General features: G+C 38.3%; 3 protein-coding genes across 5 annotated transcripts; 2 read left to right on the top strand and 1 right to left on the bottom strand.

Annotated features, from left to right (window-relative positions):
* Positions 1-31,608: 31,608 nt before the first annotated feature.
* Positions 31,609-34,253, top strand: LOC127454331 (cbp/p300-interacting transactivator 3-like). The gene is made up of 2 exons (XM_051721452.1): positions 31,609-31,794; positions 32,811-34,253. Exon 2 carries the CDS (start codon positions 32,826-32,828, stop codon positions 33,564-33,566), a length of 741 nt encoding a protein of 246 aa, XP_051577412.1. The 5' UTR covers positions 31,609-31,794; positions 32,811-32,825; the 3' UTR covers positions 33,567-34,253.
* A 23,787-nt stretch (positions 34,254-58,040) lies between these two features.
* Positions 58,041-85,707, bottom strand: LOC127453990 (polycomb protein SCMH1-like). 3 transcript variants are annotated; one of them, XM_051720868.1, is made up of 15 exons: positions 85,625-85,707; positions 79,726-79,772; positions 76,566-76,636; positions 76,225-76,459; positions 74,724-74,812; positions 74,319-74,565; positions 67,964-68,208; positions 67,219-67,377; positions 66,968-67,094; positions 66,652-66,852; positions 61,017-61,184; positions 60,763-60,894; positions 60,467-60,607; positions 60,104-60,246; positions 58,041-58,772 (listed from the first exon to the last, which is right to left on the bottom strand). In XM_051720868.1, the coding sequence occupies exons 2-15, from the start codon at positions 79,748-79,750 to the stop codon at positions 58,650-58,652; spliced, it is 2,106 nt and encodes a 701-aa protein (XP_051576828.1). In that variant the 5' UTR covers positions 79,751-79,772; positions 85,625-85,707; the 3' UTR covers positions 58,041-58,649. The 3 variants fall into 3 exon arrangements, with proteins under 3 accessions (XP_051576828.1, XP_051576829.1, XP_051576830.1); XM_051720869.1 differs by lacking the exon at positions 85,625-85,707 and adding an exon at positions 84,993-85,513; XM_051720870.1 differs by lacking the exons at positions 76,225-76,459; positions 76,566-76,636; positions 79,726-79,772; positions 85,625-85,707 and adding an exon at positions 75,583-75,627.
* Positions 85,708-87,124: 1,417 nt separating this feature from the next.
* On the top strand, positions 87,125-125,108 carry LOC127453980 (mitogen-activated protein kinase kinase kinase 5-like). Its single transcript, XM_051720853.1, has 28 exons — positions 87,125-87,536; positions 87,632-87,771; positions 89,721-89,908; positions 91,350-91,518; positions 92,051-92,157; positions 92,254-92,424; positions 92,621-92,733; positions 93,463-93,622; positions 94,308-94,458; positions 94,597-94,701; positions 95,258-95,307; positions 96,543-96,638; positions 105,847-105,937; positions 108,143-108,276; positions 110,476-110,603; positions 111,719-111,855; positions 111,957-112,062; positions 112,173-112,330; positions 112,683-112,878; positions 114,231-114,393; positions 114,547-114,715; positions 114,854-115,036; positions 115,247-115,352; positions 116,445-116,688; positions 117,152-117,270; positions 120,414-120,502; positions 121,213-121,289; positions 124,538-125,108. Exons 1-28 carry the CDS (start codon positions 87,209-87,211, stop codon positions 124,632-124,634), a joined length of 3,975 nt encoding a protein of 1,324 aa, XP_051576813.1. The 5' UTR covers positions 87,125-87,208; the 3' UTR covers positions 124,635-125,108.
* Positions 125,109-144,179: the final 19,071 nt, after the last annotated feature.

Below are 144,179 nucleotides of genomic sequence, written 5' to 3'. Positions count from 1 at the left end.
TGGCTCGTATGACTTGAGGCGCTGCTGACTCCAGAGGAGGAGACGGTGGGCGAGTTGTGACATGCAACAGGAACCTAGACCGCCTTGAAGGTTGATGTACGCTACCGTCGCTGTGTTGTCTGTCCTGTGAGACCTGCTCTAGGGGAACCCCTGCCCGTAGAAATGCAAGGTCGGTCCAAGGACTGAAGAGGTGGCGACAGATCGGCGTGATGGTCACGCGATGTGTCCCGCGGCACCATGAAGCCAGTGCTAAAGTGGTCTCATATGCATCAACCCGAGCAGTGTGGCTGCCGCTGAGGATGCCATATGCCCCAGGAGCCTCTGAAAAATTTTCAGTGGAACTGCTGTCCTCCGTCTGAACACCTTCAGACAGTTCAGCACCGACTGCATGCTCTCGTTCGTGAGGCACGCTGTCATCGAGACTGAGTCCAACTCCAAACCGAGAAAAGAGATGCTTTGAACCAGGGAGAGCTTGCTCTTTTCCCAGTTGACCCGAAGCCCCAGTCGGCTGAGGTGCCAGAGCACGAGGTCCCTGTTTGCGCACAGCAACTCTCGAGAGTGAGCTAGGATTAGTCAGTCACGCCCACGTTCGCATCCTCAAGAGGGGACCTTGTTCTGGTATGCCTGGCCTTTGAAGGCAAACCGCAGGAAGGGTCTGTGTCGAGGTAAGACCAAGACGTGGCAGTACACGTCCTTCAGGCCTACCGCCGCGAACCAATCTTGATGCCGGATGCTCGTTAGAGTGTGTTTTTGCGTCAGCATCTTGAGCAGGAGTCTGTACAAAGCCCGGTTCAGTACTCGCAGGTCCAGGATTGGTCGCAACCCACCGCCTTTCTTTGGTACGATGAAGTAAGGGCTGTAGAACCCTTTCTTCATCTCGGCTGGAGGGGCAGGCTCTATTGCGCCCTTGCGCAGAAGGGTAGTGATCTCCACACGCAAGGTAGCAGCATTCTCACCCTTCACCGAGGTGAAGCGGACGGCACTGAACCTGGGTGGGCGCCTGGCAAACTGAAGCCATCGCGACGGGTTGGAAAGCGCGAGCCATGCGCCCAAACTCCAGGCGAGGAGGACCAAGGGAATGATCACGTCAGACGTACCGGCGGGTGGGACCTCGCTACGCGGTGGAGCTTGAGGTGCCATGTCGAGGGGACTCGAGATTGGCGTGATGGTCACGCGATATGTCCCGTGGCAGTGCTGAGTCCAGGGACATCGAAGCACTTACCTGGCTCCTGCCGCCCACCATAAGATTGGCCGAGGAGGGGGGAGGAGGAATCTCGTCCCCATAGTCCACTGGAACCAATCCCGTGTGGGCGTGTTTGTGCCACATCTGGGCGCACAGTGTTGGGGGGTCCACCGCTGGAGTGCCATATCTGCCAAAATGGGACGGTGGACATGACGATGGCTGTGTGCACCGGATATGTGACCCAGGAGATAAGGGAACCATTCTTTTGTCAGGCTTTTGGGTGCCGCATCCTCCTGGGCATGCAGCGACAAAAGATTCTCCTCCCGGCCCTCCACCGGGGGATGGAGTGGTCTGTCGACCAGCCCCAGAGAAGTGAGTCTCCTCGCCCCTGGGTCACCCGTCTCGGGTGCACTTCGAAGCCTTCCTGGGGTTCTTAGTGGCCGGCCCCAAGACGGGTGGCATCTGCTTCCTGCGGAGCCGGGCCACGGGGGCGGGCTGCGGCGGAGCTGGTGTTGTTGCTGCAGGAGGATGCCCTTGGCGACAAGCAGACAGGGTGTGGTGTCTTAAGCCGCGCCGGGGCAGGATATGTTATAAGGCCTCCGTCTGCTTCTTCACTGCCGAGAACTGCTGGGTAAAGTCCTCGACGGCGTCGCCAAACAGGCCAACCTGGGAAATGGGGGCGTCAAGGAACTTTGCCTTGTCAGCCTCTCCCATCTCGACCAAGTTGAGCCAAAGGTGGTGCTCATGGACCACCAGGGTGGACATCACCTTCCCGAGAGACCGTGCCGTGACCGTTAATGCCTGGAGAGTGAGGTCGGTCACCGAGTGCAGTTCCTGCATCAATCCCGGGTCAGAACTACCCTCGTGTAGTTCTTTTAGCTCCTTGGCTTGGTGTACTTGCACGAGAGCCATGGCATGCAGGGCAGAGGTGGCTTGTCTAGCGGCACCACAGGCCACAGTCATCACGGACGACGTAAACCTACAGGCCCTGGACGGGAGCTTCGGGCACCTGCGCCAGGTGGTGGCGCTCTGCGGACAAAAGTGCACCGCGAGCGCCTTATCCACCTGGGGGATCACCGAATACCTCCTGGCCGCTCCACCATCGAGGGTAGTGTGAGTGGGGGAGCTGAAAGACCGGAACCGGGCAGTAAAAGGTGCCTCCCACGATCTTGTCAGCTCCTCATGCACTTCCAGGAAGAAAGGAATAGGGGTGGGGTGTGGCCATGGGCGGCGCCCTGAGCCCAGGAACTGATCGTCAAACAGTGAGGGTTCAGGGGAGAGTGGAGGGTTCGACTCTAGCCCGACGCTTGCAGCCAACCGGGAAAGTATGTCCATCATTTCCGTGTCAGTGTGAGACAGGGCGACCGTTCCTGAAGGAGGAAGCCCAGCCGAAGCCTCTGCGTCAGACTGGATGAGCCTGCTCTCCGATGCTGCGCTCAATAACTCAGTCTTCCGGAGCTCCGAACGAGAAGTCGAACTCGCGCTGAGACGAGCCGGCAGTCTCGTGCGAGAGCCCAATCGGGGCAAGCGAGCGTGCTGGGGAATGGGAGGTCCGTGGGGGGATACCCGGCGGAAGTGGTCCCATTGATGTCCCCAAATCGCCACCAGTGCTAACCGACGCGGCCTCAAACCCGTAGGTAGAAGGACTGGTACGGGGAGCCTCTGGGGTGGCTTGCTTTCGTAAGAACGTTGCCATGGTCATGTTCTCGCAATGAGGACATGACTCATCCACGAACGATGTCTCGGTGTGGGCAGTGCCCAGACACGTAAGACAGCGACCGTGGCCTTCAGAAGTGGAGAGATAACGACCACAACCAGGAATAACACACAAACGGAAAGGCATCTTTAAAAAGACGTTCTGTGTGTGCCGCACTTTTTGTGAATGAAAATATACTCTTTTAGAATATACTCTCTTATTTTTGCTCTGCCGAAGCGCCTATAGGGGTGTTCTCTGCACTCCACGGGTGCAGAGGGGGAGAAGCCGCTGAAATGCACCGTAAATCCAGCAGTTTTGAGGTGTGTCTTTGGAGGGAATTGAATTCAGTGCACTGAATACAACCGCTCGGCTCCGAAGAGAAAATCTGAATGAGTGGTTGCATACCAGCTCCTTTTATACCCGTATGTCCGGGGGAGTGGCATGCAAATTCCACTCACCAATTCTCATTGGCCTTTTTTCAAAAAAGCAGAGGTGTTTGGGGCTCCCAAGTGTGACCCCTAGTGTCACTACATCGACACAACGTCGAGTGAGTGACAGATAGGGAACTAAAAACAAAGTTTATTAGTGTGGATGTCGCACAGTTCCAGAATGCATTGCGATTAAATGGCAGCCAGGGTTCACAGAAAATAATTAAATTGATTAAAACATTTTATATGTTATTCAATACAGAAAAGTACAGATACAGAAAAGTAATTCAAAATAGAAAAGTAAAAACAGTTCAGTTTCATTGTAAATGAACTATTTTCACCAAATTCTTATTTGTATTTTGTGCTTCTTTGTGTATTGTGTCACTAGCTTAGCAACAAGCTAATGTAAAATGCTATCTGTAAGTTGGCAGAGTCAATACAGAAGAGTACAGATACAGAAAAATAATTCAATACAGAAAATTAAAAACAGTTCAATTTAATAGTGAAATGAACTATTTTCACCTAATTTTAGTATGTTTTTTTTTTTGCTTTTTAGCTTATTGTGTCGCTAGCTTAGAAACAAGCTAACATCCAACTCAAGTGACATTTCAAGTGAGTGGCGCATGTGGTTCATGTAGTTTCTGCCTATTTAGAGTGTTCCAAATTAGTCACTAATAATACAACTTATACAAGCCTAGGATGCTGGTCTTAGCTGTTTTAAGCTGGTCTTCCAGCGTGGCCAAGCTGGTCTTCAGTTGGTCTCCCAACCTGGCAAAAAAGGTCTTCAGCTGGTTTAACTGGTCTCCCAGTTGAAAAGTTATATAGGGCCCGAACCCCCTATAAAACCAGCAAACAAGACTAGCAAACATCAGCATCTTTAGTTAAAGTTGTTGTTGTTGTTGTTTCAGCAGGGATGTGGTCACTTATGGCCCTGAGTGCGAATAAGAAGATAATTTGCTAGTTTGGCCAGTTTGTGCTTTTTATAAAACAGAGTAACCCATAACCATTAGCTTATTCTAAGACATCTTCTGTTTGCCCTTCAGTGTGTTCTGTTGCACACTGTTCTCCACCCTCCTGTTACTCCACAGTACTGGAAGTGAAACCCTGCTGCTGGCATCATCTCCCCCACAGTTTCCTAGCAAAGGATGACAACAGAAGCGTGGGCGAGTGGAATAACAGGATACAAACTTTGCACTTGTGGGCAGTGGACAGGGCCAACTCAACATCCAGCGTGAACATTGGCTCACATTCAAATGAAATTCTGGTTTTCTTGCAGTACAAGCATTTGGATGTTTTTGGAATCATATGTACAGTCACACTGAGTAAATGTGGACGGTTTGATTTTTTTCTGGTGTGTTGGTCAGGTCTCTTGTCAGGTCAAAGTGATATTTTGTTTGTTGAGGGGATCGGTGTTTGGTGTGTTTATGTTGCTTTTCAAAATAACAGGGATTTCTTAATACGTATGTGACAGTGTGTAGGAGTGTGAGTGAGTGTGTGTGTGCTTGTTTTTCACAAAGCTCAAGGTCTTTGATTATTTTGAAGCTGTCTGATGATAACTGCTGTGACATCATCAGAGCAGATAAAAATGGTCTGCAAACCACCTGTATGACATCATCATGAGATCTTAATAAAGAAAACCATTACAAAGAATATAGTGTTATGTCAGGCACAAAAGCCATATTATTATTTCAAATAATCTTCTAAAATAGGCATATTTAAAGGTTATGTTTATTTATTTGCAGGGTGTGTGTAACAAAGTATCTGTTTGTGACCACACACTTTTTCAGCAGTCTTAGTACCAGAAGTTTTTTTTTTTTTTTTTTTTAATTAATTTTCTCTGTAGGTATTTCAAACAAATAATTTAATGAAGAAAAACTACAACTTAAACCAAAACCAACTAGCTCAGAGATCAAGCACGACATTACAGCAATTGATTAGAAGCAAAAGGTGTTTGAAAGTTGGAAAAAAGACAAAGGTACAATAATGTGTACTTTTCACAGTTTAATGTCAGAAACATCATTCATGCAGGTACGCAAGCGCAGGCCCTAACAATTCTCCATCGTACTGCCAATGCGTGGCCTGGTTGAGCATAATAACCTGCAATGTTGTGGTGGTAATAAACTTCAGTACTCAAGGGGGCGATAGAGTTACCTTCAAAAGTTTGTGCCATAAAACAGGATGCCTTATTATTCAGATAAGTTACTAGAAATATATTGCCTTTAACCCTTAAAAGCATACCTCGGGTCATTAGTGACGCGGGACCTCCCCTTTACCTTATCTGTTTTTTGGAGTTATGCTCCCACCTCTAGTATTTCTCAACCTTTCTTATAAATAGTCTTGTGTAGCTAGAACGTCTGCATTCGCATACATGTGTTGAGTTTGTTTTAGCCTCACAGGTATACAAGTTAAACTCAATCGACAGTATTTGTGGTCATTTCGACACTTCCCTCCTTTTCTTTAAAAAAGCAAAAATCAATGTTACAGTGAGGCACATACAATGGAAGTGAATTGGGCCAATTTTTGAAGGCTTTAAAGGCAGAAACGTGAAGCTTATAATTTTATAAAACTTACACTGATTCTTGTGTTAAAAGTTGTTTTACAGCGTTAAGGCCTTTTCACATAGAAGGCAGTGCGATAATGAGAGATGAATCACAGACGAATGGCCCATTCACAATAAAAGCAAGATGAGGCCTTGTACAGTAAGTGCTGAAACCAAGGGCGTAGATTTGTCTTGAAAATGGGGGGGGGGGGGGTATGGGGGTTTGCAGCGTGAAGCATTTAAATGTTTCCATTGATCATGGTATAAATACTGGGGGGGTTGTACTTGTTTGTTTTGAATATTGGGGGGATTACCTCCCCCCACCAATCCCCGCGGAATCAGCTTTCAGATGGTCTGCCCTCCGCCCATCACTGATGAGAAGAACGACAAGTTAAATTGTACACAACCATGAAATCATGGCATGAAAGACAACTTCTCTAGTGAGCCAATCAAAAAACAAACAAACAAACAAACAAACTAAAATTATTCCTGTACAAGCTGCAGCAATGATGACGAGTTTGTTGTTGAATTGCTCAATAAAAAAGATAACATTCAAGCCACTTTCACAAACTATTTCAATTCATCTGCAATGCAGGTACACTGAACTTGTAAAGGATTCACCACAGTCTGAGGGCCAATTAGAAAAAATCAAGTGTAGAAATAATATTAACTTTAAAACAAATGTTATCAATTGGAACGATACTGAAAAAATGTCTTTGACATGCAAATCTAAGCGTTATGTACATTTGTTTAAAATCATTGCGTAAAGCACACACATTATGACTGTTGAAAGAAATGTTATCAATTACAACAATATTGATAATATCTTATTGCCACCCATGTACATCTAATTGTGCTATGTATATTTGTTTAAAATCACTGAGTAATACACACATAATGACTGTTAAAACACATGCTGTCAGTTGGAACAATACTGATTATATCGCCATGTACATTTACCTGAGTTATTTAAATTTGTTCAAAAACCTTCATGTTCATGTTACGAATGACATGTGACATCCAAGAGTGTATAAAGCAAGCAATTAAACACTAATCCCAACCAACAAAACCCATCTTCAGTCTGACCCATTATTAGACACTTTAATACTGTTAACAATAGCACAGCAATAACGATTACATCATTCTGTGGAGAAGCCACCACGTTTTTGATATACAAAGGTATTTTGCTACAAAGACATACAGTATATACAGAGTAAACTGGAAGTCACAGTAATAGTATTAATATTATGAATATTTGGCGAAGAAACTCATTTAAGGTCAGAAAAATTTTTAAATTAAAAAAAGTGATATAAAGCAGAGATGCCACAATATATATTTTATTGTGAAGAGAACTTACGTAAGATTAAATGCAAAGGCAAAAATGCAGGAATACAGAGTACATTATGAAGACAATCTATGAAAGATCAGAACGTTTTTTTAAACAGGATGCAAGGCAGTGATGCAGCAATTACATGTTAAGAGAACCCATATGAGAAAAGATGTTTCAGTTTTTTAAAAATTTCATGCAAATAAAATGCACGTACTCACTGATGGTACAGGATTCCTCGAGTTACTTTTTTTTTAGCATTTAAAGTCGGTGGTCAACACAGCTTTCTGTGCTTTAGCGCCACCAGTTGCGCTGGTCTTGGTAACTGCAGCAGATACTGACACGTGATCTAAAGCTCATATTTTATTGGTCAGGGCATTTTATCACTGGGCGGAATAAAAAATCTAAACACTCACCGTAAAAAAAAATGCTTTGTCGGCAGGCGAATGTTCGCTCCAGGTGTGAATGGCTCCACGTTTGGTTAAAAAAGGCCTTTACATCGCCATGGTAAATAAGTTGTAAAATTGGATATAACTTTATACAGAAAAGCCTACTTTTTAAATAGGCTAAAAAGGTGTGTTTTTTACTTGTACTGGTACAGACTACTGAAATGTTGGTATCATGACAACTCTAATTGTAACAATGACTTTTCTAATTGGTGAATATCACTTAAGGATTATGGGTAGTATAGTACTTCACTGGGAATTAAGCAATTAAAAAAAATGGCTTCAACAGAAGCATATTGCTTAACATCCCTTAAATCAACTTCTCCATTCTTCTATGGAGAAAATATATGCAATTCGTACTTCTGGAACCCTAGTGTTGTGCTTTATAAAATTCTCAGGAAATACAATAACATTCTAGATTGTACACAAGCCTCCACAAAGAAGATCACACTTGTGTTCAATACATGGTCTCAGGTTGAGTTACAGCAGGGTTTTTTTTTGTTTGCTTTTTTTTTTTGGCACAAGTAAATGTATCTCATGAGGTGTTGTGTGTCTGTGTTTGTGTCTGTGTGTTTTGGCCTGCATGCACGTACGTGTACGCAGACTGACTGGCTCGCTGACATGTGCTCTTGCTCTAAAGACTATGTTTGTGTCCTGGATTTAGTTATACCAGAGGAACCAGGCCCTTGACATGGCCATAACAGATTTATATGCAGACTGATTTTAGGACTTGTGTGTGTGCATTGCACTGCCACCCCTCTGTCTGCTCATCCTGACATCTGTGAGTCAATTAGCTGTCTAAAGAGAAAACATCCCCCCTCTCCACCTTGTACATGCACAAACACACGCACACACAAACACACGTACACACATCAGGGGCAAGCTGCACAGCCTGCCTGCCCCTGAGAGTCAGTGTCTATGAGGTGGGGCTGGTGGGGGGAGGGGTGTGTATTGGTGGGGGAGGGAAATAGGGTTGGGTGTCAAGAATGTGGCTCTTGGCTTGTTCTTTTGTGTGTGTGTGTGTGTGTGTGTGTGTGTGTGTGTGTGTGTGTGTGTGTGTGTGTGTGTGGGCGGGTTTGAGTGGTTTACGAGGACTTTTTTTTAGGTTACAAACTGGTAATTACAGGGTATATTATGCTATAAATGTGGTTTATGAGGACATCTCTAGTGTCCCCATAAATCAAATCGCTTAAAAAAAATACTAAACAATTTTTTTTTTTGGAAAATGTAAAAATGCGGAAGGTTTTTTTGTGAGGGTTAGGTTTAGGGGTAGGGTTAAGGGGTAGAATCTATAGTTTGTACAGTATAAAAATCATTATGTCTATGGAGAGTCCTCGTAAGGATAGTCACACCAACATGTGTGTGTGTGTGTGTGTCTGTGTGTGTCTGTGTGTATCTGTGTTTTGTTGAAACAGTACAGGGATCTCACACTCAATTTGTTAAGACTAAAACTCAGTTTTACAAAATGAGAGAGGATGCCCAAAGTAAAATTCGGTCACTTAGAGGTCAGTCTCTCATAGCTCAGGAGACTTAATGGAGTCCTCAGTTATGTTTCTTTTAAGTCCCAACTTTGTCTCAGATATTTCTCCTAAAATTACTTGATAGTATAGCTCAGATAATTTGGTTTTATTAACAGCCTATTTAATAAAAAATGTTTAAGATCATATTCAAATCTTTAACTTTTGATTGCAGACTTTGGTGTCTTGCCAAATCTGAGCACAGTTTGGGAAACTAAAAAAAAAAAATCAACTCAAATCACTTTTATTGTCACACAACCATATGCAAGTGCAACAGTGGGTGAAAGTCTTGTGTGCAGTTCCGAGCAACATAGCAGTCATGACAGTGATGAGACATATACCAGTTTGCAATTAACATCAGATTTACACAACACAATTTACATATCTAATATACACATAATTACACAACACAATAATAATATACAATGTACAGTATACAGTACACACAATATAGAATACACATACACATAATATGGAATACACGTACAATAAAAATAGTATATAAAGTATATAAAAAATATACAGTAGGTTGTATTGTACTGTATTGACATTCAGGCTGTCAGTTTGACTGACAATCAAACTGAATGTAAGCGCAGCGTAGTTCTAGAGGGAAGACTAGCAGCTGTACATCATCGCACCATTAGCTAGGTAACTCCTAGCCAATCACAATCTATCACATTGCTGTTTCAGTGTGCTAACATGGCAACCTCCACCACCACACCACCACCAGTTGAGTCCCATCCTGCACGGGGGTAGGTTCCTCACCCCTGCCTCCTATCTCCGGCAGAATATGATGGTTCTAAGTACAACTTCTTCGGACCGCCAGACAGGGCTAACGCCAAAGAGAGACATTACATTTCTGTTTTATATTCATCAAATAAATGTCATTTTAAATCTCAATCAAGTCTGCGAGTCTTCCTGATAGAATTGACCTTACACACACAATCTTACACGATTATGCTTAATAAGTAGACAACGTTTCAGGTCATGTAAACACATTAAGCAGCTTTCCTTTATCAGGGTAAAATGGTAAATATAGACCATTAGTATTGTTCCAACTGACAACATTTGTTTTAACAGTGATTATTTCAGTGCATTACGCAGTGATTTAAAACAAATGTACATAGCACAAATATATACAGTATGCATGGCAGTGACATATAATTAGCATTGTTACAATTAATAACATGTTTTAACCGTTACACTCGGTTCTTTCTAATCACCCCTCAGACTGTGTATACATGATAATACTGAAAGTGAACTTGTCCAGCAGGTGAACTGAAATAGTTTGTGAAGTGTCTCGAATGTTTTCTTTCTTGTTGAGCAAATCCACAACAAACTCATCATCGGCGTAACGGCGATCATTCGCCTCACTTTTAATGTAAAGGGCGATTCATCTGCGATTCGTTTCGCGTTATTGCGTCACCTCTGGTTTGCAATGGCCTTTACCCACGTTCCTACCGGCTTATCCAATGTGCACATGTGTTTTGCGTATGCCTGTTTACGCTTTGACGTCAAAAGCAGAGAATAACTTGATGATTTCAAATCTCACATAAAAACAGTTTTTGAATAAGTTGATTTTTGATAATTATCAGCATACTGAAGTGCATGTAAACACACTCATTGTTGAAATATCTTCTGAAACTCTAGAGGAGACATATGTTGGATAACTGGGTTCTTTTTCTCAGGAGAAACAACTCGAAAGCAGCAAAAGTCTCAACTGTATCTGCTTTTCATCTCATTGTTGTCAAAACTGAGATTTTAAAGAGATCTCATTTGTAATTTTCCTATCTTTGTTCTGTCTTATGGGTGTGTAAAGACCAGAACGAAGCAATTATACCAAAACACACACACTCACAAACAAACTTCAGCTCACACATGCTTACGAAAACACACGTGTGTATCTTTCTCTCGCAGCTCAGCGTGTGGTTTCCGGTGTATCTGCTCAGCTTGTGTGTGGTGCGTCCCACATTCCCTGTTCCTCCCCAGATGCCTTCCACATCCTTAGGCTCTTCTATGGAAATATGCCTCAGTCTCCACGCTAATTATTAAAGAAGCACCACCTCATTAACTGGGCTATGGGATCATAAAAGATTTATGTGGCATTCTTAGCGTCAGTTTCTCTCTCTCTCTCTCTCTCTCTATCTCTCTCTCTCTCTCTCTCTCCCACCTCGTCTTGTCTCTAGAGGATTCACACACAAGATACTTATCTGTTATCCATACAGGTCCCTCGTTCTTGCTCTCGCTCTCTCAGTTTATTCAGGCTGCCAGCCATATTGCTTTGTGGCTATATGCCAGGTCCCTTCAGATCAGAGGTTGGAGGAAAGATTGTGAAATAATTATTAACTATTACTTGTAGTCAGGGTTGGGAGGGTTACTTTTGAAATGTATTCCACTACAGATTACAGAATACATGCTGTAAAATGTAATTTGTAACGTATTCCGTTAGATTACTCAAAGTAAGTAACGTATTCTAAATACTTTGGATTATTTCTTCAGCACTGGTGGATTTTTTTCACTTGTTTTGACTAAAAAACTCTGCCAGTACAGTAAGACAAAATATATAAAAATAGCATTTTAGCTTAGCGTAAAGTTGACAATTTACGCAAGTTTTATTTCTATTTCTTCTGCTCCGACTTCAAACTTACTTCTCTGTCTGCTCGTATGAATGTAACACATCATAAGAAAGTGTTTCGCCACTGTTCAAATGCACTTTGGATCGCATCATTTATATGTATAAATGTTTTCCATCTGAAAGGACTAAATATTAAATGAAACAAATGACAATAAAATTACTTATATTTTGTATTTTAAATACCTAATCCAATTACATGTATTCCGTTACTCCCGAACCCTGCTTGTAGTAAAACAGAAAAGAAAAGCAAAAGACAAAATGCCATATAAATATATCTTAAACAATGGTCAATGAGTATTGTGTATTTAAAATGTGGTGTGTGGAATTTTTTGGATGTTACAGTAATATACCTACTCCAGACAACTGTAAGTAAGCAATTTGTTGGTTTCCCCCAAAAGTGTTATTACTGTGGCTCTGTGGCACTTTCGAAACATTGCTGTTTGAGCAGCCCGAACAGCCCAACACAGCAATTTTGGCTCAACCAATGGCACAAGTTTTGGGTGGGACTATTTGTCCAATCTGTCCAATGAATGTTTAGAAAACCTGCTTGATAACAAGATTTTTGCAAATCCGTTTGGTGCTGCTAGTGGCACTGAAAATTACACACTTCACCTTTAAATCACATAGAAATAATACCTGTTACTAAAAGGCTCTGTTTTCACACAGCAATGTTTTATAAAGAAAAATTTTCTCATCTAGTGTCAAATAAGACTAATTTAAAGTACTGTGGTAACACAATGGGTACTGTAGATAATAGTGTTTTCAAATGTCAACAAGCAATGCCTGAAGTAAAATGTCACCATTCTGCACTATTACATCCCATATGCAAATACCCTCTTTAACAGCTCAAAAATTCAGCAATAAAAATCCTGGGAAAATACTCACAGTTCAAGAATGCCCGAGTGACACAAAAGATTGGAGAACATCCAATATTTAAAGATCAAATTCAGCACTTTAGCATAGAAGACCAGTTTTTTGTTGTCTTTAAATATATTTAAAAATAAATATGAATAAACATGACACTGACAGATTGCAACATTACTGAATATATACTGTGGGAGTTCCCAGTAAATCACTGCTTTATTTCTGGTAACGTACCATTTAAAAAGTTCCAAGGTGTCACTAAATTACTTTCCATTTATTGTAATTATGATTCCCTTTTCTGACACACTCCAAGTCTAGTTTCAGTTTCCAATAGTTTTTGATCATGTGACACTTCAAATGCATTCCCATAACAATTTTTCCCATCACTCTTTAACACACAATTTAGCCTAATTATTACAAATATTATATGTGAAGTCAACCTTCTTCATCTACTCAGCATATTTAAAGGTGTTTACTGATAAATGACTGGAAGTATAAGGTCTATTTTTTCCCAATCGTTTAAATTTTTGTCGTTTTATTCTAAAAGGTTACTGCTGAAATTTCAAGAATCATATTTTCACACCTCAAGCCCAAAGCATCAGGGCTGTAACCACCCAAATTTAATGAATTCTGTCTAAGAAAAAACACTTATTGTAATTTCAAAAATATGAATAACCCATGATATTTCGCTTTCAAATCATGTTCAAGTTCAAGTAAAGAACACTTTACGTCAGTCGTGTTTCGGCACTGCACTTCTGGCAGAATCTCATGATTTGAGCTGACCTGGACATCGCCTGTGTGATCATGACTGGGAGATATTCAGAGCCGGAGCCATAATGTGCTATTTTCATGTTGATATTATAACAATTAAACATTTCAAACTAAAATCTTACTTGCTTTGATGAAGATAAATAACACTCCTATTTACATATTTTGAATGAAAGAATTTTTCACTTATAGTGCTTTTCTGACACTACACTTAAAGCGCTTTTACATAGAGAACAGGGGATGCAATCATCTCCAGTTATCAGTATATTTTAATATAATTATTTGAGTGTTTTATCTACTATTAATGTTTGTATTGTAATACACGTCAATTTAAGAGGTGAAACTCTTGATATGACTGGTACGAGTTCAGTGGAAGAGTTTATTATTTTTATATTATATTGTACAGCCTCAGTTGATAATGCAAGTGAACCGTAATCCTACAGTAGTACGTCAATGCACACAATAACACAGTAAATTAAAAACATAAAACTAGGATTCAGTAATGATGAGGATAAAATATACTTTATTAAACATGAAAATAATATGCTTAAACGTCCAATATAACAGTTACAATAAGTAAATTTCAGAAGTCATAAATATTAGTAAACGTCACAGTAAATTCCTCTGACAACGTAGATACATCACGATCGGTAAACACACAAGTAATGCTCAATTAACATATCATAAAAGCATGACAAGCAATATTAGCTTCAACAACCATACCAGACAGCATATGTAAGCATTAAAGCAGGTAAAGAACTTAGCCAAATGGATAACAGATATACATCCATCCAGACTGCAGTGATGCTGTCCTAAACTGTGTGACTGACTGAACTGAACAGCGTACATGAGACAGTCTGTACTTCTTTCCTGTGTTTACGGACATAACGTAATGGCGCAAGGATACACGACATAAGCCAGCGATTTCGTGCCAAATCCGACCCTACAGCTGTAGTGAATCGGGGTAAGGAGATTGTTTTGAACACTGATTGTTTATGTACTTAATCAATAATGACAATTTGTTCATTTTTAACCAAAAAATCTTACATAGTGCAGCTTTAAACTTCTGATACTTATAACAGAATCTTAATATCCAGTAGCCCCGATGCTTTGCTCCAGGCTTGCTGCAGAGCTCTTGGATATTTTGAAATAAAGCCCAACCTATTGTGACAGCACAGTGGCGTGCCATTGATCTCCTGTTTTGATTTCTGCCCCGTTTCCACAGAATGAGAGCTGATGGATAGCCCTGTCTCCAGAACCCATAAATAATCAACACTTCCATTACCTAGGCATGGAGAACAGGGGAGAAACTGTGATTTAACAGTGGAAAGGGAATCTCAAGACCATTTAGGAGCTTATTGAAGTGTATTTCAGAACAGGTGCTTGTACCATATACAGTGTAATTCTAATACAATTCTAGGTAATGAATAGTCACTTACTTTTATGTGTTTTGCTTTTATACAGTGCTTTTGATTCAAGGTCTTCATTTGATCATGTCGTGTGTTCCCTGGGAATTGAACCCACAACCTTAGTGTTGCTAGTGCCACACTCTACCAGTTGAGCTACAATCTAACTTTAGTAGTGTGAATCTCTATGAAACTGTATAAATATTTTATTAGATAGTGTTTTGATCCATTTCCTGTGTTAGTTTCAAAATGTCATGGACCTCGGGGATGAATTCAGTGATAACACCTGTATTTTCATCTATAGGGCTGCTTTAAACAGGATGTGGTACACACTAAAAGGGGTTTTGAGAAGTTGAATCTGCTTTCGGTCCTTGCAACGAGAAATTTCCACCATTTCTGCTGTGCAAAAGGAAAGACTCTTCCTCAGAGGCTGTGTGTCCACCCACTGTCCTCTCCCATGTCCCTGATTCACCATGTCCAGTGGCCTCCCTGTGACTGGCCGTTCTGTTCACCAAGAGGAAGCACTGCATGTATTTATAGACTTTTCTCGTATGAAAATTCTGAACAATAACAAGCCCCCACCCCCACAGCCACTTCACCACCAAAACACAAAAAAGAGGGGGTGCAAGAGACTGTAGAGAGAATCAGATTTTAGTTTCACTGTTCAATGATGACAAGAAAGTAAAACTGAGAGCAATGCACTCTGATTACAATTTGCAAGGGGATTTGAGAGCTAACATGGAATTGGGTGATTTCAGTGTGACAGTAATCTGGGGAAAAAATGAATGAAAATTGACTGATAACCTTCTAAGCTTTATTAACAAACTGAGATGAGTTACAAATTTCAACAAAAGGATACTGTATACAGTCTCAGAAAAAAAAAAAAAAAACATTAAAGTCTCCATGAAATGAAAACTGACCTTATTTACTTTCTTAATGCATGTTCCTGGTCTTATGGTAAATGATTCATTGGTAAGCATTGCTTACTTTTTGTAAGCCAAATGAAATGACTTTTCTTTTTTGCTGTTGTGATTTAGGTTAAACAGCTATTTCGTTTTAGCAAAACCTCCATTCTAGATGGGCTAAACTGTGGTATGGAATGCCCACTTTTCATGACCCAATCCATTCCTGCTCTAGGTTCTCACAGAATGTCCTGTTTTACTTGAAAATACATCACATTACAGAAATAAAATGTCTTACAGTTACAGTTTTTCATATTGACTTTAAGGCCAGAAACATACTCTATGCAAACACATGTTCTTGCGTTATTGTGGAAGTATCAAGCCTTGGTACTCAGGGGGCTATAAAGTTACCTTCAAATGTATGTGCCATTAAAGCATATGTGTTATTCAAGTTGATAGGTATGAACACATTCATAAAATCTAATTTGTTCAGCTAGATTTCACTTCAAACTATTGCTCCGCCATGACAGTAGTTGATCTGAAAGAGAGAACTGACTATAGAAGTAGACAGTTTACACCAATTCTCAATAGAGTGCACCCTGTGGCAGTGCTGAGAATGCGACACTACCGTTGCGTTATGAATTATGCTCGGACACATTTTGAAATGCAACAAGCTTACGTAGCTGGAAGCGTCTATTGATGCCTTCAAATGAACCTGGGAAACTCATCTGAGGAGGGCCTTTGTTATTATGACATGTCACACATTTAAGACAGAAACAAAATACAGAAGAAGCCAAACTATTGCATATACAAATCACTTTCTGTTGTACTAATAGATAATCATAAGCAAATACACTTGCATCACTTTTAAATGACGTATAGCGTTTATTAATGCATGGTACAATGTCTAACAAATTATTAAAGAAATATTCTGGGTTCAATACAAGTTTAGCTCTGTGGACAGCATTTGTGGCATAATGTTGATTACCACAAAAATGTATTTTGGCTTGCCCCTCCTTTTATTTAAAAAAGCAAAAATGCCTCTGGGTTCCAGTGAGGCATTTACAATGGAAGTAAATGGGGCCAAACCATAAATGTTAAAATACTCACTGTTTCAAAAGTATAGCCATAAGACATAAACAATATGTGTGTTAACATGATTTTAGTGTGATAAAATTGCTTACTAACCTTTTCTGTGTAAAGTTATAGCCAATTTTACAACTTCGTTGCCATGAAGATGTAGTCAACAAACCCTAAAACCCTAAAATGACTGTAAAAATTAGGATTTAAACAACTATACAGCTTAAATTATACATGAGTTTTAACAGACAAAAGAATGTAAGTGCTTTTATAAAATCATAAGCTTTACATTTCTGCCTTTAAACCCGCCAAAAATTGGCCCCATTCACTTCCACTGGAAGTGCCTCACTGTAACCTCGATTTTTGCTTTTTTAAATGAAAAGGAGGGATGAGACAACATTATTTTTGTAGTAATCAACATTATGCCACAAATGCTGTCGAATGAGCTTAACTTGTATTGAACACAAAATATTCTTTTAAGGCTTAACAAACCGTGAAGGGTGCGTCATTAGCTTTATGTTAGTTGATCTTTGCACAATCATAGCTTTCCATCATCTTAACGACACGCCCCTTTTACCATCACAACTTGGCAACAAGGGTATCACCTATTCTAGATATCTGACTTTCCAACTAGTAAATACGAATTCACTCTGTCATTTATGTGCTCGGGACTCATAAATACGATATTTCTGTGAAGACTCTGCCTGAAGGCTGCATATGTTTAATAACATTTAAAGGAAAAAACACATTTTTAGCTGTAACCATGATAACTGAAAAGTTCACTTGTGTCAACACATATGCCCTCGCGCTTTTCATACCACATTCCTCTCTGTCTAGGCTAGTATTCTTGGATATATCGGCCCATTAATCAGTGTTGATGACCATCTGGTTGTTGTACATTCAAGGCAGTGGCCATTCACAATACCTTCTGTCTAATCCCACACTACTGTAAATACAGTGAGAGTCATACAGTAGACACTGAATTACACGTCCCTGCAAAAACAACCACACACACTCTACACAGGACATGGATTCATACAGGTCTCACAGCTGTGCTAGTCAGCTGCACTGGGAAAAGATCATGCAAAAACAGTGCACACATTGCAACTGAAACAGATTGTTTTGCGTTAACAAAACTGGGTCTGCAGGTGTTGAAAACCACTAGAACTATGGTGCACGAATGCATTGGTATCTGTTTGTTCAAGGCACTGGCATGTAGTTTACAGATTTACAGCCAAATGTTAAGTAAATTAAACATCACTGTTTAAGCGGTCAACAAACTAGCAGATGGTTCTACCATCTTGATCTTCCAAGAACATCTTTTCCTTAATTATATATGAATTCTCTTACAGACAGTTTGGTGATTATGGGCAGCCCGCTAAGCTTTATAAGGTGGTGCCTTTGATGGTTCTAGAACTTTTGAATTGAACACCTTCAATGGCCTGAGTCATAAGTAGGTGGTAACACTCTTTGTTTGTTAAGTGTGTGTTAAGTCTTGGTGCTTCAGTAGAAGTTGATCTGTAAAGACAAAGTATTATGGATATGTAGGTTCTTGGGGGATGGGATGGGCGTGTGGGGGTTGGGTGAAGATTCTCTGAAGCCCAGCAGGTGTGTTTCTGTTTTGGTGAAACAGTAGAATGTCCCTCTCCTGCTGTCATATATTCAGTAATTGGGAAATTTAAACTATTCCCTACAATTGTATTATTATGAGGGAAGCCAATCACAAGATAATAGGTTGCTTTTGTTATACAGTCATCATAGATTACAACACATCTTGTGCAAGACCCATGTAAAAATACACTGTAAAAATACATTTGTTCATATGTGTCAATGCCCTTTACTGTAACATGTACTCCACAAGGTTTTTGCATTAAATTTAAAGACAGTTGTTTCATAGACAGTAGTAGACAGAGAAATAAACCCATACAGAAATCTGATATATTGCAAACAGTGTTGGGTGTAATGAATTACTAAGTAATTAATTACTGTAATTAAATTACTTTTTCATTGAAAAAAGTAAAGTAAGGGATTACTCTTAATTTTTCAGTAATTTAATTACAGTTACTTCTGATGTAATTGTGTTAAATATTGTATAGACTATAGAACAATTCTATATAAAACAATAGTGAATTTAAAATCGAAATTTAACGTCTAATGTTAAAATGTATGTTTTCTAATTGAATGCAGCCCCCTTAAATTCTTTGGCAAATTCATGAATAATTCATTTGATTTTATATGATTTATTTGAAAGAATTAAAAGAACAGTTTCATGTCCTGGTATTTTTCATCTGGTCGAGGTTGATAAGGGTTTTAGAAAGTAATTAGTAATGAGTAATGCAATGACTTTTCAGACAGAGTAATTAGTACAGTAATCTAATTACACTGTAGACTACGTAATTAGTAGTTAGTAATTAATTACATTTCGGGCAGCCCATTTAAAGCTACACTATGTAAGATTTTTTTGTTAGAAATGAACAAAATTTCATTAATGAGCAAGTACACAAACAATCCTTCTTCCAAACCATGTTTTTGCCTTACCCCGATTCACTATGGTAAGCTTATTATAATTATTTATATTTGAGAGCAGTTGGGACGGGTTTGGTGGGAAATTGCAAACTTCCATCATTCGTCCGTACGTGTTTACGCCATGTCCTTAACGAAAAGATGATCCAGTTATTCCAGCGCATTTATATGTGCGGTGATTGGTGTGGTAGTAGTTTGAAGCTGAAAGCTTGTAGCCACAACAAATGAGTGGCATTGACCATGGCTCAATCAAAAAGTCAACCCTCTGGGGAATCACCTGTTTTTAAAGTAAAGAAACCTCGAACTGAGAAGAGTCTGCAAGCAAAAAGGGAAAGTGACAAAGCACGGAATAAAACACAAAACAACATTGGATTGCCTTATCAGAGGTGGCGACAACTCCGAGATCTTAAAGGATTTAAAACCAACACAGAGATGGAGTTTTTCTCGCTGGACATATGTTATTGAACGGATAGTGAGCCTGGTAGCTCTCTTAGTGCAGTAGTTCATTAGACAGCGTTAGCCATAATAATGGGACATTTTATTATTGATTGTGAAACTGCACCTGCTTTTAATTTCATTTTCGAGGAAGGAAGGACAATTGAAAAAATGTAACTTTTATGCTGGTAACAATGCCAATCCCTAAACTAGTTACTACCTTGGTCTATTTGCCTGCTAGCTAAGTTATAATAGTTTTATGCTTCAACCGCTAGAGGGGCAAAAGTTACATAGTGCAGCTTTAATGTGTTTATTTGGTGCGATAAATTATCTAATAAAATATGTTTTAATAAATACAGGCCCCCGGACCATAATTAGGAAAGAAAAATTAACCTTTATGTTTTTACGAGTCTCAGTCAGCAGGAGAGAGTAAGTGTAACTCTAGCTGAACATATCGCAGCTGTACAGACAACAAACCACTCTCACTGGCAGCAGACAGTACAAGATCAGGAGGCGTTCTTGCATTCAAACACAGCTGGATGGAGCGCAAATCCAAATGCAGAGTTTTGGATATATGTTTTCCTAAGTTTCAAACTAAGTTTAACTTAACACAGCGTCCTAAAATCACTGTGTTTGCGACGCAACCAAAGTGAGACTCCCCCAAGTGTCCGTCTGACACATCCTACCTGCAAAATGGTTTGCTGTGGACTCTAGGCCAGTGATTGAATGATAGGCTTATGTTCAGTGATACTGTATGTAAATAAACAATATATTGCTTTTATTGCCTTTTAAAACCCCTTTTTTTATTGCCTAATCAATGCTTTGCTCGTCTGCCACAAAAACATATTTTAATTATCTGATTTATAATATTTGTTATATCATATTTTTAATTATTTAAATATAATTATGTATAATTATTTTATCTTTATTATTATTTTGGGGGGGGGGGGGGCTTTCTCTACAAATATAGAGATGCGATTAATTTGATTAATCAGCACATCGTGTAATTAATTCAATTAAAAATAATTGATTACCAGCTCTAGTAAAATTATAGTTCATAAATTTGACCATTTATGTACCTATTCTAATTCCACTAGCATTTGGAAAAATATTTTACATATATATATATATATATATATATATATATATATATATATACTATAAAAAATGAAGAAAAAAAATTCATTGATGTGTTTTACATATACTGCCATTAGAGCTGTAGAAATTAATGTGTTAACTATTAATTTAAAATGTTTAACGCGTTTATTTTTCTTAATTGCGATTAACACATTTACCAATTTCCATATTAGAATCCGACATATAATACATATGAAAGAGTAAAACAAATAATAGAAAAAAAAGAAAAAATTATCCAAAGGTATAGCAAATCAAAATAGACATAAAGTTGCAGTGTACATGAAACGAGAGGACCAAAACATTACAATTGTGTGACAGTCTTACAACACTACGCACAGCAAAATCATATTGAAATGTAGAAAGCCCAAAATATAATGCTTATCATAATTCTGTAATGCAGTTCTGACTGTCACAACTCAATGTGTCATATATTTACAAGTGTACTTGTTAGACAGCCAGTTTTCAAACCCTATTATCTCTGACCCAATGTGACCCTGTTGACATGCCTTCTCGCATAATGATATTACTCATAGTTTGTAGAACATTTATGCTTACATTCCAAAACACTGATGAAAAACAAGATCCCAGCCCTTACTAAGAAATCTTACAAACACATAATGATGATAACACAGCACTGGACCAATATCCAGCTGCTCAACACTTGAGAGCTAGAGAGAGAGAGACAGAGCAAGGGGTCATTTTGGAGCTAAATAAACAAGGTAGAGGGATAAGTGTTTCAGTAACTGGTTTGAAGGGGGTAGGTGGAATGGAGCCTGATCTGCTCGGGGCAAATCAGGACAAAGTGTCTGTCTGAGTGACAAAACCACACTTGCTAAGAAATACACCGTTAGCTCTCATGTTCTGTTGAGATTAACTTTACTGTTTTATGCCTGTGGTCCTAGAGACCCCAGTAGCACTTTTGAAATTAACCTGTCCCATAAAATGATTTAATAGTGTTCCTCTGACCTAGTCAAAACCTATTAGGCAAATAATATTAAAGCTTTAACTGTAATGTTGTTTCTGTTTGGGGTCAATTTGACCCCAGCAAAAACACATTATACAAAAATATAATAAAATAAATGACGATAAAATATTGGCCAGAGCATATCTCTACAGTGTATACACCAGCCAGAGAATCTTATGATGTAAAAATATTCAAAACATCATTAATGTTTTATTGCGGGAGTTTCTGAGACCCTAAGTAATGCATAATTTTTAATGGTGGGTGTTTAAAGCATGATATTAAGTTGAAATTTAGTTTATAACCAGTTCACATAAAATTAGTCATGAAGTATCAACCTGACACTTAAAGGAATAGTTAGATGTTAGTCTCTGTCACAATTCATTTTCATTATTTTGTTTCTATACAATGAAAATCGATGGTGACTGAGGCTGTCAGCCCCTAACATTCTGCCTAAATATCTCTTTTTGTGTTCCATGGAAGAGCGAAAGTCATACAACTTATGCTGAGTGTGTATAAATTAACAGAATTTTAATTTTTGGTGAACTATCCCTTTAAATGTAAGTCTGTTTTTCAATGAGGGTTCAGCAGCTGTATAAAAAAAAAAGTAACTATCACGTTTTTGTGAATGTGTTAATGGGAGTGAGAGTTGTCTGATAAACAATGCCATAATGGAGAAAAACAGAATCAAATCTTTAATTTGCATGTACAATCTTATAGACACAGTCATAATATCAACTGTATAGAGCTGTTCAGCCGTGATGTCAATTTGTAGGCAAAGCCAGAAGTCTAATTCGCCATGGGTTCCCTGGATTTTCCAACGGGTTTTTATAATAGTGTTTTTCAACTTATGAGTAAAATAAGGTCTGTGTTAAACATTACTTGACGACATGTGTACGTTTTGTTCTACATCATACATCACACACTTTCATACCTCAAATGTGAATTTTAAAGCCAATGTGAGTTTTTTTAAAGTATGCAATTCAATATGGCTTCAAAATTCACGTTTGAGGTATGAAAGTGTGTAATTTATGTTGTAGAACAAAACATCCACGTTTCATCAAGTTATGTTTACCACAGACCTTATTTTACCAATAAGTTGAAAACCCAAATTATAAAAACCCCTAAGATCCTGAGGGAACCCATGGCAAATTTCTCTGCCAGGTTTTGGACTACAACCTGAACAGCTCTATAGAGTCTTTTTTGAGTTCTAGGCAAGCAGCTTTTGGTGGCCCCTCCTCCAGCTTCTTGCTTCTTTGCTAATCAGATGTGGGGGAGGATGAGCCCGCGGCAGGCCACACACACACTGTACAAACATACCAGCAAACTAGGTGTCCAAGCTGAGTGCTAAACCACAACTGTAAGACAAGTCTTTAGAGCTGTGGCAATACTCACGTGCATGTGTAGTTATTTAGGCTTAATCATATGTTTGAATTGTTTGTGTGTCAATAGACATTAATCCTCCATGTCTACACCTACACCCTTGCAGAACTGTGACATTGTAGGTAAATTAGCAACTCCCAGTGCTGGAGTTCTCAATGGACAGTGCATCTGCCCTGAGGAGCAGATGAGGGCTGTTGCACAGGTAATTGTGAAAGTGTGGTGCAATTAACTGCACAGAAATATCGATACTAGTCAGAATAGCTACTATTGGAGCATTAGATCTCCCAGCTCTAAAAATATATTTTAAAAAAACTGAGACCATGTGGATATTACACTATAGTTTAGAGAAAGTCTTTCCTTTCTGTTGTTTATTCCAAATAGTTTTTTTGCTGTCTTCAAATGCTATGCTTGGGATCAATGCCTTTTACACGCACCGATAATCAGAAAATTTTCAGATATATATCTGCATTTTTAAGATATAAATAAGGCTAATTGTTGCACAATAGTCTTTGTCTCTTCAAACATATTTCTTAACACAACTTTGGTAAAGTGTATGCGGCAGGATTTTTAAAAGGGGGTCACACACTGGATGCATCTGGTGGACGACATGGCACATTCTAAAATAAGAAACAATTATTTTCTATGAAATCTATTCGAGGCTTATACAAAGAAATTGCATGAAAATGATGCCACTTCTAATCGATTAGTTCACTCTTGAAGAACTACAAAAACCTTTGTAACTTTTGTGGGTGTGGTGACTAGATTCACAACTTTGGACTGCACCCTGCACCACATCGACGTGTCCTTTAGTATTAAGTACTGTAAATGTTATATCACCCCTTGTGGTCTCCCAAAGATATTATGGTGGACTACTTTAAACTGAAGATCAACTGACAGTGAATTGGAAAGCACACAAATTAGGCTTCTAATGGAAATGTTGGCTAATGCTAATATATCGATGCCTCAAAAATGTTCGAGAAAATAACATGCCGATCAATAATCGATATATCGATATTTTATGACATTCCTATCAAATGCTAACCTTTTTTTTATATTGCTATGTGACACATAAGAGACCAGGTTAGCAGCTTTTAGCCACAATGCCCCAAAGATTTAGAACATTCTACCAATTTAAAATTAGACAGGCTCCAAGCATCCACATTTTTAAAAAGCATTTAAGATATATTTCTTGAAATTAGCATTTGTTTGATATATATGTGTAAATGTTTTACTTGTTTATATACTTTTGTGTAAATTAAGTTTTGAATATTTATAATTATTGTATTGCTTTTTAATGTAATATTTATTTTAATGTAGTGTTATAATAATTTAATTTATTTAAATGCAGTCACTTTCTTTGACTATTTCTGATATGTGAAGCACTTTGAGTTTGAATGTATGTTTTATGAAAATGTGCTTGATGTATGAAAGGTGCTAAACAAATCAAATGTATTATTATTAGGGGTTCAAGCCCAAAGGGCTGAAACCCTATTGTATTTGTAAGGATTATTATTATTATTATTCTGCCCTAAAACTGATTGTGCAGACCAAACTGTAATAAGCATGGACTCGCCCCAGTCGGCCAAAGGTGGGCTTTTTAACATTTTGGGCCATAACTCTTGAACAATAAGGCCTAGGAACAAAATTATTTGTCCTTTGATTCCTTGTGTCAGGGCAAATCTTTTGGAATACCATCAAATTTTTGCTCCACTCTTTAGTTTTCCCTAAAACAAACTAGTCATAGGCCGTTCGCTCGATCGGAACCAAACCAGTGCAGAAAGATTCAGCAGAGTCCCAATATGAAAAGTTATCAAAGGAATTCTGAACTTTCGATTCATCATCAAACGGTAAGCCAAAATCTACATAAAGGTTCTAACTCATGAACAGAATGAGATATTATCACCATATTTTGGTACACATATGTCATTCTGAGTACACACACAAAAATTGCCTCTGCCTCATGGTGGCACTATATTAATTAAAAATATAAACATGTGGGGCCTGGGTAGCTCAGTGAGTAAGGACGCTGACTACCAAGGCCTATTTGTCTCTTGGCCCAAGCGGTAGTTGCAAAATTGTAAAATAAATTGGCCCCCAGGAGGTGCTATCATGTTTTTCATGTGTATAAATTGTTGTAGATGCCACTGTGTTTCACTCAGACACACGTTATTCATACCGTATGGTATATTACCTTATTCTGAACAACTTTGCCACAAGAAGCATTGGTGTGAATCAAATCGTTTGTTAAATATGTAAGATTATTAAAAAAAATACCTTTTTAAAACTAGTCCTAGGCTGTTCGCCCAATCGGAACCAAACCAGTGAAGGGAGATTGTCTAGAGTCCTAATATCAATAATTATCAAAAAAGTTTTAACTTTCGATTCATCATCGCAATGGTACGCCAAAACATTTAAAGTGGGCATGGCCACATTCACTTAAATGGTTATAATGCTTGAACAGAATGAGATATTATCACCAAATTTTGGACATTTATGTAGGACGTCAATCTGAGGACACATGAAAAAAAAAAAACAATTGGGGGCGCTAAAACAGTCATAAAATGCCATATGTCTGTGCTACCTAACATGATGGTTCTGAAAAATTAAGGCACTTTATCATTGTTTTAGGTGCTAATGGTTTAATATAATACTTAATATTGGTTGCATATGTACTGAAAGGACCTTAATAGCTATATTTATTATTATTATTATTATTATTATTATTATTATTACATGTGTTTGGAACAACATGAGGGTGAGTAAATATAACATATTTTTTATTTTTAGGGTGAATCCCTCTAACTATATAAATATATCTATCTGTCTATCTATCTATCTATACTGTATCTGTATATGTATATATATATATAAAGTATGTACACTAGCAGCCAAATGTTTGGAATAATGTAGAGATTTTGCTGTTTCAGAAGGAAATTGGTACTTTAATTCACCAAAGTGGCATTCAACTGATCACAAAGTATAGTCAGGACATTACTGATGTAAAAAAACAGCACTATCACTATTTGAAAAAAGTAATTTTTGATCAAATCTAGACAGGCCCCATTTCCAGCAGCCATCACTCCAACACCTTATCCTTGAGTAATCATGCTAAATTGCTAATTTGGTACTAGAAAATCACTTGCCATTATATCAGACACAGCTGAAAGATATTTGGTTCGTTAAATTAAGCTTAACATTGTCTTTGCGTTTGTTTTTGAGTTGCCATAGTATGCAATAGACTGGCATGTCTTAAGGTCAATATTAGGTCAAAAATGGCAAAAAAAAAAAAAAAAAAAGAAACAGCTTTCTCTAGAAACTCATCAATCAATCATTGTTTTGAGGAATGAAGGCTATACAATGCTTGAAATTGCCAAAAAATTGAAGATTTCATACAAAGGTGTACACTACCATTTTCAAAGACAAAGGACAACTGGCTCTAACAAGGACAGAAAGAGATGTGGAAGGCCAGATGTATAACTAAACAAGAGGATAAGTACAGCAGAGTCTCTAGTTTGAGAAATAGATGCCTCACATGTCCTCAGCTGACAGCTTCATTGAATTCTACCCGCTCAACACCAGTTTCATGTACAACAGTTAAGAGAAGACTCAGGGGTGCAGGCCTTATGGGAAGAATTGCAAAGAAAAAGCCACTTTTGAAACAGAAAAACAAAAAGAAAAGGTTAGAGTGGGCAAAGAAACACAGACATTGGACAACAGATAATTGGAAAAGAGTGTTATGGATTTTAACCCCATTGAGCTTTTGTGGGATCAGCCAGACTGTAAGTTGCGTGAGAAGTGCCCGACATGACAGCCACATCTGTGGCAAGTGCTACAGCAAGCGTGGGATGAAATGTCACCTGAGTATCTGGACAAACTGACAGCTAGATTGCCAAGGATCTACAGAGCTGTCATTGCTGCACGTGGAGGCTTTTTTGATGAGAACACTTTGAAGTAGTTCAAATTGTAATAGTAATTTTCACATTATTAATGTCCTGATTATACATTGTGATCAGCTGAATGCCACTTTGGTGAATAATAGTACCAATTACTTTCCATAAGAGCAAAATCTGTACATTATTCCAAACTTTTGGCTGCCAGTGTATACTGTATATACATATATTATGTTCATCATTTTGTAAGTCGCTTTGGATAAAATCGTCTGCTAAATGACTAAATGTAACTATACTGTATATTGTTAAAAGGATAGTTCCTTTTCTGTATCAAGGTTCTGCTGACTGAAATGTTTTATACCAACATAAAACAAATGAAAACTACAAACTTTATTAAAAAAAGGTAACTTTTTGTAAAAGTTTGTAGTTTAATTGGTTTTGTTGGTATAAAACATATTTCAGGCAACAGAACCCTGATACAGAAAAGTTTTGCACATGGAGGTTTGTTTGTGGACATGGTAAGGCCATATGCCCCATGCTCACTTCTCACTTGATGAGTGATATACCCATGATAACATATACGCATTTTAAAAAAAAAGGAAACACAATGTGCGCTGCCATTGTATACCAAGATTCAAGTATACTAATATTCGTAAATGTAATTCAGCCTGCAAAAATACCCATGTTAACTCACGAACATTAGCATGGAAGAACAATAAAGATCTTGCTGCCCAGTTCTGTACAATCTGTAGTTTTAGACTAGTTTGGAACGTTCAGGGGAAAAATCACTTGCTTATCATGATTATGACTTATCTTTGCCCTATCATGTGAAATTGACTTATGTGCCAAATTTCCTAACACAACTAAATTAGTCTTTAACACTAGAATGTCTGGCTGCTGAAGGTGCTAACAGATTATCATACAAATTAAACCCAAGGTCTTGGTAATACCACGAAACAACGACTGTGGAATTGAGATGTTAATTTGTGGAGAGATAATGCACTTTAGAGGTGCGAGGCTCTGCTTTGGCCAGTGTTGACCTCTGGGTAAACAGAAAGCCATTATGGCAAAACAGAGGATGTTGATTCCCTGTTCACAAAAACAGACAAGCCCAGTGTTGTTGTGTTCGGGCAAGTGATCACGGGCCCTGTCTTTGGGTCTTACTGTTACACTAGCTTGATGAAGACCATTAGATTTCACAAAATAACCTCAGGTGATTGGTGGGAATCATAGTTTACCCACCATTTACCTTTAGTGTTGTTGCACTATGATCTGGAACTGACAATAAATTCCACATGCAGTGCAGGCTTGCATACTCACCACCACCCAGCCGGTGGCCCAGAATAGCACTGGCATTCCATTCCCCTCCCCTTCTCTCTCACCCAGCAAAGACACGGCACAGCAGAGCGCCGGGTCACATGGACTGCCACTGAGCCGCTAGATCACACACACTCACACTAATGTCTAAGCACTCACACCAACCAAAACAAAAACATCTAATGGAGAACAACACTTACAACTGGATAAATTGATAAACATTTAGATTATTATTAAGATTATTAGCAAATAAGACAAAAGCAGTAAGACTTGCAATGCAAACAGCTTTTTTTTTTATTTATTTTTTTAGAATTTACATTTTTGTTGATCTAGCTAGATTCAGATTTAATCTGTCTGTCTGTCTCTCTGTCTGTCTGTCTATCTATCTATCTGCTTGCGATCTGATTTAAGGGGTATTATTGACTTTAGTCAATTTAGTTTTTTAAAAACATACATCAACAATTCTGGAATGATTTTCCTGTTCACGTTAAATCAGAAAAACAACCCAAAAGTGTGGACTGAAATTGCCCAGTGTTTGACAGAAATCCGCTAGGGGTTTTTATGCACACTGATATTACAGTTTTTCTGAATTGCTAAAACACTAAACCCCAATCTCTGAACCCAACTTATTTGTCGAATCAAACACTCTTTTGGGAAAACCTTAAACCATATTAGCCTACTTAGACACAATTTGTAGAACTCAGTATTTGTTTTTTTTTTTTTTTTTTTTTTTAAACTCTAAGCATATTCTCATACTTTAAAGCTAATTTTGCATGGAGATGCATTTGTGATGTAAAATGATAAACACAGGATGCAAAAGTTAAACACAATTTCAACACCTTTGCCATCATTTAAATATAACGACTCAAAATGTTTAGCACTTGTTTCTAAAGATGAAACCAATTAGTGAATGGCATATAAGCCAGTGCAAGTGGCAAGGACAAGTTGAATGTTGAAGCCAACAATGGATGGCAACTATCAACGAGGCAGAGGAGAAAGACTCAGAGATGGTGGACGAGGAGGAAGGGTACATGTAAGAGGTGGTGGCCGAGGTGGAAGAGGACAAGGAATTTTAAGAGCACCAATTTCTGATTAAAATCATGCCTCCGTCATTGATCATGTCATTGTTCATGAGATGACGATGAGGGAAGCTGGACAACGGGTTCAACCAAATCTGAGCAGGTTCTCAGTGCCCACCATAGTGAGGACTTTCAGACAACATAACAGGTCCAGTCCAGTAATTGGGTTCTTGGTCCTTGAATATTTACTGTATGCAAACATTTCAGTACAGTACATCACTTTTCCAATAGTAAAGCGACTGGAGAACAACCTGTATCATCTATGTATTGAAGTAAAGTCCATTACTGTACTATCTTCACAGTACTGTATGTCTATATTATTCCATCTTTGCTTTTTGTAGAACTAAGACTGCCTCGAGGAGGTGGCAGACGTTCTATGTTTATGCTACAGCAAGAGGCTGAATTTGTTGATATGGTCCTTCAAAATAATGCCATCCATCTTAGAGAAATACGAGACCAAGTGATCAAAGATGATGCCAGTTTTGAAGGTATCAACAGCGAGAGCCTCTCCACTACTGACTGTATCTTGCAGAGGAACAGGGTACACAGGGTACGCATGAAACAAGTGTACCAGGTACCCTTTGAGCGCAACTCTGAAAGGGTGAAAGAACTATGCTTTCTGTATGTGCAAGTAAGTGTACATTCCAACTGAGTTTTGGTTCTTACAGTACCTTACTACATACAGTACTGTAAATCTGTCAAACGTCTGCACTATAATGTAGTACTGTAAAGCAGGGCTGCATACAGGTACAAAGAACAGAAGAGGTCTGTCATTCTGTAGCACTCATACTGTTACTGTAAACCTACAAAAACTTTTGTATATACTTACAGAGAATATTTGACCTGGATTCAAAAGAAAGGCCCCATGAGTATATTTATATTGATGAGGCTGGATTCAATCTGACAAAAATGCGAGGTAGGAACATAATTGGCCAGTGGGCCATTGTGGAAGTCCCTGGTCAGCGTGGAGGCAATGTGACCCTCTGTGCGGCCATCAGTAACTGAGGGGAGTCATGCCACCTTGGGGCCTTATAACACTCAACACCTCCTCACATTCCTGGGTGGTCTTCGGGATCTCCTGCTTGACCGTGAGCTCCAGGATCATGGCCAGGCAGAGCATCTAGTCTATGTGGTTGTTTGGGACAATGCGAGCTTTCACCGTGGTACACAGGTCCGGGAGTGGTTCAACATCAACGTTTCTCGAATGTTTTCCTTCCACCCTACTGCTTTTTTAAATCCAGTCAAAGAGTTCTTCTCAACATGGAGATGGAAGGTCTATGACCGGAACCCCTACACCAGGGAAAATCTTCAGCAGGCCATGGAAATGGCCTGTGGTGATATAGGTGTGGAGTCCTGTCAGGGTTGGATTCGGCACACCAGAGTATTTGGCACACCAGAGGATTCTTCCCCCGTTGCTTGGAATGGAAGAATGTGGCATGTGACGTTGACAAAGTCCTCTGGCCTGACCCGTGATGGCGTGATGCTGAGGCACAGTAAAATCCCAAATTTTGTTACACAATATGTGTACTGCACTGCATTGTAGTCTGCTTTTCATTCATTCATTTTTCTTTTTCCTTAGGCCTTTTGCAGTACTGAATTTTTTTTTTTCATACGTGCTATATTCTGAATGTGCACTACTGTAGTTGCCACTTGCTGTATACAATGCTGTAAATATTTATTGTGAAAACAATAAAATGTGTCTCATATTTGTTTTTATGCACTTGGCAATTTAGAATGCAAAACACAAATGACCTTATGCACAATAAATCATTATTTCTGTACAATGGTCTGAACACAGCGTTTTAATTTTTTGGTGTAGTGTCTAATGGTTGCTCAGTAGTGTTAACAATTTGACTGGCTGTGTTTATGATCCGAGAGCATTTTTTGGTTTTGGCCAAAAGTGTCAGGGATTTTGTGAATGTAGTTTGAAGATTTGGTTTTGTGTTTATGGTTGTGAGGAAATGGATGAACGTTTCAAGAAATGTGTCTTAGCAATTGTGAAAAACTGTAAGAAGCAGGGCCAATGGCAACAAAGGATAGCTAGTGAACGATAGCTCCACCTCTCTTTTCTCATGTATATAAACTCGCAGTTGACCCAGAAAATACACACATTCGTTTGAAGATTTCGAGCAGCGTTTCTTTTGTGCGGTGACCCCGCTGGAGTATGAAGCGTCATCTCTCGGAATATAAATTCTAATTCTTCAGAGGTTTTGCCCAAATAAAGCTCATTTGTCCTGCTGCGGCGGAGTCATTGAGCTGTGTTAGTACTGGACACGGGGTAAGAAGATTTTATGAATGCTTTTGAGAAACTCAGTGGATGTGTCTCAAACCGTAGTGCGCTGCCTATCTAGACAGCATTTTGGGGCTTCACAAGCCCATGTTGCATTGTTGGACATCGAAGGCGATTGCGGCATTTTGGACTTGGAAAGCGCCTGTGAATCCCCAAAAAATGCTTTCTAAGTAGGCAGCTCGCTTGGCTTTGAGACGCAGCCTGTGTTTTAGGGCTCGGGGTGGCAGATCCATTGTTTGTTTCTCTGCACGGTGACTTTGTCTAGAAATCGTGCATTCTTTCATTTTCAGTGTTTTTAAGTAGAGACTTATAAAATTAACTAAATGCACTTTATTTATTTTTGCCTTGATTGCAATTGAGTTTTTTAATTCATGTGCATATTCTGTTATCTTCATAGTTGGTTAGATAATGGTCTAGTATTTCAACTGTATTTAATACTTGATATATTTTAGTTGGAAATATATTGGGGTATGGCAGTATGTGTGAGGTGTGAGACACAATAATAATACTTAACCTTACAAAATGTTGTTTGGATGTACATCATTGAATCTGAAGAGGTTGTAGTGGGTTGAGCAGGCAGTCAGGTTGGCTGGGACAGGGCTGGAGGGTATAAACACTCCTCATGTCTGTCTAGTTAGGGCAGAAATTGGTAATTTGTTAGTTCCTGGTTTACCACCTAAACACTGAATGTTCAAACAGCTGGGTAGATTTATTTATTTATATATATATATTTTTTTTTAAGCCATCAATTTTGTAGCTGTGTTATCATTGAGCAAGGTTACTCTGTAGTTTGAGTTAACAAGACTACTTTGTTCACACTTCATATCTTCTGTGTTTATATTCTATTGACTTCTTTAAAAAAATAAATAAACTCCACTTCAACTCTATGTACTTGATTGGTTGAGAGTGAAACAACCCACTTTATATGCATGTCTTGACTTACATTTCCTTTGCTGTTACCTTCAGTCCAATTCTACATCTAACCTAATTTCTCCTTTGAAAAGGTGAAGGAAGATTATATGGCAGAGCACATGATGATGCCCATGAACCACGGCCAGGGAAACGGGGGTCTGCATGGCTACCGGATGGGCATGAACGGAGGTCTGCAGGCAGGCCCCCAGCAGCATGCGCCCCAGCCTGGCCTCAGAGCGATGCCCAATGGACAGATGATGCACTATGGCACAGGGCCCCAGGGAAACATGGAGGCCACCATGCGCCAGCGGACCAACATGGTGGGACCTATGAATGGACAGATAAGTGGACAAATGGGTCACCATCAAATGCAGTCGGCTAACATGATGTACAACAACCAGGGTCAGCCACAACAACATCACGTTCAGCAACACCAACAGCACCATCACATGCACCAAGTGCAACAGCAACAACCTCCACCCCAGCAACAGTACATGAGCGGGGGTCTCACGTCCCAGCAGCTTATGGCTAGCATGCACCTTCAGAAACTCAACACTCCATACCATGGACATCCGTTGGCACACATGAACGGCAACCACATGGGAAACGGGGGGCAGTTCCGCATGAATCAGGCTCAGTTGACCAACATGCAGCATATGGCAGGACCTGCTCTAAGTCTCAATGGCATGGATGCAGATTTGGTCGACGAAGATGTTTTGACTGCACTGGTCATGGAACTTGGACTGGACAGGGTGCAGGAACTTCCTGAACTCTTCTTGGGACAGAACGAGTTTGACTTTATCTCTGACTTTGTGAGCAAACAGCAGCCAAGTACTGTTAGCTGCTGAGACTGGAACATATGGATGCTTTGGAGGCGAAATGGGCAACAAGAGAGTGAAGTTACTCGCTTGTGGTTTATTTTTGTGAAGGCTGTCACCAAGAGAAGAGGTGAACAGTGAGAGGTTTGTTCACAGCAAGGGGTGATCAAACTCCTGTCAGGACTACAGTTCTGATTCTAGCTGGAACATTGAGCAGTTCCGTGGATGAATGTAACAACATTTCAGAACCGTGATAGCAGTGCAATGTAAAGACACTGAACCCCTATTTGTCTTCAGTGCAGTTTTACATTTAAAAACGTATTTATTTATTGCTTTATCAGATGTATTAACATAGATCAAACAAGCAGCAATTACATAAAATAAAGTGGTTTATGGCCAAGTTATGTTTTAGAATGGGATTACTATATCTCTTGTGTTCTGGTTACTGATAGTGTAGACCCAGAACTTTAAGTCCATCCAAAGGCTGTGTGACCCAAAACTGCAAGTCTGTTTTGTTGGATGGCATTTACCAAGTTCTAGTATCCCAATGGCTGCTTGCATACTATAGTGGTAAATGCCTGTCTCATTACAACTGTGTGTCTAAGCTTTAGAATTGCCTTAAATCAAGTTGCTTTTATTTATTTGTCTATTTTTTTCCCCCATGTGAGTTGTTAATAAAGATGGCCAGGTTTTAACTCTGGTCTAATTTTTTATCAATCTCTGATCATATTTGTGGAAATGGAAAAAGATCTCATGAAAATTGTGACCGTCAACATTTTTGCAAAATGATATTGCGTGGTTAATTATACGTATTGCAGCAGTTCCAAGGTGAATGCCCACTAGGTGGGGCTAAAAGCGAGTTAAATGTCCTCCCAAACAATTTTTTTTTTCTTAGGATAATGTTATGGCGTTTTAAATAGACAAAGGATAGTGTCATAAAAAGCAAATGTGAGATGGAAAAACAAAATTGCTGACGTAACCACTTCATTTTGTGGTGCTTCTATGATTCTGGCTTGAGGATCGACTTGCACGCTCTTCAGGACTCGAACCATGATCCTTTCAACGCAAGTGCAACGCTCTGTTGAGCTACCGTGCAATTTAATTGCATTTTGAACAAGCTTTTAAATGTAGCTGGTTATGTAATGCAAAGGTTTAAATGTATTGCAACTCACGCATTACAGTAAATGAGTTTAGATGCAGTGTGTGAGGAACGGGCAAAAAGTGTTTGAACCGATAATCTGCCGTATTACTGGTGATATTTGTAAAGGTGTGAAGTCTTTGTTTTAGCACCTGTAGTGTTAATTTCACCATGAAACCGTAGCGATTGCCTACATGAACGAGCCATGCAAAAATGCAGTTTTAGGAATGTTATTCTTTGAGAAGGTAGAGAAGCCTTTTAAGAAACTTATTTTTTGTCACACATTATACATTTGAACACAAACAGTGAAATTCTTTTCATATATCCCAGCTAAACTGGGGTCAGAGGTACTGTAAAAAGCAAGAGAAAATGATTCCTCAAATATTCCCAACTTCTCCGAATGCAAATAATAGCACTTAGGAATTCACAAAAGATTATGTACAGAATTCCTCCACTGTAATTTCCATGAAATATTTAGTATTAACCTTCATTAAAAATGAAATATGGATAAGCTGCTATGATGGAAAAAAGGACACTGTCTCCCATAAAAAGCTGTTGTCGATGGACTCCGCAAAGAAACCAAGTTCTGAGTATCTGTTAAAACTTGCACCTAAGGTTCCATGTAAGACCTTTCTTGGTAATAAAAAAAAAAATGTTGTTCCCAGTTTTGATTGCATTTATTAGGTATTGGGTATATAACATGCCACCCTGCAGACCTTTTGCATAGATACGAATGTAATAAAGGTGTGTGTACAGGGGAGGTAATGGAAACTATCCAGGTTAATCTGTGCTTACCTTGACGTTACAAGGGTTTACGTGAACCCTGAGCCTGCAGTTTTTGTCCTGGGAACTGAGGACAAAGTGTTGTCCATTTACAGACATGCTGTGGTGAGGGGGGTTCTTGGGTAGGGGGAAGGGTGAAGATTGCAGTGACGTGCCATTAACGCTCCACTGTCACTTCCTGTTCCTCCTCAGTGGAGGAAGGGCTCAAAAGAAGTCAGTTGAGGTTACTCAGTGACACACTTTTGGTGTTTGAGTCCTATCTGATTCCAGAGCTCTCTAAACAATCAAAATAAACCTAATTATAATATATAGTACTATCTGTAAATATCAGAGGATGTTCCGGTACCAGGAATGCACTAGATGGCACCATCAGTGTACTTAAATGTTGGTGCCACCAGTGTATTTTAAAAAACCACCCTGTTTTTAGTCTCTGACTGTTTTTGAGTTGGCACTGTTGTCCTTTTCAGCAATTAGGAGATTTTGATAGGCCATCCAGGGTTCCCACGGTTGTGGAAATGTTTGGAGATGTTTGCACACTAACAAGTGTAACCTTTGAAATGTATTAAAAGATTATTACCTGACATAGAAATGGGAATCCAGTAATCTTTTAAAGAAATAAATAAAAATGATAAAATCTGTATCCAGTAGACATGAGCAAAAGGAAAGGTCATGGAAAAGCTCTGGAAATTCATTAGTCAAAAAGTCTGGGAACGCTGGCTATCACTATATATCTTGATGTGAACCCTTGGTGGCAGTCCTGGCCCTTTGACCAGCAAAATGTGAAGCTTAATGTTGTGTTTGTGGTCAAATTGGAGGTGTGGTTACACTAAAGAAGTAAGGATTCAACAATATCTTAACACCTTTATTGATTGATTATTCTGACTCAAGATCTTTCAAGGAAACAGCAGGGTTTTCTGTGTTTGTAAATTCAGTTTATTTTGAGCAATAAAAGGTATTTTTAAATTAAATGTGCAGATGATGTACTGTTGCATGGGTTCTACATCCATGCTGTTGATTAGATGTAAACAAGTCAAGACAGCTCAAAAGAGAAGTGTGTTGCACACAGTTGAATTCTCTGGGGAATTCAACTGTTTTCTTGTACTTGGCAATTTAAAACTCTCAAATAGCAGATAAATATAGGTGTGTATAACAGGGAGAGGATAGGAGTGTGGTTACTAAGTTAATGAAATGTTCAACTATTGTGTGGAAAAGAACAGTATGCCATGTAATATCTCTGGGTGTCCTCGACCAGACCTAAGATAGCTGATCCATTGGCCGTGTGGTAGATAGGAACTGGGTGTGACCAATTATTACTTTCAGTCTGAATGTGTTGCACAGAGAACAAAGCAATGGAACTATTATATTTTCAAGTAAAAAAATAAACATTTAATTTAATTAATATATAAAACTTATTTAATTAAATATGATTAATATACTTGAGAAGCAAAATTGAATAAGATAAGATTGTTTTCATAGAGTATGTCTTGAATTAAGTTTTAATCTTGAGTTAAGTTACTTAGCTCATTGGCAAATTCTTGTGTATTTTTTTTTTTTTTTTTTTTGTTGCTTACTAAATTTTGTTAGATTTGTGCTTAATCGAGAGTAAATTTGCCAATTGTGTAATTTAAATTACTTAATTCAAGATATTCTTTTCTAATTCAAGAGTTGATATATTGTGCAATTCTTCTCAAGTAGCCTGAATTTACCTTGTTTAATGAATGAGACTTTAATGAATGATAAATACTTAATAATAATTGTTTTTTTGCAGTGTATAAGTCTTTGTTAGTATTTTAGATTTACTAACTGCATTATTTTTGCATTAAGTTTTTCTCTTTGCAGAACTCTTGGTGTAAATCCTCCGAGGAACCAGACTAGACATATGCTTAAAAGGGTGTGACAGAAGACATTTACTGTTGACTGTTTTTTGCTGTCTCTCTTTCAGAGGCCACCCACAATAATCTCTAAACACACACACACCTACTGTTCTCTCTGTGTGTGCTTTCTGAATTGTCAATCTGAACAACCTTAGGATCACTAGAATGAGCAAATTACTAGGTTAAGAAAATTCTTGTTTAAAAAGTACAAAAACTGTTGTCTGGGAAATTCTGTGTGGGGTTTTACCTAGGAGTCCTGAAGTATCCCTGACACCACCCCTCTTACTGCATATCATACACTGAGCAATTTCTCTATCTCAAACAGCTTCCTGACAACAGTTTGTGGCTGATGTGTTTACTAATTCAAGTTCATTTCAAGAAATGAATATTACTCATTCAAAGTTATATATTTGATCTACTGTAAGAACATTTAATGAACCAGTGTAGTGAGTTGATGTTTTAAATGGTATGTAGTATCTGACTAAATACAATATTAAGAATTAATTTAATAGGTAAAACAAATCAAAATAAACTTACTAGTTGTTTTGTCAAATGACTAAATGTCCAGTGAACAAAAAAGTACCACAAAAGTGTTCCATACAACAAGCTATGTTTTAAATCTTCTGAAGCCATACAAGAGTTTTGTGTGAGGAAAAGACCAGAATGTAAGTTGTTATTGACTGAAAATATTCCCTTTCACTGTAGCTCTCAAATCTCATTTGCGCATATGCACAATCAAACATGGCGCATCAAGATGTGAACTCCAGGTTTGATATCAATAGCCGTGTTTCCATTACCGGGCCTAATGAGGGTGTGTTAGTGCGTTCCAGGACCAGTTCGTTCCCACTTTCACTTCCGGGTCTTCATCGTGCCTTCTCAGTGCTTTCTCAGGGCCAAAGGCCAATGGACTTTGGCCCGCCATTACCCTTGGGCCAAACAAGGCCAACTGGGGATTGAGGTGGGGTGAATGTCAAAGGAGGAGTTTCGGCAAACTTGCTAGGTTGTGTATCCAGCACACAATTGTACAGGTTCGGGAAAATAAAAAAATGTCAGATACAGTATAAAAATACGTATAAAACACGCGTAAGGACAAAGCAATGCTCAAAGAAAGAATTTCCATGGTTCAAGATCATGGATGGTGTGCTGGGACATCATCCCGCTGTTAATGGAGAGACAACTCGGGACACCATGGCAGATACAGTCGGTGAGTTGTCAACGCTTATCTTGCTAGCTAGCTAATGTTCACAAATGATTAACATTTGTAAACTCAGTCTGAGCTTCCCTCTTGCTTGTGAAAAGGGTGGGGTGTGTGATGATGGCACTAGGGCACCCTGTTAAGGGCGGTTTTAGGGCATCGCTGCAGGTCTGTTGACCCGATGGTGGGAACACAGATTGATTTTGGTCTTGCGGCTTGAGGTCCAAGGCTACTGGCCCCGGCTGGCCAGTTGATAGCCCTGGCTCACACTGGCCTGATAGTGGAAAAGTAGCTAATGAAGTTAAACGTCTTTGGTTCTTGCATTTCTCTTGACTGATTGCGAAGTGACGTGCCTGAATGTTTTGAATTGTCCAAAAGCGTGACTGAGATTTGAGAGGGGAAATTTCAGTGATTAAAGATTTAAATTTCAGTCGGGTCTTCACACAAAGCTATTGTAAGGCTTTTAGAAGATTTGAAATATAGCCTAGTGCAAAAGTCGAAAAATTAGGAGAACTTTAAAGTTTCTCTAAGCATCAGGGCTGTAAAGCCCTTTTTGGGATCTTTATTTTAAAAATGATACTCTTCCAAAAAGGTGCTCTTGGGTGCACATGGTATTTTTAAAGTAGACTACACAGCTGGTGATCTTAGAATCCTATGGAAAAACATTTCTTTAAAACCTTGATATGAACATAAAGAGCAGGCATGGAGGAAAAATTGTGGGTTTAAATGTTACCATTTGAAGCTTCAGATTACCATATTAGAGAGAGAAATACAGGATGAGAAAGAAATCATGCATATTCAGGCATGGGTGGGGCATGCATCAACATGTTTTCCCTTCTGATGTTTTTCAAATAAAAACATGATTTGTCTGATTTGAAGGGGTTTTGCCCCCTGCTGACCTTTCATGCATGAACATATGCAAGAAACTGATTGTGATGGACTGCACTTCCTGCTCTTATCGCCTGACTGTCAACAACCCTATTTGGACCACTGGATGAGCTTTAGCTAGACCTTACATTAGCCCTGCACAAACATGGCTACTTAGAGCTAGATTTTTCATACTTCAGTTCTTAAACTTTTCAGCCCGAGTGCCACCTTTGATAAAATCAGAACCTCTAAGTATCATCCAGTAACCTAAATACTGGGTTTCCCTAAATACTGGGTTTCTGGGTCAAAAGCAGGTTACTCTTTAAGCCCAACTTCAGGAAATTGAGTATCTAGATGCTGGTCACATACTTTGAGAGCAAACAGAATTATTTCTCACCTTTGGTGTTGATTAACGAGGACTATGGCCAAATCCACACTAATCCGTTACTAATTTTGATACATTTATGCCTCTCACTACACTCCCACAGCATTTTCTTCAACTGACAAAGGAACGTTTCGAAAACGCTCTCCATTACTTCATACTTTGGAAAACGACGACGTTTTCTAACGAGAATGTTTTGTAAACTGAAGACACCATTCAAATGTTGATGAGTGGTGTAGGCATAGCGAAATCAATATGTTTTCAAATAAAATGTAAAATTAGTGTGGATGTGGCCATAGGATACTTGGGAAACTATGACATTAGGAATCTGAAAAAAAAATTTCTAACAAAAATAGATTAGTGTGGATGTGGCCTAAAATTGTGGTGCGCAGACACACACAGCTTGAGAACACTCGAAAGCAGCTCGCATTGCCGAATAAACACATGGGCTATGCATTAGTCTCAGGCCACATTCACACTAATCCGTTTATGTTTAAAAACTCAGTTTTCAGTTTCCTAATGTCATAGTTTTCCAAGTATCCCAAGGCCACATCCAAACGAATACGTTTTTATTTGAAAACGCATTGATTTCGCTACGCTTATGTCTCTCATCCACACTGGAATGGTGTCTTCATATTCGAAAAAGCTCTCTATCGCCACATACATTGGAAAATAAAAACTGATTAGTTTAGATGTGGCCAAAAATTATGGTGCACAGACTCAAGGAACTTGAGAAAACTGTTCAACATCTTATCTATTCTCATCTTGAATTGACGAGTAAATAAGTGCATATATGTACAGTATATGCATTCAGTTTCCTAACATCATTTTCCAAAGTATTGTATTCCTAATTGTTAAATATCCTGAGGCCATGTCCACACTTATACATTTTCCTTTGAAAATGCATTGATTTCGGTACGTTTGCACTTCTCATGCACACTGGATCAGCATTTTCATCAACTGCAAATGGAGACTTTTGAAAATACTAATATATTATGACATACTTTATAAAACGCTGACATTAGGAAATGGATTAGTGTGGACCTGACCTGATGCACAAAGATACAGTATATTAACGCTTTAATGCATACCTGGGGTCTTTAGTGACCCGGAACCTCATTACACCCCCTCTACCTCATCCATTTTTTGGAGTTAGGCCCACACCTCTTTAGTTTTCCTCAACCTTTCTCTTCTGAATAATGTAACAAAAATAAATAAATAAATGGCAAAATTGCAAAAAAAGAAATAAAAAAATGTCAATGTCTTGAAGAGTTGACTCTATCTGGGCATTTTGTAGACCCATTTGTGATAGATATACTGTACGTGCCGGGTCTCTAAAAACCTGAGTATGCAATAATGTTTGGCAAAACACCCATACAGTTAAGCGTTAAACTGTTAAATAGATCATAATTTAGAACTATAACATAGGGGAAAAAAAGTTAAAATGTATATTTTATAATTAAGTATGGTACATTTCCAGAGTCATTTGCATGCATCCGTATACCACAGTTTGAGAACCACTGACTTAGAACTACTGGTGGGTTCACCCTTACTACAGGTGCATCTCGATAAATTAGAATGTCGTGGAAAAGTTCATTTATTTCAGTAATTCAACTCAAATTATGAAACTCGTGTATTAAATAAATTCAATGCACACAGATTGAAATAGTTTAAGTCTTTGGTTCTTTTAATTGTGATGATTTTGGCTCACATTTAACAAAAACCCACCAATTCACTATCTCAAAAAATTAGAATACATAAGACCAATAAAAAAAAAAAAACATTTTTAGTGAATTGTTGGCCTTCTGGAAAGTATGTTCATTTACTGTATATGTACTCAATACTTGGTAGGGGCTCCTTTTGCTTTAATTACTGCCTCAATTCGGCGTGGCATGGAGGTGATCAGTTTGTGGCAATGCTGAGGTGGTATGGAAGCCCAGGTTTCTTTGACAGTGGCCTTCAGCTCATCTGCATTTTTTGGTCTCTCGTTTCTCATTTTCCTCTTGACAATACCCCATAGATTCTCTATGGGGTTCAGGTCTGGTGAGTTTGCTGGCCAGTCAAGCACACCAACACCATGGTCATTTAACCAACTTTTGGTGCTTTTGGCAGTGTGGGCAGGTGCCAAATCCTGCTGGAAAATGAAATCAGCATCTTTAAAAAGCTGGTCAGCAGAAGGAAGCATGAAGTGCTCCAAAATTTCTTGGTAAATGGGTGCAGTGACTTTGGTTTTCAAAAAACATAATGGACCAACACCAGCAGATGACATTGCACCCCATCACAGGCTGTGGAAACTTAACACTGGACTTCAAGCAACTTGGGCTATGAGCTTCTCCACCCTTCCTCCAGACTCTAGGACCTCGGTTTCCAAATGAAATACAAAACTTGCTCTCATCTGAAAAGAGGACTTTGGAACACTGGGCAACAGTCCAGTTCTTCTTCTCCTTAGCCCAGGTAAGACACCTCTGACATTGTCTGTGGTTCAGGAGTGGCTTAACAAGAGGAATACGACAACTGTAGCCAAATTCCTTGACACATCTGTGTGTGGTGGCTCTTGATGCCTTGACCCCAGCCTCAGTCCATTCCGTGTGAAGTTCACCCAAATTCTTGAATCGATTTTGCTTGACAATCCTCATAAGGCTGCGGTTCTCTCGGTTGGTTGTGCATCTTTTTCTTCCACACTTTTTCCTTCCACTCAACTTTCTGTTAACATGCTTGGATACAGCACTCTGTGAACAGCCAGCTTCTTTGGCAATGAATGTTTGTGGCTTACCCTCCTTGTGAAGGGTGTCAATGATTGTCTTCTGGACAACTGTCAGATCAGCAGTCTTCCCCATGATTGTGTAGCCTAGTGAACCAAACTGAGAGACCATTTTGAAGGCTCAGGAAACCTTTGCAGGTGTTTTGAGTTGATTAGCTGATTGGCATGTCACCATATTCTAATTTTTTGAGATAGTGAATTGGTGGGTTTTTGTTAAATGTGAGCCAAAATCATCACAATTAAAAGAACCAAAGACTTAAACTACTTCAGTCTGTGTGCATTGAATTTATTTAATACACGAGTTTCACAATTTGAGTTGAATTACTGAAATAAATGAACTTTTCCACGACATTCTAATTTATTGAGATGCACCTGTATATTCATGTCTTGACCTCTCATAGCTCTTCTTACATATCAAGATTTTTCACATCTTTATTATATTGAATGAAGCAAATGATGCCACACATATTTAGGCAGGCCATTGCACAGAGTGTTTGACAGCTAAAATTGCCAGAGAATTCTCTTTAGTGATCTCCCTGTGTACTGTGCCTATCCTACCCTCCCCTTCCACTGTTTAGTGCCTTGGGCTTTTGAAGTTAAGGGCACTGTGTAAATTATTCATTTTCCTGTGTGAAGCTTGCCTCTCAGCCAGGCCAGCTTGAACAAGCCAAGGTAGGAGTGGCACTGTTTGTTGTTTGTTCAATGTGTGTGTGTGTGCGCACGTGTATGTGTTTCTGTGGGGGCGGCTTTAAGCTCTAGCTCTTGTGTTAATCTTACAGACGGGCAATGCAACTTCAAATATCAGTCAGCACTGAGAGTGTTTAAAAAGCCCCTGAAATCTGCCCTGTGTTGATGTATTTCCTACTGAAACCAAACGTTTGGGCAGGGCATATCGAAGGGCCTGTCCTTCTTTCTTTTTTAAAAAAAAATAAAAATAGCCAATAAGCTTTAGTATTTAGGGGTGACACTTGACTGCATACACAACTACCACAAACACCTTGAAGAAACTAAGAATAAAATGAGGGTCAGGGTCAATGTCATCATCCAGAAGCTTGCTGGAACATCTTGAGGGTGCGATGCTCACGTGCTTGAACATCAGTGTTAGCTATAGTCCACTCTACAGTGGAATATTGCGCACCAGTATTGTGCAGTATTCCCCACATGAACCTCATACACACCAGGGATCAATACTGCCCTCCATATTGTGAACGGCACACCATGGTTGCCAGTACTTGCCAAACTCCACAAACTCTTCCACTATCCGCGAATACATCAATATCCTGGCAAACCTGGACCTGTCAATCCACCAGGACCTTGCAACCGCACCACAACCCTGACTGAAGTCCAGAAAACCATCCTGGATGCAAACCCCGTCCTTGATAACCAGAGATGTCTTGAATCATTGTTCCGTGCCAATGTCCAGAATAAGAACCTGATCCTGGATCCAACGAAAGAAATACCTGTTTTTTCCCTACCTTGACAGTCATAGACTACAATAAACCAGGCCCAAACATACTGTGATGGGGAGTCACGTGACGCCATGCAAGGAGCAGACGTGTAAACAGTGAGCTCTGCGCACTTTGCTAGTTTTGAATTATTTTTGTGTCATAATCCGGTGAGATTCGATACATCCTGCTACATATATGTTCTTTGAAATCAGCATGGCAAAGAAGTCAAAATCCTTGGGCTCTGGAGATATAAAAAGACATTTACGTGCTCAAGCTGAAACCTCTGATGGGCCTGCAGACCAGGGACTCGGTTTGGACGGTGCGGCGGGAGAAATCCAGTGTCAACTGTCCAACATGTCTGTAATGCTGACGAAAGTTGTTGCCGACATAGAGGATCTTGCTGTAATATGTCGAACGATTACGGCGATGGAAACAAAATTAGAAACAGAACACAGTTACAAGAGTGTCAGATGTCGAGAAACAGAACGATTATCTGGAGTCATCAGAGAGAGAATTAGCCGCTAATCCACTAATGACCCAGACAGATTTGGAATGCGTTTTTGACATTTTTTTAGATTTGGAGAACCGAAGTAGGCGAAATAACGTACAAATTGTTGGAATTCCTGAGCATGAGGAAGGCAGAGATATGGTGAAATTCCTAGATTAGCTTTTGCCAAGTCTGCTCAACATAACAGGCCATAAACTGGAAATCGAGCGAGCTCACAGAGTCCCGGCTCGCAGATCCGCCGAGGAAGACAGGCCCCGATCAATTCTGGCCAAATTTCTGAGATCATCCAATAAAGATATTGTGTTGCGCGAGGCGAGGAGCAAAGGAAAGCTTTCTTGGAAGAATCACAACATATTCTTATTCCCGGACTTTGCAAATTCGACAAGAGAGAAACGTGATCGATTCAAGGAATGCAAGAAACACTTACATCAATGGAAGATCGCCTTTGCTCTGATGTTCCCTGCCAAGCTGAGGACAGATACTAAGGATGGCCGCAAAGTATTTACATGTCCCAAGCAAGCCTTGTCTTTCATAGAAACCATTTGGTGTTTCTCATGTGAGTGGATTGACTCGCTGTACTTAATCTTGGCTGTCTGAGGAAGCTGAGCGCCATTTTTGTTTCATTTTGTGCTGGTTCCGCCTAGCGGCTGGAGTTTGTTTTGTGGAATAACATTCCTTCAAGAAACTTTTGCATTGACGGAAGATCGCTTTTACACTGAAGTTCCTGTCCAGATTGAGAATGGATCCTAAGTATGGCCGCAAAATATCTAAATGACTACAAGCGATGTCTGTTATAAAATCAATGGACTGAGGAAGTCATGGTGTGTTTCTTATGTAGCCTCTGAGTGAAATAGACTTACACAATACACTCTTGACCGTCCGAGGAACCGGGATGTCTGTTTTGTTTCTTTTTGTGCTGGTTCCGCCTAGCGGCTAGAGTTTGTTTTGTGGAATAACACTCCTTCGGGACAGTTGTGGATGAATCTGCACGTTCTTTGTGCTTATGCCTCCTATTGGCTGGAGTTTGTTTTGTGGATTATTTTTCTAGGACATTGGGAGGATTACGACATCTGCTGCACTCATGACCAGCCGGCTCACTGAACATTCATTTGTCTGTCTGAGGAAACTGTATGGCTTTATATATATATATATACATTTTTATTTTATTTTTATTTTAAAAAAATGTGTGCTGGTTCTGTTAGAGTCTAGAGCCTGTTTTGTGGAGGAACACACCTTCGAGACAGTTCTGTGAATGAATCTACACATTCTTTGTGCTTATGCCTCCTATTGGCTGGAGTTTGTTTTATAGATTATTTTCTGTTATGTAATTTTGCCTCACAAAATTTGTACAGAAGCACCGGACTTGAGCAATCCGACGGCAAAGTTGTCGCGGGGGCTCTTGTAGGCGTACATGGAGTCTTTGAGTTTAGAGGGACTGACGCCAGTTGGTGCTGTCATGCGCAGGGTTAATGCTCACGTTTTTCTTTTTTCTGTTTGTTTGGTTCTGAGGGAAATTCGGGGTTTGATTGTTGCACTATGGGGAATGTGGTCTCTATAATCTTGTTTTGACACAATCTATATTTTATAATATGTCAAAATGCCAAATGTTAATATGAGTGTATTATCTCTCTCCATGTGGAATGTGAATGGGTTGGGGCACCCCATAAAAAGAAGGAAGGTTATTTCTTTTCTTAAGCGTTTCATCAAGAAACGCATCTTTCCCTGCAGGAAGCTGAAAAATTTGGGAAGATATGGGGTGGACATGTTTTCTTTAGTGTTGGTTCAAGTAAGAGCAGGGGGGGTCATTATATTGATAAATAAACATCTACAATTCAAATGTCTCAAACAGATTAAAGATAAATTAGGAAGAGTCATTATTGTTTTGCAGAAATTCAGGGGCAAGGGTTGATTTTGGCTAATATTTACGCAACTAACGCTGATGATCAGGGCTTTTTTATAGATCTTAAAGGGATGTTGCAAGCCGCTGGCACCCCTCATGATATAATACTGGGAGGAGGCTTTAATCTTTTGATGGACTCAATCCTTGATCATAGTGAAGCAAAAGTGTGTAAGCCCCCTAGAGCAACAGTGACGCTTCACAAGATGTGTAAAAATCTTGGTCTTACAGATATTTGGAGACATTTGATCCCATCTGGTAGGGACTATACATTTTTTTTCATCAGACCATAAGATTTATTCTAGAATATATATATTTTTTATATCTAAGTCCCTCATTTAATCTGTTGTGGATTGCTCAATTGGAAACATTTTAGTCTCAGATCATGCCCTGGTGAGTTTAGAGGTGTTGCCACAGATGGAGAAAAATAAATAATATAGTTGGCGCTTTAATGTATCCCTTTTGCAAAGTCCTGAATTTCATCAAATGTTAAAGGCTGAAATCAATATTTATATGGAGACCAACTGGTCCTCAGTATCCTCTGTGTGCGTGGCTTGGGAGGCACTTAAGGTGGTTCTTAGGGGCCGGATCATACAGTATGCCTCATTCATCAAAAAATCCAGGGCACGAGAACTCGTGGAGTTGGAAGGGAATATTAAAAGTTCCGAGGCAGAGCTGAAGCGCCGAATGTTGTCCGAAGGCCTCAGAGAATTGACCCGATTGAAATACAGATATAATACTATTTTGTCACGAAAGGTGGAGTCTTGACTATTCAGGGCAAGACAGTCACACTTTGAGTTGGGGGACAAAGCAGGGAAGCTTTTGGCTAGATATATAAAACAGAGAGAGTCTTTTTCTACCATTCCCTCAGTGAAATCTGCTGGTGGTGAAATATTTACCTCAGCCAATGATATTAATAATGCTTTTAAAGAATTATATCTTGATCTCTATAGTTCCACGTCTTCGTCTACTGATGAAGATATTAGAAACTTTGTGGAACCATTAGAACTCTCTAAATTGACGATGGAGCAAAAAAATTATCTTGATTCTGAGATAACCTTGGAGGAGCTTGATGAGGTAATTAAGGCCCTGCCTACAGGCAAGGCTCCGGGGCCAGATGGCTTTGCCGGCGAGTTTTTTAGATCTTATGCTACAGAACTGGCTCCATTTTTGTTAGAAGTTTATACAGAATCATTAAAGAATGGAAAGCTTCTGCCAACCATGACACAAGCCCGGATCAGTCTGATTCTTAAAAAAGACAAAGATCCAAGCGAGTGTAAGAGTTACCGTCCAATTTCCCTGATCCAGCTAGATGTTAAAATATTGTCAAAATTTTTGGATAACCAACTACGTAAAGTTATGACATCTCTTATACATATAGACCAGGTGGGGTTTATTCGGGGCTGCAGCTCTTCTGATAACATTAGGCGTCTCATCAATATTATGTGGTCAGTGGCGTATGATCAGACTCCGTTCGCTGCCATCTCACTTGACGGCGAAAAGGTGTTTGATATGGTAGAATGGGATGAAATTTTTAAGATTTTGGAAATATATGGGTTCGGGAATACTTTTATTGGATGGATTAAGTTACTTTATAGACACTTGGTGGTGGCGGTACAAACGAATGGATTACTTTCAGATTACTTTACTCTGGATAGGGGCACCCGGCAGGGTTGCCCTCTTTCCCCATTATTGTTCTGTCTTGCCCTGGAAACATTAGCAGCCGCGATAAGAAGGGAAGATGATTTTCCATGGGCGAGGTTTGTGGTGCATAAATATTTGCTTTACGCAGATGATATTTTATTATTTTTCTCCGACCCCACTAGATCTATGCTTTGCCTCCATAGAATTTTCATTCCTTTTCTAAGTTCTCGGGATACAGAGTTAATTGGTCTAAATCCGAAGCTTTAGCTCTGACAGCGTACTGCCCAGTAATGGCTTTTCAGCCGGGCACCTTCCAGTGGCCCAAACAGGGCATTAAGTATTTGGGCATTTTATTCCCAGCAAATTTGTCTGATTTAGTCAGAGTTAATTTTGATCCCTTAATAAAAAGGTTTTCGAGCGATGTGGGCAGGTGGGCTTCATTACATCTATCTATGATTGGGAAGGTTAATATAATTAATATGAATTGTATTCGAAAATGTAACTACCTGTTACAGTCTCTCCCTGTAGATGTCTCTCTTATTTCAAGCAATTTGATAGCATAGCAAAGTCCTTCATTTGGAATGGTAAGCGTCCTAGGTTACATTTCAATAAGTTTCATAGGCCGATTGACAAAGGTGGGTTAGGCCTACCCCAGATTTTTTTTATTAATATGCATTCGGTCTCAGACATTTGGCTCATTGGTCGCTTCCACCTGAGAGAGCCCCTCCCTGGTTTTGTATTGAAAAGGAAGTTCTTGCCCCTATCTCGCCACTGCAAAGCCCTTCTATCAAACTAATTGGAGAAGTTAAGTCAAACCCCGTTATCTCGTATTTGCACTCGATATGGACAAAAGTGTCCGCAGTGTTTAACTCGGATATTTATTTAAACGTTGCCTCGAGCATATGGCTGGACCCTAAACTATGTATTAATAAGTCCCCTTTCTGCTGGTCAGAGTGGATTGTGAGGGGGGTTAATACACTCGGTGACCTATATGAGAGTGGAGTATTGAGATCATTTGAAAATTTGATTCAACATTTTGGGATTCCCAGATCTCAATTATATAGGTATTTACAGCTGCACCACCTGCTCTGAATTTTTTTTTTTTTTTAGGAGTAGCACCCCCCCCCCCCCCCCAAACCTTTGGTTGAAGGTGCAAAGTTTTGTATGTGATGTGTTGAGCACTCAAATCTCGTTCTGCCCTAGACTCAGTATTTTGGGAGATGGGGAGGTCATAAATTTGGAGGATAAGTACATAAAAAATTGGTTTTTGACCAGTGTGATGATTGGTAGGCAGATTATTTTAAGGGGATGTAAGTCAGATGGAGCACCCTCGTTCCCAGAGTGGTGTGCGGAGATGGGGAGGGTGGCTGCTTTTGAGGAGGGGTCGAGCTGAAGGATGGAAGTTAGGAATTCTTTCAATAAGATATGGGGCAATTATTTAGTGTTTTTGGGGTACTCTCGAGGAGGGGCGGTGGAGAGAGCAATTTAGAGTTTAGTTTTTAATTATACTTGATTATTGTATTTCCTTTTTTGTTGTTTTAGTTTTGTGGGGTTTTTCTGTGTTTGTGTGTGTGTGTGTGTGTCTATATTCTATTGACCACAGGGGTGTTAAGGGTGGTCAGGGTGGGGTGTGAGATTGGTAGGGGGAGGGGTTAGAGTGGGGGTTTAATGTTATAAGTGATTGATTCATTATATGTATATGTTGAGTTTTTTTCTTTGTGTTAACTTATGAATCAATAAAAATGATAATTAAAAAAAAAATAAATAAAACTGTGATTGTGGTGAGGTGCAAACCATGAGCCACATCACAGATGACTGCCCTGTTCAAGCCTGCCCTGGAGGTGCTGCCGAAATTCACACGCTGCTCCCATATGCTATGGAACGGATCTCAAACCTCAAACTCCAATTGTAATCAGCCCGCCGCTTTTCCAACTGCAATACAAAAGAAGAAGAAGCTTCAGTGGCATCACAGCCACGAACCATGAATATCTACTTGCTGCTCAGTTTTAGTAGGAGGGATATTCTCATTCTAGAGAGCATTTGATTAGACAAAAATCTGTGTAGTACAAGATGACTCATCAGTATTTTTGTCCCAGAACAGGGAGACTGTTCATTTTAAAAGTGTATGTCTGCTAAAAGGGAATTTCATGAAGTTTCGAAGTAGGCTTACATGTAGATGAGGGATTCAGGGAAATTACAATATTAATGATAATATTAAATTATATTTAGTTTTGGAACGAATTTTTTATTTTTTTGGTTTTGTGTCGATGAAGGGGTACTTTACACCTTACTAATGGTGCTGTGGGGGTATGACAAAAAAGGTTAGGAAACGCACACAGACTAAAAGCCACCAAACTCTCATTTTGATTTTATGGGGTCTTTAACACTTGAGCGCTGGGCTCTAACATAAGGGACCTATGGGCAGATGGATGTTACTGAATGTAAGAGATCCAGGCAAGGTCATCCAAGTGTGTGCTCTGAATATCTCCAGAGTACCATGGCAGAATCTCAAGTACACTCTTTTGGCAGGTTGAGAAGGAGCAGATTGAGAAAGCCATGTGGGTTTGATATTGCCCGCTAGAGATTACTGTCACGCTGACAAGTGACGTACAGGCCTGCAACATTTCCCAAATATCAGTGGGCAGGGTAGAGGGTTTCTCAGATGTGATGCATAACAGCACTACTGATCAATGAAACTGTAAAAAAATATTCAGTCAGGGCTAAAAAGTGGTCAAATCCATATCACAGATGGTAGAAACTAAACCAACACCATCTGGTACACAAGAGTCTGCAGGCGCTCTAAACATTCAGAATATTCTAGGAGCCTGACAGACACATTTTTATATTTGTAGCATGTCTGGCTGAGAAAGCACCTGTCTACTCTTCTGATTGGATACCACTGAGTTGCTGGATGCTCTTGAATTCTAAATTTACTTGCTATGATCTCAAATACTGAAAATAACAACTGGATGCTGTTTCTTGACACATCTTCACAGTCTTGTTTCTGTTGAGCAGAAATACACTGCTCAAAAAAATTAAGGGAACACTTAAATCACACATCGGATCTCGATGAACAAAATTTATTGAAGATCAAAATCTTTACTGTACATTGTGTAATTCGTTGAGAACAAAATGATGTAACAACGGTCAATGGAAACCAAAATCACCAACCGATTGAGGGCTGGATTCAAACTCGCACCGAATATCAAAGTAAACAATTGAAATCACAGGCTGTTCCAACTTGCGTGAATTTCATCACGGTAACTCATAATGTGACTCAGTAGTGTGTATGGACCCCATGTGCCTGTATGCACTCCCGACAACGTCTGGGCATGCTCCTGATGAGACGGCAGATGGTATCCTAGGGGATCTCCTCCCAGACCTGGATCAGGGCATCAGTGAGCTCCTTGACAGTATGTGGCGCTACTTGGCAGCGTCGGATGCACCAATACATAACGTCCCAAAGGTTCTCAATTGGATTCAGGTCTGGGGAACGTGAGGGCCAGTCAATGGCATCAATGCCTTCGTCATCCAGGAACTGTCTACACATGCTGGCCACATGAGGCCAGGCATCGTCCTGTACAAGGAGGAACCCAGGGCCCACTGCACCAGCGTAAGGTCTGACGATGTGTCTGAGGATTTCATCTCAGTACCTAACAGTAGTCAGGGTATCATTGGCTAGCACATGGAGGTCTGTGCGACCCTCCAAGGATATGCCTCCCCAGACCATCACTGACCCACCGCCAAACCGGTCATGCTGGATGATGTTGCAGGCAGCATAACATTCACCACGGCATCTCCAGACTCTTTCACGTCTGTCACATGTGCTCAGTGTGAACCTGCTCTCATCTGTGAAGAGAACAGGGCGCCAATGGCAGACCTGCCAATTCTGGTGTTCTCTGTCGAATGCCAATCGAGCTGCACGGTGCTGGGCTGTGAGCACAGGTCCCACTAGAGGATGGGCCCTCATACCACCCTCATGGAGTCTGTTTCTGACAGTTTGGCACACCAGTAGCCCGCTGGAGGTCATTTTGTAGGGCTCTGGCAGTGCTCCTCCTGTTCCTCCTTGCACAAAGGAGCAGATACCGGTCCTGCTGCTGGGTTGACACCCATCTACGGCCCTGTCCAGCTCTCCTCGTGTAACGGCCCATCTCTTGGTATCTCCTCCATGCTCTTGAGACTGTATTGGGAGACACAGCAAACTTTCTTGCGACGGCACGTATGGATGTGCCATCCTGGAGGAGCTGGACTACCTGTGCAACCTGAATGGGCTGCAGGTACCGCCCCATGCTACCAGTAGTGACAAGGACACTAGCAAAATGCAAAACTAGAGAAGAATCAATCAGGAAGGATAAGGAGAGAGCAATTGTCTGTGGCCACCACCTGCAAAACCATTCCCTTTTTGGGGGTTGACTTGCTTTTGCCTCTCCAGTGCACCTGTTGTCACTTTCATTTGCACCAAAACAGGTAACATTGATTCACAATCGCTTAGGCTTCCTAACTGGACAGATTGATATCCCTTAAGTTTAATTGACTTGGTGTTATACTGTGATGATTACGTGTTCCCTTAATTTTTTTGAGCAGTGTATTAGGTGCTAATGGAATGTTCTGGGTTCTTGGACCTCTATTGACAGCATCGGTGACATGCTGTCAATTACCACAGAAAATAACTTCGCCTCATCCCTTAGTTCAAATGAAAATCTGGTTTACAGTAAGTCCAAGGGGCAAGGCATTGTACCGGCATAAATGTTAAACTACTGTCTAAAATATGTCCACAACACTTGTAACATTATACAGTTTAACATGACATTTGTATGATAAAATAATAAAGTTATATCCAATCTTTCAACTCTTGTCAAGACCATGTAAAGCCCATAAACCCAGTAACTTTCACATTATATAAACAAGCAAACTCCACCCAGAGCAATTACGTCAGTAGGGCACTGCTAAAGGGATGATTTAGACTATTTTACAGCTCAAATAAGAAAAAATTTTCTAATCAAGAATTAAAATAAGTGCTTTAAAGGGATAGTTCACCCAAAATGAAAATCCTCTTATCATTTACTCACCCTTATGCCATCCCAGATGTATTAGTTTCTCTCTACAAACAAAGATTTTTAGAAGAATATCTCAGCCCTGTAGGTCCACACAATGCAAGTGAATGTGGACCGGAACTCCAAAAGCTCCAAAAAGAAGATAACGTCAGCATAAAAGTAATCGATACAAGTGGTTTAATCAATGTCTTCTGAAGCGATCCAGTTGGTTTTGGGTGTGAACAGAGCAAAATATAACGTATTTTTCACATCTTGTCATTGCAGTCTCTAGGTACGATCATGATTTCAGGCTCGATTACACTTCCTAGTGCTTGATACATGTGCAGAGCTAGATGGCGCTATAGGAAGTGTAATTGAGCTTGAAATCATGATTGTGACTTCATCTCCTTTTTGAAGCTTTTGGAGTTCTGGTCACCATTCACTTGCATTGTATGGACCTACAGAGCTGATATTTTTTTCTAAGAATCTTTGTTTGCATTCATCATAAGAAAGAAAGTAATATACATCTGGGACAGCATGAGGGTGAGTAAATGAGAAAATTTTCAATTTTGGGTGAAAAATCCCTTTAACAAAAATACAACCTTAAAGGGATAGTTCACCCAAAAATTATGATTCTCTCATAATTTACTCACCCTCATGTCGTCTCAAACTCTTATATGACTCTTTCTTCTGTGGAACACAAACAAAGATATTTTGAAAGATGTATGAGATGTTTTTGTCCATACAGTGTAAGTAAATGGGCTACAAAAAGGACATAAAGGCAGCATAAAACTTGAGTGGTTTAATCCATGTCTTCTTAAGTGATACAATTGCTTTGAGCTATAAACAGACCAAAAGTCCTTATTCCATGTTACATTTTTGCTTTCAAACCTTCTGGAATGACTTGCCTCATAGACTTCTATTGTAAGTGCATTCCTAGTACGTAGTAATCGACGACATAACACTGATGCTGTAAATAAAGCTTAACCTGTATTGAACATTTGTTTAAGATATTCCTGGAACAAGAAATCAGAATAGACCATGCAAAAACACTTCAACAATATATGGTGAATATGTGGTGTTTGATTGCAGCTTCATTGCATATCTTGTTTGAAATAAGATCTTGATGACAGTTAAAATCTACATTGCACAACTTGAGTAAAACCACTGGGTTTTTTGGGGGGGTACAGATCACTACAGCATATTTAATCAGAAAGTGATACACCGACATTCTCTGTGCTGTTAAAATATTTGATGCAAACAGGTTCAGTCTGAGTAAGATCTATACCGGTTGTATTTATTCAGACAGTAAACTGAAACTCCAAAATGTATCAATAGAGAGTTGGTTCAGCCAGAATGATAGAGAGGGGTTTTCCACACTACAACACACCACAAAGGAGTTTGTAAGTCACATGACTCAGTTATTCACACTGTATTGATATAACGTACTGTGCTCATTAACTGTCTTTGACTGAGGGATTTGGTCAGCGTGTTGCACCCTCAAAGGCGCCTTCCTGTTTTTTGAGAATGTGGTAAGATTTACAGTATGTGACATCTCCTCAGTTCTGCTCAATACTTGCATCCATGTCAGTCAGTGAAAACCACCACAAGTACACTTTTGACTCCCCTGTACCAACACTTTCACTATGTGTTTTGGTGCATACAAAGACTGTAGTACTAAACACAACAACTGTTGTATTCATTTTGCTTAGCTATTCAAGGGCATCGATGGCTTTTGAGCAAATCTTACAATCGCAGAGTTTAAAACTAAAAATTTTGTGTATTATATATAATCTCTTCAAGACTATTAAAGGAATCATTTACCCTAAAATGAAAATTCTCTCATCTTTTCCTCACCCTCATGCCATCCCAGATGTATATGACTTTCTTCAACACAAAGATTTTTAGAAACTATAAATTCTCCTCACTGGCCAATAAGTGGCGATATGCAAGAAGAATTTGAATCATCACAAACAAAAGAAGAAAGTTTGAAAGTGGAAAATTATAGTAAAAAATGACTTACTGATCAACTCATATCGCTTTTGAAGATATGGATTTAACCACTGGAGTCCTCTGGATTACTTTTATGCTGCCTTTCTGTGCTTTTTTGGGCTTTAAAGTTCTGGCCACCATTCACTTGCACTGAATGGACCAACAGAGCTGAGATTTTTTCTGAAAATCTTCATTTGTGTTCAGCAGAAGAAAGTCATACACATCTAGTATCGCATGAGGGTGAGTAAATGATGAGAGCATTTTCATTTTTGGGTGAACTATCCCTTTGAGAAAACAGACCTCGGAACTAGCAAAACAGTAGTAGTTCTGTATAAAACTTGTCCTGGTCCATATGCTTTTCAGCAAGAAAACGCGAAGAATATAACAAAAGCAGCAAAAGGTTGTGGTGCCTCCTTGTGGTTGATAAAGGTAGCGAGGTAAACAACAAAGCCAAAAGAAATCGCACAGTGCAGGTTTGATACGACACGAATAATAGGGTGCAAAATAGGGTGCAAAATTCAGTTTTTTCCTTTAAATTTTTTTAGTTCTTTTTCAACAAAGCATCAGTGAAATTAGGTGCTTGAACTTCAATAAATAAATAAATACTGTAAATTTGTTTGTCAGCTTCAGGAGGTCAAACAAAACATAAGTGCTGTTTTATTTTACATGAAGTTTACCATTTTTGCCACCCTGTTCCTAAAATTTGGGACATGTGTGTAGGGTAGGGCCACCTTGGCCCAGTAAAATTCCTGGACACCTAAACAATCACAGAAAACCGTGTTGCTGGCTTGAGTCTTGAGTTTATGGTTCACATGAACCAGTGTTGCAGTACTCGAGACCCGAGTCCGAGTCAAGGACCATATTTTCATGGACTCTTGAGCAATTTGACTCGGTCTTGACTCGAACTTGAACAAGTGTGGACTCGGACCTAACCCCGAGTCCAGTCGAATCCCTTTTCAAAAAAAAAAATATACAGTGAAAAGCTTCGACTTAAAAGCTTCGATCATTTTTGACAGATACTATCGGAGATCTTGACGTAATGTCCAGCATTTCAATCTGCTGAGTACAATCAGAACTAGTGATGCTAAGTTCATAAATAAATAATTCTATTGAGTCGGTTCTATTCAGCGAATTGGCCAAACAGGTTAGCAAAAAGCTCTGAATCGATTGGCTATTCAGTCGGTTTCGTTCGTTCGTTCGTTCGTTCGATTTAGTGGATTTTACCTCCAGTCAAAAAAAAAAAAAAAAAAAAAAAAAAAAAGACCTGCTTTTTTGAGAGGTAAATTTGAGAAACTTACATTGGTGCTGTGTCTTGTTAATAAGGGGCTGTTCACACCAAACGCGTTGTTCTGTGCACCCATGCTGTTTTTCAGTTGTTTTTCTATGTAAACATGCCTTCTTTGAAACGTATCGCTGTGTTTTTGGCGTCTCGTGCAGGAGCATCACAAATTTGTTCAAGTTAAAGTCAAATTAAAAAGAATATCAATTGTTAAAAACGTGTCTCGAGACACCTGTGTTATACTATTTTCCCTGGTAGCACACGTACATCACCCAGACGTCTATTTGATGTGTGTTTACACCTGGAAAACGTCTATTTTATGTTATTTGCTCATCTGCAATACCTCTATAAAACGTTTGTCAATAAGACATTCCGCAAATGAGACATTTAGGATTTAGAATGATTGTAAATCTGATCTTTTAAAGATGTTTAGCATATGTTAGATGCTTTCCAGTTGAAAAGATCTCGGAGATGTACATGTGCTATCTGGGTTCGTTGCACTGCCTTGGTCTCTCGTCTTTTAGAAATGCTTTAGCCATTAGTTACATGAATGCTTCACATACTGAAGAAAATTTAAAAACCCTTCTCTCATTGTCATCAGAATTGAATGATTTCTGAAGAAAGAAAAAAAAAAAAAAAAAGAAGGAAAAAAAACGGTTTCTGTGCTTAACACGAAAAGAAATCTAGCAGGAACAAGCAAGCAGAAATGCTTACTTGACTTACAATGAATGAACTGTAGTGCAACTGAGGAAATTGTTAACTAATTGAATGGAAACCTTTATATCACTTTGTGAGTAAACATTGTAATATTTAATACATTATTGTTTGTTTTTTAGGCCCATTTTAGTTATTGTACATTTATACTGTATTTTGTAAAGCAGAAATGTTAAAATAATAAATGAGTTTGATTATATATATGTGCCTATAGTTCTTTAAACTATTTAATACATTGATAAGAACTCTTGTCTTAGACTCAGACTTTACTGGTGAACGAAAAGACACAAATATGTCCGTTTTCTCATTGAAAATAGGTACATTTCAAAATATCACTGTCCTGGTCACAAAAGCAAAGTTTGTGGGGAATAATAGCCATTTTCTATACTTTTGAGGCATAAGCAATTAGGAAATAACACTTACTACCCAGGAACAAAAATTGTGTTACATAGTGTTATCAGTTATCGATACCAGTGTAGAAATTCACTTTTCACAGTCTGCCATGATTAATTTAATCCGTAAGGGAAAGTGTCCAATTACAGGTTGGTTACTGCAATTACGTGAGTAGTATTCAGCTTGTTACATGATCCTAACATAGCAGCCCCCATGAGGGGACCCTCTCCCTGTACAATAAAATAGCTTTTATAAGGCTACTTATATCAATGGACTCTTCATCTTTTGTGAATGCTCATGATTTTATTAATATTTCAAAATTATAATTGATTTAATTAGGAGTTACATTTTAAGTGCATTATAAGTTGAATTAAATGTGTTTAAAACTACATAATGCTATGTAAATCTTATGTTAGATTGTATAGAATTTAGTTTAAAATTGCCATATATCCAATTATCACAATCCCCCACAAAATAAATACAAATGAAGTATAAATTCTGTATCATCTAATCTGACAATATATATAATCTGTGTATAATCTGATAATAATATGATTTAATATAAACATCTAAAAGAAACACAAGAAAAATTCCAGAAGACTTCATATTATTTATTTGAAGCTTACAGAGTATAATGCTCTCAACGTATGCAATCTACCTTGTATAAAAACTCCAAAAGTACAAACAACAATGAAGACAGACAATGTAAACATCAACGAGATATAAAAGACAGGCAGAGTGTGTAATGGCAACAATTCTGTTATGCGTTACGTGTATAAAGTATGGAGGATGAGTTATGGTCTATGAGTGAGGTGTCCGTCCGGAGTGATCACCGGCTTGGAGGGCAAGATCTAGTGTTTACCTGAATTTAATTGAAGAAAATGAGCTTCATATAAAAAAAAATCATACAAAATGCTGAAATGTGGGCTGAAAAAATATACAATAAAATTAAACATACATCATAAAAAACAAGGCCTAAAATGGCCTGTATACTGTCCACTGTACCGTTTCAGTCAAGTCCGTGGCAGGGCTAATATAACTTAGTATAATGCAAGGACAACCGAGAGGATATCAGTCATAAAAAAACAGGTGTGATAGTGATCAAATTAATCAAAAACTTATCACATTACAACTGGGTGCATCTTGAAATGTGCTGGAAGAAGAGGTTGCGGGTCAAAGAGAGACTGATTTAAGTGCCATAGTGCTCAACGGCCCTGTTTCAGTTTGTCAATGTGGAAGGTGAGTTTGAGGGCGGGCCCCAGTTTTAGGCCCATATATTTCATCATGACGTCACTACGGAGCAGAAGTAGAGCTTTTCCATCAATCTCCTGCAACAGAAGAGCCCCACCCCAAAAGGAAATGTTAACACCAGCAGCAAATCACATTTTATACATTTACATGAGGATACTCTACTGCTAGGTGACTTGTTGTGGCTGCCATTGTAGACCGCAGCTTTAAGGGCAAACTTAAACCTCTTGAGACCAGAGCGTGACTGCTGTGTGCATTATCCATTTCCCTTTTTGATTTGTAACTAGTAGCACCAGATAAACATGCAAGAAAAAAAAATCTACAGCAAATATTTTCCAAAAAATTAATGGCAACATATGTGGACAGCGGGACTAAGTTGTAAAATTTTAAATAATACCAAACCATAGAAAGTCAGATTTTTTTTAATCAAATTGAACTTTTGGTCGGATTTTAGGACTTAGTTGCATGCAGAGCTATAGGATGCTCCCTTGCTCCCTATGTAGTGAATTACTTAACCTTCAGTGTGCTGTCTATCTGCACAGGTCTCAGAACAGTTAGAAATGCACCTTATTTTCATCCTAACTCCATATAAAGCCTCTGAAAGCAACATTTTTCAGCTTTTGGATGAACCCATTGATTCTCAGTGTGATAATGCACAGTAAATATACAGTAGGATTTCTAAGGAAAAGTGCTTAAGTACACATTAGTGTACATTATGTTTAGCAGCATTGCGTTTTGCAATAAATAGCTAAAAAAAAAAAAAAAGGCATATCGGATGAAACTAGAGACTTTTATCTTTTGACTCAAGCAGTTTTCAATTAAGTTTCTCCCAAAGACTAACTCCGCTGTGATCGGCGTCATGTTGTTTTGTCCCATGACTCCGTACATCAAAAGTTTAAGCCTTTACTGACAGCCAAGACTCTTCTGAACTGAGATCAGTCTGTTTAAATGAATTCAAATTATGCGTTGTTTATAGCGGAGCCAAAATACAACATCCACACATGTGTACGCAGTGTCGCACGAGGTTAACTCAAACGTGAATATCAACAATTTGCAATCTCCAGCTCTCTAATTTTTTTTGTCATAGAATGTGGAGGGTTGTTATGGAGCACAATCTACAAGTGATTAAAGGGGTAGTTCACCCAAAAAAGACATCCTCAATCAATTTGTTTGGAGAAAAGATGAAATGAAAGTGAATGGTGCCTGGAGCTATTAGTTCCTAACATTCAGCCTAACATCTCTTTTGTTCCATAGAAGAAAGAAAGAAAATCATATGGGTTTGGAGGGTGAGTAAATGATGACAGAATTTTCATTTTAGGGTAAACTATCCCTTTAATCACCTATTTCTGCATGTTGATTGTAGTTATTTTTTCTGCCTCTAACTGTTCCTCACTCTCTACCCTCAACTTACGTGTTTGCGGAAGAGGTCTGCGTGTGGTACGAGCTGAGGGTCAATGTCTCTGATGAACTGCATGACGTCCTCTACCGTCCACAGGTTGGGGTCCTGTCCACTGGGCTTCTGACTTTCTCTCGAGCTCAGAAAACGCTCTGATCCTGGTAAGAAGGGTTTTCAGTATAAAATCAATATCTTCTGATGAATCCTGTTTGGATAAGTGATCTTCAAGGTTCATCAGTTGTTCACATTATTGCATTTAGGCCTTGAATGTATAAGGTATCAGAATGATTAAGTACAATCCATTAGGTATGAGAAGTATGTTTTAGTGTGCAAGTGATGTTTGACACTGGGTTTGTGCTGGAATGTTTGTGTGTGTACCTGTGGAGCCCAGACGATGAAGTTGTCCCGGCGAGCTGCTACTCCGAGAGAGGGCACGCATTGTCAAGCTGTGTCCAGGAGACAAATGTGCTTTCTCTAAGACCTCTGAGCTACTGACCCCGTTCTCCATCAGAAATGGCTCTGAACATCCACAAAGATCACAAACACAGCACCACTTTAACACTTACAAAAGGGTAAATGGTAAATGTACAACACAGAGTTTCCACTGGATGTAAATATCCACAACTCAGTGATGCTGTTCAATGCTGGTTAAGCTGTAGAACAATGTGCAATACCTTCTGAAGACAGACGATGGGTTTTGGCTATTTTGTGTGGTACCGGGTTGCTGTTGTAGGTGTTGTGCTGGAGGAATCTTGTAGTTTCTCGACCAGGTCCAGAACAAAGACTTTCTGTAAAGTTTCTCCTCTCTACCCACACAAGGAAAACACACATAAGACCTTCTTTCTTCTGTGCGCTACACAACCTTAGTGTTAAGAAGCCTCAATAGAAATTAATGACAGCAGATGTGTTTGCGTGCATGAGCGCTAACCTGTGTATGTTCGAGTGTCATAGTGAACTCCTCCAAGAGGGACGGGCTGACTACCGAACAGTGGGTCACAGTGCAGGTTGTGGCAGAGTTTCTCCAGAAAGCGCAACATGTACGTCACACTGTTCACTGCAGGCAGTGTAAGAGTGTGGTGCTGTTGCTCAAAGTAGGCTGTGGAGTAAATAGGAAAGGTTCAGGTTTAGCTCAGTCTTAAAACCTTGTGAGCTGCATTCATAGACAGCTTTTTAGGTGCGCTACTGCCACGAAGGTTGTTCAAGATAGGCAAGTTAATGCTGCCTCATAAGATGCTTGTTTTTGCCAAATTCTAAGGCAGCAGTGATGTATCTTTTGCGGAGATGGAAATACCACCATGTATTGTGACAAGCTTGGTAAAAAAATGAATCCAAGGTGGCGAAAGAAGTGAGAGAGATGTTGATTATAAACATATTTAAAATTCATTTAATACGGAAATGTATCAATAAAAATTGTTTAAAATAATTTAAATAGTATATAAATATATATATATATATATATATATATATACACACACACACACACACACACACACACCACTGTAAAAAATTAAGAGACCACTGCAAAATTATCAGTTTCTCTGGACTTATTATTTATAGGTACAGTTGAAGCAGAAGTTTACATACACTTAGGTTGAAGTCATTAAAACTCATTTTTTTAACCACTTCTCCGATTTCATATTAGCAAACTATAGTTTTGGCAAGTCGTTTAGTACATCTACTTAAGTAATTGTTCCCAACAATTTTTACAGACTGTTTGATTGATTCACATTTAATTGACTATCACAATTCCAGTGGGTCAGAAGTTTATATACATTAAGTTAACTGTGCCTTTAAGCAGATTGGAAAATTCCAGAAAATGATGTCAAGCCTTTAGACAATTAGCTTCTGATAGGAGGTGTAGTCAATTTGGAGGTGTACCTGTGGATGTATTTTAAAGCCTACTTTCAAACTCAGTGCCTCTTTGCTTGACATCATGGGAAAATCAAAAGAAATCAGCCAAATCCTCAGAAAAAAAATTGTGGATCTCCATAAGTCTGGTTCATCCTTGGGAGCAATTTCCAAATGCCTGAAGGTAACACGTTCATCTGTACAAACAATAGTACGCAAGTATAAACACCATGGGACCATGCAGCTATCATAACGCTCAGGAAGGAGACATTCTGTCTCCTAGAGATGAACGTAGTTTGGTGCGAAAAGTGCAAATTAATTCCAGAACAACAGCAAAGGACCATGTGAAGATGCTGGAGGAAACAGGTTGACAAGTATCTATATCCACAGTAAAACGAGTCCTATATCGACCTAACCTGAAATGCTGCTCTGCAAGGAAAAAGCCACTGCTCCAAAACTGAGGGGTGGCAACATCATGTTGTGGGGGTGCTTTGCTGCAGGTGGGACTGGCGCACTTCACAAAATAGATGGCATCATGAGAAAGGAATATTATGTGGATATATTCAAGCAACATCTCAAGACATTAGCCAGGAAGTTAAAGCTCGGTCGCAAATAGGTCTTCCAAATGGACAATGACCCCAAAGCATACTTCCAAAGTTGTGGCAAAATGGCTTAAGGACAACAAAGTCAAGGTATTGGAGTGGCCATCACAAAGCCCTGACCTCAATCCAATAGAAAATGTGTGGGCAGAACTGAAAGTGTGTGTGCGAGCAAGGAGGCCTACAAACCTGACTCAGTTACACCAGTCCTGTCTGGAGGAATGGGCCAAAATTCTAGCAACTTATTGTGAGAAGCTTGTGGAAGGCTACCCAAAAAGTCTGACCCAAGTTAAACTATTTAAAGGCAATGCTACCAAATACTAACAAAGCGTATGTAAACTTTTGACCCACTGGGAATGTGATAAGAAATAAAAGCTGAAATAAATTATTCTCTCTACTATTTCACATTCTTAAATTAAAGCAGTGATCCTAACTGACCTAAGACAGGGAATGTTTTCTACGATTAAATGTCAGGAATTGTGAAAAACTGAGTTTAAATGTATTTGGCTAAGGTGTATGTAAACTTCTGACTTCAACTGTATGTGTTTGAGTAAAATTATCATTTTTGTTTTATTCTATAAATTACTGATAAAAGTTCTCCCAAATTCCAAATAAATATATTGTCATTTAGAGTATTTATTTGCAGAAAATGACAACTGGTCAAAATAACAAAAAAGATGCAGTTTTCAGGCCTCGAATAATGCAAGAAAACAAGTTCATATTCAACACTAATGTTTTAACTTAGGAAAAGTTCAGAAATCAATATTTGGTGGAATAACCCTGATTTTCAGTCACAGCTTTCATACGTCTTATGCCACTCCTGGCGCAAAAATTCAAGCAGCTGGGATTTGTTTGATAGCTTGTGGCCATCCATCTTCCTCTTGATAACATTTCAGAGGTTTTCAATGGGGTTAAGTCTGGAGATTGGGCTGGCCATGACAGAGTCTTGATCCGGTGGTCCTCCATCCACACCTTCATTGACCTGGCTGTGTGGCATGGAGCATTGTCCTGCTGGAAAAACCAATCCTCAGAGTTGGGGAACATTGTCAGAGCAGAAGGAAGTAAGTTTTCTTCCAGGATAACCTTGTACGTGATTTGATTCATGCATCCTTCACAAAGACGAATCTGCCCGATTCCAGTCTTACTGAAGCAACCCCAGATCATCACCTATCCTCCACCAAATTTCACAGTGGATGCGAGACACTGTGGCTTGAAGGCCTCTCCAGATCTCCGTCTAACCATCAGAAGACCAGGTGGAGGATCGTGATGATTTGGGGGTGCTTCAGCAAGGCTGGAATTGGGCAGATTCGTCTTTGCATCTTTTTGTTATTTTGACCAGTTGTCATTTTCTGCAAATTAATGCTCTACGTGACGATATTTTTATCTGGAATTTGGAAGAAATGTTGTCAGTACTTTATAGAATAAATTTTTTTTTTTTTTCATTTTACTCAAACACATACCTATAAATAGTAAATCCATAGAAACTGATTCTGTAGAGCTGTATATATAGAGATAGAGATAGAGAGAGAGAGAGAGAATTTTGCTTATGTTGTCTGTACTGAAAATCAGTTGAGTCAAGTCTCTGTATGTGCTTCACCTCTACATATTATACATATCAGTCACTTAAGTAGGGCCCAATGAAATCAGTTTTTTTTCCCCAAATTCCATTTTAAATATAATGTAATTAATATATTATTATTACTACTTGCAGTTCGCTTTATAGGTTAATGTGTGCTTATTAAACCGCAAAAGGGTATGATTTAATTATTTAAATATATGGTCTGCGTGACCTATCTACGTGCTTCACAGTGAATAAAGTGCTCTGCTCTTTGTCATTAATACACACACACAGCACATGTGATGTTAATAATGCGGTTAGTGTTTAAGCAGTGGATTCTCACAATCATTTACTGTTGAAGCCCACAGATCAATTGTTTAATTAAATCTCTGCCTTTTGTGGTTTAATCTTCACACTAGGATATATCACTAATTATCATTATTATCATGATAATAATATATAATTAATTGTGCATTTATATATTAATTTCCTCCCAAATATGTCAAGTTCCGTAACATTCAGTTTTCATCAGTCGATTCCAAGATTCTGTCTGTGTTTTCCACAACGCTGTAATCATACGGCCATAACAGATGTATGTATGTACTGCTGAAGTCAGAAGTTTACATACACCTTAGTCAAATACTTTTAAACTCAGTTTTTCACAATTCCTGACATTTAATCATAGAAAACATTCCCTGTCTTAGGTCAGTTGGGATCACTATTTTAAGAATGTGAAATGTCAGAATAATAGTAGAGAGAATGATTTATTTCAGCTTTTATTTCTTTCATCACATTCCCAGTGGGTCAGAATTTACATACAATTTGTTAGTATTTGGTAGCATTGCCTTTAAATTGTTTAACTTGGGTCAAACGGTTTGGGTATCCTTTCACAAGCTTCTCACAATAAGTTGCTGGAATTTTGGCCCATTCCTCCAGACAGAACTGGTGTAACTGAGTCAGGTTTGTAGGCCTCCTTGCTCGCACAAGCTTTTTCAGTTCTGCACACAAATTTTCTTTCAGATTGAGGTCAGGGCTTTGTGATGGCCACTCCAATACCTTGACTTTGTCGTCCTTAAGCCATCTTGCCACAACTTTTGAGGTATGCTTGGGGTCATTGTCAATTTGGAAGACCCTTTTGTGACCAAGCTTTTACTTCCTGGCTGATGTCTTGAGATTTTCCTTCAATATATCCACATAATTTCCCTTCCTCATGATGCCATCTATTTTGTGAAGTGCTCAAGTCCCTCCTGCAGCAAAGCACCCCCACAACATGATGCTGCCTCCCCCATGCTTCACGGTTGGGATGGTGTTCTTCGACTTGCAAGCCTCACCCTTTTTCCTCTAAACATCACGACGGTCATTATGGCCAAAAAGTTCAATTTTTGTTTCATCAAACCAGAGGAAATTTCTCCAAAAAGTAAGATCTTTGTCCCCATGTACACTTACAAACTATTGTAATTTAATTAATTTAATTAAATTAAATTAAAATTAAATTAATATAATTAAAATTATTGTCTGGCTTTTTTATGGCAGTTTTGGAGCATTGGCTTCTTCCTTGCTGAGCAGCCTTTCAGGTTATATCGATATAGGACTAGTTTTACTGTGGATATAGATACTTGTCTACCTGTTTCCTCCAGCATCTTCAAAAGGTCCTTTGCTGTCATTCTGGGATTGATTTGCACTTTATGCACCAAACTACGTTCATTTCTAGGATTCCTTCCTGAGCGGTATGTTGGCTGCATGGTCCCATAGTGTTTATACTTGTGTACTATTGTTTGTACAGATGAATGTGGTACCTTCAGGCATTTGGAAATTGCTCCTAAGGATGAACCAAACTTGTGGAGGTCCACAATTTTTTTTCTGAGTTCTTGGCTGTTTTCTTTTTATTTTCCCATGATGTCAAGCAAAGAGGCACTGAGTTTGAAGGTAGGCCTTAAAATACATCCACAGGTACACCAATTCAGTACACCTCCAATCAGAATCTAATTGTCTAAAGGCTTGACATAATTTTCTAGAATTTTCCAAGCTGCTTAAAGGCACAGTTAACTTAATGTATGTAAACCTCTGACCCACTGGAATTGTGATATAGTCAATTAAAAGTGAAACAATCTCTCTGTAAACAACTGTTGGTAAAATTACTTGTGTCATGCACAAAGTAGATGTCCCAAGCGACTTGCCAAAACTATAGTTTGCTAATATTAAATCTGTGGAGTGGTTAAAAAATTAGTTTTAATGACTTCAGCCTAAGTGTATGTAAACTTCTGACTTAAACTGTATGTATGATAGAAATTAACTTTTCTATTAAAGGATAATATTTGCCCCCTGGAATTGATTTTTCAGAGGCTTTTTTTTTTTTTACACTTTATGAGGATATTCTTTTCTAACCATATAAAAACATAGCATACCATCTATTTATGTAAAATCCTTCAAACCATACTAAACTAGATATGCCTCGAGCAGAATATAATTAAATATTTGTGTCTATTTCCATGGCATACTTGCCCCGTGCCCTGGTTCATTTTGGACCCTGTTGTATGATCATGTCTGTGTGTGCTGACCTGATATGAGCTCTCCTCCATGTCCTGGTTTAAGGCAGGAGAAGACAGTGCTCTGGTTATATGCACAGTCAAAACAGGCCTGAACACACTGCTGCAACACTGAGGAAGCTCGACCTGGCCCAAAGTGATCCGGCAAAGACTGAATTCGCCGTGCATCCAGGTGTGGACCCACTTTCCCATACTTGTTCAGGTACACACATACTGAGACACCCAAATAATTGCGAAGTTAGGGAAAATGCTACATAAGGACTGAAATGTTTATTTCAAAGTGCAGTGGGTTGAATTGTTTTAGCTCTCACTAAGACACTTGCAGTACCTGTAGGAGCCTGTAAGGCAGCACTGGGAATTGTAGCATTGTCCAACGGAACTGAGCTGGTGTCTGGCTCTGGAGTGCTACTGCTAGGGGAGGTGGGCATAGGGTTGGGCACCAATCTGGGCTTTCTCTATATACAAATACACACAGTCAGGATAAATTTGTTTAAATAACACTGCATCATTGCCTTTTGGTTATCCAACGATGGTTTCCATTGATTTCCAACATTAATCTACTAAAGTTGTAAGTCACACCTTGCTGCCAGGTTTGGGGCCTCTCTTTTTGGGAATTTTGATAGGTTCTGTCTGGTTCTGCTGCACTTTCTGGGCCCAGTTTGCTGGCAGTTTGCCTTTGGGTCTACCAGGACCTGCAGTCGCCCCTTCTAGCCACGCTGCCCTCTTGGCCCAGCCCAGCTGAAAGACAACATAAAAGTACAACATAAACACATATAAGTCTTGTAGGATAGTCTATAGACCTTATTGCCAGTAGCGCCATCTTTGATTTTTGACAGGAATTAAAATAACGCTGTGAGGTATAGACCGTCTCTTCAAATGTAGCACAGTGCATGTAGCTATCAAAAAGCTCCTCACATCTCATTTTTCACAACTCATGTTGTCTGGAGTTTTTTGTCAACTGAAATTTCTTGGAAAGATATTTTTTCAATGTTTTGTCAGCAGAACAGTCCAAAAACACTTCAAACAACTGTACAACCTATTGAAAAGACTATCCTTCAAAGCCTTTTTGTCATTCCCATCAAAAATGGCTCTGCTGTGAATAAGGTCAATAATATGTTAACGACAGTTATTTTCAGCAGTTATCACCCTTTTTACATTTCTGAAAATGTACTTAAATACTTGATATTATTATTAATTGCCTGAAAACTCTTAGCATACATTTTGTTGTGGTATCGCAATTGGTACCAGGAGTCGTGAAATTGTACTCGTACTGCTATTGACTACTGAAGTTTTGGTATTGTGACAACCCTAGATACCGATATACCTTGCTTCCTGGTTTGGGGCCACGTTTCTTGGGGATTTTAATAGTTTCCAGTTCCTTTTCAGGCTGGTCTGTCTGGGGACCAATTGTTTCTTTCTCTCCCCAGGACCCAGTTAGTTCGGTTTTCTTGCGGCCAGGCTTACGTTTCTTCTTCGGTGGAGGTCTGCCTGGTGTAGGGGGCATACCTAACCCCTCTATACTACTGTCCGGCAGGGCAACAAGTGCACCTAGCATCTTCGGTAACCCAGCTGCAAAAGTTATAAAGATGACTGATTAATGTAGTAGCTGATATATGTATGTGAATGTGAACAGGAAGTGTCAACAATACAGCACTTTATAGGGATAGTTCTATCATAATTTACTTGCATGATTTTCTTCTGTGGAACACAAAAGGAGATGTTGGGAAGAATGTTAACCTCAGTCACCAATCCCTTTCATTGTATGATAAAAAGGTACAAATTAAGTGAATAGTGACTGACGCTAATATTCTGCATAAAATCTCCTTTTGTGTTCCAAGGTTTTGGAACAACATATGGGTGAGTAAATGATAGATGATGAAAACATTTCCATTTTGGGTGAAATATCCTTGTAAGTGAGATACATATCAATCTGGACAATATACCACAACTTGCTGCAACAAACATGAAAGCAGAAGACAGAGAGAGGGAGTCTTTTTTGCAGAGTTGTGCTGACCCAGTTTCTTTGAGCCATGTTAACAAAGAGACAAGTTGTGTTAAACATTTTTGGTGCCGGTGTCCTCGAAAGTGCAAAGAGAAACTGAGCGAAAGAGAGAAAGAGAGCACACGACAGGAAAAGAAGAGGAAGAGAGATATTTTAAGAAAGAGATCCTTAAGAACAGAAAAATCAAGATAGAATGAGAAGTTTACAAACATCAACAACAGCACCAAACCTCTATCAAAAGTATGTGTTAAAGAAAAAAAAAAACATTTTTTTTTTTTTACATCTGATTCAAGATGTGAGTAAACATACACTAGAGAATGACATTCAACTGAAACCTAACAACACACACATAGACACAAACTTATGAGCCCTACACACCTGTAAATGAGGCCAGGATTGCAGTTTGTACAAATCCAGTTGAGAAAAGTAAGGCTACACTACCTCACTGAAAAAGGGTCTGTTCTCGATCTTGCAGTGTCAATTTGTGGCATCTATTTCTCAAGCTCAATTCACTTCCTTCCTGCCCCTTAGTTTCAATGTACACTCTAAAGCCTTGCAAAGTCTGCTGATAGTGAGATAATGAACAGAGATGGTCCTTCTAGAACTATTAACCCTGAAAGTATTTCATGTGCAAATGTGGTGGAGTTTATCCTGGATCTATCACAGACTGATATGTTTTAAATAGCGATCAGACTTTGCTTGCAAGACTTTTAAACAAACTTAGAAAATAAAAGTCAAATACACATTCTACAAGATTTGAAGTATTACAGTATGTGTAGACATATTCCTTATTTTCTTCAAATATACACATATTCACAATCAACACACTACAGTAATTTGCTTACCCCCAGTTTCAGTGTGCTAAGAACTAGTGTGTCTTCTTAGAGGCATGATAAGTTTTCTCTCTTTCTTCTAACCCTCATCTCTCATCATACACTTATGGTCACACCATCCCTTCAAAGTGAGGCCTGCTATTGGGCACAGGGTTTGCAGCTATGCCAGATGGGCAACCCCACCCAACCAACCCCTTGTAAACCAAAACTGAGAAAAAATCTTGTCTTATCCCTGCTTTTCTCTCTATCAAATGCATTTTTAAAAACACAAGCTTAGTTTGTTTTATCCGCCAGTCGTCGATTTCTCGAACCAGGCTATTCTTGGCTCTTCTTTTTTTTTCTCTTTCTTTCTCCACTTCTGTGGTGTCTAGTTACTTTTACATTCATTCATTCATGTAAGCTTTTCTATTTCCCACTGAATTCAACTTACCTGGTTCATGTGTTTGTCTATGAACACCATGTATACATTTTGATATGTACACTCACTGAGCACTTTATTAGGAACACCTGTACAACTACTTATTCATGCGATGATCTAATCAACCAATCGTGTGGCAATGCATAAAATCATGATTTTTGGTGCCAGACGGGCTGGTTTGAATATTTCAGTAACTGCTGATCTCTTGGGATTTTCAGGCACAACAGTCTCTAAAGTATTACTCAAAATGGTGCCAAAAACAAAAAACATCCAGTGAGTGGCAGTTCTGCAGACAGAAACACCTTGTTGTGGAGAGAGGTCAACGAAGAATGGCCAGACTGGTTCGAGCTGACAGAAAGGCTATGGTAACTCAGATAACCACTCTGTACAATTGTAGTGAGCAGAATATCATCTCAGAATGCTATTCTGAGATGCGGGTTGGCGTTGTTTTGGCAGCACGAGGGGGATCTACACAATATTAGGCAAGTGGTTTTAATGTTGTGGCTGATCAGTGTTTATCTTATAGGGCGGCAACTAATGATTATTTTGATAATCGATTATTCTAATGATTATTAAAACGATTATTTGGTGATTACTGCAACAATTAATTATTAGCTTTTAACCCATTATTCAGCTTGTGCCATGACTTAAAAGGTTGTATTAAATGTGCTTACTAACAATAAAGAGGACAAAATCATCTTTTAAAAACACCTCTAAGTGACATTCACTGAATTAAAGGGAAAAAAAATTTGTATTAAGTTTAATTCAGTAAAGAAATTCACTGCAAAAAATCATATTGTTATCAAGTGCTTTTGTCTTGTTTTCAAGATCTATTCTCTAAAAGCAAGTCTAAATATCTTATATGCTGCTTCTCAGGTGAATGCATCTTTTAAAGGATTTTTAGATATTTTAAAATATTTGTATTTTTTATATTATATTCAACATTCTCAGATAACAATTTTTTCTTCTGTAGTATAGCTAGTAAAGAAAATGTACGTTGTTTTAAAGGAGTTTTAGATATTTATATTGGAAAACAAGCCAAAACAAAAACAAATCAAAAACATATTTTGTTGCAGTGTATTATGGGGTGGACTACCCTCGCTCACCTTTCTGTTCATTTCAATCCATCTTTAACTCACAAAAAAATAAACTCTCTACTTACTAAAGCTGTGTATTGCCAATTTTCTTCACGATAAGAAATGCTCAGTGATATATATATTATGATTCAATAAGTCAAGAGCCATCACGTTATAATCTAGCCGCAGCAAGTACACGCTCAAAGGATGAGCGTCCCTGCGCCAGAGTGTGCCTCAGCCAGAAGCAGTTTCAATCTCTCCCCCTTAGACACTTCGCACAACTCATAGAAGAGGCGCTGACCGCAAAGAGAAATGCCCGTTTCGGAGTTTGTGTTTATTTACATGACCTGCTTCCTTATTTTTTGAACTTTAATAAAGCTATAATGCATTAAATATAAGTGCATTTAAGATGTAACACCAGGGTGTTTCCTTTAAAGATGCTCGACATGCAAGTTTTGCTTCAGTGGAGCCGCAGCTCCAGCTCCACTTATTCCACAACGAGAGTGCTTCTGTATTTAATTATTTTGTATTTTTGCATTATATTTCCATCATACTTTGCGATCTACATCACCTGAAGCTGTTTGGAAAGTTTAGAGTGCATCTGGACTGTGAGCTGTGTAATTCTTCCTATTCTCAATCAGGCGCAAACTGCAGTGCTGCTTTCGCGCGTCATCATTAGAGTTTAATGTGATCTCATGTTATGTTAAATGAGATCAAACGACTATTCGACAACGAAAATTTTGGTAGACAATTTATTATTATTCGTTTCAGCCCTAATATCTTATATACAGCTGAAGTCAGAAGTTTACATACACCTTAGCCAAATACATTTAAACTCAGTTTTTCACAATTCCTGACATTTAATCATTTAAAACATTTCCTGTCTTAGGTCAGTTAGGATCACTATTTTATTTTAAGAATGTGAAATGCCACAATAATAATAAAAATTTATTTCAGCTTTTATTTCTTTCATCACATTCCCAGTGAGTCAGACGTTTACATACACTTTGTTAGTATTTGGTAGCATTGCCTTTAAATTGTTTAACTTGGGTCTAACGTTTTGGGTAGCCTTCCACAAGCTTCTCATAATAAGTTGATGGAATGTTGGCCCATTCCTCCAGACAGAACTGGTGTACCTGAGTCAGGTTTGTAGGCCTCCTTGCTCGCTCACGCTTTTTCAGTTCTGCCCACAAATTTTCTATCAGATTGAGGTCAGGGCTTTGTGATGGCCACTCCAATACCTTGACTTTGTTGTCCTTAAGCCATCTTGCCACAACTTTGGAGGTATACTTGTGGTCATTGTCCATTTGGATGACCCATTTGCGACCGAGCTTTAACTTCCTGGCTGATGTCTTGAGATGTTGCTTGAATATATCCACATAATTTTCCTTCCTCATGATGCCATCTATTTTGTTAAGTGCACCAGTCCCTCCTGCAGCAAAGCACCCCCACAGCATGATGCTGCCACCCTCATGCTTCACGGTTGGGATGGTGTTCTTCGGCTTGCAAGCCTCACCCTTTTTCCTCCAAACATAACAATGGTCATTATGGCCAAACAGTTCAATTTTTGTTTCATCAGACCAGAGGACATTTCTCCATAAAGTAAGATGTTTGTCCCCATGTGTACTTGCAAACTGTAGTCTGGCTTTTTTATGGCAGTTTTGGAGCAGTGGCTTCTTCCTTGCTGAGCAGCATTTCAGGTTATGTTGATATAGGACTAGTTTTACTGTGGATATAGATACTTGTCTAACTGTTTCCTCCAGCATCTTCACAAGGTCCTTTGCTGTTGTTTTGGGATTAATTTACACTTTTCGCACCAAACTACGTTCATCTCTAGGAGACAGAATGCGTCTGCTTCCTGAGCGGTATGATGGCTGCGTGGTTCCACAGTGTTTATACTTGCATACTATTGTTTGTACAAAAGAACATGTACCTTCAGGCATTTGGAAATTGCTCCCAAGTATGAACCAGATTGTGGAGGTCCACAATTTTTTTTCTGAGGTCTTGGCTGATTTCTTTTGATTTTCCCATGATGTCAAGCAAAGAGGCACTGAGTTTGGAGGTCTTAAAATACATCCACAGGTACACCTCCAATTCAGTACACCTCATATCAGAAATTAATTGGATAATTGCCTAAAGATCATTTTCTGGAATTTTCCAAGCTGCTTAAAGACACAGTTAACTTAGTGTATGTAAAATTTTGACCCACTGGAATTGTGATATAAAATGAAACAATCTGTCTGCAAACAATTGTTGGAAAAATTACTTGTGTCATGCACAAATTAGATGTCCTCAACGACTTGCCAAAACAATAGTTTGCTAATATGAAATCTGTGGAGTGGTTAAAAAATGAGTTTTAAAGACTTCAACGTAAGTGTATGTAAACTTCTGACTTCAACTGTATGTAAACTTTCTTATAAGTTGCTCTGGTAGAAAATTATAGCTAAAAATATAAATCTGGATCATGTAAATTAAATAAAAGTGCTTTACCATAACATCACTGATTCAACTCATTAACACCCCTCTCATTAAGGAGATAAAAAGAAAGGGGGGGGGTTAGGACCTCCGTCGGTGGTTGAGTGTGCGTAACCTCAATTTCTTTTTCGCTATAATTAGGGGGAAAACAATTTAAAGAGCACCTATTATGGTTTTTCAAATATTACCTTTCATGTAGTGTGTTATATAGCTGTTTGTGAATGTAAAAAAGTCTGCAAAGTTTCAAAAATCAAAGTGCACATCAAATGGAGTCATATGAGATTTGCATATCATCACAGGAACATTTACTGAACCACTAATTGAAATATGAATGAAATCTGTCATCTATACAGGCAGAAAAGTCTGATCTTTAAACCAAACTGTAATTACATGCAGTGCAGTATAGCCTACCTTTCCAAGTTCTTCAAATATTCCACAATATGCATAATATATCGTAATTTGGAAAGAAAAGAACAACAATGACCTTATTTTGCTTATACAGACGAGTGCAATTATGAACAATGAGGCAGAAATCCGAACTAAACTTTCTTAAAGTGCGCATTTGTGTCTTTAGTCACACGCCCCGCATCTTTTGTCAGTAATCTGAGATGGCCTCTGTAACACATTGGGTATTATTATAATCATTATAATTATTATTAAATTTCGTAATCGATGCATCAAAGTTTTAGCATAATGCTGATGCATTTTTACACCCCTACATACTATTAATAAAATAAGTCATTTAATTTAGGGGGGCAGCTTGGAGGGGCACCTCAGCGAAAGGGCAGGGGCTCGAGCCCCTAGAGCCACCCCCTCTGCACGTGCCTGCTTATCAGAATGAGAAAGAAACTGAATTCATACTGAGTGATCTGCACCTTTAGTGCCTGGCGGCTGCAGGTTGTCTCCGGTGAGCGCACACCAGCCCACAGGGAAGATGTCTCTGGAATCATAGCGGCAGTAGTAATCGAAGGCACCCCGCCAGCCATCAAAGGTGACCAGCACCTCCACACCTCGCAATGCTCCCACTGTGGCAGGACAGATGAAATGAGGGTTCTTCCTGTCCACCGCCTCCAGCTTCATTCCCACCTGAAAATCGTTCTGCTCTGGGGCAGGCGGCTCCTGCTAGTGGGCCAGAGAGATGGAGGGAATACTGTTTTTAGCATGGTTTGTTATATGACTATTACCTACATAGAAGATGAAAAGAGAGACTTTCATTCATTTAAGATAAGTCTGCCTGAACACTGCTGTGTGTGTGTTTGTTTGCTGTTCCTGACAGGTACCTTGTGAAAGATTCGAGCTGGGGCCATTTCTGCTCCATTGAGTGTTTTTAATAAGAACATGGGCCAGGAAGACGCATTCAGACGAAACCCTAAAAAAACATTAACAGTCAATTATCACTCAAAGTCTAAGAAAATACATGTTTAGGGCGGGAAAAAAGTTGTTCATTAATTTACTATTGTTGCAAGATGAGACAGCATTCTGAGAAAATCTATTTGTGCTGGTCCAGTAACAAGAGTCCCTGTATCACTTTCTATTACACGCAGAGTTAAAGCTGTTTTGTACTGTTTAAAAAATGCCTGATCATCTCAAAATTATAAACAATTTAGACTGTCTTTTAATTTAAGATATTTTGTGTCCATAATAGCTTGTGTTTGTAGATTGTTACTAAATGAATACTTTTGTTCCATTTAGTCATAGTAGTTACAGTGTAACTACTATTAAGTGTATATTTTAGGTGCTGTGCCTGGTCACTTTTTTTTCAGCTATTAACCAATTTTAAATCATCTGAGCTTTTTTGCAATTCACTTAAATAGTCCAGATGTGTGACTTAATGATTTTTTAAAGGAATATTCTGGGTTCAATACAAGTTAAGCTCAAACGACAGCATTTCTAGCATAATGTTGATCACCACAAAAATTAATTTTGGCTCGTCCCTCCTTTTCTTAAAAAATTAGCAAAAATCTGGGTTACAGTGAGGCACTTACTATTGTAGTGAATGGAAAAACAATCTGTAAATGTTCAAATAAAAGCATAGCCACAATAAATTGACTTAACTTGTATTGAACCCAGAATATTCCTTTAAGTACAAATAGTATGCAAGTTCAAATTAATTCAATTAATTTGATGACATGAATGGACCTTCTTCACAGCAGCGCCATCTTTGATTTTTGACAGGAATGACAATGAGGCTGTGAGGGATAGACGTACTGTCTCTTCAATGGGTTGTACTGCAGTTTAAAGTGTTTTTGGACCATTCTGCGGAAAAAAAACATATTTTCAAGAACATTTAGTAGACCAAAAACTCAGATGAAAATCAGATGTGATCTAGGTGCTTATTACAGCTTTATACTGTGAGTACATAGAAGAGATGTAAGTCTGTCCCTCACAGCCTCATTGTCATTCCCATTAAAAATCAAAGATGGCGCTAGTGTGAATAAGGCCTATACTACATCATAATAATTAAAAAAGTACAAAAATGCTCTTTAAAATATTTTTTGATGAAGTACAGCACGTCACACTGCTGTGACTGCTTGTCATGTTAGTTTCTCTAGAGCAAACTATATAGTACTATATCATTATCATACAGTAAGAACAGGAGGGCTTTTACATCACATAAAGCAGAAGATGGTGACATCTAGAGGACAGTAACATACCTCCCTGGCAAGTGACAATAGTTATTCAACAACCACTGAAAAGTAATTAGTATACAATTAGCATACAAGCTATTGCATCTAAATCACTGATCTTTACTAGAATAGAGGTTTTAATACATTTCATCACCTAGTGGTGGCTGTAGCATTCCACCGTTCTTCTCGCAATTCCCAATAGGTTGTATTTCAGAGGAGTCCACCAGGCGCCAGAAATCATTCTTGTTGTCGCTGCCATCCAGTCGCAGGCGGAGGCGAGAGCCGGTCAGGCCTACCACGGTGGCGATGCAGGTAGATGTAGTGTTTCTAGGATCCTGAGCTTCTAGCTTCATCCCCGCCTTAAACTCGTTCACTGGAGGGTTAGTACTCTGAGGAGAGGTAGAGGTCCTAGACAAACTTCTTATATCTTTTAGCATTGTAGTGGAATTAGCTATGCCATTTATAATTAGTGCCTTCAGCACTGAGAAGACTCACCTGTCTGAAGCAGTGAGCAGGGGCAGCCATTGCTCCTGTCTCTTTCAGGTACTTATCCCAGCTGAAAAGTCCTTAAAAATAGGTCACCAAGTCAGCATCAAATGACTTTTCAAACTAGGGATGGCACTGATCCGATACCTGGATCGGTATTGGCTTCGATACTGACGTTTTTAGACGGGTATCGGTCCGACAAGCCCGATCCAAATCCGATACTGTGTGTTATCATGTTCGTTAACGTCAAGCTCCAAATATGACATAAAAGAACCATAAAAACACCATTAAAGTAGTCCATATGATTCGTGAATTTTATTCAAAGCCACTTGAGCGATAGCTCTGTGAATCACAAAAGCCTGTGTTTAATAAGTCAATATATAAAATGCACATGCAGCGCCACACTCGCGGCTATTTTTAGCGTTCAAGTGGTGCGCAATATTTGAGCGCTACTCACGAACAACATCTCAGAAGTAGATGCTCAATAGTTCGGTTCACTTATAATATGCATTTAGAACGGCACCAGAGGTGCATTTTACCAGAATTTGAATGAGAAGTGAATTAAACTATTATGAACTTGCCAACAAACAGACACATACAGGACTTTCTGGAGAGTTCAGTGTCAAAATAAAATCCAGAGGGTTTTAAAGTTAAAGATGCAAGACTGAGAAATATTACTGTTGTATTTAAAATGCTAAAATAACCATAAAACCGTACTGTGATGGCACACGAGAGGCACGACCACCGCAAGCTTGTTTGATCCGTCTACTATCTTTCCACTCAATAGCTACTGGGAGAGGAAAACAATTTGAGATCACAAATCAGCATGACCATCTTTAAGTTAAAGGAACAGTTTACCTAAAAATAAAAATGATCTCATCATTCACTCACACTTATGCCATCCCAGATGTGTATGACTTTCTTTCTTCAGCAGAACACAAATGAAGATTTTCAGGAGAATTTCTCAGCACTTTTGCTCCATACAATGCAAGTGAATGTTTGACAACATTTTGAAAGTCCAAAAATCACATTAGTCAGCATAAAAGTAATCCAAATGACTCAAGTGGTTAAATCAATGTCTTCAGAAGCAATATGATAGGTGTGGGTGAGAAACAGATTTTTACTATAAATTCTCCTCCTTGCTTTAACTTAACTTTCACATTCTTCTTGTGTTTTTGGTGATTCACATTCTTCATTCATACGCCCCCTACTGGGCAGGAAGAATAGTTTCTAGCAAAAATAGACTTACGTATGGATCTGTTCCTCACCCACACCTATCATATCACTTCTGAAGATATGGATTTAACCACTAGAGTTTTATGGATTACTTTTATGCTGCCTTTATGTCCTTTTTGGAACGTCAACATTTTGGCACCCATTCACTTGTATTGTATGGACCAACAGAGCTGAACAATTCTTCAAAAAATCTTAATTTGTGTTCTGCATAAGAAAGAAAGTCATACACATCTGGGATGTCATGAGGAAATGATGAGAAAATGTTCATTTTTGAGTGAACTATTCCTTTAATAATGCTGCCTCTTGATGACAGTTATATCTCACATTATAGTATTATTACACTCTCACTGAATCTGGACACAAGCTACAGTATACAGTTAGTTCCTCACATCTCTTGCGGCTCTTATATGTTCATATACTGTATACTGTATGTATTAGGGCTGTGCCACGGTGGTCGACTAATCAACTAGTCATACAACAACTGACTAGTCGATTAGTGGGGTCGACTACTAATATTAATATTTTGGTGGTGGTGGCTTTAATCAGAGATGCAATTCTCATATTAACTGAGAGATGCAACTTCTTGGAGAAAGTTTTTGTGTTATTATAGCTTGCTGTGATTAAACGTGATTAATAGTCAGCACATTAAAACCCTCTACAAGAACTTTCGTTTCTTTAATGCTTTAAAGGTGCACTCACTAACTTTTTCTTTGTGTCATCTTGAACGTACACTGACACCTAGCGGCTTGGATGCAGCATCTTTCAAAATTAATAGTTTTCAGTTTCAGATGCCATTGTAGAAATCTAGTATGCACAGTTAGCCTTGATTACTTTAATCAATGAGTAAAAGTGTCAAATAACTGGACGGTTACTGAGATTTAGCGAGTAGTATTTGACTGTTCATGTGATTCTAACATGGCAGCCCCCATATGCGGACCCTCTCCATGTAGAATAAAACAGTTTTTACAAGGTAACTGATATGACTGGAGTCTTCATTTCAATGTGAGTCGTCATGATTTCCTACATATAATGCAAAATTACAATTCATGTCTTTAGGAGTTAAACTTTTTCAATGAGGAAAAACTACTGAGTGCACCTTTAAGTTTAGTCCATTTATGCACTGCTGCTGTTACAGCCATCAAAGTGCTGCATCAACAACACATTCCAAAACGATCACTGTCGGACATTTAATCCTGCTGTGAGTAATGTTCCCATATTTGAGGTGCTTTGTAGAGATTGAATACTTGTGCTGGTTATGTATGAAACTGCTTAGATAAATAGTTGCCATAAAATAAGTTTAAACTGCTTGATGTCGTGACTCGTGAACTAGATGTATATCCGCAATATCTTGTAGTTCTGCGCTTTTAAGTGCACAGCGAGGACTGCCTTGAGACGCCTAAGCTCTCTGTTTACATTGAAGCGCGTTATTCTGTGTTCAGGATGCGCATAAGTTGTTTTTATTTTTTACTATGATAGTTTTGTGCAATAGGATGTTATAGTTATTTAGCCTATTTATTTGTTGCATAACCGTTAGTTACCATGTTGATGTGCTGTGCTTAGCGTCCATATAGCCTTCTGAAACGTGTCTGATAAGGGTCACTTGATCATAACAGAGCCTATATTATACATTATTATCTTTAACACTGACTAGTCTTTCAAACAGCCGCTGACTAGCCGATTATGAAAATGTTTCGTTTTGCACTTCCCTAGTATGTATACTGTATGTATGCATATAAAGATGGAAACAATTGATTTATAACGAAAGCAGACTACAGACAAGTGGACCAAACTAGTGAAAATCAATGCATTGAAGATGGAATTGCATCAGTATGACAGCATGAAACTGCCCCTATTGATTGCAGTCTTGTTTCATTGTCTGTAGCAGTTTGTCAGTTCATCACAAATCAGTGCATTAAGTATAAAAATCTCTTACCTTTCTGTGGTACAGGTTTCTTCATTATCACACTTTTTCCAACCTCTCTATGGAATACAAACACAAAAGATTTCAAATCAAGAGTTCAGACAATAACAATTTATCATCTATCTATCTGTCCATCTGTCTGTCCATCCATCCACCCATCCATCTATCCCAGGTTAAACTTGACTTCCATTGGAGATTCTAAGTAGTGCCCGACCGATATATCGGTCGGCCGATAATATCCGATATTAGTCTTTCACCAATATAACGTATCGGCGTACATGTTTACCGATATGCGGCGATATGAAAACGTTTTTTCTGAAAATATAATGCAGATAACAATGCTTTAGAATTGGTGTCATAACGTAGTTTGTCCAGCAGAGCGCACTCCGACTCCATTGTTTACAGAGCTGAACTGACGGTGGCTCTGCAGACAGGGCAGAGTTCAGCGATGCGAAGTTGAGAGGTCTCTTCTCTGTAAATTGCCAACTAGTTTGTGAAATACACAGGGTTGAGAGGGTTACTTTTGAAATGCATTCCACTACAGATTACCGAATACATGCTGTAAAATGTCATTTGTAACCTATTCCGTTAGACAACTCAAGGTCAGTAACGTATTCTAAATACTTTGGATTAATTCTTCAGCACTGGTAGATTTTTTCACTTGTTTTGACTATAAAAACTCTGCCAGTATAATAAGACAAAATAAACATGTTAAAAAAAACATTCTATGAAAAACCTAAAATCTTATGCAGTGTTGATTCTAAAACAAGATAAATCAAATTGATATTGTTTTAAGGATTTTTAGACGTGCATGTAAAATGGCTAGAAATAGCATTTTAGTTTAGCGTAAAGCTGACAATTTACATAAGGTTTATTTCTATTTCTTCTGCTCCAAACTTTCTTCTCTGTCTGCTCATATGAATATAACACATCATAAGAAAGTGTTTCACCGCTGTTCAAATGCACTTTGGATCGCATCATTTATATGTATAAATGTTTTCCATCTGAAAGGACTAAATATTAAATGAAACAAATGACAATAAAATGCAAAGTATTCTCTTCAGTTATCAAAATACTTTTTGAATGTAACTGTATTCTAATTACCAATGATTTAAATTGTAACTGTAGTGGAATACAGTTTACTTATATTTGGTATTTTAAATACGTAATGCCATTACAAGTATTTTGTTACTCCCCAACCCTGGAAATACATACTGGAAAGTTAATAAACAATGACCCCATCATTTTATATAACTAATATAACGTTAACCCTGTCCCTGACAACCATGTCAGTCATGTTTATCACATCTGTTTGCTATGTTAGCCAGCTTTAGTTTGTCAGTGCAGTCAGTAAAGTAGCAGATTGAAAGGTAAACATCAGAGCATCTATTGCAGCTCATCAGACAACGGTGCGGTAGTGGATTGTGTGTGGTGAGTGCAGATTTCATGCTACATTGTTACCTAGTTGGTGAGACGCAATGCTGGTCCATCATTATGGATGTAGTCATTATGACTCTCCGTGACAACGAGCTTAAAGTTAACTAGCAAATCACGTAGCTACTTTCATTGTTGTCAGCTGAGTGGAAGCTAATGTGTAAACATGTATTCACCAAACTGTTTTGTTCAGGATTCACAGTTTGGTACCCCCTTCAACCAAACAATTCCAGACATTGCATTCATAAAATGTAATATTTAAAAGTCTGGTTTTCCAGACATTAAAATAGGCTACGTAATAAAAGTAGATTTAATAAATAGTATATATGCCCTGTGTAAATATTAATATATAGGATCTGTATCTAAAATAAATGAGGGGTGATAAATACTAATACAACAGGCTGGGAAAATAGACATTTCTTCATTTTTATATCATATATATATATATTTTGAATGTGTTGAAACTTGACACCGGGAGACGCACCCTAAAAACGGCACCGTCAGATCGGTTTCATACTGAAGAGCCGTTTAAAAGTACGTTTTTTTCTCTCTCTCGTAAATGTAAATAAGTGTAAATGCCAACACCATCATATATGTCGAAAGGACTGATGCCTGTCAACCAAAACATGAGCTCACTGATGTCATTAAGTGAGTCTGTTTTTTATTCCATCAGTTGCTCCTGATCGGAGGTTTCTGTATATATTTAGTTTATATGTAGGGTTACGTCCTATATAAATGTAATGGTACAACGGTCAAATATTTAGTAGTGCATAAATTTTGACTTTGTGCCCATTTAGGCCACAACTAGGCTGGTGCAACCGGCCCCTGATGTTTTAGCTAATTATTTTATTTGTATTTATTCTTTATTTTAATGGTCAGCCATTGACTGATACTAAACATACAGTACTGATGTTTATTTAGCTATTTATTCTATTTGAATGTATTCTTTATTTAATGGTCAGCAATTGACTGATACTAAACAGTACTGATGTTTATTTAGCTATTTATTGTATTTTTATTTATTCTTTATTTAAATGCCCAGCATTTGACAGATACTAAACATACAGTACTGATGTTTTAGTTATTTATTTTATTTGAATTTATTCTTTATTTTAATGGTCAGCAATTGACTGATACTAAACAGTACTGATGTTTATTTTATATATTTATTGTATTTGAATTTATTATTTATTTTGATGGTCAGCAATTGACTGATACTAAACATACAGTATTGATTTTTATTTAGCTATTAATTTAATTTTTTATTCTTTATTTAAATGGTCAGCAATTGACTTATACTAAACATACAGAACTGATGTTTATTAAGCTATTTATTGTATTTTTATTTATTCTTTATTTTCTCAGTTCATTTCTAGAATTTGTTGACTGTATAATAATAATGTCAAATATTCTTTGATAAAAATATTTAAGAAAGCAGCCTTCTGAGTTCCTTTGCATAGTCATATCGGTGCAAAATCGGTACGCAATCCACATAGAAAAGGTCTGTTTTCATTCCAGCTCAAAAATTAACTATATTGGCCACCATATCGGTAATCGGTAAATTCCCCCCCCTCTAAAATCAGTATCGTATCTGTCTCAAAAATCCCATATCGGTCGGACTCTAATTCTAAGTCTCCTGTCTTCTCTAAAGCTCTGTTTTAGGTGGTTTGAACTGTTCCCAAGCAGAGTTAATGGGTATACTAGTCAGCTGTCACTGTTCTCTCATTCTACACATGCTAAACCGTTATTCATCATGAACCACTGCCAGCAATATTCCTCAATGGACAAAACCCATTAGCTCTCTGTGCTAGAACAGAACTAACCAAAGAAGTTTTTGAATTTTGAATTTCTGAATTACTTTGGTGTAATGTTTCTTACACCAAATGAATTCTTTGTCAATTTCCTGCCTAGAATGATCCAAGGGGAGTCAGATGCTTAACAAACAGTAGTGACCCAAGAGGTCAATGTAAAGTGATTAACAAAAAGCTATGAGGTGGGGCGCTTAACACACCTATAATTTTCTTGGACAATCAGAGTTGTTTATGTAGCTAAAGAACATAAACAACATAATTATGGCAAAAAAACAAACAAAAAAAACAACATAAATACTATCTCGTAAAGCCATGCATATTGCTACAGGCAGGAAATCACTGTTATGAGATGTGTTTATCAGGGTTGCCAACTCTCACGCATTTGGCGTGAGACACGCTTTCAGGCTCTGTCTCATGCTCTCACTCTACCCAAGTAAATCTCACGTCAAAAAATAAATAAATAAAAAATAACAAGAAAACGTAATTCAATATCAAATAAATAAAACATAGCAACAAATCTTCAATTTGGATTTTTCCATCAGCACGAGACTTGAATTTTCATGGCGTCGGAGCAAATTTACCACTGCAATGCACACCAGCGTGCCCCAGAGACAGGATATCCAGAGCTCTGGGCTAGGGCAGAGCGCACGACTAAACGCACTGGATATCTCAGTGCCCGGACACCACAAAACGAATGCACTTAATATGAATTCTACAGAGAATCATCTGATTTAAATCGGTGAGGAAGAAATAAGACCTCTCAAACTGCTAGACAAGTCCCGACATTATAAACAGCACTGATAAGGTAAAGAGGAGACAACACAATGCATCAACATCAATTATAAGGCTTTTAAAAATGCATATCATCACCCTTACTAAAATGTATCGTGTTTTTTCTGTAGTAACACAGTGACAAAAAGTTATAGTTTCATATGAAATCTAATAGGAGGAATCAGTTTAAATAAATGTTTATATTATTTTATTTTAAGTGCTTTATGTATGTGTTTAGGCTATTAGTTTTTTCCATATCAAATACTAGTTTATTTTTTTTAGAAAGCCAAGCTACATTGACCTAAATAAAATAATGATGAGGAGCCATCCATTGTGGTTATGGCCTTATTGTTAGGCTACCAATGACAATTAAACAGTGGAAAAACTATGACAGGCTAAACATTCAAGGGCAGGTACAAACTGAAGAATTAAGGGGTTTAAAATCTGGACCTCCATGAATTTTGGACAAATTATAGGCAAAGTTTTCCTCCTGTTCTAACAAACTGGCACTGTTTATCTTCAGATATTTTTAAGATATGACTTACTATAAATTACTATGAGCCTGATGAAAGGAAAACAATATTTCAAAAGGACACACATTTTTTTTGCTGGAAGCACAGTCCCAGCTCAGTAAAGTAGCTCACCCTTACTGTAGGTAGTACCATCAGAACATTATAACTAGCCCTATAAAAAGAAGGTCTTGTTTAAATTAAGTTAATTTACTTTGATTTCCCATAGCAATTTGAAGTCAAACTATTGTAAAATTCAAAAAGTTCCAGATTTGCAATGTAAACATGAAATGCAGTTTAGTAATTATGTTCATTAGTAATTGCAATTATGTAACCAACCAACTTTGAGCTTGTGGTTGAGCTTGGTCCCTCAGCCACCACTGAAGATCATTTTTGGACCCAGGAAAAACCCTGGTTGTGACATAGTGAATGGGTGTTTTGAAATTGTTTTGAAGGTTTGGATCAGGTCTTGTTGTGGTGTTAGACATTAAGATAGAAGGCCTACTGGTATCATGTCCAGGGACACATTAAGATGCCACGGGCACGGGGCCCCCTGGGCTTGAACGTCGATTTGCCTGTTCATTAATGCGGCCCTGGCCATGACATCAAAATCTCACTCCAGCCTGGTATCCAAAGTTGGCAACCCTGGTTTATAATAAATCAGAGCTATTTTATTCACGCACTGATCAGTTCAAACATTCCCTCCGTAATGCCTAAACGCAATAAAAATGAACAAATCTAATTGCACGCATACCTAAATCCCGTATAGCTGCGTTGAAAGATGGCTTCTTTTCCCAGTTTATCCAGCTCTGTGTTCAAAGGCAGGGCGCCTTTGAGCGCCAAACACACAGTCCCTCCCTCTCAATAAATGACAGCACAGCAGCAGCCCCCTTACACTGGGACAGTACACTATTCCAACTCTATAACTCCGACAAAGTCTTATTTTTTATTCTTTTGTAGATCTTAAATCAGGCGAATCCACGTATAGCTCACTTACATGCATCTAAACTAAGAAACTTTTTAAAAACAGCAAACAAAACATATTAGAGTCGCTATTTCATATCCATAATAAACAAACATGCTGCTATGCTACTTAGCATCCTGACATGTTTCATATTACACAGTGGTAATTTTTACATCTCTGCAGGTTATAATGCGCTCAGTCCAAAAATACAGAGTAAAATATACTTATTTCATTCAGTGTTACTGTAAGGCAACATTTTATCTCCAATGCATGTACAGTACGCATTAGCTAAATGCTAATGTAAAGCAACTCTATTAGTTACTTTGTGTGCGTTTTCATTCAAATGTATAAATACTACAGTTATAAAGTGAGGAGGTAACTGCATCGCGATTATTACGGACGGAAGGAAGGGGACTATTTACCTTGCGCGGAAAGGTTTTTGTGTAATTTCCCAAATGTGAGGGTTAGTGTTTATCCGCCATGTTTTTAGTGTGAGTGTAGTCTTGTGTGTGTCAGTAGCAGCGCGTGGAGAGGGGAGGGGCTGCACGCGACTGCACTGAACAATAAAGACCATTACCAAATGGGTCAAAAAGGCAAAAGCGATTTGTTTATCTGTCTGTCTGTTATGCCGTTTGTAAGGTTGTTTGTTTACCACAAGGTAACTGGAACAAAAAAGCAACTCTGGTCGGTAGATTGATGCCAAATGGGCGTATTTTCATAATCTCTTTTTTTTTTTTTTTTTTTTAGAGAGAGAGAAATGGGGCATTTTTTGTTTTCATTATCAAAATATGATTTGATTATTTTTATACTATTTTCGTTTTATAATCTCACTGTGACTAGATGAGTGACTAGATGTATATCAGTAATGTAATGGGGTGGGAGGAGAGCAAACGGAGGCGTGTTTTTATCAAAGTTTTTTTTTTAAGTGGTACGTTTTTAAAGGGATATTCCGGGTTCAATACAATTTAAGATGAATCTACAGCATTTCTTTTTTTTTTTTTTTTTTTTTTTTTTTTTTTTTACATAATATTGATGACCGGAAAAAAATTATTTAGGCTTGCCCTTCCTTTTATTTAAAAAAAAAAAATAGAAAAAAAAGAAGAAGAAGCACACACTGGGTTTGAGTGAGGCACTTACAATGGAAGTGAATGGGGCCAATCTGTAAAATTAAAATACTCACTGTTTCAAAAGTAAAGCCACAAGACATAAACAATATGCATCTTAACATGATTTTAGTGCGATAAAATCGCTTACTAACCTCTTCTATGTAAAGTTATAGCCAGTTTTACAACTTTGTTGCCATGACTGCTCAAATAATTCATGAGTTGTAACAGAAGAATTAATGTAAGTGCTTTTATAAAATTATAAGATTCAAATTTCTGTCTTTAAACCCTCCATAATCTGGCTCCATTAACTTGAAAGTGCCTCACTGCTACGTCCATTTATGCTTTTTTTAAAGAAAAGGAGGGATGAGTCGAAATTATTTTTTGTGGTAATCATTATTATGCAACAAATGCTTACGATTGAGCTTAATTTGTATTGATCCCGGAATATTCCTTAAATGTAATTTACATTGCACAGCTCAAAAGAGTTTAAAAACAACAGGTAGACAGACAGAGATAGATAGATAGATTTTGTGAAAATTAAAAAAAATATATATAAATATATATTAAGTTGTTTCAACACCATAAAATTAATAAAATAAAAAATACAAAAGAAACATTGAGGCTTTTAGAAATACGCGCTTGTTTTTTATTTTTATTTATTTATTTATTTATTTATACGCGCTTGTAATTGTAGGCTTGTTGCAGGCAGAGGTCGCACAGCTGTAGAGAATGACATGTAAAAAGGGCGGGGCGCGGGAGGAGGGCATTTCTGAAGGGATCCTCCTCAGACTCTTACCTGGAAAAACTACAGGAATACTTTCACGCCATAGTGAAGGCATGTCGTATGAGCGCATCGAGGATGAGTTTTTATTAAGCTAGACACTATTTTCTACCTACACAATGTATACGACTGAACGCAGGCGCATGAGCCTGCACGATACCAAGAGAAGGGATCCCGTGCGAGTTTCAGCTGGAAGTTTATGGCAGGATCCTCTGGCTCTCGAAGTCGGCGCCAATAAAGTCATAATATCCCCGCGGAGTCGGACCAGAGCTTTATCTGTGGTGTATATTGCCGTTGAGGACGGGTCTATGCCCCAAAAAGAGCAGAGTCTTTCGCTGACATGTCTTCAAGAAGCCTGCGCTGACGCGCACGCAGAGCTGAAGAGCATTTCGCTTGAGCGCATTGCTCTGGGCACTACCGAGATCCTGGACACTTTTTACAACGCAGGCAAGTTCTGACACGCTTATATCTAGCATTTTCAGGACCATTTTCTTGTTTTAATTGTGTATTTGTAAGCTTGTTGGATTAACCCCTCGTTTCAGATGTTGCAGTGGTGGAGATGAGTATTTCTATATGTCAGCCATCTCTCTTTTATCACCTGGGTGTCAGAGAGAGTTTCAGTATGACCAATAATGTCATCCTATATTGTAATAAGCAAGAAGATGATCTTGAAATTGTGAAGGTAAGACACTGCACACTTCATTCTGTCATTTACTCACCGTCACTTCGTTTCAAACACTTATGACTTTCTATGTAGAACATAAAATATGTTGTTAGGAAGAATAATTTAGTACTGACAGCCTCGGTCAACATTAACTTACAGTGGCAAGAAAAAGTATGTGAACCCTTTGGAATTACCTGCATTTATGTATAAATTTGTCTTAAAATCTAGTTTGATCTTCATCTAAGTTACAATAATGAACAAACACAATCAGTTTTAACTAATAAAACTTTTTGTTCTTGTACATATTAAATTATTCTGTTCTGATTGTATTGTTCTTGTACATATTAAATACATAATTCAAACATTCACAGTGTAGGTTGGGAAAAAGTATGTGAACCCCTAGGCTAATGACGTCAACAAAAGTTAATTAGAGTCAGGAGTTAGCAAACCTGGCATCCAGTTAATGAAACGAGATTGGAGGTGTGGGTTAAATATACCTTGACTTATAAAAAACATTCAAACATTTTTAGTTTGCTATTTACAAGAAGCATCTGCTGACGTGGACCATGCCTTGCAGAAAAGAGAACTCAAAAGAACTATGATCAAGAATTGGAAAGGGTTACAAAGTTATTTTGAAGAGCTTAGATATTCATCTTTCCACAGTTAGACAAATTGTCAGTAAATGGAGACAATTTAGTACTATAGCTACTCTCCCTGTAAGTGGCAGTCCAGCCACGATGACTGAAAGGGCACACCGCAGAATGCTCAATGAGGTAAAAAAAGAACCCTAGAGTGACAGCTAAAGACTTAAAGGAATCATTGGAACTGGTTAACACCACTGTCCATGAGTCTACTATACGGAAAACATTAGACAGGCAGTGTCCATGGCAAGACACCACAAAAGGAAGCTGCTGCTTTCCAGCAAATACATTGCTGTGTTACTGAAGTTTGCCAAAGAACACCTTGACACTCCACAATGCTACTGGGGAAATATTTTGTGGACTGATGAAACTAAGGTTGAATTGTTTGGGAAGAACATTGAGCACTACGTATGGCGTAAAAAGGGCACTGCATACCAACATGAAAACAGCATTCCAACGGTGAAGTACGGTGGAGGGAGCATCATGATTTGGGGCTGCTTTGGGGCCTGGACCGCTTACCATATCGAGGCGGAAATTAATTCCCAAGTTTATCAAGATATCCTACAGGATATGTCTGAGTGGCTGTGCGCCAGCTGAAGTTCAGTAGAAGTTGGGTGATGCAGCAGGACAATGACCCTAAACATCAAAGGAAATCCACTACAGAATGGCTTAAAAAAAAAAAAAAAAGTGAATAAAGGAAGCAAGATTTCCACTTTTGGAGTGGCCCAGTCAGAGCCCAGACCTGAACCCAACAGAGATGCTGTGGAATGACCTCAAGAGAGCCGTTCAGTCACACCAGACATCCTAAGAATTTGACTGAGCTGAAGATGTTTTGTAAGGAAGAATGGTCCAAAATTCCCTCTGAACATTGTGCAAGTCTAGTCCGCAGCTACCGGAAACGCATGGTTGAGGTTATTGCTGCCAAAGAAGGATCAACCTGTTTTTCAATCCAAGGGTTCACTTACTTTTTCCACTGCACTGTGAATGTTTAATGGGATGTGTTCAAATGAAATATTATAATTGTTTGTGTGTTGTTAGCACATTGTGTTTGTCTATACTTGTGACTAATGAAGATGAGATCACATTTTATGACCAATAAATGCACAATAAAAAACAGCTAATTCCACAGGGTTCACATACTTGTTCTTGCTACTGTACATTGTATGGAACAAAGATGCAATGAAAGTGAATGGTCAAAAGATGCATAATAATTAATTTGCATGATTTGAAGTGATGTTTGCAGTGCACCATTGTAGAACAGCACAAATATGGTTCATTGACCAAAATGAATTGATGTGCTCATTTGGTCTTCTGGATTCTTTATAGGAGCAATGCGGAAGCTACACTTTTATCCCCTATATGGTGTCACCGCAGGGTAAAGTGTTAGCATGTGATCCCACCCTGATGAGAGGCATCAGAGATTTCCTTCATTCTAGCTTTAAATTTGAATCCTTGCTGACTCCTCTGGTGGATCGACTGGTCAAGTTGCTGGAAAGTGTTTACATTCATTCTAGGTATGTGTGTGAGTTTGTGCATTCGCTACTCCTTTTGATTCAGGATTTGGGTCGACTTTTTCAGTTATCTTGAAAGTAAAGGGCTACTTTATGTTTTTCCCTTACCCTCTTCGCATATGACTTTATTTCTGCAATGTAACACAAAAAAGATTTTTTGCAGAGTATTCAAGCTACTCTTTTTCATACAAGGAAAGCATAAAATAACCAGAGGCCTGTTGCACGAAGCTGGTTTCAGTGGCTACCCAGGTACATTTGAGTTAATTTGAGCAAACTCTTGTTTTTTTGGTCTCAAGAAGGCAGGTCAGTTTTTACCAGTGTTCAATGCCATAAGAACTAACGCTACATGGCTAACCTGCGCCAGAGCAGCTTTTATTATGGTTTACAGATCGCAAACAGATACTGAACCTATCAGCTGTGAATAGTGAAATCTCTGAAGCAAAAAGTTACTCCCCCTATATCTCTTGCTTAAATCACGCTGAATTTCTTGCGAGAAGTAGATCTCGCAGACTCTCTCCCTGATTCATGCATTGGCTGTTGGATGCAAACGTCACTCATTCATGTGCACACACTTCAGAGTTAATCATGGACTCAGGATCAGACTCTGAGTTCCTTGCTGAAAAGACCAGCATTGCTGGTAACCAGCTTATGTTGTGTTTTTGATGCTGGTCCCCCAGCATGTGATGCTGGTGTGCTGGTGTCTCCATCAGGCTTTTAAACTAGCTTAACCAGCTTCATCAGAAAGACTGCTGGTCAACCAGCAAAGCACGGCTATGCTGGTCCACCAGCTAGACCAGCACCAAGCCAGCACAACCAGCCTAGACCAGCAATGGAATTGCATGCTGGTTAAGCTGGTCTTTTTAGCAGTGTTGAGAGAGAACGTTTATAGCGAGCATCTTGAGATCGACGAACACAATCTAAACCGGCCATCTGGTTTGGTCAACCTAAAACTTACTCTGAAACGTTACTTACTCTGAGTTTATTCAAATAGCTTTGTGCAACAGGCCCCAGGGGCTCTCAAGTTCAAAAATCACATTGCATGCTATATTCTAAATCTTCTTAAGTCATACTGTTCAATAGCTTTGTGTGAGGATCAGATCGAAATTCATTGAAACTTTTAACAAGCTTTTAAATTTCAACACTGTTCTCATTCACGCTTCCACATATTCAGACTTGGCATGAGACACACAAGAACCAATGCTCGTTGGCATCTTTAAGTATGTGTATGTGGATTACTTTCATGGTACCTTTTTTTGCTCTACGGGTGTAAATTATTCTAGTTTGGAGCGACATGAGGGTGAGGTTGTGTCAGTTATTAGTTAAAGCCAAAATTCATGTTACTTTAGAAAGATTTTTCCCTAGAAGTCAACGGCTTAATGTCACTTTCATATCTTTTTTTTTTTTTTTTTAGCTAAATTAAGTTAAACACACTTATGCCCCATAGCGAATACCTCCATGAGGCGATCCGCAGGGAGATCCGACTGGCTCGAGAGCACTTCACGGGACAGGCCCTGAGTCAGGAGCTCAGCCGGATCCAGAAGCGTTTGGACTCTGTGGAGCTTCTGAGTCCAGATGTCGTGATGAGTCTTCTGCTATCTTACAGGGACATTCCGGTTAGGACTGGAGTCACATTTTTTAATTGAGTTTTCGTTTACAATCACACCCATTATGAACACTGCTCATGCTAAGAAGCAAGCAGTCATGTTATTTTTTGAATTTAAGTGCATGAAGTGTTGAGCTCCTAGCATTTCTTTCCATTTATTGCAATTATCATACCTTTCTAATTGTGTTTCATCAACCTTCACAGTCCTTGGTAAATGCTTGCATATTTCTTTTAGCACTTCTTTGTGTCAGTGTTTTGATTGTCGCTGTGATATCCACACCTTAATCTGTTTAATTATTAATGGGATGTAGAGCAGCAGTCTAACCAGCTTTGATGTGTAATAAATGGTAAACCATTGTTTGCTTTTATAAAAGATTTTTATGCTTTGCTCTTTAATTTTATGTATTAAAAAAAAATAAAAAATACATAAATGCAATTTAATAAAAAAGACTAAATGACAATGCTTGTGAAATATTAGAGGTGTCAGCCAAATGTTTGAATAATTTATTGAAATTGAACCCTCTTTCTCTGTCTGATTCTAGGACTACGACTCCATAATAAATCTGGTGGAGACTTTGAATAATTTGCCCATGTGCATGGTGACAGCACATCAAAACATCAAATTTCAATACATATTTGCACTGAACAGGTGAGCTTCGTGTTTGGAAAATAATACAATATACATAAAACATACATTTATTAGAGTAAACAAGAACCTGTTCTCCTCTTCAAAATGTCTTTAAAGGAGGAATCACCCTGGTGACCGCACAAAGGCTTTAAAAATAATTTTACCCATAGTGGAATCTGCGGGCACAGTAGCCTCCGATGTGTACTGCCTGTGCGGGCGCATCTACAAGGACATGTTCCTGAGTTCAGGCTTCAAAGACACGAACAGCAGAGACCAAGCATGTTACTGGTAAGTCTGTGTTTTACCCCCTCAATCAACACAATACTTTTGACCATTATGTCTCTTTTATACACAGTCTGTACAAAATGACCAGAATATGATCATTGCTCTGGTTTAAGCAGTGATCTGATTATTCTATCAGTGTTATTTTTCTGATAATCAACTTACAACAATGCTTCTTGGGTTTCTACGTGTTTTTCGGCAGGTATGGCAAAGCATTTGATATTGAACCCACTCTGCACTCTGGAATCAATCATGTTGTTCTCCTGATGGCTACTGGGCATGAATTCGACACCTCTATTGAACTACGGAAAATCGGTTTGTTTTTTGTGTCCCTCATATAATGTCACTCTCCTGGTTGTGTGCACCTTAAACAAAGGGATTGGTCATTGTGTATGATCTACACCTCATATCATGTAATGCTGTGAGAACTACTGCATGATCTGTTCCGTAAAGCAGGATAGTATACAAAAACTGATGTTTAGTGGCCTACTTGTAACATCTAAATGATCCGGGCATTGTGAATTTTAAAACATGATGAAATGATAAAACAAAGTATGTGTATGGTTTGTGGGGGTTATAGGTATAGTTTACTCAAAAATGAAAATCTGGCGTCATATACTCACCTTCAGGTTGTTTCAAACTCCTATGACTTTATTTCTTCTGTGGAACACCAAAGCAGAAGCACCAAAAATGCCAAAAAAGCAACATAAAGCTTGATAAACGTAGCCCACTATTTTCCAAGTTTTCTGAATCCATATGATAGTTTTGTGTGAGGAACAGACAGAATTAAAGTAATTATTCTCTGGAAATCTTGCCATGAAAATCTTGCTTGAAAGCCATGACAGCATTCACTTTCATTTTATGGGTTATGATAGACATGAGGGTGAGGCAGTAATAACAGAATTTTCTTTTTTGGGCTAGCTTTTCCTGTAAAAGTGCAAGAATGGATGCTGTTTTTCTCATTTGAAACTGATGGTAAAGCTTTGGTATTTGTTGAGTTTTTGCTCTTGGATAAGATATGTGTTTTGTGTGCCTGGAGTGCAGGTGTCACACTCAGTAGCCTGCTTGGCAGAAAGGGCTGTCTAGAGAAAATGCAGGACTACTGGGATGTGGGGTTTTATCTGGGGGCTGGGATCTTGACCAATGAGCACAAGAAAGTAATTGAAGCTTCTGAGAAACTCTACAGACTCAAAGCACCAGTGTGGTGAGTAAAAGATATGACTTGTTGTCCATGTTGAATGTGGGCTGATAAGGAGAAATAAAGTTAGGCTATCTCTTTAATTTTCTTTTGTATCATTCTGGACAAATCGGGGTTAGTTTTGTAAACAAAAAAGTATCACAGAAACAGAAACTAGCACTTAAAGGTAGTTTGGTTAACTAGAAATAAAAAAGTGAGTTTTCAAAAGATTGAAAACTCACATAAATGCTGTATAACTGTTATGTGCACTACATTACAAACAAAATTGAAATAGAATACTTCAGATTAATGCTGGAAGGTCTGATTTAACTTAGCCAAGAACTGTCCGCTTGGACATTAAGAGGTCATCTAACTGAGGGGAAGAAAATCATACCTAAACTAAATGCAACCATTACGAAAACTTGGTATTTTCAAAACTTCTGTATAATAATCTAATTCAGTGGTTCACAACTGTGTTCCTGGAGGCCCCCCAACACTTCACATTTTGGATATCTCCTCAATCAAAAACACCTGATTCAACTCATCAGTTTGTTAGTAGAGACTCCAAGACCCGAATTGGGTGTGTCAGAAAAGTGAGATATACAAAATGTGCAGTGTTGAGGGGCCACCAGAAACAGGGTTGGGAACCACTGCTCTAATTCAATTAAGACATAGTTTTATTCGCTGAGATGTGATTTCTTCTTCATGACAGGTATATTGCATCCATTATGGAGACATATATACTGTACAAGCAGTTTGCCAAACAGCGGGATGGAAATTATCCAAAACAGGCAACTGTCGACTTCTGGATGGAATTGATGGTCCAGGCGTGCAAGCCCACCGTTTCCACAGCACGCTGCCCAGTAAGACCTTTTCCTGTCTTCTTCCTCAATTTCCTGTTTTACCACACTGCAGTAGAAAAACAGTACCTTTCACTTAGATTCAACAGCAATCAAGGCCAAGAAAAGAACATAAACAGACCCAAAAATATATGTTTCTAGGTGCTGATTTTAGAGCCCACTAAAGTATTCCAGCCCAGTATAATAAGTGTGAGTGAGGAAGATGACAGTCGTACGGTGCAGCTGAGACATGTTACTCCACTCGAGGTAAACACCTTGACTCGGCTCTATTCTGTGTCCTCTATATTCACACACACATACACGCTTAATTCAGGACTAATTGTGCAGGCTGCTGTTTCATTGTGTTGTAAAGCAGCAGTTTCAATGTTATTAAAATATTTATGTGAATGATAGTCATCATTTAAACATAATGGAGGACAGTACGCGTGACCCTCTATCCATTTAAAAAAAATAATATTTTGTCATCATTTACTCACCCTCATGTCATTCCAAACCCATATGACTTTCTTTGTTCATATTTTTAAATATAAAAGGAAAAGTGAAGTAGAATGCCCAAGCTGCTCTTTTCCATACAATGGAAGCGATGGTCACCATTCACTTTCATTACAGAGAAAAGAGCAGTTTGGACATTCTGCTAGGTTCTTATTATCCATGCAATTAAGAAAGTCATATGGGTCTGGAATGACAGTCAGTAAAATATAACAGAATTAAAACAAATTGGTGAACTATCCCTTTAAGCAATACAAATCTACATTGTGTGCATGTCTGTGGGAGTGTAATGTGCTTTATTTGGCTTTCCCAGAAAGGTCTGCATGAGTGGACTTTCCCAGCATCCACGATTCGAGGAGTAAGGTATGCTTTTGGGAATTCTGTCATCTGCACTATTTTTTCTGTTTTTCATTTCCATGGAGGGAGAAACAAGGTTTAGATTCCATGTAGCAGTTTTTAGCCGCACTGGGGCCGCTCTGTTTTGGTAAGAGGCCACAGATTTACTATGAATCGTGCTTTTTTCGAAATGTCCTCACATTTTGCTTGGCCTACCGTTATCTCCTTTCCAGCCTTTTACGCTATAGGTCAATGTCTCTTTGTACTTTATACCTCATTTGGTTCCTGTTTTCAGCCCGTAAGGCAGTGGACAACTTGTTTAGAGTTCATATTGTGATACAAATGACCTACTGCGTTCTGGATTTTAATATTTACCATCAGAGTAAAAGAAAGATAAAAATTATCTGTTTCAGTTGTAAATAAATTGTCTCATAGCAGTGCTTGTGTTCCTGTAAGATTACTTAATGTTTCCACACAGAAGGACCTTATTTATATAAATCTAAACATAACGAAGTGTCTCATAGTGGAACCTGTAGTACTTTAATATTACCTAATCTTTCCACTTAGAGGCATCTAAGCTGATTCCATGACCTCGTGCTTGAATTTGACTTTTTACTTATAAATATTTGTGATTAAATACATCTTATGCATTATAAACTATGTAACATGCTGTCGATTACCACAAAGAGATTTCAACATCCCTCAATTTGTAAAAACAAATGAACAATGTGTTTACTGTAAAGCACTTACAACGGAAGTCTATGGGGCAAGACAACAGCACTGCAAATAAATGTTTGAAATATGCAACTGTCACTTTGTCAAACTATAACAGTAACTCTAAAACATTGAGTGTTAGCTTGAGACTGGTGCAATAGTCACTTTCTAACCTTGTCTGTGCAGTTATATCCAAGCTTCCAACTCATGCTATTTGTTAATCCCATTATATTTCACTTGATATGTGTGCAAGGATACAAGAAAGGGATGTGACGTCCCTGTCCACTGTTTACATGGAGCAAAATCCACCCACAGGAATTACACTGTTAACACATTACCAGACATTTATCCACCTAGAAAAGTAGTCCAACCTATATATAAGTAATCCAATATATATATATAGAGAGAGAGAGAGAGAGAGAGAGAGAGAGAGAGAGAGAGAGAGAGAGATTTAACCTTGACCCATTTTTCTGTGATATTTTATTTTCTTAGCAGTGTGCTGATTAGTAACTGTTTATCTTCTGTCCCCTTTAATTCCACTCTTGCAGCATCTCGAAGTTTGATGAACGTAGCTGCTTCCTGTATGTCCTGTACAATTCTGATGACTTCCAGTTGTACTTTCCCAGCGATCTTCACTGTAAAGGGTGAGCTCCACCCACATACACATTGCTCAGACACGCTGCCAAGGACAACATAGGCAAGGAGCTGAATCACGTGTTTTCGGCAGAACACTTACTAGAGGTTTACTTGGCCTACATGCAGAACTTGATACAAAAGAAGGAAAAGTAATCAGGCATGCATTTCAAAGGCTTAGTGGATAGTGCCTAGAGCATTATCAGAGTTTTAAAAATATCACATTATTCTTAAAGGGATAGTTCACACAAAAATTATAATTCTGTTATCACATACTCAACCTCTTTATGTTCAAAACCCATGTGACTTACTTTCTTCTGTGGAACACAAAAAAAAAAAGAAGATGTTTGCCAGAAAGTTGGTCTCAGTCATCTTTCGCTTACATTGCATCTTTATCCATTCAATGAAAGTGAATGGTGACTGAGGCTAATATTCTACATACAGTGCATCTGGAAAATATTCACAGCGCTTCACTTTTTCCACATTTTGTTATGTTACAGCCTTATTCCAAAATTGATTAAATTCATTATTTTCCTCAAAATTCTACAAACAATACCCCATAATGACAACATGAAAGAAGTTTGTTTGAAATCTTTGCAAATTTATTAAAAATAAAAAAACGAAAAAAAAATCACATGTACATAAGTATTCACAGCCTTTGCCATGACACTCAAAATTGAACTCAGGTGCATCCTGTTTCCACTGATCATCCTTGAGATGTTTCTACAACTTGATTGGAGTCCACCTGTGGTAAATTCAGTTGATTGGACATGATTTGGAAAGGCACACACCTGTCTATATAAGGTCCCACAGTTAACAGTGCATGTCAGAGCACAAACTAAGCCATGAAGTCCAAGGAATTGTCTGTAGACCTCCGAGACAGGATTGTATCGAGGCACAGATCTGGGGAAGAGTACAGAAAATTTCTGCAGCATTGAAGGTCCCAATGAGCACAGTGGCCTCCATCATCCGTAAATGGAAGAAGTTTGGAACCACCAGGACTCTTCCTAGAGCTGGCCGCCCAGCCAAACTGAGCGATCGGGGGAGAAGGGCCTTAGTCAGGGAGGTGACCAAGAACCTGATGGTCACTCTGACAGAGCTCCAGCATTTCTCTGTGGAGAGAAGAGAACCTTCCATAAGAACAACCATCTCTGCAGCACTCCACCAATCAGGCCTGTATGGTAGAGTGGCCAGACGGAAGCCACTCCTCAGTAAAAGGCACATGACAGCCTGCCTGGAGTTTGCCAAAAGGCACCTGAAGGACTCTCAGACCATGAGAAACAAAGATTGAACTCTTTGGCCTGAATGGCACGCGTCAGGTCTGGAGGAAACCAGGCACCACTCATCACCTGGCCAATACCATCCCTACAGTGAAGCATGGTGGTGGCAGCATCATGCTGTGGGGATGTTTTTCAGCAGCAGGAACTGGGAGACTAGTCAGGATGGAGGGAAAGATGAATGCAGCAATGTACAGAGACATCCTTGATGAAAACCTGCTCCAGAGCACTCTGGACCTCAGACTGGGGCGAAGGTTCATCTTCCAACAGGACAACGAGCCTAAGCACACAGCCAAGATAACAAAGGAGTGGCTATGGGACAACTCTGTGAATGTCCTTGAGTGGCCCAGCCAGAGCCCAGACTTGAACCCGACTGAACATCTCTGGAGAGATCTGAAAATGGCTGTGCACCAACGCTCCCCATCCAACCTGATGGAGCTTGAGAGCTCCTGCAAAGAAGAATGGGAGAAACTGCCCAAAAATAGGTGTGCCAAGCTTGTAGCATCATACTCAAAAAGACTTGAGGCTGTAATTGGTGCCAAATGTGCTTCAACGAAGTATTGAGCAAAGGCTGTGAATACTTATGTACATTATGGGGTATTGTTTGTAGAATTTTGAGGAAAATAATTAATTTAATCCATTTTGGAATAAGGTTGTAACATAACAAAATGTGGAAAAAGTGAAGCGCTGTGAATACTTCCGGATGCACTGTAAAATCTCCTTTGTGTTTCATAGAAGTATAAAAATGCCACCTCGCTGGCCCAATGGCAAAATCCAGGGAAGTGGTGAAGGTATCTGCGCGTTCGTCTTTTCTGCCGCACGTGTGGCTGTGGCATCTTAAACTAGTTTGTTTTAATTAAGACCGAATCTCACTCCATTAATAATTTTATCTTACTCCAATTATATTAGACCTTGAATTTAGTTTGAGATTCCAGTTATTATTGATCATCAATTGAGATCTTCTAGATTTGGATACTTGATTATTCTAGTTAATTCTATACTTTTAAATTGCACTCATTCAATCGCAATCCTGTCGCTTAGGGTCACATGCGGGCCGTGTACATGGATCCCACGGTCACAAACTTGTCAGTTTAATCTTTAGCCAGAGGTTAAACGACTAATACTAAAAAGAATGATTACTACCGCAGCTTATCTATTTCTAATTAGTAGTTTTCCTTAGTTTCTATAGATCTGTATACACTTAATTAATGTAATATTATCTCTAGACAGAGGTAAACGACTAATACTAGTTGGATAAGGCCAACCAACATACCATTACCCAAATAGTAGTTTTGTTTAGTTCTATAGTTTAGTATTACACTTGACTAGAATAAGCATTAAACAGGGGTCATGACTTTTGCTATCTGGACTGGTTGATCAATATTACATTGTGCCAGATGGTACTTTCTTTAGTCTTAAGTCTATTACACTTAACAAAAGCCAAATGGATAATTAGAAAGCTTAAGATCCCAGTTGATGTGCTTCATGTGCCATCAAATGCTGGGTCTAAGTATGTATTAACCCTGATCACAGATTTGCGGTAACATGAATTTAACGTAGTCTACTAAAGCCAATAATTTTAGAATAAGTTAGAATAGAATCAAGTTTAACAATTTATTTGTCAGGTAAATATGTATCAAGCCAATTATATAATTAATCAATTCAGAAATAATCAATACAAAACATCTAATGCTTAAAAATGAATCTTAAGTGTTACAGATGCATACCTGACTTCAGAAAAATATGTAGTGTAAGCACCACAGGGATTTCTGGCTACAGAAAATTCCCATGAACAATGTGTTACATTTCCTTAAATACCCAAACTAGAGAAAACATAAACAAAGGGAATTTGGGAGTGGCTAGGTTTGGAAGAACTAGGGTCATACTGTATCTGCATACAGAAGGTAATTTAGATGAAAGACCAAGGAGGTAGGCGCACCCCCACGCAGTGGCCAGAATTTGTCTACATTCTTAAAACTGTATTACCAGATACTATATTGTTGTGGGGATGAGACCATAGTACCAGTCAGAATGAGACCTTTTAAATTATACCAAACATGCAGTTACATTATTTGTATACATCGGATATGATATTTTGTTACATACAGATCTTAGGTGAGTTTGAGGTGATTCTGAGCTGAAGGGGAACGAAGGAGAAGGAGGAGGGGGGAGAGAATGGGACAGATGTGGAAGAGCAACAATGAGTGAATTTGCAATCTTCGCTTGGTGTGTGGTGCGGTGCCTCAGGAAAAGATGCTAAATGTGAGAAAGTTCATATGTTGATTTTCTCAGAGATCATACATTTGCTCTTTGCCTCCCTGGGGAGTTTTATCCTTTGGATGCAAACACCTTGGCACCCCGCCTTACAGTACATTCTCTGGCCAAGCGGGCAACTCATAATAGTTTCTATGATCACTATTAGGCATTCACGTTCCAAGTCCATTTTGGTCTTTCCAGTGTGGGCAGCTGTTCAGAGAGCTTTGTATGCATCTGCAGAGCACCTAGGCTCAACAGGTGTATGTAGTTTGGGTCCGGCAGGTGGATAATCGGGTTTGGGTTTGTCTCTGCCTGTGTCTGATTGAGCTTAACACGTGTTCAGTTCACCGAGTCCATCAAGGCCTTTGTGGCTTTTTCAGTGGATGTGTCGTTCCATCATGGAGAAACACCTGCTTCCCTTTGATGATCTGATTTTTAGAAGAATTCTCTGCCACCTCCAGTGGTGGTCTTCTAGGCAGACCTCAATTGGTGAAGGAGTTCCCACTGGTGATGCATCACTGTGTGTGAAACACCTGAACAGCATCTTAAATGACCATGTAAAGATGAAACTCTGAAGAACTTAATGTTATAATGATATGAGAAAAGGTTGTGTAATGATGAAAAGACAAATAATGGATTCATGTCAACTAGTGCAAGTGGTACTCCAGGTCTCAAGTGCGTCTTTGAAAATGCAAAGGGGTCTAATTGATTTATCTGATTTTTCACTACCATTGTGATGTGTAGTAGTGGAATTTGATATGCTTGTTCTGTATAAATTAAAGGAAACATACCACAAAGTCAGTATAACTAGTATTTTCACCAGTGGTATACATCATTAAGCATAGTAATAATAATAATTCTATGATTGTAGTATCACAGTTATAGACATATATTAATCACAGTGCTAATTCAAAATTATCCAATGCGTGTGATTTGCTGGTTAAGTCACAATCGATGATACGTGTCTATTTTCAAAGTGTGTAGTGGATCGATAGAAGTGTCTGCATTTCATATCGCCCACTAATTATTACGTTTGCATTGTTATTAGCGATGTGTTGAAAACCCGGGACCCTCTGATTTGCAACCATGCCAACAACAATCAGTTGGTTCGATTTATATGTAGGTGGAAATTTTGAAATTTTGGTGGCAAGTTTGCTTGCAATTAGTAATTCAATCATCGATGTGTGACTGTAGCCATGTACATGTCCCATGTACATTACAGTGTTTAAAATATGTTGTCAGAAAGTTGTAAATAGTGCATGTCATGTGTGCCATAATTATGACTGTTTTATGGAAACAGGTTCGTAATGACGTATATGTGAGAGGCTATGTGTATGTGAGAGGCAGGCCAGATCTTCAGTGGATTAGTACTTTTGGAATCTAGGCCATTATTTTGTTCATCCATGATGTGTAGTGGTTGAGCTTGGCTAGTTTTGCTGTCTGTACCAGGTCAAGATGTCATGAGAGTGTAATGATGAAAGTGTGTGCTCTGTATGTTCATGTCTGGGAGATGGGTGGAACCTGTTCTAGAACAATTGGTGTTGCACAATTTGGTTCCGGTGCTAAACCGGGAGGCCATATAGCTATTTTTGATGGTGTAGTGCTGTGAGGTGTGAATGGCCCCTTTAGATTGTCTTCGCACCCATCTCCCGCATGGCCAATCCGTTGTCCTGGCTTGATGCAGGGGGATCAAAAACCTTTTGGCATCTGTCCCTCATGAGATTGCAACCTGAAATGGGAAAAAACACAGAGAAAAACAGTTAATGTTGATTCCAGATTTAATTTGAATTGGTGCTTCTCAGCGAGAGATGATTTGATTCGTTATCATGTGCCACTGTCTTTACAGCATTGATGCATATCAAAAGACAAATGTATACCCTCCCTCTTGGCACTGATAAGCGAACCAATGAAATTCAATCGCAAGAATTTTCATGGCCTGTAAGATTCTTCAGTTGGCAGTGTCATTACAAATGTACATGTATAGTATATACATACATCTGCATGCCTTGCATAACCTTTCACCATCTGTGGCCATGCTTGGCCATTATAATATAATGCATATTATAATGTGATTATAATACAATTATATTATATTAAAAATATTATTATTTAAAATAATTTTATTACTGGTCTCTGGAGGTTTTCTGGAATGAGATATTTGTCATCTCACTGCTCTTTTGAGAATACATGCCTTTGATTTGGCCCTGTATCAGATCCATGAGCATGTGCATTATGTGGACAGCAACATGTCAGGCTGAAAGCCTTTGATGGATATGTTGCTATTCATAACCAGTGAACTGCAGGCACATACTGACATGGGTCAAATTTCTGCTCAAGCTGCAGAGCTTTTGCGATTTACTATATGGAATTGAATGCAATTTTCTAATTTTCTTGGGTTAAGATATCAGTAGGTGTATTCTCATGCAAATCTATTTGAATATGAAATGGTTTCGGGGGGAGGGGGGTGGGCAGAGTCGGAGGTGATGCAAGGCGCAAAGAGTGTTCTTGTTGCACTCTTTGCGATTGATTGATTGAGTGGCCTAATCAAGTTCTTCAGTCTTTTTAAAGTTGCTGAAGGTTAACGCTAATTGTGTAAAGCTACTGAGAGTTTGTTAATTGTGTAAAATTACTGGTAGTCACATAGAATTTTGTACTCTGTAAGGTTTAACTGCAGCTATATGGTAAATAGCATAGTGTGCAACATCAAAGACAAGCATACTGCAGTTGAAACTGATGAACAATTTTAAGAGAAACATGAAATTTACACAAAATGAAAAGTCTAGAATGCCCGAAGCATCTACAACCTCTAAGCTAAGTGTTGCTTGTAACGCTTACAGCAGAAACAGTCGTGTTTTAAGAAATAAACTGCATTAGCCTGTGTGTACGTGCAGTATCACAAACAACTATCTCATGTGTTCTATGATAACAGCAGTGTTTAGCACAGTTGCAAATTTAAAAATAGGTTGTTATAGTACTCTTTACTGATTTATAAACTAGTGACATTTCTTTTGTTTCTATTTATTTTTTATCACATCACCATGTTTTGCCCAGCCTTGCTCTTCATATGCAAACACATCGAATTGCAATGTTTTATTTCTCAATCGCTACTTATCATTTGTTTATAGTTTCTACCGTTTGCTCATTCTTTTGAAATGTTGCGAGTTCGTTGCAGAAAAGTAAATAAACAATAGCGACAGTGTTCATTGATTTTAGAATTAAAGTTCCAATTGCAGTCCTCTCTTGAATACCAGAATACAATTTTGGATGATATCTCCAATTTAAGTTTGATCTCTTGTCGCATGGGTGAACAAAGAGATCATTAATTTGCAGAGCAAGAGATTTCGTTCCTCGTATACTGCCGCTACCACTTCCCTGATACACATGCGGTTTTATCTAATAATTATTATTATTTTTTTTTTTACTTTTCTCCCCAATTTGGAATGCCCAATTTCCAATTCGCTCGAAGTCCTTGTGGTGGTGTAGTGACTCGCCTCAGTCCGGGTGGCGGAGGACGAATCTCAGTTGCCTCCGCGTCTGAGACCGTCAATCTGCGCATCTTATCACGTGGCTTGTTGAACGCCTTACCGCGGAGAAATAGCGCGTGTGGAGGCTTCACGCTATTCTCTGCGGCATCCACGCACAACTCACCACGCAACACACCGAGAGCGAGAACCACATTATGGCGACCACGAGGAGGTTACCCCATGTGACTCTACCCTCCCTAGCAACCGGGCCAATTTGGTTGCTTAGGAGACCTGGCTGGAGTCACTCAGCACGCCCTGGATTCGAACTCATGACTCCAGGGGTGGTAGTCAGCGTCTTTACTCATTGAGCTACCCAGGCCCACCTGTCTAATAATTCTTAAACCACAGCAGATTTTTCGGTCTCCAGTCTAAAAATATGGGTATTCTGACCCATTCTACAAAATGTGTCTATTTGGGAGCATTTATGCTTTCTCTCAACACTTTTAAAAAGCAAAGAACAATTGACTTACCACAGATGTAGATGGAGGAGAAGCTAAAACGTTTTGCCCACACAAATCCAAATGCTGCGCCAAAAAGACGTCTCTCATCTGATTTGGAGATCACATCGGGGTCACCACTGTAAAAATGCCACCTCGCTCGCCCAATGGCGGAATCCAGCGAAGTGGTGAAGGTATCTGCGCGCTCGTCTTTTCTGCCGCACGTGTGCTTTTGCCGTCTTAAACCAGTTTGTTTTAGTTAAGACCGAATCTGACTCCATTAATAATTTTATCTTACTCCAATTATATTAGACCTCGAATTTAGTTTGAGATTCCAGTTATTATTGATCATCAGTTGAGATCTTCTCTGGATTTGGATACTTGATTATTCTAGTTAATTCTATACTTTTAAATTGCACTCGTTCATTCGCAATCCTTTTGCTTAAGGTCTATGCACAGATGCATACCTGACTTCAGCAAAATACATAGTGTAAGCACCACAGGGATTTCTGTCTACAGAATGTGGAAGAGCAACAATGAGGAGTGAATTTGCAATGTGTGTGTGTGTGTGTGTGTGTGTACATACACTACCGCTCAAAAGTTTTGAAACACTTGACTGAAATGTTTCTCATGATCTTAAAAATCTTTTGATCTGAAGGCATATGCTTAAATGTTTGAAATTAGTTTTGTAGACAAAAATATAATTGTGCCAACATATTAATTTATTTCATTATAAAACTAAAATTTTATTTAAAAAAAAAAAAAAAAAAACGTTTCTGAAATTGATGACTTGGACCAAATAATAAAGAAAAGCAGCCAGTAAGTGCCCAACATAGATGTCCAACATTCAATACTGTTTAAAAAGCATCCCAGGGTGATACCTCAAGAAGTTGGTTGAGAAAATGAGTAAATGTCTGCAAATTCTAGGCAAAGGGTGACTACTTTGAAGATACTAAAATATAACACAGTTTTGATTTATTTTGGATTTTGTTTAGTCACAACATAGTTCCCATAGTTCCATTTATGTTATTCTATAGTTTTGATGACTTTACTCTTATTCTAAAATATGAAGAAAAAAATTACAATAAAGAATGAGTAAGTGTTTCAAAACTATTGACCGGTTGTGTGTGTGTGTGTGTGTGTGTATATATATATATATATATATATATATATATATATATATATATATATATATATATATATATATATATATATATATATATATATATGAAGCGCGTTGGTGCCATTAAAGAAAAAAGCGCCAAAAGATCAGCGTTGTCCGTGCTTCTGAGTGCTTGTGGCATGTACAGCTGCATGTGTTGATGCGTTGTGCAATTAGAAACTGTAGAAATGATAAAATAGGGCAACAGTTGTCACGATGTCTCGCGGTCCGGATGGAGCCAAGTCTGTGTCCGGACCTGGACTGCGGTCCGCTAGTTTGAGACTGCTGCTCTAGACACTATCCACTGAGCCTTTGAAATGCATGTCTGATTACTTCTCCTTCTTTTGTATCAAGCTCAGCATGTTCAGGAAGTCACATTTGACCTAATCTTACATTTGACCTAATCTTACTTGTTATTGTTCCACTGAATTAAGCATTAGCAATTGTGCAATGGTAAAAGTCTAAGCATATGGATAAGGATAAAACAAATAAGGAAATGCTGCATTGGAATATCATGAGTCACACAGAAACCCTAACCCTATTATTTGTATGTTACTTTTCAGGTTCTGTGATTTGGTGAACTCTCTGTTGCACCAAACAGAGACTCCAGAGGAAGATTCCAGTCCTCTCAGGGGAGGGGAAGCAGTTATAGAGGTGAGACAAATCAACATGATACTCATTTAACTCCTCACTGTTTCTACAGGCGCAGTAACCAATTCATTTAAAGGATAGGTGTATAATATCTTTGATGTTACAATACTTTAGTTTATGCCATCCCAGGCTGATATGTAGGGAGAACAATAAGTGAGCCATTCCCCCAAAAATTATTTAAAGGAATATTCTGAGTTTAATACATGTTATTCCCCTCCTTTTCTTTAAAAAAGGCTAAAATCTAAGTTCCAGAGGAACTGAATGGGGCCAATCCGTAAACGTTAAAATACTCACTATTTCAAAAGTATAGCCACAAGACAAAAACAATATGTGTGTTAACATGATTGTAGTGTGATAAAATCGTTTACTAACTTTTATTGTGTAAAGTTATTGCCAATTTTACAACTTCATTGCCATGATGATGCAATGTCAACAATCCCAAAAACGACTGTTAAAATGACGATTTAAACAACTTTACAGCTCAAATAATACATGAGTTTTAATAGAATGAATGTAAATGCTTTTATAAAATTGTAAGCTTCACATTTCTGCCTTTTTAAGCCCTCCAAATTTTGGCCCCATTACCCCCAGTGCCTCACTGAAACATAGATTTTTGCTTTTTTTTTTAAAGTAGGGACGAGTAAAAATAATGTTTTGTGGTAATCAACATTATGCCACAAATGCTGTCAATTGAGCTTAACTTGTATTAAACCCGGAATATTACTTTAATGTATAAGTTCCGATTATAGATCAAACATCATCTGGAAGGTTTTCAGGCTCTTTTAAATCATCAAAACCCCTTGAAGATCAGTCACAATAGATCAGATTAGATAGATTAGGTGAAGATAGATTAGTTGACTAATTTCTTGTGGCTTTGATTTTGCAATTGGGTATTATGTTGTTATGGATTTCATAGAAAATATGATAATTGGAATAGGAGAGTATTTTGAACATTTACATAAATAGTAGTTCCTTCATCATTGTGTGTCATTCAAAATAAGGCTTGCAATGGTCCACTGTGGTTATGGTACCACTATATGACTGGCAGTACCATAATGTAATTCCTTTGTCTGGCTCTTTCCTTCCTTTTTTTATATTTAGTATTGACTTGTTGACTGATTCTGTCATGTGTCCTCCTTACTGCAAGTTTAGTACTTGCAGAATGTAGTGGTTACATGTGGAATTTAATCCTTTTTTACCTAACTGTGTTCAGCTTTTATTTTAACAAGCAGGCACAGGTGATCTCATTAATTAGGTTGATGAGCAGGTAGGCAGGAGGGAGTTTAGTCTTTTCCAGGCTGTTGTGTGACTGCATGGTCCTTTTAATTTGTAATTCTTTAAATTTTAATCATTTGCTCTGTAAAAATGTTGAATAGGCTACTTCTCAAAGAACTCACAAAAAGTTTCAAATGCTATTAACTTGTCAGCTCAACTGTTTTAAGATTGCCATATGTTAGTGATTGACCGATATATCGACCAGGCAGAGGAAATGGAAATATTTGGATTTTCAGCATTGGCTGAACATTATTTTTGTGCAACAAATATTTGTGCATCAGTTTTGAGTAATTATATATATATATATATATATATATATATATATATATATATATATATATATATATATATATATATATATATATATATATATATACACTTTATTAGGAACACTATAGTCCTAATAAAGTGCCTGACGTGGTCTTCTGCTGTTGTAGCCCATCCGCCTCAAGGTTCGATGTGTTGTGCGTCCTGAGATGCTATTCTGCTCACTACAATTGTACAGAGTGGTTGAGTTACCAGCCCATCTGGCACCAACAATCATGCCACAGTTGAAATCACTGAAATCAAATATTTTTTTCCATTCTGATGGTTGATGTGAACATTCACTAAAGCTCCTGACCCATATCTGCATGATTTTATGCATTGCACTGCTGCCACACGATTGGCTGATTAGGGAATTGCATGAATAAATAGGGGTACAGGTGTTCCTAATAAAGTGATTAGTAAGTGTATTGCAAAACAGCCATCCTGCCCTCTAGATACTGTATCAGCATCAATCATTGAAATTCCCAAATCGGTTGACCACTAACTCATACTGTTTGTCATTACAAAAGGAAAACATATTTGATATATATGTTACTGCTCTTTGCCTAGCAAGTGCCCATTGATTCATAAAACTTCATTATGTTAATATTTCTCCAACTCTTACAGTATATTTATGAGAGGAATGAGAATGGAGACAAGGTGGTGCTGGGGAAAGGAACCTATGGAGTGGTGTATGCCGGACGAGACCTCAGCAATCAAGTGCGCATCGCCGTCAAAGAGATCCCAGAGAAGGATAGAACGTATGAACAAGATTTTTTATTGCGTTAATATTTCTGTGGGAAGGCACAGAAAAAAAAAAATCATTATTAAGTGCAGCTATACCTTAATTCTATTTGATATAAGGTTGTTTGAAGTTCTTATCTGTCCATCAGCTACTTTGTTGATGTGCTTTAGTACAAATCCAGAACTTATTTGTTGTCCATTATGTTCAGAGAGTTGTGTAATGCTTGTTTAAACTGTCCCCACAGGGACAGTTAACAGATGTACACTGTTTAAAAACTTAGGTCTCTCCAACCAAAAACTTTTTAGTGACTGGTTGAATCTAAGATTTCTATTTGGCTTGATAAACTTTCTGTTAATTAACAATACTATTATGTGGGCTCAAATAGAAATGCATATCTTTTAACTGATTAACTGATTTTGGAAGTGGGACAGCAGTGTAAAGTTATACATATACATTTATGCATTTGGCAGACACATTTATCCAGAGCAACACACTGTGCATTCAGTGTATACATATTATCCTTTTATGTGTTTCCTGTAACTGTAAAGGCCCCGATATACTTCATACAAAATCGAAGAACGAACAGGTGTGATGTCATTTAGAACAAAATCTGGCCAGAAAGGTGTTTGAGTTTGTTTCAATGGTTCGTAACAGCTCGCCAGGGTGAACTTTTAGGAAAACTTCTTACCGGCTGCTAAACACCTTCTTACTGCCAATAATCCATGTCATCAGTAGGTGTGACCTGAAGCTCCACCTACCTTGAGGGTGACAGCTAATGCTGTTTATGTTGTTCAGTCAAAGATCAGTCAACATGAACACACCGGCATGCAGTTATTAGCGAGCTGGTGCAAATTTACCCACATCTGTACGATTGTTTGCGTAGCGACATTTTCCAAGACCATGTCATGCGATTTTTTTTATTTTTTTTTTTTTTTTTTTTTTTTTTTTTTTATTAGTCTACTAAAGGAATCAAATCTACTCAAATACTCAAGTGTCTTTTCACTCTGTTGTTTGATAAGCTGCTTCAATCATGTGCCTTCTGCAGTGAAAGCCATTTTCACAACACATCTGCCCAAAGTAAGATATGCCTCTTATAATCATTCTTTTGTCTGTATTCTGCCCATTAACACTCTTTTATACACCGATTTTTGCAGTAGTATCAGTGTCATCATAAATTACAATAACAGAGTTTAATCAGCAGGGGTGTAGATTCCAGGGGGGATGGGGGGAGGTAACCCCCAATAATCAAAACAAGAAAGTACAACCTCCCCCTTCAGCCCCCCCCCCCCCCCAATATTTATACCATGATCAATGGAACATGTAAATTCTTCACACTGTAACAATGTTCAAGCCAAATCTACGCCCTTGGTAATCAGCGCATATTATGGCTGCGTATAGCATGTTAGTGCATTAGAGTCATGAATTTAGAATGTAAACCAGACAAATTCAACATTATCTACTGCATATTTATTACTCTAAATCAACATCGAGTTGTTAAAACAGCTTAATTTACTGATCTAGAGTGAATTCTACTCCTAGTATGAGGCATGAAGCCATTGATAACACATTTTAATGTCAGATTAGTTAAGGTTTACATGTAGTCTTGAGCGTCCTCATATTTAAATGTGCCTCCCACAGCTGTGTGGCCGGTGGGTTCATTAAAAGCAGGTCTTTGCTCAGCTGTTTCAAACTTCATTTTACCCCTGAAGAAAGAACGAAGAAGAACTTCTCCAGAAGGATATCCGGGCTTTTTTCACCAAAGTAGGCTTTGCTGAAAAGTCTTTTAAGGGACTTACCGTTCATGTGGTTTCACTGAAGAGTAAACCTGTAAAGAGTTTAGCAACGCTCATGTTCATGCTCATTAGATTGGAGATTGTAGAACATGTCTACTGTTGCTCGGTAAAAAATTGATTTTTTTAGTTTATGAGGTTTACTCAAGATAAGTACCAAAAATTACATAATGACTGATATCACCAATTGTACATTATATTGTGCCAACTTTTCTTTCTTATTTTGATTTAAAAATGTTTTTGTGTTTTTTTTTTTTTTTTTTGTTGTTTTTTTACAGTTTAGACCTCTTCGTGTGAACAGATTTTTGTGCTTGAGTGTTTTAAACAAATATGATCATAAAGCCCTTTTTGATTGTGATATATTTTGATGGCTCCGTTAGATCAGAATGATGTTTACTTCTTGTCTTTCTCTTTCTGTCTGTTAGCTACTCTCAGCCACTCCATGAGGAAATAGCTCTACACAAGAGACTGAAGCACAGGAATATTGTGCAGTACCTGGGCTCAGTCAGTGAGGATGGCTTCATTAAGATCTTCATGGAGGAGGTCCCTGGAGGTGTGCCGTGTTTTGCTCTTTGTTTTCTAACTTGATTTATTGATATTTAGCTTTTCTCTTTTGAAGAAATGGAGAAATATTGATTTTGCAAAGTCTGTTGAGAAATCTCAGGTTCTTAAAAAGGGTGTGTTATGTAGAGGAGAAGATTTCTAGCTGGGAGTACATAGAAAATACACTATACTCAGCACTGCAGACAAGTTCAGGGAAGTCTCACAAAAACGGTCAAGAAATGTCTGGGTCATATTTCATTACAATATCAAAAAACAAAATAAAAACATTTAATGCTGCATAAAGAAAATTATGCCTGCTTTTAGAATCATTAAGATTTTTTGTGTTGTGACATTATTTTTATGCCATATAAGGACATTCCCTCCAATTGTAAGTAGCTTACTGTAATGCGAGGAAACATATACAATATATGTGTAATATAGTACTATATTGTGTGTGTGTGTGTGTGTGTGTGTTACTTTGAGTGAGATTTTTATTTATTTATTTTTTTCCACATTACCCCTAAAAAGGCTTGAGCAATGAGTCAGTCAAATTTTTGTGGTGTATGCTCTGGGCATGTGTCTGTATAAAAACTTTTGCATCAACTTGCAATCTTTAACTAAAAGTAACATGGCAGCACTTTATGAGAAGGCAGCTGGCCTCAAAGTAAATGTTCCTATCTTTTTTTAAATGTAATTTTCATGATTTCTACAAGCTGTAAAATTAAAAATAAAAGCAATATTTTGAAGAAAGAAAAAAACATGGAAATGTATTATTTGTGTCCTATTTGGTGTTGAAAAATTGTAACACAATTGTTATTGTAGTTAATTGTAGGGTTACAGTAATGAGAATTTATGGGAAAATGTGTGTAATTGACACAATGCAAAAGATCTTACTGGTCCTAAAAATAGACTTGTTTTTCTTCATGCAAAATATATTTTTTTTTTTGTTGTTGTTTTTTTTTTGTGTGTGTTTTGATTTGTGAGGGGAAATTTGACCCAGACATTTAGTTCGTGAGATTCACCCACTTATATTAATTATTGGCACTTGATCACACAATGTGTAAGTTTATAACCGCTTACTACAGTATAATAATTCCTAATCACTTGTCTTTTATCCCCTGACAGGAAGCTTATCCTCTCTCTTAAGATCAAAGTGGGGACCTCTTAAAGATAATGAAGCAACCATTGCCTTCTACACCAAACAGATTCTGGAGGGCCTGAAATATCTCCATGATAATCAGATCGCCCATAGAGATATTAAGGTAAAAAGACATCATAGCATCGTTACTTGTTTTAGTCATCCTCAGATTATCAGCATCAGAATTTCCTTTGTGTCATATGCCATTGCTTTTCATCTCATTAGGGCGATAATGTTTTGATAAATACATACAGTGGTGTGCTTAAAATATCAGACTTTGGCACGTCTAAGAGACTAGCAGGAATCAACCCATGTACAGAGACATTTGCAGGTGAGGCCAATCCCCTAGTAATTATTTCTGTACTTTCAAAATTCTCACATTATATTACGTACACTGTGCGTGTTTGCTTTACAAACTCCTGGTGATTCATTTGACCCCAGGCACTCTACAGTACATGGCTCCAGAGATCATTGACCAGGGTCCGCATGGGTACGGAAAACCGGCAGATATCTGGTCTCTGGGCTGCACTATTATTGAAATGGCGACAGGAAAACCACCCTTTCATGAGCTGGGGAGTCCTCAGGCAGCCATGTTTAAGGTGCTGCAGGCTTTTTCATTTACATATATATTTATGCATTTGGCAGACACTTATCCAAAGCAACTTACAGTGCATTGAAAGTGCTAATTTTTTATCAGTTTGTGTGTTCCCTGGGAATCGAACCCATGATCTTGGCGTTGCTGGCACCATGCTCTACCAGATCTACCTATATGAGTGTTAATTACAACTAATCATTATATAACCATGTTAAATAAACTGAAGTTTATTTACATTCCTTTTTCACATTCCTGATTGTTAAGCCTGTCACTTCATGTTCATTTTTATTAGATTTCCAGTAGATGTCAGGTTTCTAATAATCACATCAGTTTACTTGGTAATTGTACTCCTACAGGTGGGCATGTTTAAGATCCACCCCACAGTGCCAGAGTGCATGTCAGAGGAGGCTAAAGGCTTCATCATTTGTTGCTTTGAACCCAACCCAGACAAGAGAACCACAGCCTCAGAGCTCCTGAAGAACAGCTTTCTGAAGGGCAGTCCCAGGAAGAGAGCTAAACCTCAACCAGATAACTTTCTGCAAGAACCTTCTGGTGAGCTGACAAATGGGTCGATAGTGCCTCTGAATCTTTAGGCACTGTTTGTATTAACAGCATAGGGGCTAGTTCACCCAAAAATGAAAATTCTCTCATCATTTACTCCCCCTCATGCCATCCCAGATGTGTATGACTTTCTTTCTTCACAGAACGCAAATTAAGATTTTTAGAAGAATATCTCCGCTCTGTACTAGGTCCATAAAATGCAAGTGAATGGTGACCAAAACTTTAAAGCTTCAACAATCACATAAAGGCAGCATAAAGGTAATCCATAAGACTCCAGTGGTTTAATCCATGTCTTCTGAAGCAATCCAATTGGTTTTGGGTGAGAACAAACCAAAAATATAACTCCTTTTTTACAATAAATCTTGACATCAATATGCATCAAGCACTAGGAAGTGTAATTGAGCTTGAAATCATGAGTGTGCCTAGAAAACGGCAATGGCAATATATACTGTGGAAAAGGAGTTATATCTTGGCCTTTTCCACCCAAAATCAATTAGATCGCTTTAGAAGACATGGATTAAACAACGTAAGTCATATGTATTACTTTTATTCTTCCTTTATGTGCTTTTTGGAGCTTCAAAAATTTGGTCACTATTAACTTGCATTATAAGGACCTGCAGAGATATTCTTATAAAAATCTTTGTGTTCTGCACAAGAAAGAAAGTCGTACACATCTGGGATGGCATGAGGGTGAGAAAATGATTAGAGAATTCTAATTTTTTCATATGTAGTGACTGTTACACAATAGTATAATGGGATAGTTCACTCAACAGAAAATTATTTTATTATTCACCCACCTTCATGTTGTTCCAAACCTGTGTGAAAATCTTTGCTCTGTTCAACACACAATAAGTTTGGAACAACATTAGGGGGAGTAAATGATGACAATGATGATAGTTTTCATTTTAGGGTGTACTCTCTTTAAGTCTCTGTACAATTTATGTTATTAAAGTTATGTCACTTTAACATAATCAGTTTCCATTTCCACTTCCATTTAAACAAGTATTTTCTAATCAGATACCATGTTATATGTAAAGAGATAAATGCACTGTGCAATGGTTCGACGACTGCTATATTATTTCCTGTGGTGGCAAAGTGGTATTTCTGGGAGGAGACGTTCTCCGTCTAGAGCATTTTGTTGGACAAAAAATTTTATATAGTATGAGCCATTAATATTTTTGATCTGTTATCCGATCCAGAACGAGCAGGTCTATACATTTCAAATATGTTTATTTTTTCAATTTAAGATTATTTTTGCATGTAAATGGCTTTCATGGGTCTATCATGATTTTTTTTTTTAATTATATTTGATGTTTAAAGTTTATTTGGCGATTTAATTGTAGGAGATTATCACAGGAGCATGTCTGTGCCCATCGCTGTGTATGTGGAAAACACTGATGCTGACCACACTGAATTGTCCTGCTCTTTTGATCTGAGAAGGACCAGGTCTGCCCTCAGAGGAAATGACATTGCGGAAAGTCCTCCCACCTCTAGCAGTTTCCTACCGTGAGTCAAAGATTTAAAACCCTGATTCAGGGAATCAGATACTGATATCATGTAAAGCATACTCCTCACACCTTAATTGAAGTATATTTCTGTGTGTGTGTGTGCATGTGTGTTTTAATGTGTCTACATGTTTTGTATATTTCCTGTTGGCAGATTGCCAGATGAGCCTCAAGGGGACATGACGATAAGCCCGGCGGGCTCTGGAGAGAATCTAGGTCTTTTCATGCTGAGAAAGGACAGCGAAAGGAGAGATACGTTACATAGAATACTTACAGAGTACATCAGCAATGTCATACAAAACATTGAGGAAACGCTGCCTCAGGTACACAAATCTCACACATGCCTTTATCCCCTTTTCTTAGAAATATCTGAGATGCCAAACCACAACTTTCTTGAGTGTCTAAATATCCTGAGTTGCGGCATGTGTGAAGATGAGCTTAATATTTTTCACATCTTGCAGGCGGAGGTGCCACGTATCACCTCAGATCAAATTAGCCAACTGATTAGCTGCCTGCGAGAAAACATCCGCTCTCCAGACAAGAGGCAGCTTACCAACAGCCTCCTGAAGTTGCGCTCCAACTTGTTGAACTCTGCTGTGCCCCTTAGCAGCCTGCAGGCAGTGCTCTTCAGCTTCCAGGATGCAGTATGTGCTTTGTTTTTGTAGAACCAAACCAAAACTAAGGACCAATTGGTGGTGCTTTCACTACTACTATTGCCCATACTTAGGGTTATGTATTTGAAAAAAGTATTAAACTTCGGCTTGTTCCTTGTCCCGCACAATTTGTATTTCTCTGAAAATCATATATTTATTATACATATTAAATTAAGCTAGTTGTGCTTATTATGTTTTTAGGTGAAGAAGGTTCTTCGGAAACAGCAGATTAAACCTCATTGGATGTTTGCTTTGGACAACTTACTGAGACGGGCTGTACAAGACAGCATCACAGTTCTGCTCCCAGGTATGCAAAAGACAATTTATGAAGCATGATGGACCCAAAAGACTCTCTTGCATCACTACATCCTCCGTCAATGAATTGTTCACCCAAAAATGAAAATTCTCTCATTATTCACTCACCCTGATGCCATCCCAGATGTGCATTTTTCTGCAGCAGAACACAAATGAAGATTTTTAGAAGTAGATAGAGCTCTGTCAGGTCCTTATAATGGATGTACATGGGTGCCAGCACTTTGAAGGTCCAAAAGTCACATTTTGGCAGCAAAAAAGTAAACCATGCGACTCCAGTCGATCAATGAATGTCTTCTGAAGCAAATTGATACGTTTGTGTAAAAAATTAATTGATAATTATTAACATGTTATTAACTTTTAAAAAGCACTTCCTGCCAGCAGCTGACATGAAGCGTGATGTAAGCGTGTCCGCGGGTTCACTCGAGAATTCGAAAGTGGCGCTTCTTTACAGCAGAAGAATGAACGTCATGTGAAGGTTCAGCCATTTCAAACAACACCAGAGACCTGGATGGAAGGGCCGATTTAAAGATAAAAACGTTTTAATTATTGACTTGTTTCTCACATAAACCTATCAGTTCGCTTCAGAAGACATTAATTGATCGACTGGAGTCTTGTGGATTACTTTTATGCTGCCTAAATTTAACTTTTAGACCGGAAAAGTGCTGGCACTCATGAACATCCATTCTAAGGACCTGACAGAGCTCTTTCTTTTTCTAAAAACCTTAATTTGTGTTCTGCTGAAGAAAGACAGTCATACATATCTGGGATGGCATCAGGGTAAGTGAATAATGAGACAATTTTTGGTTGAACTATTCCTTTAAGGCAAATTAGGTGACTCAGCGGCCATATTTGTAACACATCTCGAGTAAACTGGCAGGCAATGTTTCAATCAAAAGAATATTGGCTCTTTTTAACTGTAAGGCTTGACTTCCATTCCAGCAGCAGCCATATTTAGCATTATGATTATTCCCATTTATATGTATATAACTGACCCATCTTATCCTATAATGTCTCTAAATTACCCTATAAAATCTTTAAATTAACTCTGTGAGTCCAGTTCCCCATATTCCATCTTTTTCCTCAGAGCTCAGACTTCAACTGCAGTCATCGTTTGAAAACGAGGAGAGTTCTTCAGAAACCGAGCCACACACAGAAGCCAATTCCAAACAAATTGTCACTCCCCTTGCAAAGGACAAAGAAGATTCAGATATCACTCAAAAGTCTGAAGAGAGTGACATGGATGCCAAATGCACCGACCTGCCCAGTGACCTCTCTTATCACTCCACACTTGCAAAGGAGCTGTCAGAACTCCGCCTTGAGTCCAGGAGGTATTGAACTTCCTCCCTCACACTCTCTTTCACTTCTCAGCTTTGGTTGTGTTTTTCAATGCCATTCTTAACATATAGCTGACTCTTATCATATAGTCTGCATCCCTTGATTGTATTAGCTGTATCAAGCACTGATATCATCAGAATCCTCAGATGACCAAGGCAATCATCCAGGGGATATAGTTATTCAATATATCTTATGGCACATTAATGAACCATTAAGCATTATAGAAGTAATAATGTTTGTTAAAGTTATACTAAAATGTTACCAAGATAAATTATCTTGGTTACAGGGTTGTCTAAGAGTCCAGCATTTGCTTTGAGAAATCAGGTTTTAGAGAAGGATGATGTTAGAACAGAACTTTTCAACAAAAGTAGCCACAAGAGGGCATTGAATGAAAACAGGTATGCAGTGGACTACAATGGTTTAAAACTGTGTGGAATTATTCACTCTGTGTTCTAGGTTGCTGATTCAGCTGAATGAGAAGGAAAAGGAATTCCAGGAGCTTCTCAAGAACTCTCTTCAGATGAAACAAAGGGAAATCAATGCCCTGGATGTCAGATCTGCCTCTGCAGCTACAGGTTACTCAATTTTTGGTAACACTTTATTTTGATGGTCCCAAATAGATATTTAACTGACTATAAGTGACTTATCAACTGGCTTACTATAGCTATTAAACAATGTTTCAACAAACATTCAGTAGACTTTCAGTAGCCTGTATATAGATCTCTATTAATGACCTACTTACAGTATTGTTGAGAACATCAGTTCATTAAAAGGTCATTAATAAAGATCTATATATAGGCTACTGAAAGTCTACTGAATGTTTGTTGAAACACTGTTTACTAGCTATAGCAAGCCAGTTGATAAGTCACTTATAGCCAGTTAAATATCTATTTGGGACCATCAAAATAAAGTTTTTTTCCTTTCCTTTATGACATCACTTTTATTTTCTGAAAAGAGACACTTTATTTACTTTATTTAGTTTGTTGTTTAAAATAATTTACTTAGTTCAGATTTATTCATGAAGCAATTTCAAAACTACTGTGTTGACCAAAGTGCTGTACATTTAAGATCAAACTAATTAGCACAATGTTATATGAAAACACAATGGAATAAAACATTTCCAAACATTAAAACCAAACATAAAAATGACCACTTAATTTCAAAGGCCAAAGAGAACAGATGAGTCTTGAGGTGGGTTTTAAACATATTAATAGAAGTGGAGAACCTAACAGACAGTGGTAAACTATTCCACAACCTTGGGGCAGCAACAGAAAAAGCACGGTCACCCTTACACTTTAAACGTGATGACTACTCTGAATAAATGTGACATTTACTGTAGTAATAGGTCTTTTGTGGTGGTTGATATAACTTTAAACCAAAGAATTTGTAAAATGATTGATTAATGTTATATAATTTTTGTTTAGAAGGAATTATTAGGACAGATGAAACATACTGCCAATAAATAGACAGTTCCAATAATATATGGTTTGTCTGTATTAAAGCAATTTCGGTTATATTTATAACTTATAAACTTAATGTTTATTATAGGAAATAATATTCTGAATGAATATTAGCTGGCTAGCTTGAATGATGTAAAAACACATTTTAAAAAACAAAACGCCATCTGTCCAACAGAGCGGAATACATTAAATGCACACATCTTATAGTGTCATCTGGGGTTGAGCCCCACTAAGATTGAAATCCTAGAGTTGCCCACACATAATAATAGAAAAGCATTCCTACCAACAATGGCACCAACAATCATGTCACGGTCCAAATCACTGAGACCACATTTTTATCTCATTCTGAAAATTTTATTTTATAACGATATGATAATCGCATGGATGATTGTTGGTGCCAGATGGGCTGATTTGAGTATTTCTGTAACTGCTGATCTCCTGGGATTTTCACACACAACAGTCTCTAGAATTTACTCAGAATGGTGCCAAAAACAAAAAACATCCGGAAATGCGGAGATCAACAGAGAATGGCCAGACTGGTTTGAACTGACAAAGTCTACTGTAACTCAGATAACCACCCTGTACAATTGTGGTGAGAAGAATAGTGTCTCAGAATGCTATTTTGATATGTGGATTGGCGCTGTTTTGGCGGCACGAGGGGGACCTACACAATATTAGGCAGGTGGTTTTAATGTTGTGGCTGATCGGTGTATAATCATGCTTGAAATCATGATTGCCAAGTAGACTGCTGATGTCAAGATTTACAGTAAAAAGGACTTAAATATTGATCTGTTTCTCACCCACACCTATCATGTCGCTTCTAAACACATGAATTTACTGTAATCACTGGTGTCGTATGCATTACTTTTATGCCACCTTTTTGGAGCTTCAAAGTTTTGGCCCCTGTTGACTTGCATTGTATGGACCTACAGAGCTGAAATATTCTTCTAAAAATCTTCATTTGTGTTCAGCAGAAGAAAGTCATTTACATCTGGGATGGCATGAGGATGAGTAAATTATTTGAGAATTTTCATGTTTAGGTGAATTATTCCATTAATTGTGTACTTCTAAAGATTAGTTTAGTAAAGATTTATAATCATTTAAGGAAATACATATGGATACAATGTGGATCAAGCTTAAATGTCCTTTGTCACTTTACCCATATTCACCCTATATTGTAAAATTTTCAACATTTACAATCCACATTAAACATGAAAATACCACTAGAAAGAGGTAACACAAGACTGCCCTGAAAAATTGAATGTTAGACTTTTTAAAATACACCAGTAAACACTCAGCCTTGGCAGCCATAAAAACTAAAAACTAAAATAAAAACAAACTAAACTGAAACTACAAAACACTGAGAAAAAGAAAACTGAACTAAAACTAACAGACAAACTGTGAAAACTAACGAAAACTAAACTAAGTTGTAATGACAAATTGAATATAAAATATAAATAAAAACAAAATTAAAAATCCAAAACTATAATAACACTGCCTTGCGTTGCGATCATCTGGAGGAGGACACCAAGCTTATGTGCATCTCAAGCTGTAGAGAAACAACACACACATTTGACTTCATGTCGGCAGCAAAATGCTTCTTTGCTATGAGGAAAATAGTCATAAAAGTAAAGTGAAAGAAATTAGCCAAGGTGAGAATTTATATGATTTAATCTAACGATTTTTGTTATTTTAATATTTCTTTGTGAACTGAAAGATATGTGGCAAATTGCAGTTTAGCTTAGCAGAAACTCTGGTGAGTAGATGATAGAATTTTCATTTTTGGGTGAACAATTCCTTTAACAATGATTGCTAAATCACTTCATCTTTACGAGAGAAAGTACTTTCCCAAGGCAGTGAAAAGGTGTGGCCAATGGAGAAATGAGTGTCAAATCACACAATTCACATCAACTCACATGTCACTGCATGTCTTTAGTTCTTAGAAGAAGATGTCCTGTAATTGTCTTCTAACTGTTACCCAACCTTGGCTAATCCAAATTTAAGCCTCAACTTCAGGGCTTGTATTTTCACTGTTTATTTGAAAGAATATAATCCCCCTGTTCTACTGATGGCAGGTGGGACCAGTGATTCAAAAACACTACCTCGTACTTTCTGTAATGGGTTATTTAGCAGTGATAGCACAAGACTTTACCATCACTGTGAATAAATGTAAATTATGCAAAATGAGTGCATATCAGTTTCCATGTAATTCAGTTCTTGAAGAAGCCAATGTGTATTATGTTCATTCTCTCCCACAGATAATAAACCTTCATCCCATAATACTCAGAACATTGCTATGGTGCGCTGGTTGAGGGGTGTTCCAGTCGATGAGAAAACCATAGAAACAGTGAGTGGAGCTTTACTATAAATAGCAGACACTTGCACACTGTACATATTTATCACATTCTTTATGGTGAACAGGGTTCCCACAGTCATGGAAAATTTTTAAATATCAGTATATTTGAAAAATTGTGAAAATAATGATTTCCAGGCCTGGAAAAGCCATGGACATTTCTACAGTGAATATTTTTTTTTCTTCTAGTTATGTTATCCTCTAAAACATTTCTAGGGAGTTAATTGGGGCAGTGGTAGCTCAGCAGTTAAGGCTCTGGGTTACTGATCAGAAGGTCGGGGTTCAAGCCCCAGCGCTGCCAAGATGCCACTGTTGGGCCCTTGAGCAAGGCCCTTGACCCTATCTGCTCCAGGGGTGCCATATCATGGCTGACCCTGCACTCTGACCCCAGCCTAGCTGGGATATGTGAAAGAAGAATTTCACTGTATATGTGCAAATGTATAATGTGTGATAAATAAATAAAATTATTAAATTATTATTAATTATTATTATTAATTATTAAAATTATTAATTATTATTAATTATTGAAAAAATGAGATGAGAGGCTACCTTGTATCCAAGCAGTATTGCATTATTTAAGGAAAATACTTCTTGTAGACATAAAGACTTGAGTTTTTTTACTAGCTAACCAAGGTTGATCGGTTATTTTATTGAAGTTAATCGTGTTTATTGTAATTGTATGTTTTTTTGTTTTGTTTTTTTAGCTGCTTTTCCATGAGTTCACCTTGGACAGCCTTATACACCTCACGTGTAGGGATGATCTGCAGTACTGTGGCATCAAGTAAGTAATTTGTTTAACTGTCAGACATCAATAGTTAAAAGACATGAATATAGTTAGAATAAATATTTTTATGAATGTAAGTATATACTGTCTAATTAATAAATATATATATATATATATATATCCACTGTGTATATACACTCACTGGCCACTTTATTAGGTACACCTGTACATCTACGTATCCATGCGATTATCTAATCGTTTGGCAGCAATGTATAAAATCATGCAGATATGGGTCAGGAGCTTCATTTAATGTTCACATCAACCATCAGAATGGAGATAAAATTCAATCTCAGTGATTTAGACAGTGGCATGATTGTTGGTGCCAGATGGGCTGGTTTGAGTATTTCTGTAACTGCTGATCTCCTGGGATTTTCACACACAACAGTTTCTAGAGTGAATAGAGAATGGTGCGAAAAACAACCAGTGAGCGGCAGTTCTGTGGACATAAGTGGCTTGTTGATGAGAGAGGTCAGCGTAGAATGGCCAGACTGGTTCGAGCTGACAGAAAGGCGACGGTAACTCAGATAACCACTCTGTACAATTGTAGTGAGCAGAATAGCATCTCAGAATGCACAATATGTTGAACCTTGAGGCGGATGGGCTACAACAGTAGAAGACCACATCGGGTTCCACTTCTGTCAGCCAAGAACAGAAAACTGAGGCTGCAGTGGGCCTACCATTTCCAGATTGTCAGACCAGGCAACGTTTAGCTGACAGTAGTGGTACCCAGAGGGGTTTTCTGCTGCTGTTGCCCATCTGCTTCAATGTTCAACATGTACATTCAGAAATACTTTTCACTGCTGAAACGCGTGTTTATTTGGGTTACTGTCACCTTCCTGTCAGCTTGGACCAGTCTGGCCATTCTCCTCTGACCTCTTTCTTTAACAAGCCTTTTTGCCCACAGAACTGCCGCTCACTGGATGTTTTTTGTTTTTCGCACCATTCTCTATACACTCTAGAGACTGTTGTGCGTGAAAATCCCAGGAGATCAGCAGTTACAGAAATACTCAATCCAACCCGTCTGGCACCAACAACCATGCCACGGTCTAAATCACTGAGATCAAATTTTTTCCTCATTCTGATAGTTGATGTGAACATTAACTGAAGCTCCTGACCCATATCTGCATGATTTTATACATTACACTGCTGCCACACAACTGGCTGATTAGGTAATCGCATGAATAAGAAAATATACAGGTGTACCTAATAAAGTGGCCAGTGAGTGTGTGTATATTATAATAATAATAATAATAATAATAAATATATATATATATAGTTGAAGTCAGGAGTTTACATACACTTAGGTTGAAGACATTGAAAACTCATTTTTTAACCACTCCACAGATGTAATATTAGCAAACTATAGTTTTAGCAAGTCGTTTAGGACATCTAATTGTTTACAGACAGATAGTTTCACTTTTAATTGACTATATCACAATTCCAGTGGGTCAGAAGTTTACATACACTAAGATAACTGTACCTTTAAGCAGTTTGGAAAATTCAAGAAAATAGGCAATTAGCCATTTAGGTTCTGATAGGAGGTATCCTGAATTTGAGGTGTACCTGTCAGTGCCTCTTTGCTTGACATCATGGGAAAATCAAAAGAAATCAACCAAGACCTCAGAAAATAATTGTGGACCTCCACAAGTCTGGTTCATCCTTAGTAGCAATTTCCAAATGCCTGAAGGTCCCACATTCATCAGTACAAACAATAGTACGCAAGTATAAACACCATGGTACCACGCAGCCATCATACTGCTCAGGAAGGAGACGCATTCTGTCTCCTAGAGATGAACGTAGTTTGGTGCAAAAAGTGCAAATCAATCCCAGAACAACAGCAAAGTACCTTGTGAAGATGCTGGAGGACAGGTAGACAAGTATCTATATCCACAGTAAAACAAGTCCTATATCGACATAACCTGAAAGGCTGCTCAGCAAGGAAGAAGCCACTGCTCCAAAACCGCAATAAAAAAGCCAGACTACAGTTTGCAAGTGCACATGGGGACAAAAATCTTACTTTTGGAGAAATTTCCTCTGGTCTGATGAAACAAAAATTGAACTGTTTGGCCATAATGACCATCGTTATGTTTGGAGTAAAAAGGGTGAGGCTTGCCAGCCGAAGAACACCATCCCAACCGTGAAGTATGGGGGTGGCAGCATCATGTTGTGGGCATGCTTTGCTGCAGGAGGGACTGGTGTATTTTACAAAATAGATGGCATCATGAGGAAGGAAAATTATGTGGATATATTGAAGCAACATCTCAAGACATCAGCCAGGAATAATTATATAATTAATAATTAATATAATTAATAATTATAATTAATAATAATAATAATTTTCTTTATTTATCACACATTATACATTTGCACATATACGGTGAAATTCTTCTTTTTCACATATCCCAGCTAGGCTGGGGTCAGAGTGCAGGGTCAGCCATGATACGGCGCCCCTGGAGCAGATAGGGTTAAGGGCCTTGCTCAAGGGCCCAACAGTGGCATCTTGGCAGTGCTGGGGCTTGAACCCCCGACCTTCTGATCAGTAGCCCAGAGCCTTAACCGCTGAGCTACCACTGCCCCTAGAAGTTAAAGCTCGGTCGCAAATGGGTCTTCCAGATGGACAAATACCCCAAGCATACCTCCAAAGTTGTGGCAAAATGGCTTAAAGACAACAAAGTCAAGGTATTGGAGTGGCCATCACAAAGCTCTGACCTCAATCCGATAGAAAATTTGTGGGCAGAAATGAAAAAGAGTGTGCGAGTAAGGAGGCATACAAACCTGACTTAGTTACACCTGTTCTGTCTGGAGGAATGGGCCAAAATTCCAGCAACTTATTGTGAGAAGCTTGTGGAAGACTACTCAAAACTAAATTAACTTGACCCAAGTTAAACAATTTAAAGGCAATGCTACCAAATACTAACAAAGTGTATGTAAACTTCTGACCCACTGGGAATGTGATGAAAGAAATAAAGCTGAAATAAATCATTCTTTCTACTATTATTCTGACATTTCACATTCTTAAAATAAAGTAGTGATCCTAACTGACCTGAGACAGAGAATGTTTTCTATGATTAAATGTCAGGAATTGTGAAAAAATGAGTTTAAATGTATTTGGCTAAGGTGTATGTAAAATTCTGACTTCAACTAATATATAAATATATATATATATATATATATATATATATATATACACACAAGATACTGTATATGAAGTAACTCAAGGAAACCTGTGTGGATGTTTCACTCAGAGGGGGGATGCTGTGTCGCTTATGGGCTGCTATCTCCAAACAAAGGAAATCTAAACTCAGTCCAGTCAAAGAGGACAGTGAAGAAACCATTCTGTAACAAACACAATTAAATCCCAATGTTTCGTAAATTTGAGCTCAGTGAGTTTGCAACATATAGGTTGTGCCTTTTTGTTCGGCACTGTTTTTAATGTCTATGGATGACTGACTAAGATGAAAGGAATGAATTCCATTAAAAAATATATAACCTAGATATATCAAGAGAACACTCAGATGTAACCTTTGGAATAGAGATTCAATGTTGTTTTCTTTTTTTTTTTCTGTATTTAAGAGCTTCTAAAATGTGTGAAATTTGTTAACATTTATCTGAAAATCTTGTATATGAGTGGGGTTTTGTGTTGTGTGTATATATATTAAACTGAGGGTACAAAGAAGCTGTATTTGTATTTTTTAAGTGCCTTGTACAATCTTATTCTGAATATTAAATACAATTATAAAACAACAGCAAAAAGAAAGTTTACATACAAATTAAACTTAGTAATTTATCTTAGAAATAAACTTTATTTTAAAATGAGTCATGTTTGTGTGTTATATACAAAAATACCTTGCAAATCCAAGCACACATTATTAAAAATACTGCCCACCTGCTAAACATTTCAGTCACCATATTAGCAATTTACTTTATCAATGCATTTTTAAAGAAGCTAGATTTTTTTCGATGCAATCTTTTTAGTATCTCTCAAAACTTGGTACGTCTCCATAAGATGCATGTAGGCCAGTAAAGTTCATATCAGTTCTCAAAATATGTTGTCCTGTATATGTAATATTGCAGCTACAACATTAGAAGCTGATGCATTGATGCAGTATTGAACTGCAGTATGTAATTTTATGAGAGATGTGGGCCTAAAACACCTTAGACTTGTACAGAGCAAAACATTCCCATACACAGTGCACAGAAACCTCATTTTCCAGACGTGTGGGCGGAAGGGTGTTTCACAGGCCTTTTTGGAAAAATGATGCCATGCACTGAAGCTAAACAAAAAAATGTGTGCTATGCTTCCTTATGTTTTTCCACTGTTGATATTGCCAAAGTAAAAGCCGTTACATCATTCTTTGACTCCTGCCTCCAAGTCGAGGACCACAGAAGTGTTTATCGCATCACAGTTTCTCTCTTTTTGATGTTTATGTGACTGATCCATTTTTCTCATTGCAGTCCGCCACTTTAGTAATCAAGAAGGAACATAATGGACTTAATCGCCCATCCACTTCATCATAAAGTACACTACCGTTCAAAAGTTTAGGGTCACTAACTCTTTCTTTTTTAATTTATTTTTTATTTTTTTTCACATTTTAGAATAATAGCAAAGTCGTCACAACTATGGAATAATAGAAATGGAACTATGGGAATTATGTTGTGACAAAAAAATCCAAAATAAATCAAAACTATGTTATATTTTAGCATCTTCAAAGTAGTCACACTTTGCCTAGATTTTGCAGAAATGAACTCTTGACATTTTCTCAACCAACTTCTTGAGGTATCACCCTGGGATGCTTTTTAAACAGTATTGAAGGAGTTTCCATCTATATGCTGGGCACTTAGTGGCTGCTTTTCTTAATTATTCGGTCCAAGTCATCCATTTCAAACACTTTTTTTTTTTAATAAAATTTTAGTTTTGTAATTAAATAAATTAATATGTTTGCACAATTATATTTTTGTCTACATAACTAATTTCAAACATTTAAGCATACGCCTTCAGATCAAAAGGTTTTTAAGATCATGAGAAACATTTCAGGCAAGTGACCCCAAACTTTTGAACGGTAGTGTATATGAGCTAATCAATGGGCTGGGCTTCCTTCATTCAACAAATATTGAGGACATTTACAATACATCAGTCATTTGTCCCTTTTGGAGGTCATTCTATTTGCCTGGGTGTTGGCATGTATTTAATGACATAATACAATTTAGGGCTTATAGCTTGAATGAATCCTTGAATGAGTCCCTTTTTCAGTAACTAGCATGATATATGCTTGGGGCATTAAGTGAATATGTTCTCTTTTAGCTGTTGAACAAATTACATTCACAATGTGGGATTCTATTGTCATGCGTGCTCCAAAGAGAAGTTGTCCAGCCCTTTTGAACTTCAAACAGTTGTATCACCGATAAGTTTATGGCACTGAAAAGGCAATTGAGCAATTGAATTTGTCTATTTTCTGATCATCTCAAGTAAGTTTGAGCTCTGCTAATCCACTCTGTGGTCCATTTACTCACAGGAAATAAGTTGTAGATCAAGACGGCTTCCTTGAGCCAATGATTATGATTACCTAAAGAAACGAATTGTAGCCTACTTTTGACAAATTATGTACATTAACATGAGATTAATTCTTCAGTCATATCAGTGGCTAAGACAGAGATTTTTTTTTTTGTTCTGCAAAAGGGTGGTCTACCTTTTTATGTTAGGATCACATGACCAGTTATTTATTGGACATTTTTGGTTGTTGAATGAATTCACAATGGGTTAAAATTGTGCTTGCAAATAGTATAATACAGATTTTTTTTTTTTCTGATCACTGTGAATTCGGCAAAAGGATCAAAGTTTCAACTGCAGAAATCGGCCTGTGCTTACCAAAATTTGATTCAATGCCCCCAGTGGCCGAAGCTGGAAATGTAGCTGAATGTATGGCATATGTTCTCCAGTTTCTGGGTGAAATGTCCACAGTGTGGCAGATAAAACAAAGTGTATTTTTAGGTGTTTATGATGTAATACAGTCAACAGGAATGCATATTTTATAAACACTACTCCCTAACCCAAACCCCAACTCTAAACCTAACAGTTAGTGGAGTATAAATGTAATCTTAGAGCGAACATGGCAACCCAAATTAAACACTTTCCTTGCCTCTCCCTCACCATTACAGTCTTATAACTTAAAGGGTTAGTTCACCCCAAAATTTTTATTCTCTAATCATTTACCGGTACTCACCCTCATACCATCCCAGATGTACTTTCTTTCTTCTGCAGAACACAAAGTTTTTTTTAGAAGAATATTTCAGCTCTGTAGGTCAGAACAATGCAAGTGAAAGGTGGTGAGACCTTTGAAGCTCCAAAAAGCAGATAAAGTCAGCATAAACATAATCTATCAGACTACAGTGTTTTAATTTCTTCTGAAGTAGTCCATTTGGTTTTGGATATGAACAGACCAAAATATAACTCCTTTTTTTCACTATACATCTTGGGTGCTTCTCATTTCTTAAATTGTGCGTCCTCGTTTCCTTTCCTTGCTTGCTAGCTCCACCCTCTTAGGAAATGAGAAAAGGAAACAAAGACTGAGGAATCAAAGCAAGAAGGATTTGTAAAATTAAATGTCTTGCTCACTCAAGTGTCATTTCATAGCGTGTTTTTGGGCAGTTGCAGTACCTCGGCATGCTTGCCGTTATGTTATTGAAACTTTATTTATTAATATATTCATTATAAATCCAAATAATTCAAGATGCACTGTTGAAGTGTGTGTCAATTATGGTTTATTTAAACTGCAAAGGTGATGCATGAATTCAGGAGCAGAGCCAGGAGTTTTTCACAGGGGTGGCCGAGGTGGGGTGGGGGGGTAGGGTGTTGGTGTAGAAAGCGGAGGCGCGTGGATGCAAAAATGGAGGGGAGTGGATACAGTAACACCCGTGACGGAGAGGTGCAGTGACCCTGGTGTGTGCGCATGTTAAGTCTCCTGTGTGTTGCGGTTGTACAGAGACGGTTCCACCTCTAAAAAACAATTGTGCCCAAGACAAAAAAATGATCAAAATGACAGTTGCGAGTGGGGTGGACAATGGCTTTGGTCCATGGTGGCCATGGCCACCCCTGGCCACCCCAAGCTCTGCTACTGCATGGGTTCAAGATGAAAGCCCAGACAGGCCTGTGGACCGGGGACTCAATTTGGATGGCGTGGCGGGAGAAGGAATCCAGCGTCAGCTGTCCAACATGTCGGAGATGTTGACGAAGGTACTTGCGGATTTGGAGGATCTCGCTGTAATACGTCGATCGATTACGGCGATGGAAAAAAAATTCCCTGAGCTAGTCACAAGAGTGACAGATGTTGAAAAACGAATCGATTATTTGGAGTCATCAGAGAGGGAATTAGCCGCTAATCCACCCGCGACCAAAATTGATTTGGAACGTGTTCTTGAAAAGTTTGAAAATCTTGAGAATAGAAGCTGCAGGAATAACATTCAAATTGTTGGAATTCCTGAGCATGAGGAGGGCAGAGATATGGCGAAATTCCTAGACAAACTTTTCCTGAGTCTGCTCGACATAACAGGCCACAAGCTGGAAATCGAGTGAGCTCACAGAGTCCCAGCTAACAGATCTGCTGAGGGAGGAAGGCCCCGATCAATTCTGGCAAAATTTTTTAGATCATCCGATAAAGACCTCGTGTTGTGCCAGGCGAGGATTACAATATTTTCTTGTTCCCGGACTTTGCGAATTCGACGAGAGAAACGCGATCGGTTTAAGGAATGCAAGAAACTCTTACATCAACGGAAGATCACTTTTGCTTTGATGTTTCCAGCCAGACTGAGAATAAACACCAAGGATGGCAGCAAAGTATTTACATGTCCCAATCAGGCATTGTCTTTTATTGAAACAATCGGTAAGTAACCATTAGGTGTTTTTCTTGTGAGTGGATTGACTCACTGTACATACTCTGGCTTTCGGAGGAAGCTGGGCGCCATTTTTGTTTCCTTTTGCGTTGGCTCCGCCGAGCGGTTGGAGTTTGTTTTGTTTTGTGGATTAACACTTTTCCTTAAAGAAACTTTGCATTGACAGAAGATCACTTTTACAATGAACGGATGACCGCAAAATATCTAAATGCCCACACAAAGGATGTCTTTTATAAAGTTTGCGGACTGTATAAATCATGGGATATACTTTTATGCGGCCTCCAAGTGAATTGACTCTTGACCGTCTGAGGAACCGGGATGCGTGTTTCGTTTCCTTTTGTGCTGGTTCCGCCTAGCGGTTGGAGCTTGTTTTGTTAAATAACACTACTTCGGGACAGTTATAGATGAATCTGTCAGTTCCTTGTGCTTATGCCTCCTGTTGGCTGGAGTATGATTTGTGGAGTATTTTCGTGGGACATTGGAATGATTATGTCATCTGCTGCACTCATCAGCTGGCTCACTGAAGATTCGTTTGTCTGACCAAGGAAACTGAACGGCTTTATATTGGCTGGAATTTGTTTTGTGAAGGAACACACCTTTGAGACAGTTCTGTGAATGAGTCTACACGTTCTTTGTGTGTATTCTGGGGTTTGTTTTACAAAATATTTGATGTTATGTAATTTTGCCTTACAAATTTGTGAGGCAAACTGAGCAATCAATGGCAAAATTGTCGCGGGGGCTCTCGTAGGCATACATGGACTCTTTGAGTTTAAAGGGATTGACGCTTTCGTGCGAGGGGTTAATGCGCACATTTTTCTTTTTTCTGTTTGTTTTGTTCGGGGGGAAGTTCAGGGTTTTATTGTTGCATTGATGTTGAAATGTGGTCTTCATAATTTTGTTTTTGGCACACAATTTATTTTTTCTATTACAGTATATCAAAAGGTCGAATGTTGGTATGAGTGTACTATCTCTCTCCACATGGAATGTGAATGGGTTGGGGCACCCCATAAAAAGAAGAAAGGTTATTTCTTTTCTTAAACGTAAGAAATATGATATAGTGTTTCTTCAAGAAACACATCTTTCCCCGCAGGAAGCTGAAAAATTTGGGAAGATATGGGGTGGACATGTTTTCTTTAGTGTTGGCTCAAGTAAGAGCAAGGGAGTCATTATATTGGTAAATAAACATTTACAATTCAAATTTTTCAAACAGTTTAATGATAAATTAGGAAGAGTCATTATTGTTTTAGCAGAAATTCAGGGGCAAAGTCTGATTTTGGCTAATATTTTCGCACTTAACGCTGATGATCAGGGCTTTTTTATAGATCTTGAAGGGATGTTGCAAGCCGCTGGCACCCCTCATGATATAATTTTGGGAGGAGACTTTAATCTTTTGATGGACTCAGTCCTTGATCATAGTGAAGCAAAAGTGTGTAAGCCCCCTAGAGCAACATTGACGCTTCACAGGATGTGTAAAAATCTTGGTCTTACAGATATTTGGAGACTTTTGAACCCATCTGGTAGAGACTATAAATTTTTTTCATCACTCCATAAGATTTATTCAAGAATAGATTTTTTTTTTTTTATATCCAAATCCATCATTTCATCTGTTGTTGATTGCTCAATTGGAAATATCTTAGTCTCGGATCATGTCCTGGTGAGTTTTGAGGTGTTGCCAAAATAGAGAAAAAGAAATCATATAGTTGGCGCCTTAATGTGTCCCTTTTGCAAAATCCTGATTTCCAACAAATGTTAAAGACTGAAATCAGTCTTTATATGGAGACCAACTGGTCATCGGTATCCTCTGTGGGCGTGGCTTGGGAGGCACTTAGGGGTCGGATCATACAGTATGCCTCATTCATCAAAAAATCCAAAGCACGAGAACTCGTGGAGTTGGAAGGAAATATTAAAAGTGCAGAGGCAGAGCTGAAGCGCTGTATGTCATCTGATGGCCTCAGAGAATTGACCCGATTGAAATATAGATATAATACTATTTTGTCACAGAAAGTGGAGTTTTGGTTATTCAGGGCAGGACAGTCATACTTTGAGTCGGGGGACAAAGCAGGGAAGCTTTTGGCTAGATATATAAAGCAGAGAGAGTCTTTTTCTACCATTCCCTCAGTGAAATCTGCTGGTGGTGAAATTTTTACCTCAGCCATTGATATTAATAATGCCTTTAAAGAATTCTATCTTGATCTTTATAGTTCCATGTTTCGTCTACTGATGAAGATATTAGAAACTTTGTGGAACCATTAGATCTTCCTAAACTGAAGACTGAATAAAAAAACGCTCTTGATTCTGAGATAACCTTGGGAGGAGCTTGACGAGATAATTAAGTCGCTACCTACTGGCAAGGCTCCGGGGCCAGATGGTTTTGCCGCAGAATTTTTTAGATACTATGCTACAGAACTGGCTCCACTTTTGTTAGAAGTTTATACTGAATCATTAAAGAATGAAAAGGTTCCTCCAACCATGACACAAGCCCGGATCAGTCTGATTCTTAAAAAGGACAAAGATCCAAGCGAGTGTAAAAGTTACCGTCCAGTCTCCCTGATCCATCTAGATGTAAAAATTGTGTCAAAATTTTGGCTAACCGATTAAGTAAGGTTATGACATCTCTTATACATATAGATCAGGTGGGGTTTATTCAGGGCCGCAGCTCTTCTGATAACATTAGGCGTTTCATCAATATCATATGGTCAGTAGTGAATGATCAGTCTCCGGTTGCTGCCATCTCACTTGACGCCGAAAAGGCGTTTGATATGGTAGAATGGGATTATCTTTTTAAGATTTTGGAAATGTATGGGTTCGGGAGTACATTTATTGGTTGGATTAAGTTACTTTATAAACACCCTGTAGCAGCGGTACAAACAAATGGATTAATTTCAGATTATTTAACTCTGGATGGGGCACCCGGCAGGGTTGCCCTCTTTCTCCATTTGTTCTGTCTTGCCCTGGAACAATTAGCAGCCACGATAAGAAAGGAGGATGATTTTCCAGGGGTGATTGCGGGAGGTGTGACGCATAATCTTCTGCTTTACACAGATGATATTTTATTATTTGTCTCCGACCCCACTAGATCTAGGACTTGCCTCCATAGAATTATTCATTCCTTTTCCAAATTCTCAGGATACAAACTCAACTGGTCTAAATCCGAAGCTTTGGCTTTGACAGCGTACTGTCCAGTAATGGCCTTCCAGCCGGGCGCCTTCCAGTGGCCTGAGAATTTTATTCCCAGCAAATTTGTCTGATTTAGTCAGAGTTAATTTTGATCCCTTAATAAAAAGGTTTTAGAATGATGTGGACAGGTGGGCTTCATTACATTTATTGATGATTGGGAAGGTTAATGAAATTAAAATGAATTGTATTGGGCTGAACTGGGCTAGGATTCTTAAAAACATCAAGTCTGCATCTAGAGATGCAAGGGTGCACCTTATGCAATTTAAGATTCTACATAGATTTTATTGGACCCCTTCTAAATTGTATAGGCTTGGTCTTCAGGACACACCCACCTGCTGGCGATGCCATTTAGAAGATGGAGACACCACCCATGTTTTTTGGGGGTGTCGTAAGATACAGGAGTTCTGGTTGAGGGTCCAGAATTTTATGGCCGACGTATTGGGTACTCGGATCTCCTTTTGCCCCAGGCTCTGTATTTTGGGTGACGGGGCAGTCATTGATGTAGGAGATAAGTACATGAAGAATTGGATCCTGGCCGGTGTTATGATGGGCAGACAGGTTATCCTTAGTGGATGGAAGTCAGCTGGAGTCCCCTCGTTTTGTGAGTGGTGCGAGGAGATGGGCAGGGTGGCAGCTTGGGAAGAGTTGTCATACAGAAGGCGAGGCAACATGGATATGTTCATCAGGAGGTGGGGCAGCTATTTGGCCTTTTTGGAGGGCTCTCGGGGAGGGTCAGTGAAGGGAGACGTGTTGTTTTAAATGTGTATGTTGTAGCCTTTACAGGTGCATCTCAATAAATTAGAATGTCGTGGAAAAGTTCATTTATTTCAGTAATTCAACTCAAATTGTGAAACTCGTGTATTAAATAAATTCAATGCACACAGACTGAAGTAGTTTAAGTCTTTGGTTCTTTTAATTGTGATGATTTTGGCTCACATTTAACAAAAACCCACCAATTCACTCTCTCAAAAAATTAGAATACATCATAAGACCAAAAAAAACATTTTTAGTGAATTGTTGGCCTTCTGGAAAGTATGTTCATTTACTGTATATATACTCAGTACTTGGTAGGGGCTCCTTTTGCTTTAATTACTGCCTCAATTCGGCGTGGCATGGAGGTGATCAGTTTGTGGCACTGCTGAGGTGGTATGGAAGCCCAGGTTTCTTTGACAGTGGCCTTCAGCTCATCTGCATTTTTTGGTCTCTTGTTTCTCATTTTCCTCTTGACAATACCCCATAGATTCTCTATGGGGTTCAGGTCTGGTGAGTTTGCTGGCCAGTCAAGCACACCAACACCATGGTCATTTAACCAACTTTTGGTGCTTTTGGCAGTGTGGGCAGGTGCCAAATCCTGTTGGAAAATGAAATCAGCATCTTTAAAAAGCTGGTCAGCAGAAGGAAGCATGAAGTGCTCCAAAATTTCTTGGTAAATGGGTGCAGTGACTTTGGTTTTCAAAAAACACAATGGACCAACACCAGCAGATGACACTGCACCCCAAATCATCACAGACTGTGGAAACTTAACACTGGACTTCAAGCAACTTGGGCAATGAGCTTCTCCACCCTTCCTCCAGACTCTAGGACCTTGGTTTCCAAATGAAATACAAAACTTGCTCTCATCTGAAAAGAGGACTTTGGACCACTGGGCAACAGTCCAGTTCTTCTTCTCCTTAGCCCAGGTAAGACGCCTCTGACGTTGTCTGTGGTTCAGGAGTGGCTTAACAAGAGGAATACGACAACTGTAGCCAAATTCCTTGACATGTCTGTGTGTGGTGGCTCTTGATGCCTTGACCCCAGCCTCAGTCCATTCCTTGTGAAGTTCACCCAAATTCTTCTATTGATTTTGCTTGACAATCCTCATAAGGCTGCGGTTCTCTCGGTTGGTTGTGCATCTTTTTCTGTTAACATGCTTGGATACAGCACTCTGTGAACAGCCAGCTTCTTTGGCAATGAATGTTTGTGGCTTACCCTCCTTGTGAAGGGTGTCAATGATTGTCTTCTGGACAACTGTCAGATCAGCAGTCTTCCCCATGATTTTGTAGCCTAGTGAACCAAACTGAGAGACCATTTTGAAGGCTCAGGAAACCTTTGCAGGTGTTTTGAGTTGATTAGCTGATTGGCATGTCAAAATATTCTAATTTTTTGAGATAGTGAATTGGTGGGTTTTTGTTAAATGTGAGCCAAAATCATCACAATTAAAAGAACCAAAGACTTAAACTACTTCAGTCTGTGTGCATTGAATTTATTTAATACACGAGTTTCACAATTTGAGTTGAATTACTGAAATAAATGAACTGTTCCAAGACATTCTAATTTATTGAGATGCACCTGTATTTTTTTGAACATATACTTTTTTTAAATGTATTTCTAAATATTTTCTTCTGTTTTATTGTTTGTTTGTGTGTCTTTGTCAATTGTATTTGACCACTGGGGTATCTGTTTGTGTTGGGAGGTGGGGTGGGGTGGTTAATGTTTGGGAGGAAGGGTTGTAAATAATATAATGTGATTCCAAATATTCTGTTATTATATATATATATATATATATATATATATATATATATATATATATATATATAATATGTTATATGGAATCAATAAAAACTTTTAATAACAAAAAAAAAATCTCTTTGCGGATGAGCCAAAAGACCAAGGATTTCTTTATGCTAAATCCTGTCCTAAAGTAGGCCTATGATTTAACTACATCCTCCACATCTATCTCTATCTCGCATTTACGAAGCTGCTGGCTCGGCGTCCATTGTATTGTTGTGATAATGACGCCCTGTTTAGCCTAATATTGAGATTTTTTTTCTCTAATATTTCTACATTATTCATACAATCTACTACTTTATTCTCACAATGCTAAGACTTTATTCTAATAATTTTTACTTAACTCAAAATAATGACTATAATCTCAAAATGCTACGACTTTATTCTAATAATTTTGACTTTATTCTCATACGAAATGTAATATAATGCTACGACTTTTTTCTCAAACTATTATGACTTCAGTCTCGTAATGCAACAACTTTATTCTCGTAATTTTTACTTTATTTGCAAAATATTATGACTTTATTATCGAAATCTTATTTTTTGCATTTTATTTAACGTGGAAATAAAACGCCATCGTGGGATCACTGAGTAAATTTAAAAATAACTTTAATTTTATAAACATCTCAAAACACCTGCATTGGGTTTCATGACTGTTATAGGCTATTAAACATGATTCCATGTTGTTTTTAACAAAGCACAGTTTCAACGCTTGATATATGGTAAGACAGTGTTTTTTCCCCCTTTTGCTCTGGTGTGCAGACTTAAGTACAATAATGAGACAAGTTCAATGTCATTTGATTTTAAACCATTTGAAAATCAAGGTACCCCAAATAGGCTATTTAAACGCAGCAGTTTAACTCCACGCACATGACATGGAAATGTGAACCAGACTAGGCAGAGCGCATATACAGGCAGTGACAGTTTGATCATTTTTGTTTGACTTTTGTGAGATGTATAATTTTAAGACCTATGTATTGTACTATTTATGCTTATAACTCTTTGTGCTGCTATTTTGAGTTACGTTTGAGAAAAATTCATTGCAAAAAATATTCTTTATTAAATATTCCCGTTTAATAAAACCTCAGAGCCTTTGATATAGAAAAGCTGCACCCCTGTGAGAGAAAATAGAAAGCTCCCACTCGAGGCATTTATTACGTCTAATGAACTTGAGCACGTACAGCAGGTAAAAGTCAAAGTGCGAACTGTCAATTATTGCAAGTTGGGCTCACTGATAGGAATTAATTTGCATTTGAAGCCAGAATTGCAGCCTTCCTTGTTGCTTTTGTACCCTGATGTAATGAACATTAAGCCTTACTTTTTTCTTTTTTTTTCTTTTTTTTTAATCACTAAAAAACATTTGGGGCTATTAACAAAAGATCCGGGGCTTCAGCCCTATCAGCCAGGGTCTAGCGACGCCGCTGGTAAAAAACTATACAACTTTTAAAGCTTTTCAAATTCATGTATTTGCCCTTTTATTCATTTTATTTATTTATTAATTTGTGCTTTGTATCTTCTAATGTGTTGTATTGTCTAAACTACTTGCATTCTTTATTTTTCTACATATTCTTATTGCTGCAAATGCAAATAAAAACTTGGAGAGAAAAAAGTAAGCTGAGTCATAAAGGTTTTCGCCTCCGCTGTCACACGATTCATTTTCCACCCTTTAAAAAAAAAATAATAATTTGGGACATGTGCAAAGGATTGTGTGTGACACCCAATGCATCCTCCAAAATATGGCAAACGAAGGCTGCAAAACAAGGCTGCCATCCAAGTGTCCTCACATTTGAGACGCCTTCGACGGTGCATGATGACGTGGCAGCTGAGATATCCAGCGTTACGAGGCTGCAGTCTTCTGATTGAGAAGCACCCCTTGCCTCCTCGTGGTGCGTTTAGGGAATTGATACATCCTTCATAATGGGGGACTTTGATCGGTTTCCGGGTCATGGGCTCGAGGACGGAGGTGCAAGCAAATGAGGATGCACAATTTAGGAAATGAGAAGCACCCCTTAACAGCAGTCTCCTTGGCGATCATGATTTCAAGCTTGATTACACTTCCTATCGCGCCATCTAGTGCTCTGCATGCATCAAGCACTAGGAAGTGTAAACAAGCTTGAAATCATGATCGTGCCTAGAGACTGCAATGACAGTGAAAAATTGGTTATGTTTTGGTCTGTTCTCACCCAAAACTGACTGGAACGCTTCAGAAGACATTCAAACACTGGAGTCATATGGATTGCTTTTATGCTGACATTATTTCTTTTTTGGAGCTTCAAAGGCCTGCTCACTATTCTCCTGCATTGTATGGACCTACAGAGCTGAGATATTCTTCTAAAAATCTTTGGTTGTGCTCTGCTGATAAAGAATTACACAAGGGTGAGTAAATGATGAGAGAATTGTTATTTTTTTTGGGTGAACTAACCCTTTTAGTAAGAGTTTGTATGCCTGTTAGACGTAAATAGCTTCACATCCCTGACATCACTTCTGTCAACTGAGATACTAGTGTGGATACATTTCCTGTGGCCTCAGATTTTCCATCACAGCCCACCAGAGAGAGAGAGAGCCAGAGATTTCCCATTGCAGTAAACAATGCTAGTCCAATTTCACTGTTTGCCTTTTATTGATTTAACAACACCGGAAAATTGCTATTTAATGACATGGCAAATTTAATGGTTTCCAGAGCATAGCTTGCCCTTGAAATTTGTTTGTAGTCCTGAGCTTTCTGCAGCCATGGAACTTTGTAGCAGGTGCAGCAAATGCCTCTATGATTTGGCAAGAAATTGTGAGGTGAACCAAGCATATTTTGCTTGTTTCTACAATGCATTTTCTCTTTCCTCATTCCTAGTTCATTTTTCGCTTCTTCTTGCTGTTAAGACCTCTTTCACCTACTGAAGGCTGCTGGTGTATGTGATCCATTACATAAATAATAATAATAATAATAATAATAATAATTTCTATATAGGATTTGTGTCTTCCTGAGCAACTCCATTCTTTTCAGCCCCAGAGGATGTTCCTTTCCATCAATGAGATTTTCCACCATCTCAAATGAGGCTCCTTTATCAGTGCTCTACAGCCTCAAGTTTTTCGAACACTTTCCATTGTCTACATTATGTGAAGAAATGACATTTAGTAAATGAATAATAACTATTGGAGACTCATAACCATACAGATGACATAGCATTATGGGATTCATTCTGGCAAAGATCCAGAGGTGGCTTTTTTGGTGCTATTTTTTTTAAATATTTTAATTATTATGGCCTTTTTATTGGCAGATTTTGCAGTACATTGCTGACTGTATCTACTGAATATATCGATCCAGAAAATACCTATGACCTATGTAGCTGAAGGTAGAGTCCATTGAGTTCTTTTATAAGAAGGCTGCTGTATGTTTGAATTAGTGAGCATGCTTTCATATGCATGCCTGAAGAGCTGCAATGAATGACAATATGTGCCATTGTGTGTCTGTTTGTGTGGTGAGGCAGCACTGATAGTTATTTGACCTTTTCACTGTGGCTTATCTTAGACCTCTAAAGACGCTGAGTCTTCCCCTGCTACTCAAGCATGTGAAATGAGTCCGGTCTATCACTGCAGTCCAGTTTAAGCTTTTCAGCACAGCTGTGTGCAGGAGGCCCAACCTTGAAAATGCAGTGCAAAGGCACTCCTGCATAAATTTGACATTGTTTTAGCGTTTTTAACAATTCCAACAGTAATATTCTCAGCATAAAGGCTCCACTTAGAGCTGCAATCAAATTCTTTTCAAAAACATTGTCATTCAAAACATACCAATGGGCCATATTTCAACACAGAAAGACATTTTAAAGAGGAACTTAAGCTTTTAAACAAATCCAGTGGTGGCTGGAATAGGGTCACAGTGGGTCATTCACCCACTCTGTCCCTTTTTCATTATTTTTCTCTCCCCAGAAAGTACAATGTTTGTTATGGTAATGAAAGTGTCTATGGGCGGTTCTTTGGATGGTAGATTAGGGGGCGGGATGATATAAAGGTGTAGGAGGGCAAAAATGGCAGCAGTGCTGGATATCGACGAGTATCTGTGTAAATGCATGACTTTGGATAGTGGTCTGGAGATAAGATCCTGAATGGGTTTATTTTGTGATCTTGTCCCACCTCCCTGCTGAAAATTAAACATCTTAAAAAAGCCTTGCTTGCTGGTCTTAGTTGGTCTCTCAGCCTGGTCAGGCTGGTCTGTTGACTAGTTTTAGAGGAGTTTTGTGCACTTTTCATCTGAACAGGTTGGGAGATCAGCTAAGACCTGCTTAAACCAGTAAAGACCAGGAAAGTGGCTTGAGCTAGGAGAACACACACTGACAGGTGTGCAACATCTGATTAAATAAGTCAACCATCAGTACTTTATATAAAACAGAACCAAGCACATACCTTTAGACCAAGGAGTGATTTGAAAATATACACTCACTAAGCACTTTATTAAGAACACATGTACACCTACTTATTCATGCGATTATCTAATGAGCCAATCATGTGGCAGCAGTGAAATGCATAAAATCATGCATATGTGGGTCAGGAGCTTCAGTTAATGTTCACATCAACCATCAGAATGGGGGAAAAATTTGATCTCGGTGATTTCGACTGTGGCATGATTGTTGGTGCCAGACGGGCAGGTTTGAGTATTTCTGTAACTGATCTCCTGGGGATTTTCACGCAGAACAGTCTCTAGAGTTTACTCAGAATGGTGCCAGAAACAACTGTTTTCAGAAGACGAAAAAGCCTTGTTGATGATTTTAATCATGATTGATTATTGAGTTCACATTTAATCCTTAAGTCAGAACACCAGTGGAGAACTTGACCCTTTATTTCTATTTGTTGAAGAACAATTTTTCTTTGTCTAAGTCATTATTCACTGCAGTCATATTTCTTTACTATATTAGTTTCTGATTACAAAATAAATCCCTTCAGGATCTCATCTCCAGACCACTTTTCAAAGTCATGAATTTCCACAGATAGTCTTCAATGCCCTGCATTGCAGAAACCACAGCCCCCATTTTTGCCTAAATTCTACACCTTCATATAGCCCCCACCCCCTACTCTAGTTCAGATAATTTACCAGTTTGGTAGCCAAAGTGGACACAGCTTATCAATATAAACTAGATAAGAAAGCTCAGAAAGATTAGATACCTGAGAGGTTCATCCACCTAGTCCCATTTCAAAGGGAGAGTTGAAACAAAGGGACACATTTTATACAGAAAAAGTAATGTAAAGGCTTTAAAAAAGAAGCTTCATATTTCTGTCTTTAAACCCTCAAGTATTCTTGCTCCTTAGACTTTCGTTGTAAGTGGATCACTGTAAAAAAAAAAAAAAAAAAAAAACGTCTTTGTTTTAACAAAATGAGCAATGAGTTACGATTATTTTCCATGGCAATCAACAGCATGCAAAAAATGCTGTTGATAGAGCTTACATTGTAATTAAACCTGAAAAATCCCAAATGTAAAATTACATTCAAAAAAATAAGTAATTGTTACTAAAATGTTTTTACCATGCGAAAAATTACATTTATGTTGGCTCATCATAATGTGATCAAACAGGTTACAGACTTCTGCCATCATGCTATAATTTTGTGAGGCACATTTAAACACCATACCTTATTATCTGTGTAATTAAACATTATAAACATTATTTATGGTAACTGTGATAATTATAATAAGATGTCATCTCTAAAAATTGTTTTAAAAAAAAGCTGCCCACAATTTACATTTCCATACACTCATTAATCTTCGCAAAACACACAAACATTGTGACATTGTTTACTATTGGCATACATCACTTATAATACCCACTGTCATGAAACATTACACCAACACTGTGTCGACTTGTGAAAAAAAATGGCTTTGACAGACATACTGTATGATGTTTTGATGCCGACTGATTGGGTTCATATTCTGCAAACATCATGGTGTGAAACTATAGTCTCTCAAATAAGCAAATTAGCATGATTTATTTAATACCAGATTGTTAAATTTTGTGATATGTCAACTCCATCTTGTTGGTTCCCACAAGCTCAACCCAAGTTGCAGTAGTTTATGCTGAAATGTTTAAGATTGAGTTTGAGATTTTGCACCGGCCCAGGAACCCGCACCTGAACCATATCGGTGGAAAAGGGCTAACAGTGAACAGATTAGCCAGACTACCCATGCATCTCCACTATCAAGTATTCTCTCAATAACACATAGAAAGACTTTGTGGTGGATTGCAACAATGAAAGACTTTAGGTCTATCTGGATACATTCTGGGCATTCCTGTTATTGTGATTTCAGTAAGGGGCCAGTGATGACCCTAACCACGCAGAGACGCTGACCCCTGGGCTCTTTGAGACAATAGGCTGGCTTCTTGAGACTGATTCTATTGAACCTGAGCTTCACCAAGCATATAAAACCAGAATAGGTTGCAATGTAACAAACTGCTAGATGTCAGATAACTATCGAATTGAAAAAGATGACACATTGGTTTTGGTTTCACCAACACTTTCAAGTTTCAAGTCATAATAAGATAATTGAAAGCAGTTTAATCTTCAACTGTTTTCATCATTTTTAAACCTAAGTGTGTGCAAATTCACATTTCAGACATTTAGAAAATTCCTCTGGTTCCAGCACAGTCTGAGCTATGTTTTTACTTATCACATTCACCATGAGCTAGTCTTTGGGTGAGGAACATTATGCATACAAACACACAAAACAGAACAATGTAAAGAGAAAAAGACAATTAAAATAGTTAAATGAGACTTCTTTCTCACTCACAGCTCAAGTGTGTCTAATTTCCCTTGTTAACTAATTCCTTAATTCTAATTTGAATATATTATGGCTCTATTGTGTCTTGTTTACTTCAAGCTTGACTGTCTCCCACAGTTCAGCCTCTAGCTTGCAATAGTCAGCTATAACAAAGTCCACAAAGGCATCAGAAAATATTGCTCCAAAAGTGTTTAATTTTGTGTACGCCCACAAAGACATAAATATTCTTTATGTGTGTGTGTGTGTTTTGTGTGTGCTCAATCTTTAGTTCACAGTGATCTTTTTCTACATGGCATATGGTTGTTTTGTCCTTATTTTCTTTCAAGAAATTCTGTTTACTTAGTAATCAGTGTAATCATAAAATATCTGCTTATCTTTGACAAAGCTTTGTAGGATGAGTCAACTTCAAGGGATAATTCTCTCATCATTTACTCACCCTCATGCCTTCCCAGATGTGTATGACTTTCTTTCTTCTGCTGAACACATACAAAGATTAGAAGAATTGTGAAAAATATTTTTCAGCTCTGAAGGTCCTCACAATTCAAGTAAATGATGGCCAGAACTTTAAAGGTCCAAAAAGCATATAAAGACAGCATATAAGTAATCCATAAGACTCCGGTGGTAAAATCTGTATCTTCAGAAGCTATATAATAGGTGTGGGTGAGAAACAGGTCAATATTTCAGTCCTTTTTTACTAAATTCTCCTCCCTGCGCCGTCGGAGATTGATAGTAAAAAAGGACTTAAATATTGATCTGTTACTTTTATGCTGCCTTTATGTGATTTTTGGAGCTTCAAAATGTTGTACCCATTCACTTAATTGCATGGACCCAGAGTGCTGAAATATTCTTCTAAAAATCTTCATTTGTGTTCAGCAGAAGAAAGAAAGTCATAGGCTTGAGGGTGAGTAAATGATGAGATAATTTTCATTTTTGGGTGATCTATACCTTTAATAATGAAGCCTCCAAACTATAACAATTTCAATATATAACTAGAAATACCTCTTTTATTGTGTGTTATACATTAGATTTAACCTCAATATTATTTAGGAATATTATTCTGGACTGTGCACTCAACATACCAAAATGAGCAGGCTATTTTCTCTTTAAACGTCTATACTACTGTACTTTTGTAGGTGTTCTAGATTATCATTAGAGAGATCTGTCATAACCATTCTGTAGTTTCTTGTTCATTACTTAAATAAGTTTCTATCACCAAGTGCTCAAATGAAAGTTGAAAAACAAGCAGCATTTCCATTCTAAATCTAAGCGGAAGTTATGTTGCTACTCTGATCCAGTTTCTTGTTCCTTGTGGTCCACAAGGCTCAAGCAATGGTCACCCATTTTAGTGTGTTGTATGCCCCATACAGCTCCTGCTCCCCATAAACGCTGTCCAGTTGCAGTGACAGGTGGCTCTTGGTTTTTTTTTTGCTAACACAGGCCAACAGCTGCGCAAAGGAGCCCCACTGGTCTTTTTGGGGGACGAGATGTCCCCTCTCAAGCGTGCCATTTGCACTCCCACACCAACACCCATCCCTTTTCCTCCGTCCTTATCCCCTCTTGAGCAGAAGCCAGCTGGGCTCTACAGGTGGCAAGCAGCTTCCGAATTCATAGAATTCAGAATCCCCCACCCCCGCTGCCATTGTTTAGCTTCTCAGGTTTTGTTTGGTCATGTTGAACTGAAAAGTAGACAATTTTGATTCAAAAGAGACTGGTGCAGTATGTTTATGATATCATCTGTTTTTCAAAATACTTTAAAGTTCAGCAATTTACTCTTTAGTTTTTTGATAACTAATCTACTACACCATGACAACAATGAAACACCAATAATAACACATTATGTTTTTTTACACAACCTTTTTTTAATGAAGAGTGTATTTTTAAGTTTCAAAATTATACAAACTGCAAGTCATCTTGTCGTTCAGGTATTGGCATAATTAAAGGGATCGTTCACCCAAAAATGAAAATCCTCTCATCATTTACTTACCCTCATGCCATCCCAGATGTGTATGACATTCTTTATTCTGCAGAACACAAATGAGGATTTTTAGAAGAACATATCAGCTCTGTATAGGTCCATACAATGCAAGTGAATGGTGACCAGACCTTTCAAGCTCCAAAAATAACATAAAAGGAGCATAAAAGTCATCCATATGACTTCAGTGGTTACATGTATATCCTCAGAAGTGATATAATATGTGTGGCTGTGAAACAGATCAATATTTAAGTCCTTTGTTTTTACTATAAATCCCAAAGTGAAAGTGAAAGTGGAGATTTATAGTATATATTGATTTGTTTCTCACCCAAAGTGATTGCATCGCTTCAGAAGACATATATTAAACCACTGGAATCATATGGATTACTTTTATGCTGCCTTTATGTGATTTTTGGAGCTTCAAATGTCTGGCCACTTACATTGAAAGGACCTACAGAGCTGAGATATTCTTCTAAAAATCTTTGTTTGAGTTCAACCATACTAGAAAGAAAGTCATACACATCTGGGATGGCATGAAAGTGAGTA

This window comes from Myxocyprinus asiaticus, chromosome 16, assembly GCF_019703515.2.
Source record: "Myxocyprinus asiaticus isolate MX2 ecotype Aquarium Trade chromosome 16, UBuf_Myxa_2, whole genome shotgun sequence".
Lineage (NCBI taxonomy): Eukaryota > Metazoa > Chordata > Actinopteri > Cypriniformes > Catostomidae > Myxocyprinus > Myxocyprinus asiaticus.
The sequence above is the reverse complement of the archived record's forward strand: the minus strand, read 5'-3'. Positions and strand labels throughout refer to the sequence as shown.

Coding starts and splice junctions, on each gene's coding strand:
- LOC127454331 (XM_051721452.1), top strand. CDS start 32,826: ATGGCAGAGCACATGATGATGCCCATGAACCACGGCCAGGGAAACGGG.
- LOC127453990 (XM_051720868.1), bottom strand. CDS start 79,750: ATGAAGAAACCTGTACCACAGAAAG. Junction 68,209..74,318: donor GCAGCCGCCAGGCACTAAAG/GTGCAGATCACT, acceptor TAACTTTTGCAG/CTGGGTTACCGAAGATGCTA. Junction 61,185..66,651: donor TGGAGGAGAGCTCATATCAG/GTCAGCACACAC, acceptor TTTACTCCACAG/CCTACTTTGAGCAACAGCAC.
- LOC127453980 (XM_051720853.1), top strand. CDS start 87,209: ATGTATACGACTGAACGCAGGCGCATGAGCCTGCACGATACCAAGAGA. Junction 94,702..95,257: donor GACATGTTACTCCACTCGAG/GTAAACACCTTG, acceptor TGGCTTTCCCAG/AAAGGTCTGCATGAGTGGAC. Junction 115,037..115,246: donor TCTTCAGCTTCCAGGATGCA/GTATGTGCTTTG, acceptor TTATGTTTTTAG/GTGAAGAAGGTTCTTCGGAA.